Source organism: Tasmannia lanceolata, unplaced genomic scaffold, assembly GCF_043159265.1.
Source record: "Tasmannia lanceolata isolate RefF3 unplaced genomic scaffold, GAP_Taslan_0.1 ptg000008l, whole genome shotgun sequence".
NCBI lineage: Eukaryota > Viridiplantae > Streptophyta > Magnoliopsida > Canellales > Winteraceae > Tasmannia > Tasmannia lanceolata.
The window spans coordinates 20,781,829-20,926,007 of NW_027518685.1; the positions used below are offsets into that span (position 1 = coordinate 20,781,829).

Below are 144,179 nucleotides of genomic sequence, written 5' to 3' on the forward strand. Positions count from 1 at the left end.
AGTGTGGTGGGATTAGAATTTCCTAATTCCAGTAAAATTCCTAACTCTATAAATATTTGGCTCACCTAGATGGGAGGATTAGAGATTCAGTTTTCCATCAAAGGGGTCCTTAATCTGAGAAGAAAGAGAGCCTACATGCCAGTAGAGTGGCTGAAGGCCCAAGAAATGACAACATTTGAATCAACATTACATCTGAAAATTGTTTCCATGAGTTGCCAATAGGATGTTCAAACCTTCCATAAACTTCTTTAGCTTGGCTTCATTAGAATACATAACACCAAAGGGTTCAGAGAAGGCTTTAACGTTCTCATCTCTGTAATTTCTAACCATGCCTTTGTTCATGATAAAAAAAAAACACCCAAACCACCTTAGTTAATTTTTTTCAGCGCTTAAATCTAGACTGTTGTAAAATTTGTGAGTGCCTAGATTTAGAAATCGGAAGGGCAAAGATGATAATGAAAAGTAGTTCTATTGATGATTCTCTTGAACAATAGAAGGCATCGAATATTTTAGTTAGCACCATTAGATTAGGATGGCAAATCAAACATCTAGAATGTTTGTTTTCCATCCTTAGTATTGATTTCAAGTCCAAAACTGATTCTTAAAGTGTGGTTTGCTGTGTGAAATTGATTCATCCCTACAATGTGTATTTTTTTGGGATGTAGAATCGATTTGAGTCCAAATTCGATTCAACAACTACAAAGCAAACACCCAATTTCACCAAGAATTGGTTTTGGACTCAAAATCGATTCTCAAATCCAAAGCAAACAGGGCCTAATCAAGCAATCTTGATTACACCGTTAATGATCCTGGGGTGTAGGATCATCAGATCAAGGTGTTCTCAACTGGGATGAATGGTCACCCACACAAGGCACAAGTGGGGCCTAATCAGTGTCTGTTAGGAAGGTACCTGACTAACAGTCAGTCAATTATTCAGTAAAAAAAAAACAAGCAGTCGCTTTAGCATTGTCCTAAAAGTAAATAGTCTTTAACTGTTAGCTCATTGAAGAGAAAAGTATGTTACTGGCTTACTGCAATAAAACTGTAGATGGATACACAAAATATTTTAGGATTAAGTTGACAGAAAAAGTTAAAGAAGAATGTTATTGTGATAAAATATTATGATAAAAGTCCATATAAATTTGAATTGAGTGCAAATAATTGCTTCTAAGGCTGCAAGCATTTGAGCTATGAGAGCCAATAATTTAACTAATATTTGCCGTTGTATCATATATACTTTCTAGCTTAGCCATGTCCCCATTTCTAAATTTTAGGGGTTTGCAGTGTCCGACTCTCCGTCGTGTCCGTATCGATTCGCAACACTCGTGCCCGTGTACACAAATCATAGCATGTGAGAGAGCAAGGTGCTAGTACATGGAATTTCCTAGCATAGTCACAAACGTGTCTCGTGAATTTCTCGGGGAGGGAGTGTCTCAGGATATTTTAAAAAAAAAGTTAATTTTGGGTTTATATGGGAAATCTAGAAAAAATTAAATATATTAAAATAAAAAATTTAAGAACAAAATTAGGACAAGAAATAATACAGTGAATTTATTGGGATATTTTTAAAATATTTTCACGATAAAAAGTAAAATATGAAGATATCTCGATTATTTTTCAGAATCACGGGATACTTGGATTTTATCGTTTTATCAAAAGATTGCAAAATACCATGATATTTCTGAAAATTATTTGTGGTTATGTTTCATAGGCCATTACATTGAATCATTGATGTGTTCCTTCAAGAAAAAATATAACATCATGGAGTAGCATGAAGTAAATGCAGACACTGAATATCAATCAATGGTTTCTTGGGCTGAAATTGTCTAGCCATCACAAGCCCTATGGAATCTATAAACATAATATCTAGACTTCTTTCAGGATTGGTGTATGCTTGAACATCCAAAAAAATCATAACAATGTAATTTTATTATAATGCACATCACTTATAAGTTTATATTACTACAAGAACCAATTGGGAGCCAAGAAATCAAATTGGTTAAATGAACATAAAGATACACATGCTATTCAATTGAGATTTCATGCAGGACTCATATGTAACATCTTTAAAGAGCCTAGAAAGGAAAATAAATACCGGAAAGAACTAGTGGTAACTTTCACCAACCTCAAATGGGTGAACGCCTTCCCAAAGTGGGCCTTTGATTTTATGCTCATATTTGGAACAACTCCTTCAACCAGCTTTTTTATCAGGGCTTTTTAGATTGAGGTTAAACCATTTCTTCTTGGCTGATTTATCCTTTCCATCTGAACTTCCATCTTCTGCTGGGCTCTCAGTCTTGAATTCCTCACCGGGATGTTTACTACTGTTGCTGCTCCCAGTAACATTATTACTAAGTGTTCTTACCATGGTGAATGAGGACTGGATGTTGTCTCTTTGTTTCAACAGCTCATCCACCTGCACAAGTGGTGTTGCAGAAAGCACATCAAAGACTCCCCCCGCAAAGGCAGAATATACACATCCTTAAGCATAACACTTAAAACAGCACTAAATCCAATGTAATTTATCATTAAAAAAAAAAACAGCACTGAAGCCAATGTTGGCAGACCTAATTAACAGTAAAGATAAGTCATAAACGAACAAAAAGGTTTCCCTAAAAGGTGCAGAAAAATGGTAGTTGCCCTTTAGATCATGCTAAGGGACCCATTTATCAAACGTGATCAAAGTTGTAAAACGTACCAAAAAACGTGAACACGTGTTTAATGCTCTCTAAATGTAGACACTTAGGTAGGGTCCTGAACAGCATTTTTCCATGTTCAAAAGAGTAAGCATGTAGTCCACACCACAAATTTTACACATAAGACAAAGAATGGACTAAGACCTAGTGTAAAAAAAGGCAATTTATTTTCATCCTTGCATTGAACAAAATAACCAGTGGTTATTGTAAACCTGCACGTGAAACATTACCAGTTTAGGAATGCCATGGGAAATGTGCACTGGTATTTGGGTCATTTCAAAATAAAGGGAAGTCTACTGACCAGCACAAAAAATTGGGGCCTCCCTCAATATAAAACCATACAAGTTGCACATGTTTGAGATTCAGACTGCTCATAAGGGATGCACCACAAAGAGAGAGGGAAACTCGTGAGAGTTTAGAGTTAAAACTCCAATATCTTGACATACACACAGAAAAAAACTATTCCCCCTTACCGGAAATGGGGAGTAGATGGCTCGAGGATTGGCAGTGTTCCCACTGCCAATACCAAAATTTCAGTTGGTGGAAAAATTGCAGAATCTGCAAACAAGCTAGGGAGGATTAAGCAAGGGGTTGATAATAGATTTGGGAACTGGTTTTGCTCTCCCTGCAAGTATCTCAACTTCAAATGGCGGGGTAACTGTCATTGGTGTCGACGGTGTAGCAACCCTTGCAAATGGGTATCCCGCTCTAGCCCTTTACCCCGCCTGGAGGTATGCTACGACGAGGGCGATCGATGGCCTGACACTGGTACAATTTCCTCTTATGGGATAGGAGGAACTTCGATCTTGGCCATTTCGGGTAGGGAAGTGGAAGTACGAATGGATGCACTAAAAGCATGTCTAGGAGGGAAAAAGAAAAACCTCAATGGATAGTTAGAGGACCTTTGGTTATGGGCACAAAAGTGATGGGATATCCCATCTTTACAATGCCCCTGTATTCTGGCGAAAGACGAGCTCCTTTTTATGTTTGATTCAGAATTGCAGGCATCTAAGATCCTCACTAAAGGTCCGGGAGCACTGGGATCGCAGTTGCGCTCTCTTGCTCCTTGGAATAAGGAGTTCTCTCAAGGCGATGAAGCCCTATGGGTAAACTTCTATGGCATCCCATTACATGCCTGGGCAGTATCGGCGGTTAAGGCTATAGGGAGTCTCTTTGGTAAAGATCCCAGTTGCGCTCTCTTGCTCCTTGGAATAAGGAGTTCTCTCAAGGCGATGAAGCCCTATGGGTAAACTTCTACGGCATCCCATTACATGCCTGGGCAGTATCAACGGTTAAGGCTATAGGGAGTCCCTTTGGAAAGGTCCTGGAAACAAAGATGGAAGGAAATCATCAGCATTGTATGAGCTTTGTCTCGGCCAAAATTCTAGCTCCCCGTAGGAATTTTTCAGGTACCTTTGTCAATGTTAGGATTTTGAACTAGATTTACTCCATAAGGATCGAAGTTTCCGGAAAAAATGATTGTTCAACCGATTCTGAACCCTCTAGCCCCTTGGATTGGCAGTTGCCTGAGACCCCTTCGGCTCCTGCCGGATCGGACAACTCAATTTCAGCTCCGGTTGGTGGTCCTCCAAATACTCAGAGTTGGATCCCCGAGGCTCCTCGGACCCCGGCCTGATTTCAAATTTCAAATCTAACCAATCAAATATCCCTGGCGCTTTGTCCAATGTTGGACCTGAGAAAGGTGCTGAGAAAGGGGTGATGGGATCTAGGATGAGGTGAAAATATAGCCTGTCATCGGCGGAGCACGAACCAAATGTCTCTCCTGCCCCTAGACGGAAAGTCGCGTGGCTAGATCAGCCCACCAAGTTGAATATTAAAACTTGCAATTATTTAAGAGTTAGGAACACCCATTCTGGCAAGAGTCTTCTCGGTTTAAAACTGATCAACAGTTTGGAGAAATCATCTGGAACCACTTCAGTAGGGGTAAGGGACAGATTATCCCACTTGCCTACATTAGGTCTTGCTTTGGGATAAGCCATTTGGTCTTTTCCCCGGTCTCTAGCAAAATATTGATTTTTTGGGTAAGGAAGTCCCCTTTATTACCTACAGTAGACGTGAGGTTTGAGAGAAAAATCCGCTCAACTAAAGTTATTTTTAATTATTTATTTTCATTAATGCTTGGACTTGGGGGAGTGGGCTATATTAACTTTTAGTGCTAAAATACATCTTTCTCCTTTATCGAGGAGTGGGAAGTTGTAAGGTCTTGGATGTGGAATTATAGGGCATTACTGGTACAATAATTGAAGAGAAGTAAGAAATCTAAAGGCGTACTCGGCTTTTTGAGCGATTCTTCCTCTTTCCCTGGGTAATCTAACTAACAAGTAGGAATGGATAATAGAGACCATTCGGGTGATTCTTCCTCTTGTTCAGCTGGACGGAGGAGATGGCTTTTTACGGAGATTACAGTTTTAGAAAATATCCTCACGAGAATGAAGTCGATGACTTATGATGAGGAAAGGGCCTTCAACAATGACCTGACCCACAAAGAAATGATAGGAGAGTTCTTCCAGAAGCAGTGGAAAATTTTTAAACAAGACGCCCAGGACTGCCCCATCACCTTGTACAGCCTTTGTGAGATAGGCGAGGTCAAAGACACCCACTCGCCGTTATTTAAACACCCTTTCTTCAAACTACTTTTAGCTGAAGAAAATGACGAGAAGAATATTGTCCTAGTTTGTGTGGCTTTCAAACACCATAACAGTCATTTTAGCTAATAGGAAAAACCATAGTTATTATTGGCACCAAATAAATTATCTAGGAGTAACCATTCAAAAAAAAAAATCCAGGAGCAATGATTTAATTCAAAATTGAAAGTAAGACTGAAAGAGAAATGGTAAGGGAATACAATGAAAGTAAATGAATAGATATTTTGTGCAAATCTACACCTACCGATTGCTTTTCTTGGTTGTATCTGTTTGTCACTTCTTGAAAGTGTGCCAAAGCCTACACAACCATCAGCAAGAGAAAGTCAGAACAACTATCTTACACTATTGGCCCTGCAAGCAAAATAAAAAGTCCACCTTTCTGTATTCTGTCTCAAACTGCCTTAGCTCATTTCTTTTTGTTAAAATTTGAGCCTCAATCTCCTTTAGCTTCTCGGTGGTATCCTCAAATGTCTTTGCACAAAGTGCTTCAATTGTATAGGTAGCAGTCTTGAAAAAATTATCTCCTGAAGAAATTTTGCAAAGAACTTATCAGATTATGTAGAATACTCACATGTAAGGTAGAATCGAGAAGAAAAAGAAAGTAACCAGTGCAGACCATAAACAGCAAATATGTGAGTGCCAGCTTTTAGTTCCGAGACTTCACAGGGTTGGAGACCTTCCAACCTTTTGAAGAAAGCAGCTTCAGGGTCTTTGGCCATTGCTAACTGCACCATCAGAAATGAAACCCACAGTTTTACTTGTAATTATATCAGAGATTCTCCGGTTAAGAGATGGGAATGAAGTTGCATACCGCATTCACTGTTGAATCCATACGGTATACTTGAAAATGTAAGAAATACATCCCTGCAGATGTTGACTTTCCAGTCTTCTCACTATCTTCCTGAACACAAAGACGAATGGAAGATATGTTCATGTTTGTGGTCATTGACATGGGTATCAAGATAGTAAGGTAGCATGGTGAAAAACATTGGTACATAGTCATAAATAGCACCTGAATCATGCATGGTATATAACTATCAGAAATAAATATAGGGAGATGCATGGATTTAAGTTTCGGTTTCAGTTTCAGTTTCGGGCATGGCCGAAACCGAATTTTTGGCCAAAATTCAGTAAAAAATCAAAACAAATTTCAATATTGTACTGAAATTTTGTAAACAAACTAAAAAAATCACATTTTTCCGAAATTTTGGTACTCTGGCTGAAATTTCGGGTTTGGGTGATTCGGTTATGGTCCCAACCAAAATCCGAAATTTCAGTATTTCGGCCGAAATTTAAAACCATGGGGAAATGATATCAGCACTATCATGTTTTGATATTTCCACTAAAGCATCTTGTCTTTTAGTATTTCAAGAGCTGTCAAAAGGTTATTACAGTTACCAAAAAGCTCTCACAAGCCCATTAAAAAAGAAAAGACAAGCTGGGCCGTGCAACTATTAAAACATGGTAGTGCTGATATCATTTCCCTAAATATATTATGTTCAAAGTTTCTAAATGGCTGTCTTGTCTGTCAAGAATCATCAGATAGAATGGTTAATATAATCAGATTTTCTTGAAATTTTGAACTGATCAGGTCAGAATTATTAAATCAACTTAAAAGTCAGTCAAATATTGTGGAGCAACATGCTTGCTAGGAATAACTCAGATTTAGTAACAAGGTGGTACAGCTATGAAAATATGAAAAATAAAACATACATGGATTTCCTAACAGAGGGAAAGCGCGTAATGCATGCTATAGAATCCACTAATGTTCCATTTAAAAAAAAAGAATCCACTAATGTTACAAGAATGAAACTAGTCAAACTACATGTTATCTCCTACCCCTTCTAGTGCATGTCCAATTAATTTCCAATAAAATATAATCAATTTTGTAGTGGCTTCTATAGCATGCATTACCTGCTATAGAAAGAATTGAGAAACATTGAATGGCATGCTCCCTTACAGGATCCAAGATGACTCCTCGTCACCCTCTCACACTCACACCGCATCCTCTTTGTCAAACGTGATTTAACCTCAAAGGGATCAGGAAGACTACTGATTTAAGCTAAGGAATCGGATCAGGAGGAAATGTTTGAAAAGGGCAAGGAGCTGGGTGTCCTTTTGAAATAAGGGAAGAGCAAACAAAATCATGATAAAGGGAATTGAAGATAGGGAGTAGACTGCAAAGGCTTCGAAAAAAATTCGAGCCAAAGGGTCAAGGGAGTTGAGAGCATTGGTCCGAGGGAAGGAATGGATGCGGGACTTTAAACACAGATACAAATTAAGATAATCTTTTGGAACATTAGGGGCCTGGGGGTTGAAGAGAAGAAAACAGCAGTCAAGGAACTTCATTTGAATAAGGTGGGCAGACATAATGGTGCTTGTTCAATCTTAAGCGGCGGGGGTGACAGATTCACTAATAAACAATTTGTGGGGAAGAAACAACAAAGAATGGGGACATTAAAAAAAAACAAAAACAAAAGGATGGTTAGCCCTAAACGACAGGATCAGCAGGTGGAATAATCATTATTTGGATAGAGGCCAAATTTTCCTCAGATGAGGCTATGGTGAAAGAATACTTAGCATCTATTCTATTAGTCTTCAAGACCAATTTTCATTGGAGGCTGATAGAAGTATATGGCCGAGGCTTTGTATCTTAACCTTGAGGTCGCAGGTTCAATTTCAGCTTACCTACATAAAAAAAGATAGCAGAATATGCGCCTGCCAGGGCATGGGGTCAAAATTTATTCTGGGAAGAATTATAGAAAATCAGCGAAGGATGGAATGGACCTTCAATTAAAGGAAGGGATTTTAACACAGTACGATTCCTGCATGAGAAAATCCGGGCCGGAAGGATCATACTAAGTATGGCGAACCTATCCAACTTTATTCAAGACAACGAGCTGGCAGTTCTTCCATTAAAGGGGACTAGATATACAAGGACCAGCAATCAAGACAATCTAATTCTCAGCAGGTTAGATTGGATCTTGATCTCAAAACACCAGGAGGAGAGATGCCTACCTATTCTTCATTCAGAGAGCATTGCCTCGTCTTACTTCATACCATTGCCCTCTTTTACTGGACCTGAAAGATCGAGACCATTCAAATTTGATCCAGCATGATGGGAGGTTCCAGGATTGATGACGACATAAAGAAATGGTGGCAAGAAGCCACATTTGAAGGGTGGAAAGGTTTTATTTTGTTTCAAAAGTTTAAAGCGACAAAAGCAAAAATTAAAGATTGGCAGAATGACTCATGAAGAAAGGTAGAGATTTAGAAAAGAGCAAGTGTTGCAAGGAATTAAAAATTTGGACAGCATAGAGGAACATAGACTCCAGGTGGAGGAGAAAAGTTAACAAGACAAGCCTTCAAGGTAGAGTATGAGGAAATATTAATAAGAGAGGAAATCAGTTGGCATCAGAAATCTAGAGCCATATGGCTCAAGGAGGAGGATCAGAAAACAAGATTCTTCAACAAAATAGCAGGTGCCAGAAGCAGAATCAATGCTATACACTATCTAATGGTCAGGGATGAATTGGTAGAAGACAAAGACCGAATCAAAGAGTCCATCATACGATACTTCTCTAAGCTATATTCCCAAGAGCATGACTAGAGGCCGAAATTGGAGGGTCTTCAATCCAAGCGACTGGCACAATACCAATCTAATAGGCTAGAGAGGGAGTTCTTGGCAGAAGTATTAAATTCTATCCTTAGTATGAAGACGGATAAAGCATCAAGACCAGAGAGTTTTCCTATGGCTTTTTGATATTAGGAGACTACAAAAAAAGGATAGTATGCCATCCATGGGGGAGTTCCATAGAAGAGGAAGATTGGGTAAAGAGAGCAGTACCAACTTTATCACACTTATCCCTAAAAGGTAAAGGGCCATTGAATTGAAAGTTTTTTTACTAGTACGGTTGGAACATGGTATGTAAAAGATCTTGTCCTGAGAAGGGTCAAAAAGATAATGGAAAGGATTGTTTCCAAGTTTCAAGGCCTTTTGTTACTGGAAAACAAATTTTAGATGGAATCCTCATTGCAAATGAAGGCATTGATACTTTAAAGAGAGAAGGATATCAGAGACTCATAAACGATCGACTGGGAGAACGCTTATAATCATGTGGAGTGGAATTTCTTGGACTACATTCAACAAAAAATGTCATTTGGAACCACATGGAGGCAATCGATGAGATCCTGCACATCACCTTCTTTCTCCATTCTATTCAATGGAGCACCTATAGAAATCTTTGGAAGTACAAGAGGGGCCAGGTACGGCGATCCAATCCGCTATATCCATATCTCATCATTATTGTGGTCGAGGCCCTCCTTCTATTAATATCAAAAGTGGAAGAGAAGGAATTTATCAAAAGATTGAAGCCTAGTAAGAACAAGCAACAGACATCTCATCTTCAGTTCTTCAATGACACCATATTTTTAGAGGAAAAACACGTGAAAAACAATAAAAGGGTGTTTAAATGGTTCAAAACATCTCATCTTCGGCAGGTTATTGCGCGTGTGATGCAGATAATAGGCCAATAAGTGGCATATTTGCCCATTAGGCTTTTATTTTCCATGTTATTTGGAATTAGGAAGTTTAGTCTTTTAGGAATTCTTATAAAGTAGGTTTCGCAGGAATAGTTTCGCGGAGTGACTCGGAGCCCAATTGGACCAAAAGGGGTGGATTTTAACAAAAGATAACTTCTAAATATTCAAGTTTGGTAAGACAATTTTTTAATATTTTCGTTCTTCTTGTTTGTTAAACTTTAATGTGATTAAATAACACTATATGTGTTTGATTTTCAAAGAGCTCCAGCTAATATGAATCGCATAAATACAACTTATGGCTTGAAATGGAAGAAAATTCGAATCAGATTTGTCTATGAACAGGGAAGCCATAAGTAACGCGACTATGAATCTCATGGGGAGTTCGACCTTGGCTCAGGGCAAACACTAGCGGCATGCTTAACACAAGCAAGCCGGATGAGAAGTGGTGTTTTCAGAGGAGGACAGGTCCGTTGCAATAAATTTAAAGACATATTCTGCGATTTAAAGACTTATTCTGCGGGATCAGCTAGTGGTAGTATTTTAGTAGTACTAGAGGATGGGAGGAGTCAAAGAAATGTACAACTGGACTAGTCTGTGTTGGTGACATGGATTTAGATGAGATGGGAATGATAAAAATTAAGGTAGAATCAATGTTTTTTGGGAAGGTTACAAGTGACAAGATCTACCAGCAAAGTAGCACCTTGCTAGTTTTACGGGTGCAAAACAACGTATGTGCATGCCCGCAAATTAATAGAAGAAATCATGGATCCTACAGTACCTACACCAAACATGAAAAGAAGTGAAGATGAGTTAAAGCAAAATCAAAAGTGTGGTCAAAAGTAGCGAGAGTATGAAGAAAGAGCTAGATAGGAATTATCCAAATCATGCAATAGAAATTGCTTATCGAGCAAGGAAAAACATCAGGGGAAAAGTTAATGACGAGAAGTGCAATAATAAGAAACAATTAGAGATGTATAACGTTCTTTCCACGGGATTGGGGATTCTGCATATTTTACGGCAGCTAGAATATGTTCGAAGGGTGATTACATGCCATAATGCGATTACCACCCAACCGTCGGATGAAGTTCAATGTGACGGTCACATCATCATTCATCCGAATGAAAGTTGAAAAGCCAAAGGTGTTGAAGCGGGCGAATTGCATGATCGATGACGGCGTGCAAACAAACAAGCTGGATCGCACACCAATGTGTATGATCTTGCATGCACGACGCGCTCAGCTTGGTCGTTTATGCGCTCTTCGTTCATGAAAAGATTGGTTGCACCAACTCTCTTTTTCTCCCTTGTTTTTTCTCATTGTTGTCTTATTTGTATGCCGTTCTTCTTCTTCCCAACTAAATCAATCCCTGTAGTCTACAAAAGGGAGACAAATCGAGTAATTATGCCAAAAAAGACAGCAATATTAGAGGACTTAATCAGAATTCAACTAGGTGTAATATTTCTTTTAGAGCCCGCGATATTTCCTTATTTGTGTTATTACTTCCAAACTATTTCTCATATATATATATATATATATATATATATATATATATATATATATATAGAGAGAGAGAGAGAGAGAGAGAGAGAGAGAGAGAGCAGATGTTGGCACCAAATTTTTTCATCGAACAAACCCTTCACTTGTGTTTCCAAACAAATTACCATTTGTGGGTGACAAGCTGATTATACCATTTTAAAGAGTTCAGTTATGTGGATAGAAAAGCACAGTCCTTTGATTGCTGTGGAGAATTTTCCCACCCCTCACTCTCAACTTGAACTGAGGGTGGTCTACGCCCTCCACCCCAAACTTAGGGAATCGATTTTAATTAGCCCCCCTAAAAAGTAGTACGGCTTCTCTTTATATATAGTATAGACAATGCAACGATGAATACAGTCTAGATTGAACACAAGCCAAACCAAGCACACAACATATGAAAACTTCTGTCAAACACATAAAGAAATTTCTATTTCACTTTTCATTGAAGAACTTTGTTTAAGTAACGAACACCAAATGCAGATCATATTAAAGAGAGAAGCTGTACACGTAAACGCTATAAAAGCATGTAACCAAAAAGTAATGGAACTTTGAAACAGAACAGATCAACAGAATAAGAAACTGCAAAGTAAGATTACCTGTAGAGCTAAACCATAACCACCACTGGCCTCTTGCTCAAAATAAAGGAGCTGTGGGAATTAGAATGAGATTCAAGATGTAAGTGCACATTCTAGACAAATGATGATTAAAAGAAAGAAATATAATAAGTTTCCAATGCTAAATTGAGAAAACAAGGTATTTTGAAATACAATAAGGGGCCGTTTGGATACGCAGATTTTAGAATTCAGGTTTTTAGTTTGAAAACAGTGTAAAAGATGGTTCATGATCAAGCTGCTGCCGGTGTTCTGGCTGTGTTTCTTGGATTTTAAGTAAGAAAACCAGGTTCTAGAAACCTCTCCCCCATCACGAGATTTCTAAAACCTGGTTTTCTTACTTAAAATCCAAGAAACGCTGCCAGGACAGCAGCAGCAGCTTGATCATGAACCCTCTTTTACACTGTTTTCAAACTAAAAACCTGGATTCTAAAATCCACGTATCCAAACGGCCCTTAAATTTCCAATGCTACAAAGAAAACAAAGTAATTTTATAAAAAAAAAATTAGTAGTTGTACCTTAAATTTGCTTTGGGAACCTGAAGTAACTCTAACTACAATCCCTGCCTGGGCTTGTTGTTCATTGATTGTCACACCAAAAAAGTGAGCACACTGCTTTTCAACCTGCAATGGAAACGGAAAAGATAAGAAGACACTCAAACTAAGTTTCCCTATTCCATAAAAACTGAAAAAAGAAGAAGAAGAAGAGGACATAAAGAGCCATATGAGCACCTTTCCGCTAACTGAAGCTCCAAGAGGAAGAGGTCTAATAGTGACAGTTCCATTGAGAGCCTCTTCAAGAACAGCAGCTGAAATTGTCGTCTTTATAGGGACACCAAGCTTGCTGAAAACATTTGGAAAGAAATTGCTTAATAATAGCCATGATACAACTACAAAATTCTCCAATTTGAACTCCGTTATCACCTGAATAATGCTGCAAACATCGTATTGACTGTTCCAAGGCTGGATAAGTCAATCTCCATATCCATGCCCTCAGTTTCTACGGCCTAATCCAATGCAGATTGCATCATCAAAACCACTACAACAATAATATAAATAAAAAACACTTTGAATCTGAAGGCAGTAGTTATCTTAGATTGTAAACAATGGATGCAATAAGTGAGACAGTGAAGGAATGTGATGGTGTAAGTCTCGACTGATGTCGACATATGTTTGAAACCGGCATTTGAAACCACGGCTTCAGTAGGCAAGGTAAACAAAGAAAAGACAGCAAATTTCCTTGCCGTAGACATCTAGAAAAGTCAAAGCAACCACAATACCTTCCATTAATCAGAACCATGGCAACTAATTTTATCCCCAAAAACTAGTCGGCTATTATATATATATATATATATATATATATATATATATATATATATATATAGAGAGAGAGAGAGAGAGAGAGAGAGAGAGAGAGAAGAGTTTCTACACGCTAGTGTAGATAAGTTATCTACACATTAGCTTAAAATACAGTGGGGGCCACATTGTTTGGGTGATCCAAAGCATTCATTTGATGGGCCCTCACATAGATAGGGTGTGCCCAAAAAATCAGCTCCATAGGATCATTCTAACCATTCAAACAGTGGAGGCAAAAAATGGATAGATTTGTGAAGGTTTATACACGTCCATTTTACCTCCACAAATCGTAGCGTTGGGATGATCCTATGGAGCTGATTTTTGGGGCATACCCTATCACAAATCAGTGATAGGGTGTGGACTATCCTTCTACCATCACCTAGTGACTACTAGCCCAGTGTCCTCCAAGATTGCTAGAGTGTGGACTATCCAGGTCCCTCCTAGAGTTAGTGTTTTTGGATGGGCGGTTCTATGGGAAAGAATTCAGACTGTGGATTTCCTTAGAAAGAGGGGGATGCTTATTATTGATCATTGTCCATTATGTCTTTAATCGGGGGAATTGGTAAATCACATATTCATTCATTGCAAGTTCGCTAGAGTTATTTGGAGCAAGTTGTTAGACAGGTTTGGTATCTCCTAGGTTTTTCCAGGTTCTATTTTAGATCTTCTTTCTGGATAATCGGCTAATCCTGGGAAGGAGAGAGGTAAAGTTCTATGGAAAGTGTCCATTTTAGCCATTTTATGGGTGATTTGGAAGGAGAGAAACGCTAGGATTTTCAAGAGCAAATCTAAGAGCCCCTCTTACCTATTCATCAAGGTGATCGCTCTAATAATCTCATGGGTTAAACCGCTTCCCCAATTTAAATTTGTGTCGGCATATGATTTATGGGAAAGGTGGAGGGATATTTGTAATAGTGTTGAAAGCGATAAAAAAAGTATAAAAATGGGAGCCACTTCCCCAGGAATTCGTAAAGCTCAACTTTGATGGCTCTAGTTTGGGGAATCCTGGTCCTACAGGAGTTGGGGGTGTTCTTAGAAATGCGGGTGGTGAGGTTCTTTGGGCTTTTGCGGGGCCTATTAGGGTGGCGGATGCTATGGAAGCGGAGGTTCATGCAGTACATCAAGGGTTGGAGCTTGTTATGAAAAATCATCATAAGAAAGTCATAGTACAAGGTGATGCTCTGATTGTCATCCGTTGGCTCATAGGTCAGCAAAACCCGCCATGGAGATTTGATAGGTGGTTTGATGAAATGTTTGACTGGGTGAGGTCCATGGAGACAGTTTTCAATCATGTCCGGAACTCTGCTAATCAGATAGCTGATGGGTTAGCTAGAGAGGGTGTATCGAAGAAATCTCTAGCTATTTTTTATTCTCTTCAGCCACGATTTTTTTTGTTTTTATAGTTTGCACGGTGTATTTTCTTTCTTCGCTTGTATCTTGACCATCTCGGTCTTTCATTCTAAGATATTGGGATATTATTTTCAAAAAAAAAAAAGGTTTACCATAGGTTGGTTTTATCCACACCAACGCTAAAGTTTTTATAAAGAAATAATCATTTTATATATGTAAAATATTAAAATACAACCCGTTACATCCATGATATTACATAGGGAAGAGTCCACTTATCTACTTATAAATTCAACGCACTCGTAGCTTGAGCTTTTCTACAAGACACATGAGCGTATAAATATGTAATAAAGACCAGAATGGATTTAGTAAACTTCCTTCTGGCCATTTTAATGACTAACATAAGCAAACATGCCACTTCTTGCACAGTTAGTAATGACAGTGATGACCTGTGACCGATTATTACATAACATTCACTTAAACAAACCGCAATGATACCAGCAATGCTCCCTACACAACTCCTAAAGTCCTAAGTGGCTATAACAGGTCATTCAAAAAAGTTAAAAATGGTTTCCTCTTCAAGAGAGACACTCCTTCAGCAAACCTGCTCATTCTGCATCGATTCACAAAATGAATTATGAGAAAACAAAACATTCGTTTACCTCAAAGCCCGCAATATCATATTGCCTTCTTTTCTCTGGGTCAGACAAGATGGTATATGAATATGCAACCTCTTTGAAAAGTTCTGAGGCTTCGGGATTGCTGACATTTTTGTCCGGGTGATACCTATAAAAAAGTTGAGAACACATAGCTTTCATTAAACTACTGAGTAATTACACTAAAATAAACATTTACGACCGATAAAAATGAATAAAATGATGATATACCCGCATGAAACTGCATGATAAACATTGTGAATGAGGGGTGCTGAATGAAATGGTATAGCTATTGAACTAGTTAAAAGACAAAAGCAAATAAGTATGAAAAGCACGAGTGATTCAAATCAATAATCCATCACAAAAATAGTCAACTCATGATTGTAGGAGAGGGACTAGCAATTGTATTGACCTGGACATCTCTGGTTATAAGTTATAATTGAAATAAAAAATCTAATTATATAATAAGGATCAAGCAAAGTGGAAGAAGAAAGAAAAAAGAAGAGAAGGAAGACAGAAAAAATAGAAGAAAAGAGGGACAATTTGGGGTTTTCTAATGGTGAGTGACTTGAGTGGTTGTTTCTCAAACGGCTCCATTCATCACAAAAATGGGCAGGCTGGACCGTTATGATTTATGACATTCTTAAGTGCTTTTCATTTAAATTTTGGGTTAAGTACTCTCTTAAAGAAAAGTACACTATTGATTTATGGCATTTTTAAGTGCTTTTCATTCAAATTTTGTGTGTGTGTGAAGTTTGTAAAACTTGAAATGGACGTCTATTGATTATATTAGGCAGTTTAGATAAGTTGAAGTTTAGGAAAGTTTAGGGAGTTATTTAAAGAAATTTTGATAGTTTTGGATGGTTTTTTAAAAATAAAAGGTAGTTGGTTATTTTGTTGAGCAGCCATATGCAATTCTAATTCAGCCCTTAGGTCAAATTGAACAAACCTTTGTATTTGAATTTCAAAGCATCCAAATACAAAGGTTATTATTAAAGTGTGGTTATATGAGCCTTTGGGGCATTCACGCAGCTAGTGAGAATATAACTGAGGCATGTCAATTGCTGGTTGAAAACTATTTCCAAACCCCCTCGTAGGCCTAGACTTGCCCTAGGCCTTCGAGAATTTCTGGAAGGGCTCCCTCTAATCAAGGGTAGAATAAAAATAGAAAAATAATGAACTTTTGGGATCATATAAATGTAAGCATTTTGAGGAAGCTTATGAATAACTATGAATTTATATCTTTGGTATTGATGCTCAAGGTTTACGTCACGTGATCCTTACATCTTTCAGTGGTGTGTTGCCACCACATCAGCAAGGTACCTTGTTCATCAGCAACTGGAATGGACAGATAATTGATGCAAAGTCAGATTTTTTTTAAACAAGGCAAAATTTATTAAGAAGACAATGAAAGCAGCAAGGACAAGAAGTTCCTTGCTTCAAGCAGAAAACAGAAATTGTGATCTGTTCCATTATGATATAGGGAAGACATTAGAAACTATCATTCTTTCCTGATACAAGCATGATTTGACAAGTTCCATGTCCATTCCACTTTGTCATTTTTCCATTTTGTAACACAACACCCACCTTCGATCCATAATGGGAAGCTAATCTACAAAAACTGGGGATAGAATCCGTGAATGGAGAATCAGCCAGCATTTTTCTTCCCAGAATTTTATATTCATGACATTTCTAATGCTGAATTTGATGCCTTCTTCAAATTTCTCCCAGCCTTCCACTTTTAGGAATCATGGTGTTTCAATCACTGATTGATTCTATATTTAGAGGCAAATGATTTTGATCCATAAGGATGTTCTTTCTTTTCCTTATCTCCAATGTCCTTTTCCGAGGAAAGCTCAATTTTTCCATCAAGAGTTGCCTATTACAAGTCCCCTATGATGCTACAGGGAGCAGGACTTTTTCCAATTGATATGATGTTTTGTCTTCTTTGGTTCCTTCTTCCCCTCCCAAAAGAACCCCTCTGAAGCTTTTTCTAGCCACTTGCAATAGCTATGCAGATCCTTGAAAATAGACATAAAGCAAGCCCGGTGATTGTCCATGGCCGCTTTTATTAGTGTCACTCTCCCGCCAAACGATATGTGCCGGGTCTTCCATGAGGCCAAAAGATTTTAGAAGGATTACCAACTCCTAACGAGAATCATAGGTACTGGATAAGCAACCAATCCACCTTATGTCCACAAATGTTAGAAAGGTCAGCACATCTTCCTCCTTCCACATTAACACCAACCACAGAGTGTTTGGAGAGATTGATTCTTAAGCCGGAAAGGAAACCACTCAAAAAATCTTTGCAGAGCTCTTCATAATTGTTTTTGGGGAAGATAATCACATCATCGGCTTACTGGAGATGTGTAACAGATATATCACGTGCAATCTTCGCCTCAATGAACAGATCCACCTGTTCTGATTTTGAAATCATCTAGTGTAATGCCTCTCCAATTATTACGAACAAGAAAGGTGACAATGGATCTCCTTGTCTGATCTCCCTATTGCTTCTGAAATAACCAAGAGGAAGCCCATTGATTGGGAAGGAGAAGAGCACTAAAGAGATGCAACCATGCATCCAAAGTCTCCATTTCTGTACAAAGCCCATCCTCAGGAGGAGATAATCAAGAAATGACCACTCCACATGGTCTCTAAAAAATCTATCATGAAAAAGATTCCATCCTATTTCTCAGGATGAAGGGAGTCGATGCATTCAAGGACAATCAGCACACCATAGAGGATTTGTCTACCTTCAACAAATGCATCCTTATGTGGATAAAAAATTCTAGGCAACACTATTGTAATATGATTGGATGGAACTTTTAAAATCACCTTATATAGGTTGTTGACCACAATAATTGATCTGAAATCTTTAGCCGAAACTGCACCATCTTTATTCGGAATAAGGGCAATGTATGTAGGACCCATGCTTTTGTTGATATGGCCATTAAGGTAAAATTCCTCGGAGGCTTCCATTATCTCTCCATTAATTAGGTTCCATAACTCTTGGTAGAAAGCGATAAAGAAACCATCAGGGCTCGAAGCTTTGTTTCTTGCCATGCTAAAAATTGCCGCCTTAACTTCCCCCAACTTGAATTTCTTTTCTACCCTTGAAGATTGATCAATCGACACGGAACACAAATTCAAATTAGTTAGAAGAGATTCTATCAGAATTTGGGGGGCGATGCTCAGAACGATGACTATTTCCAAAAAAAAAAATGAATATTAGGATTACAAGACATATGACAAGTTGAGAAATTGAGATTGTTCGTCGAATCCAACAAACTCCTAGAATATTATGATGAACTGATCAAGATGGTGACATTGGGAGATTGGCAGAGGAGGAGATGATTATCGTGTCACAAATGAAGACAAATAACAGATTCGAGGAAGTGTCTGACTTGGGCGTTGTGGAAATTCTGACAATTCTACATGCAAATTCTACAAAAATTCAACGCAATTGGGTGCTAATGCATATATGCAGGACCAATCAGAAACTCCAAAAATTTCATCAAATTGAAAACCGTGAATTCTTCCTAAAATTGATGCAGAACATCACTAAGCCAACGACGAGGAGAAGAAAGGGAGAAAAAGGAAGGAGAAAAGAAAGGGGGCAAATTTTTTAAGGTTTTCTAAGAAATCATTTGAATTGACTTTACATGTGCCCTAAAGGATTGATTCCTCACAAAAACTGCGATTTGATTTGTGATATTTTTATTTATTTATATTTAAGTTTTGGGTTAAATGACAACATATGCAGGTCAACTTACTATCTAATTTTGAATGTTCCTAAGGACTGAAACAGGTTTCTTTTTATTGTATAACACAATTCAAGAAAGGTTTAGAGTTTAGGAAAGTTTAGAAAGTTAATTTGGAGATTGATAATTTTGGAAATTTTCAAATTAGAGAAAATTACTTGACTATGTTTTTGGACAACATATCCTTCACTAACCATTTCCTTTTTTTGGCTGCTTAAAAATAGAAATGATGGCTTGTTTAGGTTGATTAAAAGGCTGAGTTCATCTCATCATTTTATCTACATATTTTAATATGAAAAATTATCATAATATCAAATAAAGACTGAAAACACATTACTAGAAATAGAATCGAATATATATACAATACCGAATATAACCAACATAAACTACAGGGGCACCTCGTGTGTAATATTTGGTGGTTGGTACGTTGTCTCCCAATATTGTGGTTGGTAAGTCACCTCCCAATATTGACACTTAAAGTTGCAACATAGAAATGTATGTAAACTACATGTCTACCCATGCCATGTTGTTATGTAACGCAATACTACTACTGCGCAAATTTTGATTATGATTGACCAGAAAAGACTATTCCACAAAACCCCTTATTTGAGCCAAAGAATATTTCTTGAAAGCCTTGGTCAGTAGGCATCCAATCAAGGAACAGGTACGCTATATTTATTCGAAAAGGGACGAAGTTTAATGTTACATGAAAAAGTGGTCAAAAGGTGGTAGAGTTAGAATGAGAAGCGAGTTTATCCAATGAACCACAAACCTAAAAATGCAGATGTTAATTCACTTCTACTACATTAGGGGTGAAACTTGGGTCGGGCTCAACCCGAAAAAAGGTCGGGTCGGGTCGGGTTGACTTTTCCCAACCCAGGTCGGGTTTGGGTCGAAGGTTTGGCAACCCAACCCGAGTGAAACCTAGCATTTTTTATAATTTTTTATTTTTTTAAGCTTAAAAACTCGGGTCGGGTTTGGGTTGGAAAAATGGGTTCCTCGGGTCGGGGTCGGGTTGAACCTCATCGGGTTGGGAATCGGGTCAGGTCGGGTTGGAAAAATGGGTTCCTCGGATCGGGTCGAGTTGGCCTCAATTGCACCCCTATACTACATATGAAGCCACTATTACTCACAACTGAAGAGAGGGCATCTAAACCATAGTTTGAAAACTCCCCCACGTCATCGTGGACTCCCTCAAGTCAACTCCCTTTTTCCTTGGCCACTCCGCATTTTGCCCTAGCCATGTTCCATGTTTTGCCTTATAAAGTCAATAAAAACTCCAATGAAGTTATGACAACGTCAACCAAGTACTCAACCGTGTCAACCAAGTACTCCGCCGTGCTTAGTTAACTAGGATTTTCTTCCGCCGCGTTTTGAAACACTGATCTAAACAAAATGATGCAACCAACCTCTAAAGAAAAGAAGAGATCAAAGACACTAAAAAAAAAGTGGGCAGTTTTGAATCTTTTGACCTTATTCTTTGAGAACCTCAAGAAAACATTTACAAGAACCGTGTCCCTGTGCTGCACTTTACATCATCAGGGAATTGTTTTGTTCAGGCCTTAGACGTACATCACTTCACAAATGCAGAAAGGAAAAAATATGTCATTCTACACACACACACACACACACGTGTCCCTACTCCCCTGAATTTTATACTGTCTTATGTTTTTGGAAAATCATTAATGCTGATATGCTCGAAGTGTAAGGAATAGGTGTAAAGAGACCCCTTGACCATCAATATGAAGTCATTGATTCTTTTTTAAAGTCCAAGAAAGAAAGCCGGTACGTTGCTTGTGGGTAATTGTTTTTTCTATTCCTTTTATCTTGCATGTTTGTAATGACCTCCTCGGTCTTTTTCACTTTTAATGAAATTGCTTACCATTCAAATAAAAAAAAAGAAAAAAAAGAAAGAGACGGTAGCAAATTGGCTGTCTGAGACTGAACCAACCAGCAAAGTATGCATAACCAGGGAGGTCCACACTCACTTTAAAAAATCATAGAAGTTTATTTAAATTACCACGCTTTTACACATAGAAGTATAACAAATATGGAAACTTAGTAAGTAAGAACATGCATTTGAGGGGGATCATCTCCCCATTTCATCAATAAAGCTCATTGCCACTCAAGAAAAAAGTAAGAACAAGCATCTGAGGGGGAGATGAGGGAGAATGACAGTTATACACATAAAAAGGACATGAATTTCCTTATATTATGGCGGAAAACCAAAGCCCACGAATTTCTGCCAATGTCAAGTACCAACTCATTGATCTATCATATACCTCTATTGCGTATGGAATTTATGGTTTCCATTGATGCAAATTCAATCACCTCGATTTGAGATGAAAATCAATTCCCTATTGGTACCAAATGGCTATCCATTAAGCGGGGAAAATAGTATTTAAAAAGCAAAAAGATTATGCTTCTACTTTTGCAAGAACGGACTAACAAGGCTAGCCACCTAGCCAACCTTCATAGTTAAATGCCGTCACTGTATGGATAGATCTCATTGTGAAAAATCCTATTACTTGATAATTCATAGGTAGAGCCAAAGAGTGTGAAGTGCAAGAACTTTTCGTTGTACCCATTATACTACTCTGCAACTCAACTATGTAAACCCAAACACGCAAACCCCTGTCCATGAACTTGCTATTAAATCCAATAGGATCATGCAATCTACCATATTCACCGTCCCAAAAATCCAATTCATATTCTTAGTTATTGGGGGAAAAAAACCATGTTAGAATACTAATTCTTCAATAATCTTTCATATGAAAAAAAAAATGCGTACTCTGATGCAAATCAAATATCTGCAATATAGAACAATTACATGCAGCAGATAGAGTAAAAATCCATATAAGATCTCCAAGGCCCTGTTTGTTTTAGATTTTATAACCTACAGTGACTCCAAAACTGATTATAGGACTCAAAACTAGGGCTGAATTTGAGTTCAACAATCAGTTTTGAACTCACAATCGGTTCGCAAAATCCAAAACTAAGGCTGAATTTGAGCCTAAAATAACATGATCCAATTATCAGTATCTGAAAAGAAGAACATACTTGAGAGCAAGTTTTCTGTAAGCTGTTTTGATCTCCTGATCAGACGAATCCCGCGATACGCTCAAAACCTCATAAGGATCTCGACGGACAGCTGGCGTGGAAGAACCTCCGATCTTCGCCATATCTCTATCTCACACACCTTCACTATCTCTATCTCCCCTCAGAATCCCATAATTCGCAAATCAACGTACTAGGGTTTAAGAAAGGTGAAAAATATATGGAATTATCTAACGAACTCCACACGCTAGCTCGCTATTTTTGCTTATAGAGCTCGCATACACAAACCTACAATACAATAATTCGCAAATCAACGAACTAGGGTTTAAGAAAGCAGCAAAAAATAACTAATTGTCTAAGAAAAACTGGCGAATTCCATGCCCTAGCTCGAGATTCTTATTGGAAATTTTCAAAAAAGGAAACTAAGTGTTTGTAGTGGATCTCATACAAGTAGATGAGATTGAATTAGGGAGATTAGGGTTTTGATAGGGTATAAATGATTTAATTGGCGTACCTGGAATTGTTGCAGACAAAAATGGAAAGAGAGAATCCTTACGTCTATGCTTCGTCAAAATCGAGGAATTTTTCAGCCTAAAGATAGAAAAACGTAATTATTATAAGTCTTCTCGGAAGGTGCCAATTTGTTTCTGTTCATGGGTGGCAAAAGTCCTGAATTCAGAAAAAGGATTCGGAGAACTTTTTCGCTGCACGATCGTGCATGCACGTGTAGGCCAAAAGTAACAGTGGGGCCTACACTTTCGGGTGATCCAAACCATTCATTTGTTGGGCTGCCTGTAAGGATGATCCTAATCCTCAGATTTTTTTGGATGTTTAAAATGGACGGTAGAGTATAGAAACCTCCACCGATCGAAGGATTAGAATCGTCCTATGGAGGCCTCCAATCAAAGTCAGGACGTCAAATGAATGGTTTGGATCACTCAAATAATGTGGGCCCCACTGTTTTTTCAGATATGTGAGTGCTCCATTGATCGGTGGCCAAGCACAAGTCTTACCATTGTCAATGATCCCACCTTGATCTTGCATAACTATCGTCCCTTTTATTATTTTGAGAAGGGAAGGCATTGATTTCTATAGGCCTTTATGGATGGAAAGTTTGGTTCACGAGAGATATGGTAGGGGCTGTTGGATTTACAAAATTCAATGTGTTGGTTAATCAATTCGTCCTGTGTGATTGAATTCAAGGTGATTGAGAAAGACGAGGTTTAGAGACTTCTTCCCTAGGCTCTTCATGGCTTTTAGGAAACAAAGGACTTTAATTTACCAAAATGCGATTTATGCATGAATGCAAAGAGCTAAAGCAAGAGCACTGCTAGGAAAATGGGATTCTATTTTGGAAAAAGAAATGGGCATTAATTATTGGAGCCACGTCCACTGAATGACAAAGGAAGGAGCTCAAATCCCCATAAAACCAATAAATAGGTCATGATAAAGTCAAATCAAGGGTCACATCACACGGGTTTTTATTTCCAAAATGGAATCCCATTTTCAAAGTGTTTTCGTTTGGTCAGATAACAAACAGCACGAACAAGCACCAATGCATTGTTTGATAAAATGAAACTAGGATCGTTTGGATGCCGAGAAGATTTTGATTTGGATTTCTCACATTTGTAGCCCATTTTGCACTGTGATTTGGATCCAAATCAAATCCTTGGATTTCCAAATCAGCAACCGACGGTGAAAAAAACAAATTTTCATTTATGCTGTGAAAATAAGTAATTGGAAATTCATAGATGTGGCAGTTTCCTTTACCCTCTTTGCTCCTCAACCTCTACCTTCTAGTAGGAAGTTTTCTACCCCCTTTCCTCTCAGTCTCCCTCAGCGTGAGATCTATTCATTTTGAGGTATCCAAAGGGGCCCTAAAGGAATTGCTCACCAACCACTTGTAACGTCCGGTTTGAATTTTGAATGAAACCTGCCACAACTACTTGCAACTTTCATTTCGAAATTTGATTTTAAGTCCTATGAAAATAGCTATCAGCATCCATATCATCCAGAGAAACATCTATTGGCGGATAATTGCTCAATAAATTCGATTCAAACCTTGTAAACAATATTTTATCAAGCCACACAAGGTTAAACTATTAAATAAATCCGCCATACAAGGTTGAACTCAATAAATCGGCCTGCTAAGATTGAAGACCTAACCTATTTATAAAAAAATGGGTGTAAGCATCCGAAAAGGACTGACTAACAAATTACTAAGGGCCCCGGGGGGGGGGGGGGGGGGGGGGGGGGCACTGGTTAACCCTTACTTATAGTATTGACTAATAAATTCCTCATCCTAGGGGTATTTTCGATATTTCACTCTAAAACTAGAGACCACTGAATTGGACGAAATTGAGGCACGAGGAACACAATCTATACGGAGCGTAGAAAAAGGTCAAAAGGAAACTCACGTGCGAGATAAAAAAAGGCTTCCATCCTCACTCAAAATCCACGTCAATATAATCGTATTTTTATGGGATTTGCTAGCGTCCATCACATAAGGCATTTCGCGGATGTGCTGTTGCATGTGAGAGCAGCCACACGGGCTCACTTTAAGCAGATTTTGTCTTCATTCATCAGGTGGCTACTCTCACATGCAGCGACACATCCATGAAATGCCTTCTGCATGGACACTAGCAAATCCCTTTTTTTATATTTCTTTTTGTCGGGAAGTGATATATCTGCCCCTTTTGATTACTTAGGACACCCAGCAGCAGTGTATCAATAACTGCGGAGCGATGTATCCGTACATTCACGAATGAAGTTTGGGTTGAGATCGCCTCAACTTTCTTCTGTTATTTCTCTGTTATGATTTTTTTTTTCTTTTTTTTTTTTTGACAATGTTGGTTTTCTCTTGTTTTCACTTGATAATATGATGGTTTCTGTCTTTATTATACCTCTTTTGATGTTTTTAATCTGTGATCGAATAAATTCGGTTTTAAATTGTTGTGATCTTTCTACTGTAATTCCTCTCAAATATCTCCTTTGATTTATCCTTTTTTTTTTCTCTTTCTTCATTGTGAATTTTTTGTCAGTGTTCGACCTCTGGGAAGGATGGTCAATCATATGCTTGGAATCGGCTACCAAAGTGAAAATCCTCCCCTCCTGGATTCCTCCTCCTCCGGGGTCCCTGAAACTTAACTTTGACGGATCGTCTATCGGCAATCCAGGAATGGCAGGAGTAGGGGGGTTATGTAGAAACCACAAAGGGGAAGTCCTCTGGGCCTACTCGGGGCCTATCGGAGTGGCAGACTCAAACGAGGCAGAGGTCCGAGCCGTTCATAGCGGGCTTCTCTCGATGCCTCGTCTAGAGAGCGACAAAATTATCGTCGAAGGGGATTCCTTAAATGTTATTCGCTGGCTTTCGGGTAACGCTTCTCCCCCTTGGCGATTTTTGCCTCTCTTAGAGGAAATAGAGGACAGGGCTAAGGGCTCCTCAATAGTTTTTCGTCATGTCAGGAGATCAGCCAATGCGGAAGCAGACACCCTTGCCAAGAAAGGAGTCTTTCGGGCCGCGTTTGAGTGCTTTGACTATCTACCTCCTTGAATTATTGTACTGCTATCTTTGTATTATCTTTGTTCCTTCAGGACCACCTCGGTTCTGTTTTTACATATATATATATATATATATATTCTGTTGCCCTTTTCAAAAAAAAATTTTTTTTGTCAGTGTTGAAGTATAAATGATTAAATAACGCCAACTCTAACAGCTTAAGCTTCTGGAGTAATTGGTTGTTTCACAGTCAGAGTACATCTAAGGATTCAAATTCAATGGTTTTGGTTAGTCATTACTTCATCTTTTGGTGTTTCTTCTGTAATTTACAGTATTCTTGCTAATTCAGATTGCCAACAGGTGAAAATGCAGGCTTCAACTGTGACACCAAATGGATGCGTAGGCTCCGAGCTTCAAAATCGTAAACTATCATCTTCTTTTGGCTGATTTAGGAAGAGGAATTTAGGTTTACATAATAGATGTATGCTAGATAGAAGCTTATGCACCAGAAAACCTCTCAGTTCAACCGTCATGGGAACAGAGCTTTCATGCTCAAGAATAAGTTCAGAGACATTTTTCAGGTCCAAGGCAAAGGCTAGAGTGCTCAGGGCTCAAGCCTCTGGTTTGTGCAGAACTATCATTTTCATGCTTGGTTACTCTGCTTATGAACTGTGTAGATGTGCATTCTAATTCTACTAGATTATCATTCTATTCAGATCAACTGTTTTAATTTGGGTTTGCTTCTTTTGATTCCTATTCTTTTCCCATTTGTAGTGTTTTTGTTACTTCATCGCTTTCTTGTTCGTGATTTAGATTTGCTTCGCTTGTTTATGGGATTTATATTTTGTTGTCGTAACCATTGTGTGATAGTGAATATTGTCTAGACTGATTAGTAATTTACCCTGGTTTGAATTTGGGTGAAAATTTTCAGTTGGTTGTTGGATGTATAAAATGCACCTCGTAAACTTCTGTTACATATTGCATTGCCAAGTGATCTTTCTGAGTTAATTATCCCTGGTGATTATCCTTCAGTTAGCTGATTCTGTATTTCAACACATGACATAAATTTTTGGTTATGTTTCTCTGCTGCTCCTGTTGTAACATTAATTGTTTGATATCTGGGTTTTTTTTTTTATGTCAGGTGTCGAAAATCAGATCTCTCTGTTCCACATTAAAATATAATCTGCAGAGATGAAACCCACCATTTGCAATAGAATTCGAGATTCCATTGTGGATACCATACTCTAGTGATTTCAGTAGCCTTCTTCTCTCTCTCTCTAGAGAATTCTAAATTCTCTTTTTATTCCATTTTTCGTTTCATTCTCTCTGGTTATCTTTTATTCTATACAAATAAAAACCAGTATCTCACAAACTTGCCAAATTCAAGGTTTTTTAGGGTCTGTTTCCTTTTGTGCATAACGTAGTCGGACATCGTTAGATTCTGTCTACTGGCCTTGATTGTATCTTGGAGGCAAACTCGTGGAAACCCCAACAATTGGTGGGGCGAATATTGTCTTCAGGAAAGCGACTTAGTAACACGCCTTGAAGCATCAGCTTCTTTTACTTCTCCACCAAATATTCTTAATCCCTACTACTTTGGCTTGGAAGGAAGGGGGTTGGGGTTGAAGCATATCTGAAGTAAAAGCCCCTAATCCCATGATTTTTGGGTATTTGGGGTTAATTAACACTTATTTTCATCTTATGGTGGATTAATCGATGACCATGTTACTAATGAAGAAAAGGAAGAACTAGGATGAGAGAAATAGTTTAGTATTTACGAAATTACGATTGAATTATATGCCTTTTAGTAATAGGAGAATTCATTAGTAAGTAGTAACTATTATAGTTTGTTAGGTATATATATACCTGCTATGCTAGATAAAATAAAATTGATGACTTATCATTAGGACTTATGAATGACCACATAGCATGATGATTGATAAATGCTGAATGACCATTTTATTTATTTTTATATTATGATCTGCCATGGGTTTTAAATTCTAGGTCAGTGACTTATATCAATGTTAATGTTATAAACAATTTAGTCAAATGTTATGAGTTTTAAATTCACTTTAGAGCCAATGAATGATGAATAACAACTCGGTTAATGTCTACTTATCTCTTTAATTTTCCTGTTTTTATATTAATGTTTTCTCACGGTTCCCTTTTACCTACTTTTTCTTCTTGCTTCCTATTTTTGAAGTGAGTCTTACAGCTTCACAGCCGAGACTTATGCTTTGCCCTATTTAGGTTCAGCCACTTTATCTCATTTTGTGCTTTTAAAATATAAACTTTTGTTTTCTTTATTGGAAGGGAGGTCTTCGTACTTCAACATTTTCCCAAGGATCTTGTTACTTTCGCTTCTAGTGTAACATATGTCTGTTTATCAGTGGCATGTGACTTTTCCAGCTAATCTGTTGTAGATGGAGATCTTGAGGATGTTCCCTCTGGCAAGCTTCAAATCAAATCTTCTGGATCAGTTTTGCCATTTGTTGGTGTTGCTTGTTTGGGAGCCATTTTGTTTGGATATCATTTAGGGTATGTTTTCATGGAATGATAGAAAAGCTTGGTCTCTTTCTCTCTCTCTCTCTCTCTCTCTCTCTCTCTCTCTGAGTCTCTCGATTTTTTTCTAGAATCAGTCTACATTACCAGTGATGTGACAACAATAACTTTAAGCTGAAATTTGTCTACTTCATTTTAGTCTAAGATATATGTTTGTGCTGGCCTGCTTATTCTCATATATTACTATTTTCTATTGCCAACATGAATAAGGTTGGTTGTTCCTGAATTATTATATGATCTTCCTCTTTTACTGCAGTGTGGTGAATGGGGCACTTGAATATCTTTCCAAGGATCTTGGGATTGCTGAAAATGCTGTGCTTCAAGGTAAGTGCAGTAATGGTGCTTGTTTGGATATTGAACGAAAATCGTCCCATCATGTGCTAGTCGACTTCTATTTATCATTTCTGTTTAATTAAACTAGAATGATTTATGTGATTCTTCCTAAGGCCTTGTTTGGATTGCAAGAATTTTTTGGAAAAGTTTGAAAAGGAAGAAAATTTCTAAGATTTCCAAACGTTCTTAAAGATGGAAAAGATAATTTGAACCAATCCTATTCAACTTTCACTAGTGGAACCTTCAATTTATGGTAATATCCCTTAAAATTAACCATGATCATGTCATTTTCCTCTAAATCATGAAAAAGATAAAATTTTCCATCAGAGATGTTTTTCTTGCTATCCAAACCGGCCCTAATGTTTGTATACTAAGAAACTTGACATCCTACAGTTGACTAATCTCTTTTTAAGATTCCATTTTAGTTACCTTTCCAGGTCATGTAACGGTCTAGAACTTACTTGCTTAACAAGTTTTCATCACAAAATTTTGTACAGGATGGGTTGTTAGCACAACCCTTGCAGGTGCCACTGTTGGCTCATTCACAGGTGGAGCATTGGCTGATAAATTTGGCAGAACCAGGACTTTTCAACTGGATGCCATCCACATGCAGTTGGTGCATTTCTCTGGTTTGTCCTGTATCCTTGGAATTATGGTTTGAAATTTCGGCTGAAAACCCGATATTTCAGATTTCGGCCGTGGGCGACACTGAAAGTACATGAATCCGAAATTTTGGTGAAATTTCCACCGAAAAATTTCGGAAATCCCCCCCTAAATCTTTTAAATCATGAAATTGTTTTCCAAAATTTTACATGATTTTGGCTGAAATTTTGGCTGAATTTCGGTTTCGGTTGTGGCTGAAGCCGATAACAAAACCGACATTTAAAACTTTGCTTGAAATTTAATGCTATGGAATTAAGACTTCCTAGTGGTAGAGGATTGTTTCTAAACTTTTAGGAAGATTGTTGCAGTGCTACAGCCCAGAGTGTACAAACAATGATAATTGGCCGCTTACTTGCTGGCATTGGAATTGGTGTCTCTTGCCATTGTGCCACTTTACATATCTGAGGTAGTTTCTTTTGAAGTTAACCTACTTGTTAGTGATTGTATTTGATGTATTTTTGAAAGCTTTATGTAGCTTAAATGTTTGCTGTCATTCAGATATCACCAACGGAGATTCGTGGTGCGCTTGGATCTGTCAACTAGCTTTTTATTTGTGTTGGAATTCTTGCGGCTTTGGTGGCCGGATTGCCTTTAGCGGGAAATCCTCTATGGTATTTCCTTGTCACATACTTCTATTTCTACGTAAGTCATATCTGATATTTTCAAAATATTGTGTTCTTATCACTACATTTTGATAAAACGACAAAATCCGAAAATAAAACCGAGATTTCTAAAATATAGCGATATTTTCATTTTTATCATAAAATATCGCAATAATATAATGATATTATCCTGATATTTTTTCTTAAATTTTCTATATTTATATATTTTTTAAATAATTTTATTTTTATAGTTTTTTTGCCCATATAAACCCAATATATATATATATATATATATATATATATATATATATATATATATATATATATATATAGAAAGAACATTTCCTACACACTTGTGTAGGTAAGTTACCTACACACTAGCTTAAAATACAGTAGGGGCCCACATTGTTTGGGTGATCCAAACCATTCATTTGAATGATCCTCACATAGATAGGGTGTCCACAAAAAATCAGATCCATAGGATCATCCTAACCATTCAAACTATGGAGGCAAAAAATGGACTAATTTGTGAAGGTTTATACACGTCCATTTTACCTCCACAAATCGTAGGGTTGGGATGATCCTATGGATCTGATTTTTTTGTGGACACCCTATCTATGTGAGGACCATTCAAATGAATTGTTTGTATATGAGAGAACATTTCCTACACACTTGTGTAGGTAAGTTACCTACACACTAGCTTAAAATACAGTGGGGGCCCACATTGTTTGGGTGATCCAAACAATTCATTTGAATGGTCCTCACATAGATAGGGTGTCCACAAAAAATCAGATCCATAGGATCATCCTAACCATTCAAACTATGGAGGCAAAAAATGGACTAATTTGTGAAGGTTTATACACGTCCATTTTACCTCCACAAATCATAGGGTTGGGATGATCCTATGGATCTGATTTTTTGTGGACACCCTATCTATGTGAGGACCATTCAAATGAATTGTTTGGATCACCCAAACAATGTGGGCCCCCACTGTATTTTAAGCTAGTGTGTAGGTAACTTACCTACACAAGTGTGTAAGAAATGTTCTCTCTCTCTCTCTCTCTCTCTCTCTCTCTCTCTATATATATATATATATATATATATATATATATATATATATATATATATATATATATATATATATATATATCGCAAGATTTTCCCTTGCCGAGAAATTTCCGAGAATGCTATTTGTGAGTTGTGACATAGATTTCTACAGCCTCTAATAAAAAAAATGTGGTGTGGTGTGCCAAATTCAGAATGAGAAACTGAACTTTTTGAACACCTGCTATGATTATAATAATGCTCGTTCAAACCACTACTACCAATCTATATTTTCAGATATGGCTTTATATAAAATTTAAATAACTAAATGGAGAAGAGTTATAATTATCCAGATATAAAAAGGGCGGCCCAATACACGAGGCTCCCGCCAATGTGGGTCTGGTGAGGGCTAGATGTACGTAGCCTTTCCCCTGCTTTGCAGAGAGGCTATTTACGTGACTCGAACCCGTGACCACTAGGTCACAATGGAGCAACCTTACCATTGCGCCAAGGCTCGCAATGGAGAAGAGTTATAATTATCCAGATATGATGGGTAAAAATTCAAGTGTTGCCTGGCAATTGTTCAACTGAATAAAGAAGTGTATCCTTGGAAATTGTTCAACTGAATTTGTACAATGTGAACAGATGACTGAATCAGATCCACTTTAACATAAACCATTCTGCATCTCAAATTCTTCGAACCCAGACTTTCTGTTTTATATGACATGATCCTGCAGCTGCATGATGGATGAAAGGAATGGATGGAATTCTCAGTGTCAAAATAAGAGCGGTTTGATGTGTTTTCACCTCCTCTTCTCTCCCCACCCCACGCACCCCACACATGCCTCTCTCATTCAGTTTGGAAGGTTAAAAGACATCAAATGTCTAGAAAATGATCACTTTTTTTTTTTTTAATAAGACTAGAAACTGATCACTAAAAAGGACAAAAAGGAAAAACTCAGAAAATTGCTGCAAAAGAACACATTTCTGGATTTTTTCCCAAAATTTGGGCGCTCTTCTAGGCAGAGTGACCAGAATAGACTGGAACAAGCTGAAATTCTACCCGAAAAGTTTCTTTTGCATTCCTTTTCATTTTTCATTCCATAATGGAATGTTCTGGCCTTTCGGAACGAAATGAGATAAATGCACCCCATTTTTAACCGTGAATGTCCTCTTCTAGTCATTCTAGGACTATTGAATCTTTTTCTTTGGTCATAAACCACCAAAAGGGAATTCCTAGTAAACAAAAGGGACATAATTCTCATCTGTTCATCACCCATTAATTCATGATGTAAAAGTGCAAGATGTTTAAACTTTACAATGTCAGTGGGAAAAGTAACTAAAAACTCTGTTTTAAAACTGCCCGAGTCAAACACTCTCTTCCCCGATCAACTCATTTTTAGACCTACCGAGTCAACCAAAAACTCCTTTGACTTCACCTAGTTAATGAAAAACTGACCACCTCAATCATTGATCACAGGAATCAACTCGGTTTTACATTGTCCAAGTAAGAGTTCTTAAACTCTACTTAAAACAAATTCCCTTCTTCCACAGGTGAATTTTCTCATGAAGAGCTCAGCAATGCATGTGGAAGCAAAAATAATGACAACATATTCTGAAGTGTTTAAGGCTTGTCTCATCTGCATTTTCTGCTTTCTAACTTGGCCTTATTAGGTGCTATCACAAACAGAATTAGAGCATTTCAAGCTATATTGCCTAAGTTCATCTCTTCTCTGTTTTTATTTGTTATCATTTCTCCTTAGTTGACCTTAACCTACCTAAAATTGACATCTTATTTATTTCTTCCTTCAGCATCCTATTACTCTCATTTTTATTTTTCAGCTTATGGTAGATCATAGTTCATTAAATGTAAAACAATTTTCGTTAGCTTTTCATAGTATTGACACTATACTATTAGGTATCAATGTGACAATTTTACTCTGCTCATGACTACTTGAGAAATATTGCTATACATGGGGACAGTTCTGAAAATAGACTTTCACTTTCATTTCTTCTCCGTTTCTGCTCTGATATGATTGATCTTTTGGTCAGGTGGAGAACAATGTTTGGTATTGCAACTGTCCCCTCTGTCCTAATGGCGTTGGGGATGTCTATTTCTCCAGAAAGTCCTCTTTGGCTTTTTCAGGTTCTGTTCACAAGGCTCCTTGGCCTAAAATGGTTGGATCTGTGTTTACATTTACTATTTGCATCTATCTAATCTTGTTCTGTGTATGCATTGTCAGTTCTGTGATATTTTTTTTCTTTGAAGAATGTTAACTTAATTTTTTTATTTGACATGTAGCAAGGGAAAATTTCTCAAGCTGAGTCAGCTATAAAGACGCTCTTTGGAAAAGAGAAAGTTGTTGAGGTTATGGATGATTTAAGAGCAGGTGGCCAGGGTTCGACAGAACAAGATGGCAGTTGGTTTGGTCTTTTCAGTACGCGTTATTCGAAAGGTATACTTCAACCATGGTTTTAAATTTCGACCGAAACCAAAATTTCCGGTAAATTTCGGCCGAAATTTCGTTAAAATGCTTTTTAAATTTTTCTTCCAAGATTTCGGCCGAAATTACCAAAATTTGGCCGAAACTTCTGTAATTCCAGCCGAAATTTCATTACAAAGAACTGAAATATTGTTTTTTTACCGAATTTTGGCCAAAATTTCAGTATTTCAACACATCGAAAATGTTGTATTGTTCTCAGTACTCTTGGCTCCTGTAAGCATGCCAAACCTAGTTTCTTATTTGTTACTGGATAGTAATGTTGTAAGTATTATTAGACGTATGTATAAGCTCTATCTTTCCAAAATGTATTGTTTGTATTTGCTTTAATAGTCTTTCATCTATTGCATTCCAAGGAATGAATAAGACTGAAATATTTTCCCCTCTTGCTTCCCTTTATATATTTTCTACTACCTTGCCTTCCTAATATGGTTGCAGAGACAAAGACCAGGCAATGCGGTATAATCTGACCACAACAAAAGTAAGGAATCTGTTCATCTTCAACGTTTTGGATTTTTATCTCATCTTTCTGTTATATTCCTGTTCCCATTCAAATATCAAATCTCCAGCCTTCTCTTCCAATACCCCTATTTTTCTTTTTATTTCATTGTCCTCCAAACCTTATTTCAACCTTTTCTCCTTCTCTCACTGTTCTCCCATTTCATTGGTTTCTTTCTTTTCTCAAAATACCCTACATCTATTTATTTTTATGCAACCCTTTTCATTTCCTTTCCATTGCTTGATTGAACTTTTCAAGTTTCTAACCGTCAGCTTAGCTAACTTTCACCCCACTCAAGTTAGGAGCATATGAGAAAGTCTTCTCAGAAGTGAGCCCATGCTAACTCAAACTTGGCATAATTCATCTATTAAGAAGGCTTGTTTTAGCAAAAAACTCATCACATTCTCTACTAATATCTTCAATTTCTCATCCTTCATCCAACGTCTCCACAACCTACAACTAATTTCATCTCTTTTGGTAGTCTGTCCTTTCATTTTATTTTTTAATGGATCTATGCTTTCGTTTTAGTTCTTAACCCTATACGACATTTGTCCTCTTTGTCTATCATATTTCTTTTCTTTTATCTTCTTTGCTTCAAATGGCTTATTCTTCTTTCTTTTTTCCTTCTTCTGGAATATCTTTTTATCTACTTTCCCAACTTGTCACAATTTAAATCTCTGATGGCAAACTTTCCTTTGCTAAAAAGTTATGATTCTACAGAGTTCACATGGTGAAGGTGTGTTGGGTCATCTTAATGAATTCACGAATTTCATGTCACGACCGGCATATATGCAAAGGAATGAATGAGGAGATATTGAGAGAAACATTCACATTTTGAAGCGTGGAGTGTCAAGCATCAGCTCGTTATTGATAAACTCAGCTCTTTCTATGCAGATTCTTGTTAAAGTTCTCCATGCGTCAACCGCACAAAACTTTGGAAGTCTCTTAATGATACATTTGTACAGTATTCCAAGGCAAACTTTTATGCAACTTCAGATTGAACTTCAAAATTGCTAGAAGGGATCTACCATTTTTTTCTGAGTACCTTATAGGCTGAGACGACTCTTTAAAGTTTAAACAGCTTGCTTCCATTCAACAAGCTTTAAAAGAAAAACACAAAGTCTCTGTTATTAGTTTATTAGTGGTCTTGGCGATGAATATGGAATACCACACGTTTGTAACATCCATGATGACATGTGAACCATTTCCCACTTATTACAAGAAAAAAGATCCATCTTCTTCAGCATGAAACTCAATTATTTTTTGCAAATTAGATCAAACAATCCAATCAATCCTTGGGTCAAACTGAGGTTGTTTTTCCTGTTGGATCTTTCTCCAGTGGACATGGTGGACGGGGTGGCCAAAGTATAGGCAATGGACAAAGCAGAAGACAGAATTACTTTTAAGCCTCCCTTACATCCTCATTTGTCTAGCTATGGATCATCATATGGGTATGAATCAACATGTCTTGCTTGCAGACCAGCAACTCAAGTCATGATATTTTACCCACATCCATGAATTCTTCTTATTACTTTGTGCCCTGTCACTTACTCCAAGCCCTACTAGTTATCACTCTTTTATATATAGCACACCTAGTGGCCCTACCAGATTGTGGAAGATGCAAGCATGCAGTTCTATTATTTTTTCAATGTGAATCATTAGCAAATTTCCCTTATCCCATTAGTAATAGGATTCTCTCTCTCTCTCTCTCTCTCTCTCTCTCTCTCTCTCTCTCTCTCTCTCTCTCTCTCCAACAGCCCCCTTCTCCTTGAAAGCTTCTTGGGTTGTTGATACAGGTGCCATCCGATCCCCAATTCTTTTTCACCCTGGATAATCGTGTTGGGAGAATTGTGACCTCATACGATCGTGTCGGGTGAGCAACAGCCGCTTCGTCACAGTGCTTACTTATGGGCTAACGGGTCACACTTTGGCCAAGTATCCTACACAACCGCGCAGTTCTATTATTTTTTCAATGTGAATTGTTAAAGTAGAAAAGATTAAATAACATCTTCTCCAACAGCTTAAACTTTTGGAGTAAGTGGTAGTTTCACATGGTATCAGAGCCAAAGGTCCTGTGTTCAAACCTCCTTGATAGCAAAAATCTACATGCAATGGCCAAACCCAAAAGAGGGGCCACATGTAGTCCAACCCTAGAAAGATCATCCTCCCCCACCCCCCCACCACCACCACATAGACACCCTTGAAAGCTTCTTGGGCTGTTGATTCTAGTCACACTAATTAAATTTTCAAAGTGTAAGGTATTCTTTTAATTCCTTACCCGGGCCTTCTTTCACAAACGTGGGCGATGGCTCATGGATCCCTATTTCTTATATGTATTTTGCATATATATACCTTCTCATTTTGGTGATATATCTCTTCACGATGTGTCAGAAAAAGTGTTAGTTTCTCAGTTTTGTGGTCAACACAATTATTATTTCATCTTTGCTCCCTTTTTTGTTGTAAAGAATCTACACTTGGGACCACACTTTATGAAGGAATTCGATGCAAAAACCTCTATCTTCACTCTAGTCCTTAAGTGCCTATTTTTATGCCTCGTACTCTTCCTGTATTTTTCATGCTTTCGTGCAGCATTATAGATTAGGTCATCCAACTCCAACTAGAGTGTTAGTTAATAAACTTTTGTTTCATTATTAATTGTTTCTGAATGCAACCATGCTACCAAAGCATGCCATAGTTGGACTCTAGGAAAGAGGGTGGAGCGAGTGTTATCTGTAAAAATTGATATTGAAAGGCTTATGACCATTGCAAATGGTGTTTCACTAATTATATGATGAGCAAAATGGAGTTTGGAAGGTAGTGGAGAAAATAGTTGATGGCCTAGATCTCTTCCCCTTGGTGCATGACGTGCAAGAGGGCTGAGGAGTCTTGTCGCAACCTCTTCCTTCATTGTCCTAGGAGAATTTGGTAGGTTATTCTCTAATGATTTGGTAATATGTGAATCTTTCACCATACATTCGAAGATCTTTTGGAGGACTCTGTGGAATCACATAGGAGGAAAGGTTGGTTTGTATGGGAAATTGTCCCTTTAGCGGTAAATTGAACCTCTTATGGAATGAACAGAATAATGACAAAGAAGTGACTACTGCTAAGAAATTATGGGAGATGAAGTGCCTCATATTAAAATGGACCATGGAAATAAGGTTTTCTTTGGGCCTACATGATGCAAGGCATATCGAGGAGATATACTTTGTTAGTAAACTCCTAAACTAAAAAGGCAGCAAAGTGGATTTTTGATGTAGATCTAACCTTTTGTAGATCTACTTCTGAATTGTAATATAAGATCAAAGCCAAGCAAGAAAACTTTAAGAACTGAAATTGAATGAAATATTTGCTAAAAAATGGTCCCCCAAAGCAGTAAATGCTCTCCAAAACTGCATATGGATAGCAAGCTGATGTAATTGATGCAGAACAGTGAGAAAATGCATGTGTAATTCGAAATTTGGATGGAAAATGCAGGAAACAGTGAATAACTTTCAATGCAATAGCTTGATCTAATGATCTATGAGAAACACGTGGAATGCTCAAGAAGATATGGAATTATGGAGGAAAACTGCAATTATGACAGAAATGAGTGGAAATTATAGCAAGGAGATACTTATCTTAGCTGAAACCTCTGGCTGAGAGGACGAGGAGATGGAAGGCCTTCAATCTACAGGAATTCCTCTCCAACATCTCACAATGTTCTCCTTACAATCAAGTGTTCTTCTCCTAGTTGGTGGTTACAAATCCCTTCTTCAAATTCAGCAAAAGTCCTCCAAAATCACTGAAATCCCCTTGTATAGGGGTCTCCATCTCCTTTCCCTCCTAGTTGCCACCACTAATGCCTTATTACATTCGTGCCCCCCCCCCTCCTTTTGTGACTCCTTCCTTCACTTCACTGCATCTCTTACCAAAGGCCTTAAACCTAGTCCTCATCAATTTTTCTGCCTCATGTCACCAGGCTAAACTTTTTAATGGCACATCCTTGGGCAATCTGGGGCCATCTGGCATGGTTGGGCGTTCCGGAAGGACAAACGGGAATTTGTCTTGGTGTTTTTTTTTGGGCCATAGCTTGTAGCAAACTCTATTAAATAGTAGGTCATGCTCTTCTTTCCGGGCTCCATGCTTTCACAGCAATACAATGGCAAGCTACTAGTATAGTGAGACTTAAAGTCATCGCTTAGTCTAAGGCTTTTATCCCAGGGTCTTGGTGGTTAGCCCATATTATTGATAGGATTTGGAAATGTGTATTAATCAGGTTGTTGTTTCTTTCCATTTTCTAATAATTTTCTGTTATATTGTCAAAAAAGAACCCCTAAGAACTGTCGTTACCGATATGGCGATACGCTTAGAAGTAACAAGAAGGATGCGGATGTTATCATTGTGGTCTTATAAGTCATTCTTTATTGTTTATTTGTCACTATTGTTTTCTTTGATGTTTCTGAAAGGAAACATGGTAAAGCATATGGGGCAAAAACGTCCTAACAAGTATGTCCACTTTCAGTTGTGAGTGTGGGGGTCGCACTGTTCTTCTTTCAGAAGCTAGCTGGAATCAATGCTGTAGTGTACTGTTCAACCTCTGTTTCGGAGTGCTGGAATTGCTTCTGATGTTGCAGTAAGTGCTCTTGTTGGGGCATCAAATGTTTTTGGTTAGTCTTCAGTTACATGATTTTCCCTTTGGATTTTACATTTCATGTATGCAAATAAAAAACACCTGACATCAATTCGTATAGATTTCCATAAATAACGACATATCTCACTTGAGTTATTATCCTTCACAGGCACGACCATCGCATCTTCTTTGATGGACAGGCAAGGAAGGAAAAGTCTTCTAATCACTAGCTTTGGAATGGTAGCATCCTTTTCCAATCTTTAAGACTATTCATCTAAAGCAGATGTGAATGAATATGATATTAAGATGGATTCTGACAGTTAACTCAGTGAAAGAATTGTTTGGTGTTGATTACTACTATTTATGACCTGTAGTATCTTGGACACAAGTAGTGTATTTCTTGGTTTGATTTGATAGCATATGGTATAATGTTTTCTGAATTATTCACTGGCCTAGTTAACCCATTTGTGACATGCCAATTCAGAACTATGAGTCATTAATCTAAGCAGGTTTCTGATCATTACAAGGGTTTTGGGTATTCATGTATTGCAATAACAAATGTCTATAACAAATATAATTTACGACGGTAAGACACGCCACTTACTTGTTATAACGGTTTCTTGTGGACTAAGTACATTACCACACAATAAGGTTGATAGAGCCCATTTATCTTTTTCTTTGGATGCCTATTAAGTATCGGATGTCTGAACTTTTCAACAGCACTGTTTTGCTCACTAAACCAACTTAATCTTGGCTGCATGCCAGGCATAGGTCCTAACCATTTACTGCTTTTTATTTTTGGCATCCCATCTTTTATTCATGGTTTCCTGTTGCCTCAAGGGACACAAAAATTCTGTGTGCTTATTAGTATTGAAAATCTGTCCTGTTAGGAGGCAGTTTATCTTGATTTTCTTTAACCACTAATTCTGTCATTTTTATATGTGAATAATTTTTTCAAGGCTGCTTCAATGTTGCTCCTTTCCCTGTCCCTCACTTGGAAGGTCTTAGCACCATATTCAGGCACCCTTGCCGTTGTTGGCACCGTTCTCTAAGTTTATGTTATTCCTTACCAAGTTACTAGTATCATATTTCCTTTTATCCTTCCAAAAAAAAAAAAAGAATCTTAATTTTCCTTTAATTCAATTCACAGCTATGTGTTATCCTTTTCCGTGGGTGCCGGTCCTGTGCCAGCTCTTCTACATCCAGAGATATTTGCCTCGAGAATCAGAGCTAAGGCAGTTGCCTTGTCCCTGGGCATGCACTGGGTAAGTCACACAGAACTAGGCTTTCGAGTCCATTCTTTTTATCTGACAAGAAATATCCATTTATCCTCTACTATTCATGGACTAGAGAAGCATCAGAACATTTGAAAATAACACACCACTTTTGTTTTTGAGAGATAATGAAACTTTTATTACCGTGAAAGCCGAAATACAACATGGGGACAAGGTGTCTCACGAATACAATGGTTTTACTGTTAATTCCCAGCAAGATTCCCAACAAAACCAGTTAAACTGACTCCATTTTATAGGTGGTCGAGCGGAAGGAGAAACCCCTCTATGCGGTAAGCAGAAAGTCCAAATGGTTTTAGATCTCCTGATAAGCGGCCCTGGCCCCCTGAATTGCACGTCCAATACTTCTTGGTTCTGCTCTTATTGCTGACTGATAAACCCAAGGTATACAACCCCTCTTCCATCCTACAAAACTCCTAGAGGTAGAATCACCTTCTACAATTAAATGGCAAAATCACCTTCTACAATTAAATGGCAGAATCACCTTCTACAATTAAATGTCCAATTCCATTTTCTGCAACCCACCTTAGACCCCACAACAATGCCTTGGCTTCTACTTCATTTGCATTGCATATTCCCGCCGGGTCTGACTAAGACACAAATCTCCGTATGTTATTACCTCGGATCAGGACATCAATGCCTGCCCTACCTAGGTTTCCTCTTGAGCTTCCTTCAAAATTCAGTTTCACCCACCCGACGGGAGGAGGGGATCTTATTGGTGCATTTGCCGGTCTTTTTCTTTTTTCTGCCATTACTACTTTCCAGTTTCTAAGAATCTCATCAACATTATCACACGCTTCCTTTCTGCACCTGCTCTAATGGATAAGGTCAACTTTAATATCTAATTCTATTCCCCCCTTCGCATTTTGTCCTTGAAGATGTGGTTTTTCCGTTCTTTGCATAGATGTCATATCATTGCATATGGTACAAGTTGCCACACCACTTGGCCCGCTTCTCCAAATGGGCCCCCACTCCACTCTATGATGATTTTCTTTATGGAATTTGGAAGAGGCCATGATAAACCAAAGCTATTAATTATGTACATCCAAATCCGGAAAGGAAAGGGACAATGAACCATAAGATGATCCAATTCGTCGGTTTGCTTACAGAAGACGCACCAACTTGCCATGCATAGTCTACCAATGGTGGTGGCTTTTCCTTGCCACTGACCAAGCAAAAGCCACCACCATTGGTAGACTAGAGCCCGAGATTTCCACACCTTAACTCATTGAGAATCTGTTCTAGGCAAAGACGCTAACCTTTAGAAAAAAAGATTGAATCAAGAATGAGCCAGAAGAATCCAGAGTCCACACCCTTTGGTCCGAACAAAGATGTGAACAATAATAAGACTGAAGTCATGATAGTAGATCGGTTAAATATTGTATTTCAATATCTTTGAGGTTACGCCTAAGCGCAAGGAACCAGACTACATTCCAATCCCCCCTCTCCATATAATCACTCACCGTGGCCTCCCTCTCGACTGCTAAAATGCATAGGCTCAGAAATGCATGACGCAAGAGAGACTCTCCTGGCCAATAATCTACCCAAAACCTTGTCCCATCCCCTCTCTCCATGCTAAACCTAACTAAGGATTCGTACTCTGACCTGGACTCACAAGTGGACTTCCATGCACCCCGAGCCTTTTTTTTTTTATATGCAAATAAAAAAAAGTACACACGATTCACTTCACTAACCAATGGTTTGATTGGGTGCATGGCGCATAATAGAATATTATGATAGTTTTTTCACACATCCAAAGTATAATATATTGCTATAGAGAGCATTCTTAATGAAATATTTTCTCATCACAAAAATGCACTTTTAGTTCATTTATGCAAATCTTCTGCGTACATCTAGCCCACCCTAGACCCCGCAATGGCGGGAGCCTTGTGCACTAGGCCGCCTTTTATATTATATTTTTCCTATGTAGAGTAAAGGAATATTATAACAAAAGATTTTATTTGTGTCCAATCACGCCACAAAATACCTCTGCTTTTAGCTTTGAAAGAGGCTCGACACTATATATTTGAAAATAGCCTTGCATGGGCACTTTAGCATCCATGATTCACTTAACCGTGCCATACGAACAAAACTAATATAGCTTGTACAACCAGTTTGCTGACAAGCAACAATAACATATCAGTTGCAGAAGAAACAATGATGTGTATTATGTAAAGGCCGCAGGATCCTTTCACACATTGAATTTTACATAATATGTAATGGACAGAATATGATAAATTCTCATCATTCTCTCTCTTCAAAAGAGAGAATTGCAGAAATATTCCTACTTCAAAAAATTGACATAGACGGCCACTGAGATATTTAACTCAGTAAGTAAACATTATTGCATTGATCAACGCCTTCTTTGTGCTCTATTTCCAGTTACATATGAATCATATATCAACTATTTACTCCTTGGGTGGTTGTTTAACAGGTTTCCAACTTTGTTATCGGCCTGTATTTCTTGAGCGTTGTAAACAAGTTTGGAATCAGCATGGTCTGTCTTCTTGCGGTTCTGTACATAACAGGCAATGTCGTGAGACGAAGGGTCGGTCTTTGGAGGAAATAGAGCGTGCTCTTAGCCCCGCGGCTTGATTGGTAGACAACAGTTGATCCATGGCTATCTTATGGAAGGGAGGTTGGTTTTCCTCAGAGAGAGAAATTTATATTTTAGTCTTAGAATTGGTTTCTTCCAAGTAGAGATATGCTTTTATGTTTGAATAACCATGGGAAGAAGGTGGCTCAGTCAGTTGTAAAATGAATAAAAGGAGAGTTAGTTCGTAGGAAATAATTAACTCTGTAAAATGGATGAGAACTCTGTTTGGCTGGGTTGTGCTACTAATGGGTTACAGATTTCCATCCCAAGTCAAGTAGAGAGTTTAGGCCTAGAATTAGGTCAAAATATGAAATCATTCTATTCATTGTTTAGAGTTTAAGTAGAAAGCTTAGCCTGAACTGAAATTTAATGTAAATGGTGCGTTTTGAATGCTTGAATCAGGCATTGGAATCGTCATCCTATTTCGATTCCACCCGATTTTGAAGCTTGGTTCAAATAAATGAAAAAAATAAGGGGATGGAATCGAAACTGGGGTGGAATAGATGGGGAAAATACCAGAATTTGTTTCATGGCAAAGAGGTGGGATTTTTATTCCACCCGTTGGAATTAAATTTTTATTGGGATTTTTTTTTTAAATTTTTATTGGAATTGTTTCCCATTCAATTTAGAGGGGAATCGAAATAGGGTGCTGCTTCCGGATTCCGGCAACCCAAACGCATTGATCATTTGAAAGTGAGCGTTTTGGGTCATGGGCCTCCCATTGCGAGTCCCAAGTCCCAACCAATGAATTTTGGAACCACTAGTGTAAAAGAGTACTCATGATTCATGAATACAATAGAGGGGGCTGCCCAAGTAAAAAAAAAGGGCAATTATATCACTGCCTTATTAAGGCCTACAAAACTCGAGTTTTTACACGGTGCCCGAGCATCACGTCCTTTGTGGGCAGTACCTCCCTCGATATTTGATCCAACAGCAGCGCACTTTTTTTAGAGGCGAGGCCGATGTCGGATCAAATATCAAGGGTGGTACTTTTTTATGGTACCGCCCACACGTTACTTGATGCTCGGGCACCATATATCTATCTATACTTATATGTAAAGTTGGATGTGGTAAGCTGAGGGTGTGCCACGTGGGTGCATACCGCATTCAGCTTTTGTTTGAAAAAAATGGGGACTCTACTAATATCTCATGCTGATGTGGCATCACTAAATATACGATTTATATTTCCACAGCATGACTTTTGGACTTACCCAAAATAAGTGCGAGGTAATAAATAATCTCCATAAATATAGCAAATATCCAAGAGTCAATTACCGTATTCTAAAAACTCTTTGTATTCTAATTTTAAAAATCCGGAATTCCAAGTCTCCTCTATACACGCAGCTTGTGTAAATAGCTCCTTTCAAGAGAAAGAAAAATATACATCACAGAATAATTCTGTGTATAGGAAACAAATTCCGCAAGTTTAAATTGGAAGAGATTATTTGGGGAAGATAATGTTTATAAATACTAGATTTCCCCTTCTTTAAAGACGTTTCCTAAAAAACAGATATTAAGAGATATTTATCCCGTTTTACTGTATTGTACATATGAATATAGTCTCTTACTATTTTTCTATATTTGAATTGACCATTTATTAGTCTATTTTTTCTTCTAAGCTATTATTAACGGTTGTACTGGATCATAATCTCTGATGACTATAAGATAAATATCCGTGAGGATATATTGATTTGTGTTTAAATTATTGTTGAAAGGTTCGCCAATATTTAACCCGTAACAATTTATGCAAAGATGTTATATATTTTTTAACTTTTAAATAATTTTAATATATCTTTTAATGAATCGTTTAATGTTTATTAGTCGCACTGCATCCCGAAATTTAAAAACGCTTGATAGAACATAATTTTTCGTCGCCCACGGGACTGCAACTAGTAATTTCACAGAACTCTTTAGCATCTCTTTACAGAATCCTAAAGCCCTGTTCAGTTCACATTATGACAACCGATTGTACGTCCAATATTGGACTCGTAATTACATTTAAATTTGAGTACAATAATAGTTTTAGGTCTGGCAATCGGTTGTCATAATCTGAAATTAACAGGGCCTAAAATAGGGTATCATAGATTAAGGGCTAGGATAATCCGAAAAGGTGGGACCAAAGTTAATGAGCCGGACATGTGTTTGCTGGTCGGATCAACTGACTCATTTGCATCCATGTGGCACTTGTGTAGCCAATAGTAACTGTTAGTAAGGAACCCAGAGAGAGAGAGAGAGAGAGAGAGAGAGAGAGAGAGAGAGAGAGGTTTTCTCCACCCATTTGTTGGGACTTGGAGTAGTGCTAGGGAGACTGAGAAACACCCATTTGCATCCGTGTGGTACTTGGTAGTAATGCCGAATAGACCGAGAGTACAACTGAAAAGGGAACCGGGCTCTCCATCGTACTCGTCCAATCGTTGGTCAATTTCACTTCTTTATTTTCCAAACGTAGTCCCGTTTTGGAAGTGTTTTCCTTCTTGAAAATATACCCATCTTTCTAACTTTGACTCCATCTCATGTGCCTAAATAAGGGGCATGCCCTTGTTTTGATATTGGCAGTCTCCTTTTATCTTAAACTTCTTTGATTGGCTGTTGTAGCTTGATTGGAATTGCAACAAAAATTGTGAAGGGTACTTTATGGTAGAAGAGCTGGGAACATCAGCATTTCCCACAATCTAAAGAGCTTAAAGTTTGAAATAAAATGGGATTCTACAAATGAACCTAATGTCATTGTTGCTTTGCATTTTAACTAATCTTACTGCTAGGAATCCTTAGATAATTTCCTTTAACCTGTCTACGGTCCAAACTTGGCATTGTTTTGGGTTTTGAACCACGTGCAGATAATAACCCTAACCCTTTGACTGAATGGTGTTGGGTCTTCTAAGAAAGTTTGACCACTGATGTTCTCACTACTCAATAGACTTCCCTCAACAAGGAGAGAAAAGACAAAGGCAATCAATCAAACAAGAGAGCCTATCCTTTCTGATTGAAACAATGAGCATTCTCCAACGCAAAGGAATAGCTTTTGAACAATTGAGTGTTTGTGGAGGTGGTCTGTAGCTAGATGGATGCTTACCACGATCATCTATAACTGTGGAGAAAATGAATTTGACTATATGCTTATCAGAATGCATCTTATAAGCTCAGCAGTGCATATTTACACTTCTGAATTAAATACATGACAGTGCTAGTTTGATGTAGAGCATGAAGCCTCATTCTTGATCACTCTGGTATTATATGAACCGCAGAAACCACATTTATGGTACAACCAGTGGAACCGAGCCGTCCCCTTCCTATCACAGTCATTGCACAGTATATCCTGGATTGTAAATCCAACAAGTTATTCTACGTCTAATATACAACAAAATGATCAAAAGAATAGATGACAAAACATTAATTGAAGGAAACGGTGAAAATCCGATGGACGCCTACCTGACAACGGTCCTTGTATTCTTCTGGAAGTTCTTCAGTGGACAACAAAGCGTCGAGCATTCCAAAGTAAACCTGAATGTACAATGCAGTAGTTAGAAAATCAATTACCAGCAGGGGGAAAGGAGAAGTGGTTAAAAACATACGCTTAGATGGTGAAATCATATGGGGTTCGACCATTCAAAAAATAATAATTTATATGGTGTTCGGACCTATTTTCGGATAGAAAGATAAGGGTGGACAAAATTATAGTGTCAACTACCTTTATTCGAACCATTCATTTGTTAGTCGCCAAAACAGAAAGGCTACACTGCAAAAACCTTCATTAGATGTTCCTAACCAGTATTATTGTAGGGTGTAAAAGGATGGCCCAGAAAGTACCCAAAAAACAAAATAAAATAAAATCCAGACAAATCAATGGTTATGATTGTCTGTTGCATTGGATTTGTGGTCTGAAACTCATTCATTATAGGGCCTAGCGGATGAATTGTTTGGATCACCAAACTACTGGGCGACGGATATACTTATGCAAGACCTGTATGTGTTGGTGAATGAAGATATAGAGCACCTTGAGAAGGTTGGGGCCCACCCTGTCCTTGCTAAACGGGGAACTGCCCAACACATTTCCCTCAATAATAAGGATCATGTGATCTACTACGACCCAAACAGTGGCCACAAATTTGACCATGTACAGTTCATTACTTCCATTCAAATCCTCCTTGAGACTTTGACCATGACAATGGCCACAACTTTGACATGTTTCCCTGGATAATATACAAGCAATATAAAAGACTCTTTTACCCATAACAAAGGGGAACCATAGAGTGATTGATTATTTCTAAAAATTTATCGTCAAAGAGGTACCTACTTTTATTTCCATTCAAAAATCACACTGTCATTTACTCATACATGCACGGACAAAGACTGAAAAGCTTTGAAGCATCACCAAATTCATAGCTAGTAAAGCACTATTGAGTGGGCCAATGAAATAGAAGAACATAAGGACAGCACTAAGCCACTAACACATAAAAAAAATAGCAGTTTTTTATCTGGAATTCTAAGCAGTACTAAGGTCCATAATTTCTATTTGTCCTGCCTCGGGAGATACTTTAAAAGAATTCATGGATTTTATCATTTCTACTCTTAAGTATGGTACATATAATGAATCATCAAAGAACAAAAGAAAACAAGAAACTTCACACTTGATGAAACCAAGAAAAAAAAGGAAAAAAAGATTAAGTTACCGCCATATCTCCCAAAGATTTGCTACATATCGGACAAGTATAGTGACTGCAAGTGTATGCCTAAACACAAAGAAACAAGTGTTTGGATCAAGCTTCCTTCTAAAAACTTTTTCATTAAAAGAAAAAGGAAGATAGAAGACGACAAGACTACGGATAAGTCATTTAAGCTAAACTAAATCAGAATAGGTTAGACCTGGAAGCAAGCAGAATGCATGAAATGACCACAAGGAAGAGCTCTAACTGCCGCACTTGATGTGAACAGAAAATCGCAACATATGGGGCAGTTCGATTCTAGGCTTTTTTCCCGGCAAGTGTGCTCCAGTAACTTCATTCCCAAGCAGCAATTACAGGTCATGCAATGAAAGAAGTCGATGCCAAGTCCTTTTCCAAGACGACATAAATTGCAAAATGGGCAATGGTACACTGTCCTGAAATAAGTGCAAAAGTTAGAGAATATTTAGGAAATTACTTCAAGAGAAGAAAGCAACAAAGTACTAGATCTCCAATCTTATATTAATCCAGGCCACCAGATCTTATGGGTTGACCCCATACCAACTTTGTAACTAGGAAATCAAAGGTTATAAAAGTAAACATTCTGCCGACTTTTCAATAATTTGATTAGGAACTGAACAGACAGAATTTCAGGGCAACTCATAGCACCAATTTCAAGAGTACAAAATGAAGCCGAAAAGTTGCTAGCTATCAATAGATATTGTTGTTGAGAAGTGAAATGTAGCGGCATAACATTCTAATTAAACAATGGCGGGAGACGATGAATAAAAATATTTCCACAATTCTTTTTTCCGCTCCACAGCAGACATTGAAAAATTTGTGATTGACACAATCTTTGAAGGCACAATCAGTTATATAATTAAGATATTTAGAAGCCTGTCCGTACTCCACAGTTTGAAACTGGGAGAATGTTTGACTCAATCTTTGAAGGTGTACCCAGTTAGATAAGTAAGAGGTTAAGAAGCCCTGCCCACAGTTTGAAACTGGGAGAATCAAAGATATGAGACTATAGTAGATGAACATTTTCTATAATCTCAACTGAGCAGACAATTATTAGAACTCTTTTCTGGGTGACAATAAATTTCAAAATAACTCACGCCACCACTTTTGAGAATGCCAAATCAAGAAGAGAAGCCGGAGCTGTTACTATTGAGGTGAGTACGTAATGGACTTTTCAAAAGCACAACGGCTCCAGACAATGATAAAAGAAAATATTTCCAGAGTTGATTGTCTGCTCAAACCTGAGACATCTAAAAATTCATCTAAAAATTCAGCTCTTACATATACTTTGCGAGATGGTTTCACCTCCGTCACGACTAACTGCATCACCCGAAATCAGCCCATTCACTTTTTGGTGAGTGGCTAAGATTGAAAAACCTGTTTTACAATTAGATCTAAGCCATTCACCAAAAAGTGAATGGGCAGATTTCAAGCTGATTCGCAACGGAGGTGAAACAGCATCATAATTTGCGGTACACCTATTATAAATGAAAGTACGAAGCGCCAGATTCATTCTCAGGACATTCAACGCATATTGGGGATTCAAGGGTTTCATAACTGAAAATTCATAGAGGGTAATACTATTTGATTCAAAACTGATAAATGCAAATGATCATCATAGAAAGGGCTGAAAGGAGGTGTAGGAAGCTGATACAGAGTGTCGCATTAAATGTGAACTTGATTGAATACTCTCTCTCTCTCTCTCTCTCTCTCTCTCTCTCTCTCTCTCTCTATATATATATATATATATATATATATATATATATATATATATATATATATATATATCTCAATATTGACATTCAATTGCATTTCATTCAGAAAAGAATTTGGATTTCAAAATTTGGATAAAAATCAAGAACAAATCAAAACAGGATAGATTGCAAATCTACCTTTTTTTCAATAATTTGTAAAGATTGTACCAGAAGAATGGGATATTCACAGAGGTGAAAACTAAAGATGACATGGGCGACAGTTGGTATCCCACAAAACTAAACTAAAGATGACGCTTTGTGCATGTTAAGAAAGTGTACCAAGCAAAACCAAAACCTACTAACCAAAATAATTTATTTTGTATGAATATGGGAGATCTTGTTGAGAGTTTGTACAAGTTGATACAAACTTGAGTTATATGTGAATATGGAAGATTTTTGTTGTCCTTTCTACGAGTTGATGCAATAACTCCAGTACTACTGACAAAGGCTTGAAAGAAACCCATGTCAATGTCTAACCAGTTAACAATACTAACGTCTTAGTTTCTACATCTTCCTACGGGGTGAGAGAATCTGCCAACAGTATTAACTGCTATGGTAGAATCTGTCATATCCAAAGGAGCAGCTTAACATATCATTAACTTGCTATTTCGCCCTTAAAGAAAATATTGATGATGTCTCTAGTCTCTACAACATTATTTACATTTCCAGTGCATTTCTACCTCCTCAATCTCCTTTCTACGTTGACGCCAGATTGGGAAAGAAAAGAATCTTGGGCTGATATTTCAAGAGTTACAATTTCACATTTCCTCAATAAGAAGGTTCCTTGTCATATCCAAGATCATTTCAGGACCCTTCTCATGAGAGCTCTCACTATTTATCCCTTGATTATGAGAGCTCGCATTAATTTGGATCATTAGTTTTGAGAATTTCACACTTTTAACTCATGGGACTCTTATTCCATTATGAAGAGAAGTTAAAGAATGAAGATGAATAGGACAATAGGCAAGAGCATAAGCGAAAAAAAGCAAAGTCTGACATGAGCCTAGACAATGTCCAAAACATCGTTAATAGCATGGGCAAATGTCCAAGGATATCTAACACCATCTCTAACCCAGTGAAAGTATTTAGAGAATCTCTCTCAACCATAAGAGAAAAGACTGAGTCATAAGCAAAATCCCACTAAGCAGAGCATGAACCTCTACCTCACAGGAATCCATCTCTCCAATCGGCCCATATGCCCATCTGATCTCACCCTTTGCACTATGGAGGCCACCAATTCCGGTACGGTTCGAATTTCCTAAGCTCAGACCATCAAAATTCAGCTTCAGAAATCTCAGGGAGAGAGTGAGGGGGGGATACCATCTGTGAGCGGAGTGCTTCACTCTAATCCTACTCTCCTCCCATGATCAACGAATTGAAGTCTCAGAAACTCCTCTAAAAACAGGATGAATCGCTGCCCACTGGGCCACGGCATAAAAAATACACAGTTGAATCGGTCTGTGTGCGCGCGCGAGTGTTGGGTTGGGTTTTAGGGTGGTCGTGAGGGGGGAGGGGGGGGAGTGTCCTTTGCAAACCACTTCAAAAAACCTCATGTTCATTTCCTTCCAAAAAAGCCAAAACAAGGGGAAAAGGAACAGACCTTTAGAGATTGACCTCTAGCAGGCCAAGGCGCAAAGTTCGAAGAATCAGAAGGCATAGCAATGTGAATAGGAAGAACCAAATTCACTCCAAAAAGCTTGAAGATGAAGATGCAAAACTTGCACCTGAAACTGCAATGAAGAAACAAATGATACAGTGTTACCAGTAGCGATGCAGATGGTACAATGACGGATGGCAATTCTCTCACAATTACGAAGATGATCACAGTCCAACGGAAGAAGCCAATCACCCTGTACGAGGTAGGCACACTCCACACACTTCTGTATAGGGATGACGAGATCTGACTGTAGCAATTGACCATAAAGGAATACAGCTTGTAAGTTCTGTTGGGCTTCCATATCCAAACTCGCCTATCTTCCTTGCCTTTTAATGAATGAAAAATCCAATCTGGCCATAAAAGAGACAACCATACCTAGCTCTCGTTCCACAAAAATTGTCTGAGAAATTGAACCTTCCAATTCAGTCTCTGATCCTATTGACTGAAAGCACTCAATCTTTTTCTCAGATGCAACAATGAAAAGTGAGAGAAAATCATCTCTCGGAAAATTAGATAGACCGAATATCCTGCCGGGATTAAATTCTCACGCAATTTGCCATTGTAAACTGAACAACGGGTTGGAACAGATCATGTTATGCATAATGTCACGCCAATTCACAATGCCCTGAAACATGAACTCGTCTAGAGGAAGCCTGCCCCCAAAGCTAGAACCATATTTAGCCTAAATCACTAAATACCAGAGATGGCCCCTATGTTCTCCAAATCTCCAAATCCACCTACCAAGCAAAGCATTGCTAATCATTCTCAAGCTCTGATACCTAACCCGCCCTCCTCCTTGGGTCAGCACAACCCCCATACCAACTGCCCAATCTTGTCAATCACAATGATAGGGCAATGGAAAAAGGAAACGAAACCATTGGGGAGATTAGCGAGCACCACTTTTATGAACGTAATTCTATCCCCTAGGGAAAAGAGGCTCTTTTTCCAAGGGGAGATCTTGCTCTCCTCTCTCAATCAGAGTGTCCCACTGACCCTTGGGACGCAAAGTCACACACAACGAATGCTCAAGGCATTCCTGCAGCCAAGCAATATGCCTTACAAACGATCAATAATCTCTTTGAGATGGTTGAAATTCCACTTGAATCCATCCTTGGCATGGATCTATATAATAATTTTGCTAGACTTGCATCCAGTAATTAAAGGTTCCCAAAGATGCGTAGACCAAAAGATGATTCCCCACTTTAGAGCAAAAACTTCAGCCTTGTTGGATTCTTTAACTACCAATCATGCTAGAAAAGGCGAGCTTGACCAGTCCTTCATGGTCCCTAAGAATACTTGCAATTCCAGAAGTCAAGGATTGTCTATGCTAAAGGCATCCAAGTTACCTTGACAGCACCCAAAAGGAGGAAAACTCACGTAGGGGTTGTGGTTTCTCTACCCACGTAACTCGATCGGTAATAGTCCAACATATGTCTAAAGATCAGAGCAAGAGATGCCTTCGACGATCATAGAGGTCACACAGTCTTTCATTCCTTCCCTTCCACAACGTACATAATATAGAAGGGAGGAAAATGCCCCAAAGTGATTTCCCCCTAGCCAACCAAGGGGAGAAGGTCCATGACTCAATCAGATCAGCAATCAATGAATAACTCGAGCAATGCCAAATAAGAGAGAGACTCCAAAGGTGCCTGGCAAACAGTCAACGAATAAGATCTAACTCGGTGTTGGTGTAGCGCATGGAACAATGGTTGACGATCACCCGTCTACAATGGATCAGATGGTCGACAATCAAAATCTTATCCAAGCAGGCAGTCCACCAAAATGCTATGATCTGAGGCGGCTCATGAATATACCACAGTTTATAGGATAGAGAAAACGTGCTTCCTTTTTGTTGTCATCTTGGTGTAACGGGACTTCACCTAGAATGAACTAAACGAGGTGCATCCCTAAAAGGGTCTATATGCACTGAATCCCTGATAAACAGCATCAAGTAAAGCTAGCAGCTCCATCACCATATCCAATTCTAGCTGAAAAAATCCTATTGGAAGGGGTGGACAAAGAAACACTCCCTCCCTATGTCTCCAAGCCCTAAAGCTGTTGGGTTTCTCAAAGGCATTCCACAACCGAAAGATTTCTCTCCAAGCACTTGAACCCAAGATGTTGAGCATAAAATTTGTCTACCATCCTCCCCACTAACAACTCTACAGTTATCGTCGGTTTCGACCCCGAATCTCCAAAGCCACTTCCCCATAAAAGCCTTTTCTATATCAGCCCTTTGATTCCCAAATCCCCTCATACAATGACCGGCAAATATTTGCATCACTTTCAAGAATGAGTCGTGATCTAATCCCCCCCCCCTACAGACACACACACACACACGAAAAAAACCAACAAGGTGGTGTCTTCGTGTCTTCTTAGTTCAAGCTATGTATATCTTGCAAGCATGTCGTGAAGATAATGAAATGATGGTTTAGATATTTTCCTTAACTGAGTTAAATTTTGGTCACGAAGATAACAGTCAAGTGGTTTAGATATTTTTCTCAACTGAGTTAAATTTTTGCTTCTCGAACAAAACTGTATAGTTTCTCAATTTCATATTTTTCTCAACTGAGTCAAAATCTTGCTTCTCGAACAAAACTGTATAGTTTTTCAACTTCAAAATGAACCAAGAATTCTCAGCTATACAAGTATTATTTGAAGCGAGTTTTTCAAGGTATGTTCCCACTACGCATAAAACATACTTTATGTCCAGTAGACGATTTCTTGGCAAATATAGATGATACATTAGAAATCGAAATAGAGTTACTAATGAGAAGATCGTACCTTTCATCGTCAAAGAATTTGCAAATATTACAATAGTACTTTGACATTGAAAATCCCTCGCAGGAAGGGGTTTGACAAATCGGTCCAATTGGTTGAATTTTCAGACAGCGCATACACATCATTTCTGAAGTGGATTTCCTGCAAAAAATGATGGATCCAAAATTAAATATAGATAAGCACGACTCTAAAGTGTCTATAATGGAAGCCAGAAATTCACCTATCCATTGAATGATCGCTGACATTATCGTGGCAAAATCTACAAGTGACCAACTTGCCACAGCAGGAAGCAACAAGTTTGCAATTTCTTTTATAGTGTTCACACCCAAACGTCTTCTCCGGATCTCTAAACGATGGAGAGCATCCAGGTACTTCTTCAATATTTGTAGTCTCTCCCCTTGTTTCTTGAGGCAATTTCTGCTGAGCAGCTATCCAGCGACTAAAATAACCCATCAAGGTTTAGTTTATGTAGGACCGATTGTCAATAATTACAAAATTGGACTTTATAAAGCGTGGTATATAAGCATATGGTTATCGCAAGAACATACCTAGTCATAAGATTTTGAATAAGATATGCTTTTCTTCGCGGATCAAGTGTTGAATCTCGAGAGACTTTTCTTATCTCTGACTCGAGCTCATTCTGATTCATTCGAAAAATATCCTTCCAGCCAGGCTTGAACATCTGATCACTGTGGTCCAGAGTTTCTTGGATACCCATGCCTAGTAGAACATAAAGTCAAAAATCATAAGAGGACCCATTCAGAAAGGGAAAAAAATTATGAAAGGAAATCTTCACCTATATGAACTCCTCAAAACATTAACATTGACTAAAATCTATAAAAAAAAAAATGGACTTATTCATATTTGATCCAACATGTGCAATGTAGTGCACATTAGTAAATAGAGGAATTCTAAATTGAGGGGCACCCCTGCAAAAATAGGGTGAAAGGGCACCCCCATTGGCTATAAATCACAAAAATGCATTTAATGCTCTTTGACTTTTAGCCATCATAAATGCATGATGGTGAATTATAGCCAATGGGGGAGCCCCTTCACCCCATTTTTGAAAGGGTGCCCTTCAGTTTAGCATTCCTCTAGTAAATAATACACAACACAAATGAATTGGCAGTTGCAGAAACCTTCAGGAGAAATACTGCTCTCGGTTGCAGTCTGTATTGATCCCGCTGGAGTTCCTTTCCACCATTCATCAAGCCACTCACTAAACATTGTGTTTTTGGTTGCCTGCCTCCATGTGTCCATCATTTTATTCTGCTCCTCATGAGTAAGTGCAGACGTTACCCATGGTAACATTGACTGGAGGACTTCTGCTCCCGTAGTCCCAATTATACGACCAACAATTTTGTCCTGTTCCTCCACGGAAAAATGGCGGTCAAACAATGGCCACAGCTCAAGCTCTTCCCTAAAGACATGTTGGTCCAGTGTGACTCGTATGGATTTACACATGCCTTGAAGCTTTGTAGCAAGCTCATTGTACTGTCTCATCAGATCATCACCATCAGACACACTCATTCTGCTCAAGCCTTCATGTAATTGCGAAAGCTCAGAAAGAACCACTGAGATATCTTCAAATAGTTTCTCCTCTTGCTTGTGATCGAGGGTATAAGAGTGGCTCACATTATGTAGTGTCTCTTTGGATTCTAGAGCTGGAAAAACAATCTCATCCTCAGCATTACTATGAGCTCTATATAAACCCCACAACAACCGAAATCTTCCACTGAACTGACGGAAAAATGTCTCGTCACAGCCAGTAAGCTTTCCAGATTCAACATCCAAATATTCCAAGTCTTTCCGGATGGCTTTATGAAATTTGAATATGTTGTCAATCGGTCTTGGTGCTTGCCCAATTCCAGATGAGCTAATGTCCGTTTCCCAGATAAAAAGACTGGAATTAAGGGAAGGAGCAGAAGAAGAGCCAAAAGAAAGGGAACGCAACGACTTGGTAGCAGCACGCGAACTTATTCCTAGGTTACTGTTGCTAACTCCCAAACCGGGGACGCAACAAGACTGATTGTTACATAAAAGATGTTGGGTATTTGCAGTTTCTGAAATTTTAGAAGTGTTGGTATTTTCACAACATCCTAAGAAGTTGACACGTTTAACGGGCCTTTTATCCCCATTTTCCTTCACAAATGATGGTTCTCCATTTGCATATAACTGAGAAGCACATGCACAGAAGGAGGGACTAAAATCTTCTTCAATTTCATTCAACTTTTTCACTGGACAGCCCCCCATTGCACTAGAAGACAAACATATGAACTTTCCTGATTTAGAAACATCTTGGAGACGACCTTTGCATGCCCAACCAGAGAAAAGTGTAACCAGTGCAGTGTCAGATGGTGGAGCTGCATCAAATACATATGTAAGTCTATATTGAATAAAAAACAAGCATGTGGATGTTTATGCAGGATATGTTTTTAGAAAGTGACTACGGTGGAGATTAGGCATATAACCTGCCAAACGTATATTATGAAGAAATGACCTGGCATCCTCTTCACTTAGTGATCCTACCAGCCATGGTAAGACACGCTCTACCAATTTCAGTGGCATCACACACAAGCTTTCATACAGAAGGTCACGCTGTTTTTGAAGACTGAAATGCTGCCGAGCAAGAGGAAGAACCTGGAAATGGAAAATAAGCTAAATACACTGCTTCTAATGATAGCAACAAGAGAGGAAAAGAGTTCACCACGCTAACATGTCAACCAAAACCGATTTTTTTTTCTTCAATTTCAGTCATTTCGTTCAAATTTCAGCCAAAACAACCAAATTTTCAAATTTCGGCCGAAATCCAAACTGAAATCCAAAAATTTCAGATTTCGGTCCCTTCGGCCGAAATTTAAAACAATGGTTGCAACTAAAAGATTTCTTCCTTTTTTTCCTATTTTATCTGGATTCCGCTAACATCAATTGACATTTATTATAGATGTTTGAGTTCTATCCGCAGTAACATAAATGAACTTTTCAGGAAAGAATCAAGGAAAGATTGGAATTAAGGCTTGGTAGGTCTAGATTTGGTTATCGACTAGGGTTTGGTTGCCTTTCCAAAGGTTTTGTCCATGTCCTACAAGTACTCAGTGGTTGTTGAACTAGTTTGTGCAAGTGGCAACAATCGTCAATTAACCCCACAAATATGGTACCCTGGTCATTTTGAAACAACATAAGGAGATGTAGCACTCTCCCCATATGGTCATGCCAATTGCTAAAGGACACGTGGCACTCTTACAAGTTGTGTTACAGCTCGAGGGAGATGCAATGTCTCCTGCCATGACTGAGCATTTTACATGGGAATAAAAAAAAACATTACATTTACATAACCAACTTAAATCCCATTCCATAACGGGTCACACACGCATATATATATATATATATATGAGGAAAGTGTTTCTACTCGGCCGAGTAGAAAAGCTTATCTACTCCTCCCTTTAAAAAGTACAGTGGGCCCACACATTGTGGATGATCCAAAGCATTCATTTGATAGGTCTTAACATAGATAGGGTGTGCCCAAAAAATCAGCACCAAAGGGTCATCCTAGCCCTTCGTTTTGTTGGGCCTTGTAGAAACAGAATGGACGCACTGTGTAAGATGCGTAAGATGCGTCCATTCTGTTTCTACAAGGCCCAACAAAACGAAGGGCTAGGATGACCCTTTGGTGCTGATTTTTTGGGCACACCCTATCTATGATAAGACCTATCAAATGAATGCTTTGGATCATCCACAATGTGTGGGCCCACTGTACTTTTTAAAGGGAGGAGTAGATAAGCTTTTCTACTCGGCCGAGTAGAAACACTTTCCTCATATATATATATATATATATATATATATATATATATATATATATATATATATATATATATATATATATATAGAGAGAGAGAGAGAGAGAGAGAGAGAGAGTGCTAAAAATAAGAAATATATAAATATTTTCTTTCTAAAAATTATATTAATCAAATTCATTAATCCTTGCTTGTTGAGATTTTCTGGGTTTGAAAATATACAAATATATAAATATTTTCTTTCTAAAAATTATATTAATTAAATCCATCAATCCTTTATTTTAGAGATTTTCGGGGTTTGAAACTATATATATATATAGGGAAAGGTGAGCGTACTCGGTCGAGTAGATAAGCTTATCTACTCGGTCGGGTTAAAAACAGTGGGGGGCCACATTTTTTGGGTAATCCAAACCATTCATTTGAAAGGCCCTTACCTAGATAGGGTGTCCACAAAAAATCAGCCCCATAGGATCATCCTAACCCATCCAACAGTGGAGGGGAAAATGGGCAGATTTGTGGACAAACTGTGTTTGTCCATTTTTCCCTCCACTGTTGGATGGGTTAGGATGATCCTATGGGGCTGATTTTTTGTGGACACCCTATCTAGGTAAGGGTCTTTCAAATGAATGGTTTTGATCACCCAAAAAATGTGGGCCCCCACTGTTTTTAACCCGACCGAGTAGATAAGCTTATCTACTCGACCGAGTAAGCTCACTTTTCCCATATATATATATATATATATATATATATAGAGAGAGAGAGAGAGAGAGAGAGAGAGAGAGTGCTAAAAATAAGAAATATATAAATATTTTCTTTCTAAAAATTATATCAATCAAATTCATTAATCCTTGCTTGTTGAGATTTTCTGGGTTTGAAAATATACAAATATATAAATATTTTCTTTCTAAAAATTATATTAATTAAATCCATCAATCCTTTATTTTTGAGATTTTCGGGGTTTGAAACTATACACATGTTGAAAAAAAACTATACAAGCAGAAAAAAAATTACCGAAACTTCTTCGTTGTAGAAGTGCTTCTGTATGGTTTCCATTATTTGATCAGCATGTGAGCATAGCTCTGTATAGAATTCAGCTGAAGTGGAATTGGCTCCCGTACTTTGAATGCTTTCTATCAAGCACCTAAAATTGTTAAACTGACTTTCTTCTTCAGCATGCTCTTGGGCAAAAGAGAGTTCCCCATCTACAGCAGGGAATATAACCTCGTCCTCAGCAATACTGCATGCAGAATGCCAAGAAAATTATTTAAAATTGAAGTAAATGTTAAAGGATCCAATTAAATTATTATTATTATTATTGTTGATGGAATGATACCTGCACTCCCTTGTTTCAATAATGGCCCTCCTTTATTAAACCTTTAATAACTGGCTGTTGATAGGTTTATAAGAGTTATAATTGCATTTAAAAACTGATTAAAATTGTTAAGAGAGGGCTGCCATTTATTAAAACAAGGGATTCTGGGTAACTCATATCATTTCCCTAATATAATCATCATCATCATCATTGTTATTATCATCAAGATCATTGTTATTGTCATCGTCGCTTTCGTTGTCATAATCATTATTAGTATCAGTCATGGTTTTAAGATTTTGGTTGGGACCGAAACAGAAATTTCTCTTTCCGAAATTTCGAGAAATTGATTTTTTTTTTTAAATATATAGTATTATTCCAAAATTTAGGCTGAAATTACCGAAATTTCAGAATTGATAAAATAATAATTTTTTTACCGGATTTCGGCCAAAATTTCAGTTTTGGACGAGGCCGAAACCCAAACCCAAACCGAAATTTAAATCCATGGTATCAGTAATAATATTATAAGCGCTTTTTTTTTCCATTTATGCAAATAGGTCATAGGAGTTTCTTAAAACAAAAGCAGAAAATCATCCATTTTGCAAAGAGAGTGCACTCTGCACTGAAAGAAGCTCATATGACAGATAAGCTGCATATCTTCCAACATAAAGAAATTCCAACCAAAAGAACAACAACTAGCATACCTGTGAAAGATGCATACTTGAGCAATAAATTGCAGTCTCTCATTGAAGGCTGATAGATCAGAGAAATCTCCTGAAAGTTTTATCTTTCTTGCCTCTTCAGCAATGTCATTCAATTCTCTTTTTATTGCATTATGCCAATGCAATATTTCATTTACTGGATGTGACCCAGCTGAATCAGCTACATTGCATTTTGTATCCAGATGTTTTCTTTTTCCAAAGTTCGACGAATCACATGCGCAAGATCCTTTCTCAGTTTGGTTTTTAATCTTCCCAGTCCCAGAATCTCTACAACATTGGAACGGAGGAAAATCTTCACATGTTTTAGCTTTTTTCCCTTCCATCCAGGTGAATATAACCTTCATTTTCCACAATTTATAGTCAAGTACAATGCATTTAGAGAAATAGAGTCAAATATTATTTCCATACTTGGAAAAATTTGTACCTGTTGAAGAAGCTTTTCTTCTGGAACTATCTTGCACAAGCATTTCAGCATATCCTGATGTTCATCGGATGAAATAGAAGATGAAAGCCATGGAAGGAACTCTGCCATCATATTGACAGGGATGCTGCACAAGAATTGCCAGACCAATGCAGCTTGCTCTTCAAATGAAAATTTCTCAATAAGCAAGGGGAAGACCTGCATCAAAATAAAAGTAAATCCGACATGAAAACATAATATAAATGCCAAGAAACTAAATATTATACAACATTTTATTAATAATTGCTCCAGTCCTCTAGTAGGCTACCAAAGGATGCATAAACTAATATAACTAATGTGGTCAAGAAAACATCCACCGTCATCTGCAAACATAAAATCCTTCAGCTTAAACAAAACTTTCAGTGGACTGCTGACTGGAAGTCAGAAAATTTATATACTGAAGTTCACTCACAAAGGGTAGAAATACTTTTACTTTATGCTTCTCACCCCCACAGTGCTTGACACAACACCCTTTATTTTGCATATTCAATGACACATACTTCACAACGAAACAAATCAGAATATTATTTCAAAAAAAAAAAAAAAACAATCAGAATATCCTTTATGCTTATTATAGACTGCGCTGGCAGGAGCGGTAGTTGAGGAGTGCTTGAATTTCAATTAATTTTTGCTGCTAAAAAGTGAAGCATTATTATTTTCTTTTATCGACTAAGCTATTGACCTCATCTTCTAATTTATATATTAAGTGCATAAAACCCCAATACCCAAAATACCCTTCCTGGGTAATTACACATACATGACTACTTATAACACTCCCCCTCAAACTGGAGCATAGATAACATTCATGCCCAACTTGATGTAAATTATTTTGGAACTAACTTTTACCCCAGCACTTAGTGACCCCATCACCAAGGTGCTCCTCAGACTTGACAAATGGTGTATTGATCTTCTTACTTATAATCATGTCTCCGATGAAATGGCAGTGCTTAGTTATTTCATGAAATACGAGATTGTTGGAAGTAGAGATGGATGTCCTATTATTTCAATACATTTTTATGGGAATTGGAACAATAAATATCATCTCATGTGAAAGAGGCTGCACCCATATCCTCACGTTGTATGGGCAACAATTTTCATAACCTTTGACAAAACACTTTATCGGTCCATCAACTGAGTACTTGAAGGCTTGAAAGAACACATAATCAAATTTGGCCAATATTTGAATTTGTAGTAAGTAGTTAAAATTCTGTGTGTTTTCACAACTCATTGGCTTTGTAACGCTTCATCAAGTGTAATCAATGTTTGTGGTGTGTTTTTAGGGTAGCTGATGCAAGATAGTCGAAGGAATGACCAATACTTCGCTCTAATACCAAACTGATGTAGAGCGGATCTGTGGAAGGAACATTAGGGCTGAAAAGGATTGCAAATTAGGGTTTTGGATCCTAAATTATGGGATTAGATTGAAAAATTATTTCTACAATGTTTAGGGTAGGTTTAGAAGGGAGTGCAGACATATGTCAGGAATGTTCAGACATATGCCGAGGTGTAGGCAAGGATTTTTGGTGAGACTAAGAGGCGCATGGACCAAAGAATAATACATAGAGATCAAAACCTAAAAAAAAAAAAAAAAAAAAAAAGGCAATGGGAGAGAGAGAAAATACCTAGAATCTCTTTAGGTTTCCTAGGAATCTCACATAGGTTGAAGCTCCACATTCTAAGAACAAGAAAAGGATAGATGGCAAGTTTGGAATCTCACCAACCAAAACCTAGAGCATCGCAATAAGGGATTCCTAGGTATCACACCTTGGGATGTGTTTGGTTGCACAAAAGCCAAGGAGATTTACGGATTTTTCTTGGCATTTGGGTCCCACGTTAGCAAGATTCTTGTTTGGTTGCCAATATAGCATCGAAATCTCTGGAGACTCCCAGTGATGTCTCATAGTTAATCATTGCATGTTTGCTGACATGTCACCCTTGTCCCCTCCCTGTGAAATTCAAGCTAAAATCCAAAAAAAAAAAAGATAAAATTTTGCTTGAATTTCTTGGGAATGGTGCCTTTTCTCTTTCTATCTTTCTCTCTCTCTCTCCCCCCCTCCTCTCTCCCCTCTTTCTATATTGGTAATGACACCCCCTACCACTATTCTCTGAGGTTAACAACCAAACACTACATACCACTATTCTGCCAAGTGAGTTACAGGTAAATACAATGAATGTCTCCTCCCTACTGACTATTTACACCATTACTCTCCGACGTAAATACTTGCAACCAAACATTGTCTTCGGGAAAATCAAGGCATCTCACCTTGGCAAAGAGTAGACATCACATCCACACAAGAAGAAAAACTTTAAATCTTTAGTCATTCATTCCATAGCATTCATTCATCATTATTAGAAAAGTGCCATGAGGCTTACAATATAAAAGAGAAAGAAGGGTACAAGAAAGTTCTAAGACCCTAAAATAAAAATCAAACACTTTTGGACTAAAATACCCTCTAATGACTTAAAAACTCTCTTCCCACATAAAATGCCCTAATACATGTGTAGGACCTATTTAAAATCCTCGTAAGTCAAAGAAACCAAGTGATATCGGTGGTAAAAGATTGTGGTACCCCTCATATAACTTAAGGGATTAAAAGAACCTAAAAGACACGTATAATTAAAATATGGACCCTAGGATGGTCTCCATCAGTACCTATATGTACAAATGTACTCGATCGTTTCTTAATTTCCCTTTTCACTCTTTTCCTATGATTTGTGGACACGGACATGGATGTCGCGTGTCGACACCAACACGGCAACCCCCCCAAATTGTAGAACGAGGACACGGCTAGAAATGAGACCCTTGTAAACTTGAAGAAGAGAGAAATAAAGACCGTAGATTATTGTAGAATAGTTCTTAGATGGGATACAAAGAGTCAAACACTGAGATTAGTATAGAAGAGGCATAATGAACTACAGGTTGTATTTCAAGAATATATTTCTAAATAAAATCAAGGGAATGATATCAGCACAGATATGTTTTAATAATTGCAAGAACTCGGCTTGTCTTTTCTTTTCTAATCGACTTGTGAGAGCAGAGCTTTTTGGGAACTATAATAATCTTTAACAGCTCTTTAAATAATAAAAAACAATATGAATTTGTGCAGTTATTAAAACACAGTTGTGCTGATATCATTTCCCAAAATCAATCAATTAAATAATTAAGAATTCACTCACCAGAGGTTTACATTTCAAAAGCTGTTAAAGTGATTGAAAGTCTATGGGAAATTTCAAGATGTGTCATTATTGCTTCTTTTTTTATTTTTCGAATAATAGCACTGTTGCTGTTGTTATCTATCTGTTTTAAGTATGCTTAAAAGTTTGAATGAATAGCTTTTACAGTTTTCCAGGCTGCCACGACTTGACTGCAAATGCAAGTACGTAAAAGCTAGGAAAAAAACTTCAGAGCAGTCATTTTAAAGTAAAAAGAATGGCAGAAAAGCTTGCAGAAAATATAAAGGCTTGCATTTTGCAAGGAAATAATAAAATGGGAAAATGATATCCTCCCCCCCCCCCCCCCCCTTCTGACGGATAAAATCCCACCCTTTAACGTTTTTCGTGAGAAGGGTTCACTGTTTGAGGATAAATTCACCCCCTATAACATTTTTCCTTACCTTTGAAACTTAACGAATAACGTTAAGGGGTGGGATTTTATCCATCAAGGCGGGGGGGGGGGGGGGGGGGGGGGAGAATATTATTTCCCAATAAAAACTTGTAAAATAAGAGCATGTCAGCATGTCATGTCACATCTGTCTCTGAAATTGTGACATTGCAAGTTTTCATAACAGTATTTTAAAGTGTAAAATCTGACAGACTGATTTTTCACTTAAAAACTCCAGGTAACAACTTTTCCGAGTAACACAAAAGTGACAAAACTCGAGCTTTTTACGGTTTCTGGGTATAATAGTGTTTTTAACTCTTGGTCTTGCTTTTTCTAAGAAGTTTCTTTTTACAGACAAGAATAAGAAATAGCTAAAGCATGGACCGTGTCTAAACCCGCATCAACACGTGTCCATTTCGACACGTGTCTGGTCAAGAGTCAAAGTGTCCACGAATCATAGCTCTTTTTGCATGTATCTTCAAAAGATTTTAACATGACAAAGATGCTTAGCAATACAGAGTTTGATCATGTCATCAAATTTCGGAAATATTTGAATTTATAGTACGCATTTGAATTTTGTGTTTTTACTTTTTACAACTCATTGACTTTATCATGCTTAAGTGTAAACTATGTTTGTGGTGTGTAATTAGGGTAGTTCTATGTACAAATGTGCTAGACCTTTTCTTAATTTCCCTTTCACTCTTTTTTTTTTTTTCATTTAATTTCAAAAGAGAGAAAGATGCTTATATTCAGACTGCAAATGATGTTTAAGGTTAAACTATGTTTGTGGTGTGTAATTAGGGTAGTTCTACGTACAAATGTGCTAGATCTTTTCTTATTTTTCACTCTTTTTTCATTTAACTTCAAAAAACTCTTTAAAAAGACAGCTGCTTATATTTAGATTGCTAATGATGTTTAAGGTTAAATATATGAATGGATTATATTGAGTTTATATGTTGATGAATGACAATGTTAATGTGATCGGATGACTATAGTTTGCATTCATGTGAGCAGTCATCCTTTGATTGAACGAAACCTACCACTGCATCAATCACATTCTTAGATCATAGAATCATAAAAGTGCACATTCTCATGAACTCATAAATCATATTATAGGACTTAAAATCTTTAGAGAAATGAAATCATGAAAGAGTAAAGATGAGTAGACAAGAATTTAAGATGTAGTCAGGTAAGAATCAGGCAATACAATGTTTGATCATGTCCACGAAATTTATATATTATGTAGGTCTGGTTTAGGGAAATGACATCAGCACTAACGTGTTTTGATATTTCCACAAAAACATCTTGTCTTTTAGTAATTAAAGAGCTGTCAAATGGCGATTACAGTTCCCAAAAAGCTCTCAATTGAAAAAGAAAAGACAAGTTTGGCCCACACAATTATTAAAACATGGTTGTGCTGATATCATTTCCTTTGGTTTATTATCGTTTATCATTATCTTCCATATTTGTATTTTTTAGCACTTTGGAAGTGTATCAGGCAGATCAGCGAGACGCATTGCATGAAGGCAGTAAGTATAGGATTTTGAAGTGCCTGAGACACTTCAAATATGCCTAAGAAGCATGAATTCATGTGAGACTAATAGTTATCTTTCTGTGTTGACAATACATGTTTCTATGGTTTGTAGAATAGACGTGTGCCTAGCCAAAGCTTACTCACCAAAATTACACTGGATCTTAAGCAGTAGTGGGGGAAAAAGGAAAAATACCATTAAAAAAATAATATAAATAATTTTTGGGTCAAGGAAACCTAGGAATGCAAGATTTTGAAGATAGATCCACCAAAGTAGAATATTACTGCAAATTAGCCATTTCCAAAAATATTAAATGAGCACTATAATGGAATCAAAGGTATTTGGAGAAAAGCATGTTGCTTCTTTATTTTCACATATCCATTTACCATTGAAATTTGAGAGAAGTTTATGGGCATCTGTTTAGATATACAAAACCAAGCCCCTGTTCCTACAACAGGATAATTTCAGTTTTATTGTCTAAGATGTAGTAATCAACTTAGTAGAATATATGGTTTCAATGTGAAATGATTAACTAGCAGGCTAGCACCACAATCATATAAATAATACCTGTTCTTCTTCCTTGGACATGTGTTGACTGAGTGATGTTCGAATTGCTCCAGTACAAGATGCTAGCTCTCTCCGAAAGCTGACATCATTTTGCATGTTTGAATTCAGTAACTCGAACAATTGATCAAATAGGTCGCTCTCCCCCTTGTGTTCAAGCGAATATGTTTGTGCTACATTTTTCACACGTATGTCTAGAGCTGGAAAGATAACCTGCAGTGTCCAAACGTGAAATAATATTAAGACTTCATGAAAAGAACATACCAATGGTTCTCAGATAGGAAAATATAAAGTGACCAGTTTCATGTTATCACAGTTTATTGAGTTAAAATTTAAAGAAATCAAGAAATGGCAAACTATTCATGTAATGTGAAGAGAGTCAAAATCAGGGTTCATGTTTAGGGAGAGCAAACCATCAAGATGCCTCCATTCAAACTGAAACACAAATTCGTATTGCATCAGATAATGCTCTTGCCAAATTGAACTTCGAATGGTGTTATGGCCAATTAGACATGTTTAAAAGTCAAGTACCCTCTATGAGAACTTTTTTGTTTTTTCTGATAAATACCCTATGGAAAACTCAAAATTCAAACATGACATTGTGAGGGAGAGGTGTTCTCCCATAGTATGGTTCATGGCCTGAAAAAACCCCTCAAATTGTTTATTCAATGGACTAAATGGATACAACGAATAATTATCTATACTACATAGGATACATACAAAGAGGTTTGGATGTGGCACAAGCGAAGGAACAAGAAACCATAAACACAATGAAAAACAACAACCCAAAGTCTTGATCACAAGATAGGTTGAAAAAAGGACCTAAAGATCCACATTTTCTTGAAGAAAAAAAGAGAGAAAAAGGGTATCCTTTTTCATCAATCAATTACCTCTCAAAACACCTCCTCCTTTCGGTTAAAACGGGCAAAAAAATCTAAAGAAAAAGCCCACGAAAATGGGGCCCTCCATTAATAATTTCAACCTATGCATCAAATTAAAAGGGAAAAATAATTTAAAAAAATGCAATTGGGGGCCACAGAGACAAAGCCCATAAAAAATCAACAAATCCCTATGAAAGCACGAACATAAACTAACTAAAAACATGTGGATGGTCCCAAATACCACTAGCACTGATAATCCTCTTGTAGTCATAGTAACAGAGTTTTGGGAGTCCCTTTCCAGCAGTTGCATAAATAATTTTTGCTAAAAGTTGCCTGCAACCTGTTCTGCATCACTCTCCCTCGGTTGAGAAGGATTTGCCCTTGAATCTAAGGGGTCGTTGTTGGAATCATCACCATAATGAGGAAATAGATGCCTCATGTTAAAAGCATCATGAGTGTTCAAGTAGCTCAACAGCTTTAGGCGATATGCGTTATCATTGATCATCCCAATCACCTCACAATAACCAATCTTCCTGTTGCGCAGCTTGTTATAATCACCAACCGAGAAACAATGAGTCAAAACAACCCACACATAGTACCCTACATCAAATACCAACTGTCTCATGTGCTTGTTGGCTTGCTCTTTATACTTGGCATTTACCATCCTTGACCTCTCTTTTAGATGTTCATGGAAAACCTTTAAGTTCCCAATCAGATCTTCCGTCTCCCATTCACTTGTCTACCGTTCACTCGACTAATCATCGGTACTGGAGATAAGTTTAGACCAGTGAGAGGATTACTCAGTGCATCTGCCACATTATTCAGCACGCCTATTTCGTGCTTAAGAGTGAAAGTAAATTCCTGCAAACAACCACCCATTTTGCATGCCGAGCGTTCAAATTCTCTTGGTTGTTGATATGCTTCAAGGTATCATGGTATGAATAGATAACGAACTCCCTCTTGATCAGGTAGTGTCTCTGATGCTCATATAGTTCGACACCATATGTCGAATAGTAAACCTTGCCACCCCAAGCTTCTCACTAAAGAATGGAGACATAATGGTCCATAGAAATCATTCATTTCCCTTCATACAGTCGGTGATTGGAGACATAATGGTGCTGACCTCTGTGATGAAACGGTAGTAGAGAGAATGTAGCCTATGGAAACTACAGGACCTCTGTCAAAGGTAGAAGGTACAATCAACAAAAAACAAAAATTTGAATGGTAAGGTACAATCAACAATTGTCTTTACTTCAGATTCCTTCATCCGAAAGCCATCGATTTAAACCTCATATCCTAAGAATAACACCCTCATGTTCATATGCGTAACACTTTTTCATGTTCACAAAGAACTTGGACCTGCATAGCACACCAAGGACCTTACGCAAACGGAGCATATGAGAGTCAGTACATGAATTATAAACCAATATATCATCAAAGTATAGCTCAACAAAACTTCCTATAAAAGGTTGCAAAAATTGGTTCCCCACACGAATAAAAGTGCTTGGCACATTAGATAACCCAAATGGAATAACAAGCCGCTCATAAAATCTCTCTCCCGTCAAAGCGGTCTTTTATTCATCATTGAGTTGTATGCAAATCTGGTTTTTTTAATGATAAAAAAATTGCATGTGAAGCTGATCGTAACCACTTTCAGATCCACATTGTAAAATAGCGTTGCCCCATTTAAGTGATTAAACATGTCATTGAGATGGGTTATCTAGAACATGCACTTAATTGTCATTTTATTTATAGCGCAGCTATCTACACACATGTCATGAGCCATCCTTCTTGGGAGTCAATAAAGTTGAGACAACACATGAACTCGGGCTTTCCCTTATGAAATCATTTTCTTAGTTTTCTAATAACTCCCTCACCTGTGAGTTCTTCCTATTCCTTAGGATTCATACAGTAATGTGCTTTATTTGGGAAGTTAGCACCCAACAGAGGTTGATGTGATGTTGAATGTCTCGCAACGGTGGTAAACCCAATGGTAGATCACTGGGAAAAAATACCAACAAATTACCCTAAAAATGACTACACCATACTAGGAATCCCCAGTCCCATTGATTCCTCTTTCCCGATTAGCACATACACGATTCCATTTTCTTTTATTTCTTCTAGGAATTAATTCAGAGAAAGGAGATTAGATCCCTCCCCTACTTGGGATTTGGAGTAGATCTCTTTTAACATAACAAAGATAACTTACAGATCATCCTTCCAGAAAGTGTACGTGTTTTTCTTCCCGTCATGGACCACATGCCTATCGTATTGCCACGAACATCCCAATAAAATATGGCATACCTCCATCTTGATTACATCTCTCCATCTTGATTACATCACATCATGCTTTATCGGAATACAATTTACCAACTGAAAAAGTAATCAGGCAACGTTTGGTTACACTTACCTCAACATCATGTTTCAACCATGACAGTTTGTATGGGGGAGCATGATACTCTCTAGGTAAACATAACTTTGTGATTGCCTCCTCAGACACCATGTTTTCACAACTACCGCTGTCAATAATAACCTTGCAGACTTTATCGGCTACCGAGCATGTCGTTTAAAAAGATTCCTTCGCAGCCAATCTTCTGACTCATCCCAGGGAGTGAGCTTGACCTTTCATCTACTCTCCATGCACAACGCCATCATCATTATCCTTAGTTACGTATGTCGGATCTTCCTCCAGCCCTTCACCTTCTCCATCATCTATCAATAAACCCTTGCCTTCTCATTCACCTTCCCGGCAATAACTAGAAATATGTTTGGTGATGGGGACCATAGTGGGGCCATATTTTAATTTTCAAGTGTATTTTAGGCAGTGTTTAAAAACTCCTTGACTCGGCAAGGAACTCGCCCGAGTCGACTCCTTTTTACCTCGGCCGCATTCCGCGTTTCACCACATCTGCGTTCCGCTTTTTGCCTTACAGAGTCAATAAACTCCTTTGACTCTCCCGAGTTATGACCTTGTCAACCGTGTTAACCGCGTTCTTGGCCGCGTCCGCGCCGAGTCAACAAGGATTTTTCTTGGCCGCGTTCCGCGTCAAATCCGCTTTTTTAAACACTGATTTTAGGTGTCTTTTAAGTCCTTTAAGTTAAAGTAGGGGTATTAGAGTCTTTTTACATTAAAATAGCTTAAGTTCTTTGAGTTATGTATGTTTTACATGTGTATTGGCTTACAAGTAAGAGGGTAGTTTGGTCCAAAGGTATTGGTTTTTTTTAGGGTTTGAGAAAGTTCTAGTTCTCTTCTTCTTTCTTATATATTGTAAGCCTTATGGCACTTTTCAAGAAGGATGCTATGTTATGATGAATGAAAAAAGATTTGAAGTTTTCCTCTCATGTGGATGTGATGCCTACCTCTTGCCAAGGTGTGATGCCTTAATCTTCCCTATGGTTCGTGCCTTGGGTTTTAGTTGGTGAGATTGCAACCTTCTTTTCTATCTCTCTTTCATGTTTCTTTTCCTCTTTTTTTGTTTAGTTTTCATCCCATAAATCAACTTCCCGGAAACCCTAAACCTATCTTGTATGTTTCTTTTTCACATATTTTCTACCCCAAAACCCCTAGAATACCGTTAAAAAAATTCACCAATCTTAGAAACACCATTCAAACTCATTCACGCCTTGCGCCTCTTTCGCTTTCTCCAAAAACAACTAATTCTAGACCTTCCCGGCATCCTTCGAAAGCCTCCCGGCATATGCCTGCGCCACTCTAAACCTAATAGAAATATTTTTACAATCTCATAACATATTTTAGGAACCAAAACCCTAATTTATCAGTTCAACATTCAATCGTCCTGCATCATTTGGTCTCTCCACACTTGAAGGAAGTAACCTAAGGTTAGTTTGCTGTCCACAATTTGCAGCAGATGTAGATGTCACACAATTTGGGGGAGCAACTTCGAAGGAGTCTCTCTCTCTCTCTCTCTCTCTCTCTCTCTCTCTCTCTCTCTCTCTCTCCGGCCTAGAACCAACTAGGAGCTCTATTATTGATGAGCAGCAAGTCGTGGTTTTGTCTCATAACTCTGCCGGATCCATAGATAAATTGTTTTTCTAATATGAGGGCTCTATGATGGGCTTCTTGAATCATTTATATGGTGTGAAGATTCAGGACATCCTGATAAGCCTGTCGGAAGCCACCAATATACCTCATCACCATCGCTCTGCACTTCCTAATAGATCATTCTAAGAATTAATTAATAAAATTTTCTCGATATAATCGTCAAATTTCTCGATGTAATCGTCAATCGAACACCTCCCCTTCCTCAAGTTCTGAAATCTCTACTAAAGGGTTTGGGTATAGTTAAAGGGTCTTCTCTTGAGTTTAATAACTCAGTTGTAGTCATTTCTTTATGGCCGGATCACGTCGACCAAGGATTTGATGTAATTTCGACTGATAAATAAAATCTGTTGCTATTTTTATTTTATTTTTAAATCCCTCAATTAAAAATTAGTCTCTCAAAAGATTAGATGTCTTGCTCAAACTTCAAACATACATGCATAATATAAAGCCAATAGTGATGGCACTTTTCAGAAAAACGAGAACTGTGAATGATACATTGATACGTGAGTATGGCCCAGTAAAACATGGATACGACATAAATAGCACTGGCATACTGAAAAATGAAGCGCAAGCATGCCATGGTTGGGTTACTGCACCAACTACGACTCATCTTGGTTTCATAGGAGCTCAACAACTAGCAAGTAGATGTCAGGAAAGTGAAACACATGTCAAAATGAAATAGCCATACAATGTAGATGGTGGCAAGATGATACACCAATTCATATCCCAAAATCTAAGAAAACAGTTTCAAAAGCACCGAAAAAATGATATATGATTGGAAGTAAAGGGTTCAATCGGCACAGAACAGCCAGAAGCCTATAATAGGTAATACAACAAGCACAGGATGAAACATAAACTCCACCTCTCCAATAACATCAATCCAATAGAAATTAGATTTCAATTCTCATACTATGCCGAAGGGATAAAAAGGAAAAGTACATAGGCAACATAACATAAACACATCAATTCTCCCAACCTGTCAAGTTAATTTTAATAAGACTTAAAACATTTCAGCCTAAATCAGCAAACCGCTCCTACCAAATCTAATTAAAACCACAGAAATTGAGATATTGTTGTAACTCGAACTCAAGAAACAAAATCAAAACCTAGGGATTGAAATTTGGGGAAAAGAAGATCCAATACCTCGTCCTCAGCATTACAGTGGTGCTTATAGATTGACCTAAGGAAATGATACCGCTTGAACAGCGGCGCGATGTCCCCACTCGGATCTGTTGCGAAGGTTAGGGCCGCGTGGTGGAACCGATCGAGCTCAGAACGTATGGCTTTGTGGAAGAACAAAAAGATGAGTATAGGAGATTTTTGTGCAGAATTCTTCAAACAAGTCTTAGAAGAAGAATTAGGAGAAGGATCTACTGGATTTACAGGTGCTGCCATTAAACCAATAACTCCATCTCTATGTTGAAGCCCTGTTAAAGGCGTGGCCATTCTCTCTACAAAATCGAATTGCACAAAAAAACAGTGGGTTTTGTGCCCTAGGTTTTCCCGAATTTCTCAGACGTGGATTTTTCTCGTTCTCTCTATGTTGTCTTCTTCAACGAAGAGAGAGAGAGAGAGAAAGAGAGAGACGGAGCGGCTAAAGACACGAGAGTTTTGGGTGTCGATTGATAAAGGGGTTTTTATAATGATGCCACGTGGTGGGCATTGGCCACGGTGTACGAATGGGAACACGTTGGCATCCATGGTATAGAGAGATTGGCACGTGGAGGTCACGCAATTGGAGGGTGCTGCGTAAGCTTATCCTCCACCCCTCCACACACACCACCATGCGAGTCTTGTCTCGTCCGACTAAGCTTCCATTCCCATTCATGTGGCGCCTAACATGGAGACACAAAAGAGGTGGATTCTTGCTGTGGTGGATTAAATTTACCGAGATTATCGGGGTGTAATTAGGAACGTAGTCCTCGGTCTGCCACTAATTAGTAGTCCTCCGATCTTCACTTGTAGGTGTCATTGTACTCACCGTTAGATGGGTCATTGATCCGATCGGATTAAAATGGATTTGGACACTAGGCTGCTGCGTTTGGATACCTCGGGTGCGTTTGGATACTAGGAATCAAGAATGGGCATGGAAATCAAATTCCATTTCCCATGGTGAAGGGAATGTGGATTCCAATTCTTATGTTTGGTTACCTATTAACGAAGCATTTTCAGAAAAATAACAGGTTTAGGGTCTTATGAGATGAAGCATTTGCCAAAGAGAGAGAGAGAGAGAGAGAGAGAGAGAGAGATTTTCTCCCTTAAATCATGGAGGAGAGAGAGAAAGAGAGATTTTCTCCCTTAAATCATGGAGATTTTTTCTCCCTAATTTTGTCAACGAAATCAAGTCTTTTTTTTGTGTTGGGAATCAGAATACCACCTACCTAGCGCAGTATCAAAATCCACCCAAGATTCCACCTAAAATTCCGGTTGGGCATTCCCTTTTCACCAAGTAAAATCACCCAAACGCAATAATCGTGGCGATAGAATCAAACACCGATTCTTTAATTCCGATTCCATCAATCCAAACGCACCCCTCATGTTTTTGTATTTGGATTTGGATTTGAGTTTTGGGTACAAAATACATCTGCTTCATGCTCATGTTGTACGAGAGAGGGAGGGAGGGACGTCTTGCTGCTGCTGCAGCAGAGTCGAGGAGCAGCGAGGGTGAAAGGTAGCTGCCACATATATGGATTTCCAAATAATGTCTTGCAAAACATATTTGAAAATCAGATGTATTTTCACTGTTTGGCTGATTTGGAAATTTAAGGATTTGATCCAGATTCGAATCTCAACTGCCAAATTTGATAAATCCAAATCTAAATCCTGTGGGTATCCAAACGTGGCCTAATTTTAATCTGATAGATCTTTTATTTATGGATCTAAATTTCAAGATCCAATTGGGATCCAAAAACTTATGAATCCACATTTGGAATAAGCGAGTACGGCTGAAAATAAGATACAAGACTGTATGTGTTGTGCATGGTGGCAGTGCCAATGCACTTGGACCTTTCGACGGATCCTCAAGATCCAATCAGATTAAAATGGATTGGGACACTAATTTAATCCGATAGATCTTTTTTTATGGATCTAAATTTCAAGATCCAATTTGGATCTAAAAATTTATGAATCCCTATTTGGAATAAGTGAGTATGTCTGAAAATATGACCGATGAAAGGTAATCCCCATATTAAAATGGATTTGGACATGATTCTCAAGAGGAATGATAGATACAAGGGAGCCCTTGCATAAAGAGCCAAAAAAGGGCTCTTGACTGGACCCACGTAATCAAATGTAACTGATTTTACTTTTTTCAAACGATTTTAAAATGTAACTGAAAATGACGTGGATCCAATCAAGAGCCCTTTTGTGGCTCTTTATGCAAGGGCTCCCCTGTATATATCATTGCTCAAATCTTAATCCAATAGATCTTTTTCATGGATCTATGTTAGAAGATTTGAAAAATTATGAATTCATATTCGGGATTACCGGGCATGTCCGAAAATATGATTAGGGTCGGACGAATTACAAAAGTTTATGAATATATTTTGTGGTTTACTATGCATTATAGGTAACTTTAGTAATTTTATGACAGTTTAATAAAAATAATAAGATAATTTTGAGTGCCAGCAAATCCCTACATTCCCGCAATTCGTTCATTTTCTGTTATCATTATTCTATTTTTTAATAATTTGTAGAACATAGTTTATTGTCAATTAGAGGAAATGATAATCTTTGACCCTCATTCAATGATGTCACTACACTCCTCACTTTATACTTTTCTAATTAGCTTTTAAAGGTTGCTCTCAACAACTAATTGAAAAAGTGTAAAGAGGAAAGTATCATAATAATTGAAAACAAGACGGAAGTGGAAATATCATTTTTCATTCCCCTCAATATAGGGTTTTTATACAATGGATGTGAAAAAGTATGAGTGGACAAAAGTCCAAGTAGGCTCTAAAACGGACATGATCGAAATCCAATCAGGATTCACCAAATTACAAAATTGAAACAACATAGGAGTGGAAATATCATTTTCATTTTCCTAAATATAGGGTTTTTAATTTGTTATACAATGGATGTGAAAAGTATGAGTGGACAAAAGTCCAAATAGGCACTAAAACCGACATGATCGAAATCCAATCAGGATTCATCAAAAATGGCTAACATTTTTTGTATGATTTCGTATAAATTATAAGAATATTTTAATAATTTCCACAAAATAGTTTAATATAAATTGTAATATTTTTTTATAATTTTGATACCATAGTTTTTATTAAAAAACATAGGAAAACTATTAGGGGTGCAACTCGGGTTGGGTTCAACCCGAACTCGACGGGTTGAACCCGAATTTGGGTTGGGTTGGGTTGGGTTTGGTTTTTTTTTAAATCGGGTTGGGTTGGGTTGGGAAAAATCAACCCGAATTGGAAATCGGGTTGGGGTGTCGGGCAACCCGACCCGACCCGGAGCCCGATTTCCAATCCGATATGTGCTTAAAACCCGATTTCAACTGAACACATTTCCTATTGAAGCTAGAAATGTGCTTAAATTTCAACGTAAATTTATCCTTCGGTTCAGTTACAAAGAGTTTTTATATGGCGGATGCTTGTGTAGGAATGTGAGCAAAAAAAACAGTGGGGCCCACAAAAATCATGTGCATGAATTGGAAATCGGGTTGGGTCGGGTTGAGTCCAGCCGGGTTGGAAATCGGGTCAGGTCAGGTTGGAAATTGGGTTGGGTTGGAAAAATGGGTTCCTCGGGTTGGCCTCAACCCGACCCGAGTTGCACCCCTAAAAACTATTTTCCAGAGGAATGCTAAACTCAGGAGACCCTTGCAAAAACGGATCAAAGGCCGCCCCCATTGGTTGCCCATCACCAAAGTGCAATTAATGTTCTTTACTTTTTCATATTATAAATGCACTTTGGTGATGGGCAACAGATGAGGGTGCCCTTTCATCCCGTTTTTGCAATGGCATCCTTGAGTTTAGCATTCCTCTATATTCTAATACCGTTCATTCTTGCAAGGGCTCTCTCATCTGCTATTGTACCAAAAAACAAAAGCAAGGAATTCTAGATATGTTTTCTAAGTGTGAAAAAAGCTAAAAGACATGTCTCTTTAAAAAAAAACAAAATTTGAGGGTTTGAAAATGGGAGAAATTATATGGTGCCCAACCGTCAAGTCCCGTGTGGGGGGGGGGGGGGGGGGGGGGGGGTACGTCAAAAGTTCCTCCCTTGATATTCGATTTAACAGCAGCCTTTTAAAAACTTGGCTGTTGTTGGATCAAATATTAAGGGCGGTACCGACCTCACGTGACTTCATGGTCAGGCCACGCACCATATAATATCACTTTCTACAAATTTTAGGATAAAAAAATTAAGAAAAAAGAAAAACTATAAAAAAGTAGCTGCAAACTGTTGGCCAAATTATCTGGTAGCAGGGAAAATTATTAGAGGGAGTTTTCATATGGCAAATGGTCCTCCATGCAACTGCACCCAAGAAAAAATATAGTGGGGCCCGCATTCTTCGGCTATCCAAACCATCTATATATGTGGTCCATGTTGATAGGCCATGCCCCAAAAATCTTCTCCACGGAATCATCCTTCGGATACGTGGAAAAGTAAAATGAACATCACCATTAGAAACCTCTGCTGATCGAAAGGTTAGTATGATTGTATGGGGGAAGTTTTTGAGGTACTACGGGGCAACAAATGAATGGTTTAGATTACCAGATAATGTAACCCCACTGTATTTTATTTTTCTTCACTTTACATGTGCAGCCTTTCACCATATAAAAACTCTAATCATATGGTAAGAACAATTCATTGGTTGGGATGATATTAATACTATGATTTGTGGAGGTCTAAAATGTACGACGAAGTATAAAATTCTCCACGAGGTGTGCTAAGCTCAATGGAGCTTTTGTAATAATCAGCTGAAATGGCGCCACAATTGGTTGCGCGCACCAAAGTGCATTTATAATTACTGCACAGTCAAAATAGTATTAAATGCACTTTGGTGACATGCAGCCAATGGGCGCGCCCTTTTAACTATTTTTTGCAGGGGCATGCTTGAGTTTAATAGTCTTCAAATGTCAAAGTGTTAAGACCATCGTATGGAGAATAATTTGGGGTGTACATTATCTATGTGCCCCCCCCCCCCCCCCCCCCCCCCCAAAAAAAAAGAAGAAGAAAGAAAACGAATGGTTTAGATTACCCAATAGGATGGGATCCAAATTATCCAATGATAAATTCGCCCCCTTCAAGGATAAATTCGCCCAGTTGAGGCTTGACAACCGGTATGAGATCCAATGATAAATCCGCCCCCTTCAAGGATAAATTCGCCTAGTTGAGGCTTTACAACCGCTACAAGTAGCCTCGTCTCTCTTTCTCTCTCTGAACCTCCGGCGAAGCCTAACGAGTGAATTGTTAAGATCTTTGAAGAAGGAAGCCCCGACTTGTATTTATTCTCACAAGCAATACACTCTCTTCTTTTTTTGAGCACAAACTCTTGGTGGGGCCAACAATGAATGGTTTAGATCTTTGAAGAAGGTGGACACCATAAAAAGTGTATTTAAAAAAAAAAAATCACTTGGGCCCACCTGGTTTGAAGATCCAACCGTTCATTTGTTGGGCCCCAACGTAAATAGGCCTTGTCCATAAAATAATCTCCATTGGATGATCTAAACCCTATGGTCAACCTCTACAGATCAGATTGTTAGGATCCATCATATGGATATGATTTTTAGGTAAATGCCTATTTACATTGGGGCACATCAAATGAATGGTTTGGATATTGGAATAACGTGGTTTGCAATGAATTTTCTATTAAACATTCAATGGTATCTTTACGCAGGTGCACATATTTTAATAAAATACAATGGGGCCCACCTTGTTCAAAGATCTAAACCATTCAGTTGTTGTTAGGTCCCAACATAAATACACGTACACCGAAAATAATCTCTATTGGATGATCCTAACTCTTTAACCTATAGAAACTTCTATATGGTGTAGTTTATGTACAGATTAATGGGTTAGGATCAATCAAATGAAGATGATTTTTGGGGCAGTAACATTGGCCCCCAACAACTGAATGGTTTGGATCTTTGAATAATGTGGGTTTCATTGTATTTTTCAAAATATATGCTCACCTACGAACAAACACAATATGCATCGGGGCCCAACTATTAAAGGGCTCCTACGTGCATACATATGATGTGCACTTAAAAGCATTCTTATGTTGAGCCTATTATATTGCACGAACCGGGTATAAACTGGGCCCACTTATTATATGGCACCTCCGGTAATAACCTTATTTCTTGTAGTGAAGATCCATATATATATGTTGAGCCTCAACATAAATAGGCTGTGCCTCAAAAATCATCTTCATATATAACCATCCAATATAACACAACTGCACCATTTATAAATCTCTACGGACCGAAAGAGTCAGTATCATCCTTGGGAGATGATTTTTGGGGCAAGACTTATTTACGTTGGGCTGCAACAAATGAACACTTTGGATATTTGAACAAAGTGAGCCCAAGTGATTTTTTGATGTCCACCTTTTTCGAAGATCTAAACAATTCATTCATTGTTGGGTCTGCTAGAACTAGTTGTGAGAATAAGTATGAGTGGCGCCTACTTTGTTTAGAGATCTAAATTCATATGTTAGATACCACCAAAGGTTGATGGAGAGAGATAAAGAGTAGTAATATATTAACCTCCTTTTCTTCCATGAGCCAGCCCCTTATAGTATAGAAAGAGCAGTAAAGAAATTACACTAGAGGAGGTGGCCCGGGGAAGGAAGGCGGTCGTATATATCACTTCCTTGTTTTTGACTATTTAAGCGCATGCAGGGATATCTGCCATACAAGCTCAGAATTCAATCTAACAGTAGCATGTATGCTATTGTCAACGTATTAACGTAAACCATCTTTCTTTTCTGATTTTGCTAAAAGTAAGGCGGCTTTACTAAGTTGCCAAAAGACAAAATCTTACAATTTCGGAGAAGATTGAGAGGGGCCCTTTATCATATACTGTAAAAGAAAGCCTAGAGGTAACAGTTGGTGGGTTAGAAAGCCTAGACGTAACTTGGCCTTCCACTAAAATCTCCCACTTTATGGATATCTCTACTTTTCAAGAATAGTTTCAACGTGCAATCTAATTGGATTTCCATAGTTTTTAAGTGGAAATTCTAAAATGATATCAGGTCCCACTAAAATTGCAACTTTAGAGTGAAACAAATTGCACCAAAAACCAAACTAGCTAATGGAAGTGGGACCTACACAGCCACACTTAAATTTTAGGTTTTAAGAGAGGGAAGAGATATATTCGTCCCCTTTTCTTTCTAGGGCCAGACCCTCTAGTGTATTTATGACTACTCTTTTACACTAATATTAAACGGTGGGCCTTTTTAGAGGGGTGTCTTTATTGATTTGGATATGGGTCGTTGTTAGATTCATAAATTCAATCTCCATCTAAATTTCTCAATCAAGTTAACGTGGAAGGATAAAGAGGGGGCAAAGTTAGTCATGAAAAGGCCGTGGTGTGTGCATGTTGACACGTGACTTACCCATGCCATCACACGCCCGGAAACTTTGGACTCTCTCTCTCTCTCTCTATCTCTATCTTGGGCTTGTGAAAAAACTGGAATTTTCTCGAGCTCTGCATGTACCTATCAAGTTTATTTAAAACTTAAAAGAAGCTTCCTTGTTTGACCGGGACAAAATGCTAGCGGCAGGCCGTGGATTTTTTGTAGTCTGATGTCCATTTGGTCAAACCGGAGAAACCCAACCATTATGCGTGCAACTTGGGGTAGGTTTTTGGAATCCCGTTGAGCTTTTACTGTAAAATAAGGTGGAGTTCTAATTGATTCCAATTTATTTTTTTTACAAAAAGCTCAACCCAACACAAGTGCACGTCTATAGTCTATTTGGTTACCTTATTTTAAGGCTTTACCAGAGATTTGAGTCCATTTTGGGGTCTCACGTCAGTCAAATACAAAGTTTATTTGCAATACCGATTATAAAACTTGTAAGCCCGGGTGGACTGCCTATCCATAACGTCCGTTTCACTTCTCCCGTTCAAATTTCCATGCTCGGACGAGGCCTCATCTTCCACCTAAAAAATTTCAAAATTTCACCAAGTCTTCCACTCCAATGGGTTTCTCTCCAGACTTTGTAAGTATTCATAATAAAAGCCCTTTGGCGGTCCAACTTTGAGAAAATCACAATTAACCATATGGATTGAAATTAAAACAGTAAAGGGAACATACCGAAAGCCGAATATCGTTTTGCTATCACTGGAAGGATTCCATTCCGATATTTCTCCTCACTCCACAACAGACGGTGATGGGGACCGACTTCCTCTCTCTTTTTGCCGTGGATTGCCAAGAGAAGGATGTAGAAATTGTTGTGTGCAAGTAGGGACCGGATGAGAAAATAAATAGACATTTATGGGAAGAAACACAACTCCTCATCACGCTGGTTCCCTCCCCAAAAGTCTCTTACATCTACACCCCTTCTTTTATGGCTTTTCACTTAATGCTTTTTCACAAAACCAACTAACAAAATGATCTAGGCCGTTGATCTTGCACATGCTACATCCACCGTTAGGATAACTTTCTAACATTCTCCCACTTGGCCAGCAAGATCTTTGAGCCAAACATAAGGATCATATCTTTAAGTTAGTTAGATAATAAACACAACATTCCGTTCAGTAAAAACTACTAACAATAAACCATGTAACCATTGGGTCACCAACTCTACCAAATAGCCTACCCCACGATTATATCATTATTAATACTTACCAACATGAATGTAAACGCATACATGCATAAGATGTAAATATGGTCCAAAACAGTCTACAGACATTCTACCTCTTACTCACAATCCATTTACATAATGTGCACAAAATGGAGCGGTAGAAAATAATATATATCAGAATCATAAAATAAAATGTGATTACAACAGTGTATCTCAATACCTAATGCAGACTCCTACTGTCATAGGCTATCAAAAGTGTCAACCAACCTTATGCGCACTACATGCTCTCTGAAGAGCTTTGGTGACAAGCCTTCAGTCAAAGGATCCGCCAACATAAGTGCGGTGCTTATGTAATCTTCAGATACACACTGATTCTGAACTTCCTCATGACAATATGGCAATACATTGACCCCATTACTTGATTTGTCGTTCTTGGAATTGTAAAACTGCAGCGGAATTATCACAATACATTCTCAGTAACTTGTCGACTATTAACACGATAAAACCCTAAGATAAAATTCCGGGACTTCAAGGCATAGTAGAAGGCCTTGAAGTACACAATAAACTCCGTATCCAAGGTGGAAGTAACTGAGTGTCAATTTGACATTCTTCCACGATTTAGGACTTTATGCAAAATATACTAGAGCAGAACTCTAGGTGTTCCGACAACAGTCGGAATTAGATTAACCAATCACACTAGGGTTATCTCATTTACTCTATGTGAGCATTAAACCTTTAGTCCCTTACAGGCAATATATAACCTTTTGGCAAATTTCCAGTGATCCATACATAAATAACATTGGTACTTTCTAAATTTGCCCACCATATAGGTTATACACAGATAGGTGCAGATTTAGACATTCAATAGACCCCAATTGCGGAACTATTAGGGAACCTCTTTATCTGCTCCTATAATGAATCGATCCTGGGACCTTGGAACTGACTGAATATATCACCCTTAACTATAGGAACACTACAAATGGAGTAATTTATCCATGTTCAATACTTAGGACTTTACCAAGATAGGCTTTCTGCAATCTCAGCAATCCTCGAGGCCTAAGTAGGTGAATCTAAACTCCTATTATGTAGGATGCTTCACCTGAATTCTTTTGTATGAATATCATTGAACATGGCTAAGTACTACTAGCAAGTAGTATACCATCAACACATAACACATGGAAAATAATATTACTCCTCTGACCTTAAGATGTATCCACTATTCTGTGACAACTCCTTAAAACTTAACATAGAGAGTACTTGACGAAACTTTATGTACAATTGTCGGGAAGTCTGCTCTAAACCTTAAGCAGAATCTCTAAGTCTACAGACTATGTGCCTCTTTCCTCAGCCTCAAGGATTGTTCGGTAGTCGTCACCACCAAAACATCTATAATGTGGGTTGTTAACTTATATGTGTCTTTTAATGTTCCAATGAGCATTGGTACCACCTTCTCTTGGATCACCAGTACCGGTACTACAATATGGTTCTCCTTAAAGGTGATTTTACTAAAGACACTACACTCCCACTAAGGTCACCATCCTTTAGAAGTCTTGGCACATTTAATCCCGACAATATACGTACTATGGGTCAATCAACAGAACCTAAAATCCTTAAATACTTTAAGATAATCTATGAAATTGCAACTTATGGTCATAGAGCTTAATCACTATATTCGTGGGTTATAAACTTTTGCCTCATATAAACAACCCAAAGTTGCGTGTTTCCCAATTTCAGCTTCCTTATGACCCATAAATCTTAAAGGGTCTTAGGCACAACCTTACTTGGATCACAAAATACATGGGTGTTTTAAGAGTTTTAACCCACAATCTTAGGCAACAGAGAGTTGCATAAATGACCCTTATTGTTTTGATCGTTTATGTCAAGTTAATTCTCGACTCTTACCTTATAGATCACAAACAAAGATAGGGCCTCCTACTTCTGATTAGAGAGACACATTTAAATATGGCTAGAAAATTTAACCAAAAAGGTAACATCTTCCGCCACCAACTGTCAGAGTCCAAAGATCCAAGATGTCATTGTGAATGACCTTTAGTAGATCAATACTCTTGGTGAAACCCTAAACCGATTAATCTTTGTATATTTCTCCTTCAATGTACCTCGTATCATTGTTTAAATCGGTAAAATCAAGTGAATCTAGAATTCTTCTTTTACCCAACTATCCTCAGATATGTGGTTAAAAAACTTAAGCCACCGATTGGATAAATTATTGTTTACGCGATTTCATTTATTTCTAACAATACTGATTATCTCATTCTAATGCAAGGTGGGCCAAGTCTGACCTTGAGAGAAGTGCAATTCAAGTCAATAAGAATTGCCCTAAAGAGAACCAAAATCACTAAATGGGAAATGAAAAACTAGAGAGAATCCATTATACTTCCAGACCTTGATTCATAGCCAAAGGAATCAAGTTTTTCTAGAATAAGGTTTATAGTTCATATGAAACCAAAATTTCAGAAAAGAGTGGCGAGTAATAATGGATTCAACAGCCACCTTTATTCTATTTCCCGATAAAATGGTATACTCTCTCTACTAAGCACCTAACTCGCACCAAGACCTCACATAGAATTCTAAATGTGAATAGTAATACCTTAATCTATTCACAAATATTTTTTCGGAGTACTTACGAAATAGAAATTATAATATACAAAGATATGGTATTAATTCCTGGCCATATCGAACTTGAGGGATCCATACTTTATGTGTCATTTATTATTCAAGATAATGACACTTGATACCAAGTTCACTATCTTTAATTGATAATGCTAAGACTAGTTTATATCTTCAGGACTCTAATGTTGCCATTTAAAATAACCAGGAGGTGTGTCGAAAGTGAGCACAACCAAGATTCTGAATCTAAAGCCTTTCAAAGTGTGCTCAAAACTACAACTTTGGTGAATATACTTTAAGGTTATCAAAACACATCATAAGGGTATTTGCAAGTGCTTCCAATGATCCTCTAAAATATTCACTAACTACATTCAAGAACTCTTTTGCATTTTTTAGTCTTAAAAACATCTCGAATTGCATAAAAAATGGAGGTCTACCATTACTACTAGAGTGATACTAACATTGAACTCCCATTATTCATAAGCATCTTTTAGATGTGGGTTTAGTGAGCCTGTCATTCAATGATACATAGTCTAGCCTTTTGTAGTCTTGAATTATGCAGATCTATTCCATCACTGGCTAAGGTTTCTGACCCACTAAATTACTCAACATAATCGGTATCTAGAAAAGACACTAAGATACCAACAACTTCAATGTCACAGACACATACTTGCAGTTCCAAACATGCTCACTTCTTATAACACCGATTCAGTCAATAAATGGAGTTTAATTAACTCAATCCACGATTTTAATCAATCCAACTGAAAAGAAAGACTAAAATGTATAAAATCATGACGATACATAAGTGTGCTTCTAATTAGATACCATATGTGCCATCGTGGGCCGTCCGTTGGGCCGTGCCATGATGCAGAATTGGTTTCTACTATAGAAAACACAATACCATGATTATGAAGAGACACTGGTGTATCACCGTGGGTCGTCTGTTGGGCCGTGCCACGGCACACAATTGGTTCTCACATACAATACTCAGTCAATCTATCTTAAGGGAAAATTAGTTAGATTGCCCAGAATCACAAAAAAAAACACAAAAATGTGACCCCGACGAAACATCAGACGTGTCATTGTGGGTCGTCTGTTGGGTCGTGCCACAAAACACAAACGATTTTCAATTCATGAAATTACAATACTGTGATTCTGGCGAGACACCAGGCATGTCACCGTGGGCCGTCCGTTGGGCCGTGCCACAGCACATAATTGGCTCTCCCATGAGACCAACTAGGGCCAGATAACCCTATACTTGAGGCGCACATCACCGTTGGGCAGAAGCATAACCCCAAACCAGGTTACCCAGGCCTAGCCCTCTCACACCGTCTATTTGTGCAAAACAACAGTCATCCGTTGGGCTAAGTGTTGCTCTTGGACAAATAGTCACAATTGAAAGTGGTTCATAGTCCATAAATATGTCATTGTATGCGACACGGTTCTCAAAATTAACCACTTAACCTTAAGCGATTTAGTTTCCCAGTCGGAATCGCAGTTCTTTGTTCATTCATTTAGTGACCAATCATAACAAGATATAGTTCAATTTCAACTAAAAATAATGAACAACGTAATAAACTTGTGTATACAAAACCAACTTTCAAGTTCCATGATCAAACATAATTCAATGTTTTAGGTTTTGAAAATACACACTATCAGTTTATTATAACCATAAGCTTGGGTTTTAAGCATATCTGGCATGAACTAATGTGCATTCAAGTTAAAAGTTTAGTCCCATATATGATTTCAACTAATCATTTTAACTCTTAAGTTATATGCAAAATATAAAGCATATAAACAACATATAGGGGTTCTGTTAAGAATTAGAAACCAAAGGTGTTCATTGACTGAGTTTTAATCATTAAACAACATCAAAACTTTACATAACTGGGTCTCCATGGCATTTAATTAATTCTTTAAGAGTTTGAAATAAAAATTAAACTCAAGGCCAACTTTAAAAAAACCAAAAAGTTATAAAATTACACTGGAATTTTAAAATCCAGACTCCGAACACCAAAACACACATTGGAAACGGGTTCAGAATGGTCTAAAACCATAGGAATGGTCTAACCCAAGTCCAAAACCCCAAAATATTTGACTTAAAATCAAACTTACAAAACCAAAAGTCTTGATTTTACACTGTAACTATATCATACAATGCTTAAATACCAAAAATGACCTCAAAAATAGGTCCAAAACGGTCTGTAACCTTACAAACCAATCTAATCCGAGCCCAAAACTCCAAAACTTTTGACTCAAAACCAAATTTATAAAGTCAAAAGTAGGGGTGTCAATGGATCCAGACGGTCCAATGGATCGTCCGAATCCGAACATTAATGAACGGGATCTAAACATACGAATAGGATCCATGGGCTTATTTCAGACCCTAAAATTTGGGATCCGAAAAATTTCGGATTGGGTATGGGCACGGCAGAGATGCCCATTGGATAGTCACGATCCGAAATGTTTGACAAAAATACCCTTCAAATTTTGTAAATGCTATTATTTCTATGAAGGGTATTTTGGTCAAAACATCTTTTATCACTAATGAAATAATAGCATTTACATCTCTTATCACGGCTAAAGCAAGTAGCCAATTACACGTAGGGATTATTTTGGAAAATGACCAAAACACCCATGCAGGCATCCAATATCCCATCTCGTTTCTGTCTCTCTCACCTACCTCTCGCCCAAATGCAAAGCCCAACTTCAGAAACCAAATCCAGCGCCTGTCTCTCTCATTATTCATTGGTGGACATGGGTGTTGGAACCAAATGTGGCCAATTACACGTGGAGATTATTTCAGTCTAAAGCAAGTGGCCAATTACACGTAGGGATTATTTCAGTCTTTCACCGTTTCAATTTTCACTTTTCACGGAGGAAAGAAAAAGGGATTTTGGGGTTTTGTTCTTTTCTCTTCCATTAACAACAACGGTGTGTATCTCTCAAGCTTTGAAGGTAAGGTTTGATTATGTTAGTTCATAAACTCACATATTACCTTAGAAAACACATGCATTAAATTTGGGGATTTTGTTTTTTTTGTTTTTCATGAGATACTGTGGACCCCGATCCGAAGAGGTAGTGAGGTGAGGGAAACTAGTCCCCACACCATCCTCTGGATCATCCACGTGTGAAGGAGAGCTCTACCAAGGAACTCTCAAAACGGATGCCACCCTCATAGCATAGCACGAGTGGCGATATAAAAAGAAAGAGATATGTCTCGATCCGGAGCCAAGGCTCGAAACCTAGACATACTTGAAATAAACTCAGAGTCGCCATCCATGGATATGCCATGGAACCCTAAAATCAAATCCTCTGTGCAATGGATAACCAGAAATATATATGGGTTCGTGCCTGGTTACAAATGGGGAAGGTCTGAGAGCACCCCCAATTCGTCCGAGTGCAAGCACTTGGTCTCTTATGCCATTTTTAGTAACTCCAAAGAAGTTTGAATAAAAATCATGTGAAATGAGAACAATCCTCAGGACTCGTCTACCTAAGCATGCATTTCCTGAGGAAAAAAATAATAAACACATATAAAATAAAATGAAAGATGTGTCACCTAAGCATAGCTAGGTTATGAGTGACGAGCCTAATGGGTGTCTGAGTTCTGATGTGCAAACACATGCAAGCTATAGCTACAGGTATAGGTCTGCACAAGAAAGTAAGAAAACACAACAAAACACACAACATAACAAAACAACAAATCCTAAGACTCTAAACGATCTAGCCCGAGTCCTTGGATGGTCTGATGTTCATCCAAAGAAGCCTACGTATCCCCGCCTCCACGAGAATCAAGGCAACGTAGTTCTTCGCGCCTATTCTAAGCTAGGATGCCTAAGACACCTAGACCTCTATCTTAGACTCGATCTAAAAGACCGGACTAGTTATTAAAGCTTCTTGAACGATTATTTAAATTCCAGTGAATTGTAGATTTTAGGACACCCTATATGCCCTAACTAAATGCAAGTTAACCCTAAGCTAATGCAGGTGGTTCCTACAACCTATGTGTAACTAGGTTGTGTGCCCTAAGGAAAACAATAGGATTGCTAACGTATCCTAGACCTAGTCATCAGTCGGCGATGTGAATCGCCAACTGACCGGACGGAGGCGTAACAAACCCCTAACTCTAACACAAACACAAACAAACCACACAACACAAGACAAACTCCTAATTCTAAAACTCTCTATCTAGGACAAAGTCCTAACTCTAGAGGAAGATCTTTTTGAAAAATAATATTTTGGAAGATTTATATATATTTTTTAAAAAGGGTTAAAAGATTTATTTACAAAGGTTTGGCTGGACCTGGGATAAGAATCCCAAGCTGCACTACGTACCTCGTGGAAGAGGATCAAGCCAACGTAGTTCGAAATGAACTCTCTACCTAACAAACACTTACAGCAAATCAACTATTTTTTATGCTTTAAGTTTCTAATGTTTTTGAGATTTTTGATGATTTCAATGTTTATGGATTTTAAAATTTCTGATGTTTTCACCCTTTTGGCCAAAGACCGGAGGGAATATACAAAATAACACCCTAGGGACAAACCCTAGGGTGAATAAGGGAAACTATGCTCTAATAATACCGTTATAAGAGCAAATGAGTCAAAGACTCTCTAATAACAGCACAAATGAAGCAACCGAGTCAAAGACTCTCTAATAAAAGCAACTAGAGGATAAACGAGTCAAAGACTCTCTAATAAGAGCAACTGGAGGATAAATGAGTCAAAGACTCTCTAATAAGAGCAACTGATAACACTGAAAATGAGATAACGGAGTCAAAGACTCTCTAATGATACTGCAACAGGAAAGGCGAGTCAAAGACTCTCTAATAAATCCAACTGAAAGAACAAATGAGTCAAAGACTCTCTAAGAAAACTGCGAAAAAGATAAATGAGTCAAAGACTCTCTAATAACATCACCAAAGGAATAAATGAGCCAAAGATTCTCTGAAAGAAATGGAAACAAGATTCAAAAACTCTCTAAGAGAGAAGAAAACACGAGTCAAAGACTCCACTGACAACAACTAAAGGATATACGAGTCAAAGACTCTCTAAGAGATGAGAACACGAGTCAAAGACTCCACTGACAACAACTAAAGGATATACGAGTCAAAGAAGAGATGGAAACACGAGTCAAAGACTCCAAAAACACCGACTAAAGGATAAATGAGTCAAAGACTCTCTAAGAGATGGAACACGAGTCAAAGACTCCAAAAACACCGACTAAATGATAAACGAATCAAAGACTCTCTTAAAGAGAAAGAAACACGAGTCAAAGACTCCACTAATGCTAATTAAAGGATAAATGAGTCAAAGACTCTCTAATAACACTACATTAAAGACAAATGAGTAAAAAACTCTCCTATAACACCACCTAAAAGGCAAATGAGTCAAAGACTCTCTAATAACACCATCTAAAGGATGAATGAGTCAAAGACTCTCTAATCAAGGGCTAACTCCTATGCGAATGAACTATCGAATAAGGAGAAGCTCACAAGTAAAAAGGAATAAGAATTTGTACACATTTGGCAGAAGTAAAACACCCAGCCGGGCCGGACAGCTACCTAGCCCTAGGGTGCAACAAATGTGCAACCCAATACCCATAAGGGTAGGGGTATGAAGCCAAGCCGAGTAGGGTGTTCTCCCAAAACCAAACGACGCACAAAGAGGAGGTTTAGCAAGAGAATGAGACCGGACGGGTTTCCCAAACACACACAAAGATGGGCTCCAAGTAACCTTATCATTGCCCTTGCAAGGGGTAAGCAAGGCTAAGACAACTAATTGACCACATTGATCTCTAATTAACAGAGGAACAAATTGAGGTGCAATCTCAGAGAGGATTCTACAAATGAGGCTTGCCTCCAAAGGAGGATTGCCTAACGAGACAGAGTATGTCTCCTAGTACAGGTTCTATTATCTAAAGAAGTCTAGAAGACTGCGCTAGTCCACCAAGAGGGTAGAAAAGAATTACTAGGCAATCTCAAATTCAAATTCAAATTCAAATAGCATGATAAACAACGTTAATTAGCCCAGACCAGCTGCTGGGTAGCCTAATGAAGTAAAAATAATATCAAACACTTCAAAACCAACCACAAACCTCAATACGGGGACTCCAATGAAATCAGATGATGCCAAAGTAATCATCTGATTCCCTACACATATAATATTTCTACAAACTGCCTTGAAATCAGACGATATTCGTGTCAAGGACATCGAATAGTGCAAATCATCTGATTTCCTTCTTCAATTAAATAATTTATTAAAAATAAAAAAAAATAAAAATTAATTAGCCCAGACCAGCCGCTGGGTAGCCTAATGAAGTACAAGTTTGTTTCACCAAGTTAAAATCCAATTAAAAGAGTATCTTATGAAAATTGAGTTATGCCTACAATCACAAAATGAATAGAGTAATAAACAGCCCTGTTTGCATAGATATTGAATTCATGAACCTTAAGTTATCTCACAGGACTTTGATAAACAGTGGTTTGCTACAGACTATTTAGTTTTAACTGACGTCAATTGAATCTATCCTCAAAGAACATTAGAATCATCACAGCATAAAAGCACTTTAATATTTAAGATATGCAACAATCCAAGCAATAAAGCATATGTGACTTTAGTGGAAAAATTATAATCAATAAGAAACACGTATCTGTGTAAATCATTGATGCAAGTTTTCGGCTTCACATAGAAATTATCCAATGAATTTAAGGCCACCTTGTAACTTCCCTCTTACATTTTGACAGTATAACAAGGGAGTTATGATAGTTTCTAAAGTGACAGGGATTTCGAGAAACCTAGTACAATACAAGAAGCAACACAAAAAGAATCAAAGAGAATAACTTGCAAATTACATTAGGTTTATTACCAACTCACAACTAAGCAAGATCATATAATCTAATGATAATGAACAGGTATTTCCGGTTTTAAAAAAAAAAAAATCATCACATCAACCAAAATCTTAACAGATGCGCAAGCATATAACTACAAGTCATAGATCTAGAGTATTACTCACATAAATCTGAAGGATATTCTCAACAGAGCACAGAAGTATTGAAAATAGATTTTTAAACATGTGGCTTAAGCAAATTAAATTGATAACACGGATTGAGTAAAAATTTAGCCACATCCACATCCACGGAAAATCATCATAATACATATATATATATATATATATATATATATATATATATATATATTTTTTTTAAAATGCAAAAATGAAAAGATTACGTAACATATATTATTATTTTTTATAAACAGACAAATCACTCCTACTATAATTCATTTGAAAATCAGATACAATTGTTACTATTACAATACAATTTTCACATTTCACATTTATGCTCTTCTTAATATTCTATAAGCCTCAAAAGATTAATTATAAGAGAAAGACCAAGCTAAGTCATGCAATCAATTAACTCTAGGTTCGTAACACATTCAACACAGATCAGATGAGAATTACACATCAAACTAAGATTTTAGGATAAAAACCATCTGGAAGTAAATCAGTAGATAAGAGAATCATTTGAAAGGATCAAGTATATGAAAAATTTATCATCATCTAATCTCAGCAAATGCAAACACAAAGTAACAAAACAAAATCATACCTGAAAGTTCAAATCAGAGTAGCAAGATACTTTGAATTAGCCCTGATCCCTCTTCTATTCTCCTATATTATGCTTAGATCTATGTTCTTCACATTCGGATTTCTGATCGGTTACCTCTTCTATTCTAAAGCAGATGATATATTTGATCTTCTGCTTTCCTCAATTTTCAACTCCAATCACCATAAACACTTCCAGATCCAACGCTTACAAGGTAAGAGAAAGGCAAATCTTAGGTTTCTACAACCGGATCAAGAAATTTAGACAATAGAAAAGATGAAGATGAACCAGATCTAACCGGAGAAATAATGAGGATAGGAATAAAACCAGATTCCGACAGATCTCGAAGGATATGATGAAAATTTGAGGGTAGAGAGGTGAAGAAAAAGAAGAAATAACCAAAATCCGGCTAAAACTCTCTCTCTCTCTCTCTCTTTCTTTCAGATCTTGGATCTCAGATCTCAGATCTGAGATTTCTCAGTGTGATCGAAGCTCCGGCACCGTTGCCGGAGGAGAAGAAAAATTCTCTCTCTTTCTGCAATCTCTCCCTCTCTGTCTCAGATCTCTCTCTCTCTCTGTTGGAAATGAAATGACGAGGTGATCGTTAGATCTGGCTTGGGTTTGGGAATAGAGAAGAAGAAGGTGAGATGGGTTTGGGGCTCAAATAGAATAGGGTTTGGATTTGGTCATGGTGACCGTAGAGTGGAGGTTGATGGTGGAGGAAATAGAAGAAGAAAAAGAAGTGGAGGTGGAGGCGGTTCAAGGTGAGGCTTACCGGAGAAGACGACCGGAAGAATAGATCTAGAAATTCCTCACTTTCTCTCTACTTTCCTAAAAGAATGAAGATCCCTCTCCTTTTCCGATTCTCACAACCTCCGATCGGAAGTAGGATCTCCGGCAAACGGTCAGAGAAGACGATCGGCGGAGAGAAAAGGAAAACCCAAGCTCCCTCTGCTCTCGCTCTCTTTCTCTCTGCTTCTCAAATTTTTCACGAAGAATGAACAGTCCCCCCTCATTTCTGATTTTTTTATATATATATATTAAAATATCTGCGTTGATATTTGCACCCCCTTTTGATGAGGCGCGCGAATCTGGATGAGTCGCGCCCGCCATTTTTGTCCTATTTGGCCTGGGCGCGACCATCACAGGATAATTCGCCCCCCTTTTGATTTGTAATGTGCACCCTCTTTCCTGGCTCGTCTTATTTGACCAATCAGATCGGATTTTGATGAAATTTGGTGGGGGCCTCAGTGAGACCCGATCCTAACTAATGATGCAATTTGGGATCCTAGCTTGGTGATTGGATGGGGTTTTGCTCGAACACAATGAACTTGGGTCCGGTCAAAATGGGGTGTCTACAGATACCCATAAACCCTATCCACAAAAAATAGGGACAAATCAAAACCCCAATCTCTAACCTGATATCAGCTTCTTTGATTCCCAATATTCAAAGCCCACCCAAACCAAATCCAAGACTTCTAAAAGGGGTAAAATTAAGGAGACCCACTTGCCTCAAATGACAGAATTTTTTTTCAATCTCCCCAAAATACCATAGCATAGCCTGCAACATCCAAACCCTTCTCAGAAAGAATCCTACAGTGAATAACTAAGGGTTTTGGAAAAGACCCAAAACCCAATACATGAATTTCAAGCAGAAAACAGAAATTTTTTTTAGGGAAAATGGTTTTAGATAGAGATTCCCCAAAACCCAAAAAACAACTCAAAAAATGAACACCGAAAAATCAAGAAAGTTATTTTGAAGCATCAAGCATACCTTTTTGAGGGCTTTCGTTAGCTTTAAAGAGATAAATTGAGACCCATTTGTCAGATTGTAGGAGGATTAAATTTCAGAAATGAAAATTTTGAATTTGAAATAGTGTTGGAAAAAGGTTCTGGAATTTGTAGAAGAGTCTTTTTGCAGATGGTGAGGATTAAGAACTATTCCTCACCCCTTGTGAAGTTAGAATCTCTTTGTTTTAAGCAATGTTTATACATTGAATTGGGCTGGGCCTTCTTAAATATTAATGGGCTAAATGATCTAGATGGTTAGGATCAACCCTCTAACATTCAGATCGAAGGGTTAGGATCAGCCTATGGAAATGATTTTTGGGGCACAACCTATTTCAGCCGTGGCCCATCTAATGGACGGTTTGGATCATCCTATGGTGCAGGCAATACTGTACTTTTAATAAAGTGAAGGCAATAAGTTTTCATGGTTTTGGATCATCCTATGGCCCATCTAATTGCGCTCCCCTTTTAGCGGAATTGTGGGCAGACTTAACACTTTTTGACGTGGGGTGAAAAAATCCTCGCTCTATAAGTTTTCATGGTTTCCAAACATGGCCTTTTGTTTATGAATGCTTTTTATGTACAATTCAGAAACTCATTTACATTCTCCTGTATTAATCTCGCCTTGTATCTTTCTTGATTGTAATGAATGATGTTAAACTAGCTAAACAATATCTATGGTTATTTTTACATGTTATACAGGAAATTATTTCAACAATGTCTGAGGATATTGTGGATGATGATGTTAATGATGGAAATCACTCACCACCTAGCCTTAGACGACGTAAATTAAGGTCAGTCATTTGGAATGATTTTAAAAAAGAAGAAGATTCAAATGGGGTTTTGTGGGCTAAATGCAAACATTGTAAGAGGAATCTCACGGGTTCAAGTACTAGTGGAACTACTCACTTAAAACGACATCTTGCGCATTGTCCTAAAAACAAAAATCAGGACGTAAGACAAAAAATTTTGTCTTGGGGTCAAGCAAAAACAGATGGGAGTACTTGTATTAGTAATTTTAAGTTTGATCAAAATCAAAGCCGACAAGATCTTTCTCATATGATAATGTTGCACGAGCACCCCTTTAAAATGGTAGAACACCCCGGGTTTATTAAATTTGCTAAGAATCTTCAGCCGTTATTCAAGATGGTGTCTAGGAACACTATTAAGTCTGATTGCTTAGCGATTTATAAGAAAGAGAAAGAAAAGCTCTCTACAGTATTTGAAACTATTCCTGGTCGTATCAGCCTTACAACAGATATGTGGACATCCAACCAAACACTTGGATATATATGTCTCACAGCACATTTTTGTTGATCATGACTGGGTGTTGAACAAGAGGATAATTAATTTTGCCGTGGAACCATCTCCTCACACTGCAATAAATTTATGTGACACAATTTATCGACAGTTATTAGAGTGGAAAATTGATGGAAAGATATCTACCATGACTGTAGATAATTTGACAACAAATGATAGCATGTGTGCCAGGTTGAAAGAAAAATTGCATGACACACTTCCACTTGAGGGTAAGTTTTTTCACGTTCGTTGTTGTGCACACATCTTAAACTTGGTTGTACAGAGTGGCTTGGAAGTGATTAATAATGTGATCCACAAGGTTCGTGAGAGTGTGAAGTATGTGAAGGCTTCACAATCACGTAAACAAATTTTTCAGGAATTGGCTAGAGTGTCAAAGATAAGTAGTGAAAAGAAGGTTTGCCTTGATGTTCCAACTAGGTGGAACTCGACATTCCTTATGTTACAAGTTGCACTAGAATATAAGGATGCATTTCTTCAAATGACACAGCGTGATCTGAATTATCAAGTAGCACCTACAAAAGATGAATGGGAAAATGCTAAAATTATTTGCAATTTTTTGAAAGTCTTTTATGATGCTACCAATATTTTTTCTGCTACCAAGTCTCCTACTGCAAATATATTTTTTCCTGAATTAGTATCAATTCGGTTTGCATTGCATGAGGCATATGTGTGCGATAAATTGTTTATGAGATCCATTGTTGAGAGAATGAAAGACAAGTTTGATAAGTATTGGGGAGAATGCAGCTTGATCTTATCGATTGCAGTAGTTTTAGATCCTAGGTACAAGTTGAAGCTATTGGAGTATTATTATCCTAAAATTTACTATTTTGAAAGAAGTGAGATGGAAATCCAAAAAGCCAAAAATGCCATTAGAGACCTTTACCGAGAGTATGAAAGAAAACAAGCTTCGTCTACCGAGAGATCATCTCTCTCAGGTTTTAATTTTGCAAATGAGGAAAGGGTAGGGCTCAACACTAATCCAAGTCGACAAGATAAAATGAATCTTTTTCACCAATTTGCTATAGAAAGTTCTTCAAGGGTGGAAAGGAAGGGGGATTTAGATCATTATTTGGATGAAGCCATTATCATAGTTCCTCCCACGGATGAATTTGATGTATTGAGTTGGTGGAAGAGCAATGCACTCAACTATCCCACACTCTCTATAATGGCTCGTGACATCTTGGGGATTCCCATATCAACTGTAGCTTCTGAGTCTGCATTCAGTACTGGAGGTAGAGTATTAGATCAGTATCGTAGTTCATTACTTCCAGAGACGGTAGAGGCTCTCATTTGTGGGCAAGATTGGTTGCGGGCTTCAATTGATGGTACATATATATTCAATTTAAGTTTTTTATTATTCTAATTGTAGTTTATAAATGTGGTTTTTAATTTTTAACATTTGCTCCGTATACTTGTGAAAGGTTTGGCTAGTTCTACGAATTCTATCACAATTGGCGATGAAGACTAGAGGTGGTCTTTATAGTATTTTCTCTGAGACAGGTAAATAGTTGGTTACTTATTAGATGTTGCTTAATTTTTTGTTTTGCATTGTTGAATTTATAATTCACATATATTTAAATTAATTATTTTGTTCCTTTGTATGTTGGTGTAGGGTATATCGACAATGGATTGGAGATTTTTTTGTTTAGTTGTGCCAATCGCAAAAACAATGGATTGGAGATATTTTTGGTTTAGTTGTGCCAATTGCAAAACCAACATGGCAACATTGTGTTTTTGAGTTTGATATTTTTATTTATTACTTTGTCGTTACACGAATCTTGTCAACTTTTGCAGACCTATGTATTTATGGTGGGTTGATGTTATTATTAGTGAACTATTTACAAATGACTCATTTGATTTGTTGTCTTGGTCAAGCATCATTTTTCTTATTATAAGTTTCACTATTTCAGTTGAAAGTATACACAATTCTTAGAATTTGCAGGAATTTAGAAATGGTTTAGAAGAGCAATACTATTTTTGGATGGTTCCGGGTCATGCTGGTGAGGATTATCATGGTGAGTCTTTTTTTTTCTTGATTCATTTTCTCAGTTTTTACTTTCATTATGCTGGTCTATTGAACATATATGCCGTCATGAATATATTATTAGTTCATCAGTTTTTATTACTGAATGTTATTGTTATGAATCATATTTCTTGATAATAGTTATACATTATATTTGTGTATGTAATTTTGATTAGTTTTATTGTTTACAAGCATTATTTTACAATAGATTAAACATAGATAAATTTTTAATTTAGTAGAAGAAAATGCATAGAGACACACTAATAGTGGACTGCCATTCTTACTCGTTTTAAAAAAAATAGTTGTTTACTTAGCTTAGTGGGACATAATAGGACACTCCGATGGACGGTCCGAATTAAAATGGATCGTGATCATGACTTGGAAATTAGGATCCGAAGAACAATCCGAGTCCGACCCGACCGATAAGGAATTTGAATGGATCGTGACTGTGACATAGGTGGATCCGACCCGAAGTGGATCCGTTGACACCCCTAGTCAAAAGTGTTAAAAATACACCATAAGTGTATTATGCAGTGCTCAAATGGCAAAATGGATAGCAAAAATGCCTTCAAAGGGTTGCAAAACGTTCGGAATCAGTTTTACTTAGGCTAAAACCCTAAAATTTTTGACTCAAAAACCAACTTGAAAAATCAAAAGTTTTTGAATTTACACCATACCTATATGATACAGATACCAAATGCCAAAACTGACCCAAAAAATTGATTCAGAAGAGTGCAAAACCTCCAGAACCGCTATAATTTGGCCAAAAATCTCACAAAAATGGGCCAAACCGAGTCAAACACAGATTTGGGTCGTTTGGGCCTATGGGCCAGTTCAAGTCACGTTGGCCCAAGCGGTCTGGTGAGCTTAGAGGGTCTACTGGGCCCTTTTTAATTGAAAAACCCATCGCGGATCCTTGATGGGCCCGCGCGGCCCGGTTCGGCCCGCCAAGCCCGACACTATTCATCGTCTTCTTCATTAAAATAGTAAAAATTCCAGCAAAATCCAAAAAAACACTAAAAGTTCTATTTATTATTACAGCTTCGTTTGAAGTCCGATTGAGGTTCACAATAAGCCGTTGGACTCGTCTCTCGACGAACTTTGTAACCACGCCGGAAAAGCTCCGGTCGGACAAGCCGGTCGCCAGTGGCACACTGTTTTCCGGCGAGGTCCAAAACTTCCCAAAAAGTTAAAATTTTCATCTTTAAATCGCCGCCAAACGCAATCCAGACATCGGATCGACGAACCGTTTGTTGCGTTGGATTCATGGGAACACAAGCAACGTTTCAGTTCCATTTAATCATCGATCCGACTCCAGAATTGATGGCGGTACTCAAAATACAAGTTTTCACAAACCCTATTTCAATAACTTTTAATGCAATTTTCTCGCCGGAACCGTAGCTCTGATACCACATGTAAGTGTTCATCATAAAAGGAACACGGGCAACGGATCTTTGACAGTCCAACTTTGAGAAAATCACAATTAACCATATGGATTGAAATTGAAACAGTAAAGGGAACATACTGAAAGCCGAATATCGTTTTGCTATCACTGGAAGGATTCCATTCCGGTATTTCTCCTCACTCCACAACAGACGGTGATGGGGACCGACTTCCTCTCTCTTTTTGCCGTGGAATGCTAAGAGAATGATGTAGAAATTGTTGTGTGCAAGTAGGAACCAGATGAGAAAATAAATAGACATTTATGGGAAGAAACACAACTCCTCATCACGCTGGTTCCCTCCCCAAAAGTCTCTTACATTTATACCCCTTCTTTTATGGCTTTTCACTTAATGCCTTTTCACAAAACCAGCTAACAAAATGATCTAGGCCGTTGATCTTGCACATGCCACATCCACCGTTAGGATAATTTCCTAACAAACTTCAGTTTGAGTTATCCGGGTATACCTTGTTGTTCGGCGTAAGGTTGAAGATGAATTCCTAATCCCAAAAAGTACTTCGACACTAAGGTGGTATGAGAAAGTGGGGGACAATATGTTAGGGGTAAAATCCACCCATCGAATAAACACTTAACAAGTGGCACCTAGCTCAATTAAGTAACCGAACTTGTTTCTTAGGTAACAGGGGCAAGAAGGTCTCTCCATCTCCACGAATAGCAACCCCGAAAAAAACATGAAAGTGTCCTAGGATGATAAATTTCAGAGATTTTCTATTAAATTCTAATGTGATTACAATTAACAATAACTAGTGCTTAAATAAGCACTTGGAGATAAACATGAGAGATAAAGATAAGAAGATCATCCTAATCTAAACCAACTTCCCTAATCTACCACATCCTAATCTAAACCAACTTCCACCAAGATCATAAACGGTAAGATCTTATCATGGTCTATATGATTTGACAAATCTCAACACATAGGAGAAGTCCGAACCGGCAACTCTTCTTAAAGGTCGATGGCATCAAATAGAAACCAATTCCTATAAGAAAACTCGGTGATTATCAAGATAAACTTGGAAACTTATTTATAGGGAAGTAGACCAATAAGGAAAGACTCCCCAATAGGTAAGTTCTTCACACTACCTACTAGGGCTGCAACAGGGTCGGGTTGGGCCGGGTTTTTAAAAACCCTAGCCCAACCATGGATCCCATTATCTTAGCCCTGACCCACCTTGACTCTGAGTTAGGGCAAAAAAACCTCCACTCAATGCCCGCCCTATAGGCTCAGCCCAACCCTTGCCCACCCTGATTGGCCCTGATTAAGTCGGACCGGGCCGGGCAATTTTACATGTTTTCGGTCTATTTTATTGTCAAAATACTTCTACACGATCTATTTGATATATGTGATTTTTGGTTACATAAATATAGAACCAAAACCCAATAGATGGAGAAATGAGAACATAAAAATCAATTTCCAATACAACATTCCAACATAAAAGCGGTAGTAAGTTAATTGGCACCAATAAATGAAGAGAAAGGAGGTTGTTGCACAAGAATACATTTATGTAAAAGTGTAAACAGGGCCGGGTTGGCCCGAGGTATCAACCCTCAGCCCAACCCAACTTTGAGTTAGGGCCTAAAAAATGAACCCAAGCCCGCCCTTAGGGTGGGAAAATCCAGCCCAGACCCTGTTCGGCTAGGGGCGGATCAAGGCTCACAGGGCCAAACTTGAACCCCCTACTACCTACGGTTCCTCCTCCATAAAAGGACATCCACGCTCAAATGTACGCATCTTCTACAATTCACAAGAATTGTTAATCTGCTTCTCTACCAATTTCTGACTTCAACATCAGAGTGGTCTCCCGGAGTCCAAACTCTGGGACAACTAACGTGTGTTCTTTGAGTGCAGGACGTGCGCAATCAAAGCTCCATCAAAGCTTTTTCGATCGGAGAGGATTTTAGCACCAACAAGAGGTATCAACCAAAAGGAGGCAGCACACTTGAATTTCTCACAACTAATCCATTTTTTTCTTTTTAAATGTAGATTCTCAAAATTACATGGAAATAGCGAGTTATGGAAAAAGAAAAAAAATCTTATTTTGTTTAATCCAAGACATATTCAAAATTCAATTTTTATTGCAAGATTTCTAATCATTCTCTTTTACTTATTACAACAAATAATCAAATAATAAAAACACTTACTTCTCATTTATGAAATTATTAAGCAATGGGCTTATGTGAATTAAATCCCATCACCATTGGTGCAAACCTCATCAACCGATCCAAAGCACTGGGCAAGAATTTCCTTGCAAACAAGAAACAAACTCTCGTTTTGCTCCCATTGTACCTACAGTTCCGTCCCTTCCTCATTCTTCCCAAAAGTTCAATGGTCACATCCCATCTCCCAAACCAAGCAGGGTGGCGACCTCCTTTTGACCAGTCAACCCAGGTCAAACTTCTATTGGCATTTCTCCTACCGAATCTCATACTCACAAATGTTGGCATGTAATGCTCTTCTCCACAACAAAATGCCTTGCAATTCCTCTCAAAAATCGGAAAATATTTTCCGTCGGAAACTATTTCTATGGCGAGGTCCCGGTCCATCTCGAACCACTGTGATCCCTTACGCCATTGGTAGAGTTTGATTTGTGGCTTCATGCGGTTGTTGTATCGGCCATGTCCAGTGGGGCCTGGGCCCGCAAAGGCGTCCACAAATGTATTGGTAGAGTTGATAAGGTAAGAGTAGATCGTAGAGAAGTTGAAGAGGGGAATGCACGACTCGGAGAGGAGGATGAAACGTTCGTTCGATGAGTCCAGGAGAGCATTGGCTAGGAGGCGACGTTCCGCTTCAAGCATGTTGAACATTCCCCATTGCACCACCTGCATTAAACCAAAAAAAAACACTTAATTTCTACTCTCTCTGAAGCAAATGGCAGAATTCCAGCAGATGATGCAGTGCATGTAAATTGCTTGGAACCCTCGCGAAGTCGAGATTGTGGGACTCACCTCATCAAACAATGAGGTAAAATGGTGGACCCCACCTGATGCATGGGTCAGAATGGAGTTGGTGAGACCACCCTTATTAAAACATGTTGTAAAATGGTGGGGCCGCCCACCGGCCTATTGAGGATTTAGGTGTGATGATGGGCCCGCGCATGTGTGAGTAAAATGGTGGGCCCCACCGTCGGCATGGGTTTGGGAAGAGAGGGTGGGTTCTACCATATCAAAAAGTGAGGTGTAAAATTGGTGGGCCCACCCATGCTAAAATGTGTCTAACCTTATCAAAATATGTGTTGTAAAATGATAGCCCCTAGCTACGCATAGGCTATGCATGAAGTGTGAACTAAAATCCTTCAAACATACATAGAAAAAGTTTTTCAATAAAAAATTTCCAAGGAAAGAATACGAATGGCAAGGGACAGAAACGTGTTTAGTATGTATTATAAATAGATGAACAATCTAAGACATTTGAAGGACTCTAGTCTTTTGTTGGTTTTGTTTAATTAGGTGTGTAACCCAACTACATCTTCAGTGCAATTTGCGTGTAAAGTTGAAATCCAAAAGAACTCCAAGTTTACACCCAACTTACGATTGGGTCAGACATCCATTCTGATATTTGGGGTCTTCCAATAATTTCTTGTCATTTAAGCACTTTGATTTGTTTCATGAACGAGTAATTGCACATATGTATGGGGGCGATGGCACTTGAAAGGGAAGGGGGACAATTGCTAGGGGTGGCCAACCGGTTCGGTTCTCGGTTTTTTTTTTTTTTTTTTTTCGGTTCTCGGTTCCCGGTTCCATGAACCGTAAGAACCGAACCGAACCGTAGTACATAGTAGGACCGAACCAAACCGGACCGAACAAAATCGGTTCGGTTCTCCGGTTCTAATGGCTAATTACTAATTACTAATTATAATTTATAAAAAACTTTTAATTAAAGTTATAATATAAGTTACTTTCTTAGTATAAGAATAGTATCTATTAACTATTACTTATTAATATTATAAGTAATTTATATTAATAAGTATATGTATAATAGAAATATAACATATATATATATATATATATATATATATATATATATATATATATATATATATATATATATATATATATTCAAAAGTTCGGTTCTTCGGTTCCAGAACCGAACCAAAAATATTAGACCCGGAACCGAACCGAATAAGTCCGGTTCTCCATCAGTGGAACCGAATCGGACCCAAAGTGTTTTTAAACAGTTCGGTTCCGGTTTGGTTCTTCTGTTCCGGTTCGGTTCTTCCGGTCTGGTTCGGTTCTGGCCACCCCTAACAATTGCCCCCCTTAATTTTTTGGGAAAAAAAAATACCTTTATTTTTTAATATTTTTTTATACTTACCCCCTTTTTAAAAAAATATGCCCCCCTTTCCAATCATCCGTAAGATAGAAAATAATTTTTGCCCCCCTTGTGCAAAATTTCTGGCATCGCCCATGTAATGTGTATGTATGTATGTGATCATCTAATTACCAAGTTATTTGTTAGACGTGAGTTTATTTTGTGATAATGAAAGTGCAATATAAATTAAATCCAACATTCATAAACAAGCTTTGAATGATTGGTCTTTGCAATCGCATTCTCTGGTCCAATTGCTGTTTTTGTTTTTGTATTCCTGATTTATCCACTAGGTCAGTCCTGAGTGGTTCTTTGCGCCCAGTTTTGGTGTAGCAGCTATATTTCGATTCATCCTCACTTCCCAAAAAGCTTTGAAATGCCAATTTTAAAAGAAGACGACAAGTTGGGTTTGTCCAATTAATAAAACATGGTTGTGTTGATATCATTTTCCTTAATTATTAAATCTATGGCTCCTTATGATACAAAAACACCCACACAAATCTCTTGTTTTCTGGATCTATGTATCCATTGATTTCTGCATGATTTTGTGATTTCATTGACCTTAGATCGGTGTTTTCACAACAAAATAACACTAAATTCCTTCCATATAAAGATTAGGGAATGCTATCCATACTTTGGCCCTCTTCTCTTCACCTTACACATACAATATGCCGGTAGAGGTTGTTAGACCTGTTGGAAACTTCTCACAAGTCATCTTTAAAAGCTATGGATAGTTAACCTGCTGTTTCAAAATGTGGATGTGGGTTAGAATGCGCCCAGAGCAAATCCTAGTTGACTCAGAATGATGCAATCGACTACTCGGTTGGCATAGTTGACTGGCCATAACTAAGGAGAGTGAGAGAAGTTTTGATAGACTTTGTAGGGCAAAACACAGACAAGAGCACGGTCAAGATAACGGAGTTCATGATGACACAAAAGAGTTTAGAGATGGGAAGAAACTCACCACGCCAATAAATTTACTGCCACTACTAATAACAACAATAATAGTATTATTTGGAAAATTGAATAAAGAATTAACAAACCATGAAAGAAACTGACCTTGCTCGGAATCCTTCGTCCACGGAAAACAGAATTTTCAGGCAACTCGGATTCATTAAACGAAGGATCCGAGTGAAGGTAAATTGAGTAGAACCCTTCATTCCCTCTGAAGAATTTCTCCCATAAAGGGGCCAAAGGCAATGCCCCCCTACTCAAGAACATGAAAGCAACCTTAGGAATCCGTCTATACGGGTATTTGCGGATTCGTGGAACCATCGACGCCTTCCAGATTGAACGGCATCACATTTTGTTTGAACTCTACACTGATTGGATGCCCATGTGACTCAGATGGTGGCAGTGGTGAAGGAAAGAAAGTGACTTTGGTGGTTTGGGAATTGAATTCAAAGCCATTAAGATAGAAACTAGTTATAACTCCAGTGGCCAAACCAGCTCCAAAGAGGAGGAGATAAGAGAGAAGGTTTAGGAGTTGTAATAGGGAATTGAAGGGATTATCAATGGAAGGAAATGGACATTGCTGTTTCTTCTGATTCTTCATGAGAGAGAGAGAGAGAGAGAGAGAGAGAGAGAGAGAGAGAGAGAGAGCGAGCTTTGGGAAATATAATGCGTCGGGTGGTGGGGTGGATTTTGTTTGGCTACCCATGGTGGCATTACCCTGTTTTGATAATTGCACTAACTTGTCTTGTCTTTTATTATTTAAACAGCTGTCAAAGGTTATTATAGTTCCAAAAAGGCTCTCATGACACAATTAAAAAAGAAAATACAATCTGACTTTGTGCAATTATTTAAACATTGTACTGATTCCTCAACTATATCAAGTTTCCATGCATCTTTCTTCTTGATTTACTATATTTTTTCCTTCTGCTGTCTGGAAGGCAGGTGGGGTGGCTACCAAAATGGGTTGTTTTAACTAAACTCAGAAATGTTGCCAGCAAGTAGGTGGTCGGTATTAGAGAATAAAATCAAATCGTAGATTGATTGGGGTGGATTTTAGATTGATTGGGTTAGATTTTAGATTGATTTGATTAGGTGGTAGATTAAGAAAGAATGCTAGATTAAGTAACAAGATTAGATTAGGATTATCTCCCCAAATCATGTCATATCTCTTTCTATGTTTATCTTCTTGAGTGTTCTCTATATAAACACTCATTGGGCTTGATTGTAATGCATCCAAGAATAATAGAAAATCTTCTCTTCAAAATTTAACATGGTATCAAAGCCAATGACCTTGGCTTGACCTCTCCACAAGTGCTTTTGTTCTCAGGCGGACGGCCGTCCGTCCGGACCAACATTGATCCCCTTAGCCTAGATCTTGCTCCTCTTTTTTTTTTTTCCTCGTCTAGCCTTCATCCAACGTATCCCTCTTTCTCTATTCTCTGCCATTTTATTTTTGCTTCCTCCACTCACACAGAAACAACAAGAAGATCAAAAGTTGAAGAAGGTTTATCTTTTGATGCTGCCCAACTCATCTTATGCAAAAAAAGGGTGTATCCCCAATGTGATATTTGCACACCCCTTCCTCTTGTTCAAAGTGAAATTGTCAATGTCATTTTTGTTCTACAATTGCTATTTGCTATCAAAAGCCGCTAGTCGTCGCTTCTCTTTATCTTCTCTTCATTTCCATTCTGTTTATCTTTTAACTTCTATTTCAATATTTGATTTTCTATTTCAGTTGAGGTGCCTTTCTTCGAGGTGCGTGCCTGAAATAGTCACTCTACTCAGTTGAGGGGCCTCAATTCCTTGAGGTTCGTGCCTGAGAGAGTCAATTTCCATGAGTATCGATAATTGCCGACTTATGATGTCTTGCCCATCGAGGCCCATTCTCGCCCATCGAGGCATCATTTTGCCTATCGAGGCATTGGTCCATTGTGACCCATTTCCAGAAGGTTCGGTATTCAAAATCGGCCTAAAGACTCGTCCATTCGGGCTTAAGTCCAATTCAGTTCTTTGAGGCTCTGTGCGCCTCATCTTTCATGCGACACATTCTTCAACAACAGGTGGCAATTCATCTTCAGCAATATTAACAACAGGCGGACATCGATCGTAACAGTGTGCATAAAAAAAATTTACATTTCTTTTTGGGGATATCTATTGTAATCAAACGTATATCGATTTCCAATCCATATATGTTTGAGGGGGCATATTAGAGAATAAAATCAAATCGTAGATTGATTGGGGTGGATTTTAGATTGATTGGGTTGGATTTTAGATTGATTTGATTAGGTGGTAGATTAAGGAAGAAGGCTAGATTAAGTAACAAGATTAGATTAGGATTATCTCCCCAAATCATGTCATATCTCTTTCTATGTTTATCTTCTTGAGTGTTCTCTATATAAACACTCATTGGGCTTAATTGTAATGCATCCAAGAATAATAGAAAATCTTCTCTTCAAAATTTAATAGTCGGAATAGATCATCTGGTTGGCCCTGGATCATTGCCGAGAGATCCCACATATCACGTTTACTACCTGATCAAAGGGGTACCCAATATTCTCCATCATGTATATACTCTCCATGAGGAATTCTTAAACGAGGGGCGTCCTTGCAAAAATGAGGTGAAATGGTGCCCGCATTGATTAGTTGTTAAGACCCCATTTAGGTCGAAAAGAGTTTAAAAACACCTTTAATGAAAGCCAAAGAGCTTTAAATGCATTTCTGTGATTTATAGCCAATGGGGGCGCCATTTCACCCTATTTTTGCAAGGGCGCCCTTCAGTTTAGCATACCTCATACTCCATTACTTTAACTAGTAGTAGCAGGTGGCTAGTGTTTCTTTCTTTCTTTCTTTCTTCTTTCTTTCTTTTATAAGCAGCTGACTAATCAGCGATCGTGAAAATAATTAATAACAAACGCAAGGTTTGTCCCTACACTGAGTATGCGAAATCATTTTTTTTATGGGTAGAAAAGAGTTAAAAACACCTTCAACGCCTTTCACTCACGAAAGTGTCATACGTTTGGGGTACATCCCAAGACCTTCTCTCTCTCTCTCTACCTAATATCTCTCTATTAATTAAGAAAAAAAGTCTTTCTTAAGTCCATCACATTTGTTAAAAGGAAAATGATATGGAGACCGAGAGTACCACGGAGAGACCAGCAACGAGAATGCGCCATGTGTGCAATAAAAAAATAACATTTTTTGTTTATTTTTCCTAAATCAAAGGCATGTTCATGTCACTTGTGATTTTTTGGTGATAACCCATTTGCTCCGTCCCCTGCTCGATGGTGCACTAGAAGGAAAAAAAGAGAGGAATAAGGGGATCATATGAAGCAAGGAATCAAGTCCTTGAAAGAGCCCTTGGGAATTGGGGATCAAATGAACCCTCAATTCTCAAGGTTTCGTGGGTGTTGAGAATGCTGAGAACATAAGACTAACTTTGATCAAAGTAGGCATGCCTTTGCAGTGCATGGCATGGCAAGAGCAAAATCCATCTGCTCTAACTCTAGAATTTATGGCAACTGAATGGATGGTGAAAATGTAGGAAATAACTAGTCTGTATTCATCAATAAAGAACCTACAAATTGGACGTCTTACAAAAAATCCTCAAATGGGGTGGCTTTTACACCACCATTAGTGACAAGGCCTAGTAGTAAATATGGTTTGGATGATTGAGCAAGTGACCAATAATTGTACTTTCACCTACTCATATTTTCCACCCATCCATCACATAAAACCCCTCATAATTGCCAAAAATCAGCTGACAACCAATAAAAAAGGTGATTAATTAGGTGTGGAGTGCCATTATCAGATCGAGGGTGTGTGAATATCATTTCCTATTAACTAAAATGGATGGTACCAACTTAATTTCCCGAATCTGGTAGTTTAATCATCGTTTAGAAAATCATAAACACAAAATACAACCAATGCTAAGGATCAAACCCGAACAATCCAGGTGCTATTCTCAAAAGAGGCCCTAGGGTGCTCGGTACAAACTTCCTAGCAAAGAGGAAGCAAATCGAGCTACTAGTACCATTATAAGCACAATTGGACCCAAACCGTACCCGATTCAAAAACCTTACAGTTACATCTTTCCTTCCGAAACTCGCCGGGTGTGACCCGCCCCTCGACCAATCGACCCAAGTGATGCTCCTATTGGAATTCAGCTCGGGGAATAGCTTTGTTACAAGTGTAGAGAAATAGTGCTCATCCATGTAACAAGGTGGCCTACAATGTTCACGAAAGACGGCGTAATATTTTTTATCGGAGACCATCTCAACGGCGATCTTGCGGTTGGATTCGAACCATTGGGAGCCCTTACGCCAGTCATTGATAGATAAAACAGGCCACATGCGCTTGTTGTATCGGCCACGGCCGACTTTTCTCGGGTCATCAAAGGAGCCAATGAAGGTATGGTTAGAGTTGATGAGGTAGTCGTAGATTGTGGTGAAGTTGAATAGAGGAATGCATGTTTCTGAGAGCAAGATGAATCTCTCGTTAGAGAAGTCGAGGAGGGCGTTGGCAAGGAGACGCCTCTCCGCATTGATCATTGACGATCTTCCCCATTCTACTGGCTGAAAAATATAAACAGATGGTTTGTTGGTGATACAGGCAACCCAAATAAATAGACTATAGAGTTTATGCTAGAGCATGGAGAAAGGAAAAAAATGAAAGGAAAATTGTAAAGGATTGACAGGTTTTACATATCGATAGCCAAGGTGATGTTCTTTGACCTGGTGGTCGATGGTTCAATCCCATCTTGCAGTAGAGAACAGCCACCTCAGATGGAATTAAATGAATACGACAAAATCTGCCAAAAAGTGAGCCTATGTGGCTATTCTCTTAGGCAAAAGTCAGCTGCAAAAATGGCTTTCCCTCAAAATTTTCTACTATAAATATATACTCACACACACACATATCCGCTTGTACCATCTGCGAAATGCCTTCTGCGATGGTCCCTAACAAATCCCTATATATACATATTTACGGGAAGTGATATATCCGGCCCCTTTTGTGACACCCAGCTGCAGTGTATCAATGACTATGACTGGCAGAGGGGCTGATGTACTTCACGTCAAAAGGATTCAATGGTGCTGATTGCCACGTACATTGCTGCCGGGTGTCCCAACTCCCAAGTAATCAACATGGGCGGATATATAACTAATCATATTTATTTATGTTACAGCTTTTTATTAGTTTTTTTACTGATGTTATAATACTCAATGCTATCAACATTCAATCAGAAACTGTTAAACAAAGTAATGCTACTACTAATAATAAGTCGTTTGCACACTCCATGGTAAAACCCAAATTTTTTAATCTCATAGGGGGGCATGTATGTGAAAGCAAAAGCAAAGGATCATATGGAAGATCACGAGGCGACCCCCACTTGGTCTTGATCATAGTTAGCAACACCGTAAACCCGTTTCACCGCTCCTTCCTCCTTCAACATCTCTCTCTCTAGCAGAGAGTTTCAAGAAAAGACTCATGGATATCAATCCCCTTTTCTGAATGGATGTAGAGTTGCCTATTATTTAGTTGGTTGCTAAATGAAGATTTTCCCATTTAAGTAAGGGCACAACCAAGCAAAGATACCAGGTGGAAAAATTCTTGTAGAAGAGAAAGCCTGAAAGATGTAGATACTGTATTCTCTCTTCTTTTTTTTCTCCCTTTTATTTTTTGCCCATTTTCATTTGGTTTTTTCACCTTTTTTCATATATGCCGTTTCACCTCCTTCAAATTTTCAACATCTTCCCCTTCTATTTTTTGCCCATTTTCATTTTAGCCCAATATTAGGTTTTGGGCTTACAATTGGCTGTCATAATTCATAAATCATAATCTGAAAAAAATATGGCCTTAGCATTCTGTTTCATATTCTTATGGGGATTTTCTCGTTTCTCCTTTTCAAGAGAAAATTAACGATGAGATATCTTCCCTCCTCAATGTTGGCACAACAATTTTGTTCAAGATTCTATCATTTCACGCCTGAGAAACAAGTCGGATGAAAATAGCAGTTATAATTATTAAATTCAATTTTCAGCTTTAATGTATGCCTAAGGGGGTCTAAGTGTATTAGAAACCACAGGGGGTCTGTAGACACCCCATTTTGACAGGGCCCTAAACCCGTGTATCTGAATGAAATCCCGGGGTCAGGCGTAAAATAAATGGAATTAATCTGAGCCTAACCCGATTGGCAGTTGAAAATCTCAACCCGAACTTCATGAATCAACCCAGGTCGCATCCCAACCCGTGTCTCGAGCTCGAGCCGGGCGTAGCTTAAAGAAATATAAAAGGGGGGGGGTCAATCATATCATTCTTCAAAATAAGGGTTTGGGCAAAGAGGAAATCAACCCATCCTTAAGGGTATTTTTGGATATTCGCATTGCTTGCTTGAGAAGCAATAATTATAAGCCATAGGATCAACAAAGAAAATGTGTGGGTAGGATGAGGGGAGAAATAGATTTTCTAGGGTTTGTAAAGGCAATGGAGGAGATCAAGGGTGGAGATCATCTCAACAAAAAAAAAAAAAAAAAAAAGAGGATGCCACATAGATGGCTAGGATTAGACTTAGGATAACCCTAAGTATAAAACAAAGGGGAGTTCTTGCATGAGGGGAGAGGGAGAACTCATCCATTTTCAAAAGAAAAAAACAAAGAAAAAAAAAAAGAAAGAGAGGAGGAGCTGCTGCCACCACCACCTTCCTCCCTCTTCCTCCGGCCGAAATCCGGCAAAACCCACCACCACCTCCCTCTTCCTCCGGCCGAAATCCGGCAAAACCCACCACCACCTCCATCTTCCTCCTCCGTTCCTTTCTACCACCATCACCACCAACCTCAGCCAACAAACAACCATTAAAAAAAATAAAAAAAAGAAGTCACCACCATCTTCTCCGGTGAGCTTGCCGGAATCCGGCAAGCCTATCTTGAGCCACCACCACCGGCCACCTTCTGCCACCCCCCCCAACTCGTTTTCAATCTCCACCTCCACCTTCCCCTTTCACCCACAATCCCTACCTCCATCTCCCTCCCTACAAAACCCTCTGCCGAAACCCATTTTTTTTCCACCACCGCCGACCACCTCCGTCGTCTTATTTTTATTTCTCTCCACCAGCCACCACCACCTCCAGCCACCACCACCCACCACTTCGAAAATCCTCCCCCATCTCCACCCTCACCTCCCTCCAAACCAAAAACCCAAACCACCCTCCTCCACAGCCACCACATCAAAACCCTTTTTTTTTCCACCACCACCGACCACCTCCGTCGTCTTATTTTATTTCTCTCCACCAGCCACCACCACCTCCAGCCACCACCACCCACCACTTCGAAAATCCTCCCCCATCTCCACCCTCACCTCCCTCCAAACCCAAAACCCAAACCACCCTCCTCCACAGCCACCACATCAAAACCCATTTTTTAAAAAAAAACAAAAAAACAAAAAAACCTCCACCGAACCACCACCCTCTCCAAACCCATTTCGCCAACACCTCTGCAACTACACCTCCACCATCACCCACCTCCACAGCCGCCCATCCTCCTCCACCGAGCCGCCACCCCCATTAAACCCTCCTCTCTTCCCACCTCGCCGCACCTCCACCATACCCGAACCAACCCCATCAGCCGTCACCTCCACCTACCCACAACCTCTGCAATATCACCACCTCCATCGACCACCGAAACCCACCGAAACCCTCTCCTCCACCTCATTGCTTTATCCACGCCACCATCAACCACCTCCCTCGCCGTCGGCAAGCCCACCACTTCCAAACCCATATCAAAACCGCCGACGAATCCGATCCCCATCCCCCATCAACAACCACATCCACCATTTTCTAATCCCAAACCCATTTCGGTTTTTACCCAAAACCCATTTGTAAGACCCAAACCCCCCTCCATTTGCAAAAAAAAACAGAGCAATATAGAGAGAGAGAGAGAGAGAGAAAGAGAGAGAGAGAGAGCTAAGAGAGAGAGGGGTTTTGGCAGGTTCCCCCCCATTCCCCCCTTTTTGCCTCAACCAACCTCCTTCCGTGGCCAGCACTCGATTCTGACAATCTGCAAACACTTTCGGCATTCTGGGAAATTTCGCAATCATTGGCACTCTACATTGTAAGCGCAATTTCCTGCGATCCATAGGTATGATTCATTCCCCTCAAGCTTTTACATGGTATTCTCTTTCAAATTCATGGTGTTCATGGCGCTGCTATGAGTGTTTATTTGTTCTTGAGGCGTTATGCTTGCCCTGATATCATGAGTTGCAAGTCTGTCTTCACAGTTTCTAGAGATTATAGGAGGACATACCCTAATAGTTTTATTTCAGTTTGAATATTTTTGAGCTCTCAATCTTGGAAATCTATCATTGCCTACCTGGTCATCTTTGCCGTTTCCCTTGTGCCAATTTACAAAGAAATATGCCAAGTAATCTCACTTCTTTATGTAATTTTTGGATCCATGTTGCTTGAATATTTAAAATCGGGTTCCACTTTCCTTGTAACTTGATTTTCTTTAGGCCCGAATCTTAGGGCTTTCCTGATCATGTGTTGCTTTGATATTTTGAACTAAATTGAATTCATTGCTATTGTGAAACCTTGGTCAATGATATCTTGGACTACACCCAACCGCCATTTTCATTTTAGCCCATAGCAACCTCTCCATTAGCAGTACGGGCATTACCTTGTTTTGTTGGGCGCATCAACTTCATCTGTTTCCAGTTAAAATGCCCATGGCCCATTGGTCCTGTTCTCCATCTACATGTTTCCCTTGGCGTTTATGTTTATGTTCCATCTTTGTTGGGCTCAGTCTTCTCGTACCTGTATAAGGGTTTCAAAAGGGCCTTCATTGTAGCTCGGGTTTCATTGTTTGTTTCAGGATATGAAAGAGGCTATGACGGAACGTATCTTGAGCCAACCCCTTCCCTTCCTGCCTTAGAGTCTTCGCAGGTTAAGGGATTTCTTCCTCTTTAGAGTCAGTCCTAGAGAGTTTAGGAGTCGGTTTTACCATCCTAGGGTTTAGGTGTCTGTCCTACCCCTGTAGAGTTTAGGATTCTGTCCTATCCCTTCATAAAATTTAGGATTCCGTCCTTCCATCTTTCAGAGTCAGTCTTCAGCATAGGAGTCAGTCCTTCAGTCTTTTAGGGGTCTGTCTTATCATCATAGGGGTTAGGATTCTGTCCACCCTCTCATCAAGTCATGTGATTTTGTCCGCTCCTGCAAGGTATAGGATGTTGTCCAACCCTTGCAGAGTCGTGACTCTGTTCATCCCCCCCCGCAAAGCATAGGATGCTGTCCAACCTTTGCGGGATATCAGGAGCCTGTCCTCCCCTTGTGATGATAGGATTCTGTCCTCTTGTGTCGAAAAAATCAAAAACATCTGAAAAATAAAAAATCCCAAAAACTCGAGTCATTAGGAGTAGTTAGGAAATCCAGTTCCGAACTACGGATGGCTTGATCCCTAGCTGAGGGGTACGTAGGCAGCTCAGGCGTGCTGCTGGCATCCTGAGTGCAGTCAACCTTTTTTTTATCCCCTTTTTTTTCTCACCTTTCCGTCCGAACTACGGATGGCTTGATCCCTAGCTGAGGGGTACGTAGGCAGCTCAGGCGTGCTGCTGGCATCCTGAGTGCAGTCACCATTTTGCAAATATTTCCCACAACTTCATAACTTTCACAACTTCAAAACCTTCCAAAACTACAAAAATTCTTCAAAATAACTTTACCAACAATTTTCAAAAGATCTTCCCATAGAGTTAGGAGTCAGTCCTAGACTTTTGGGGTGTCTTAGAGTTAGGAGTCTGTCCTGATTTGTTGCTTTGTCATGTCCGGTCGTATGAGTGTCCCTAGAGTTAGGAGGCCTCAGGTCGTGGTCGGTTAGACACTTAGTCGAGCCGATGGCTAGACTAGAACGCGCTTAGATAGCCCACGGTTTTCCTTAGGACGCACAGCCTAGTCACACCTAGGGTGTAGGGTTCACTGGCATTAGTTAGGGCATACAGGGAGTCCTAAAAATCACCATTCACTTGAACTTAAGTAATGTCGCAAGAAGCTTTAAAAACTAGTCGGGTCTAGTTAATCGAGTCTAGGATAGCGGTTCTAGAGGGTTAGGCATTGTAGTTTAGCATAGGTCGCCGAACTACGTTGGCTCTGATTCTTCCCGAGGCCGGGATACGTAGTGCAGCTAAGATGGATGGCCATCTTGGTCCGAGTCAATTACCGCATTAGAGTTTAGAGTTTGTCGTGTGGAGTCGTGTTGTGTTGTGTGTTTTGCTATGTTTTCTTACTTTCATGTACAGATCCTATACTTTTAGCTGTAGCATGCATGTGTTTGTCCACCAGAACATAGACACCAATTAGGCATGACACTCATAACCTAGCTATTCTTAGGTGTCATATCTTTCATTTCTTTTTGTGTGTGCTTCTTATTCATCTCCGAGACATGCATGATTAGCTAGACGTTATCTCGGGGATATTCGTTCCTATTTCACATGATTTTTACCCAAAACTCTTCAAAGTTAATAATAAATGGCATAAGAGACCAGGTGCTCGCACTTGGGCGAATCGGGGGCGCCTAATCCCTTCCCCATTCGTCATCAGGCACGGACCCTTTGTATCTCTGGTTATCTGTTGCGACAGAGCACAGCATGGGATCCAGGGCCCACTTCCTTGGATGGCGACTCTTTCTTTGCTTAAGATGCGTCTCGAATCCGGGCTGGTCCCCGAATCGAGAGGTATCTCACTTTACATCGCCGCTCATGCTGTGAGGGGCACTCTTTCGAGAGTTCCTTGGCGGAGCTCTCCTTCACGTGGATGATCCTGAGACTCGCGTGGGGGCACGTCCCCCCGCCCCGTCTCGGATCGGGGTCCACAGATTGGCGACTCTGCTGGGGAAATTTTGAAACATTGCCTAACTCTGTAAAAATGCCATTTTTAATTAATTTTGAGGAAATTTGGGTCAAAACCAAGTTAAATGGGAACTTTATCGTTAGAAATCCAGGGGCACCAAGTAGGTGCGTAAATAAAACAAGGGATTCACACACTGCACATCATGCATTATCATATTCTTTACTTCTCTCATTATTTTCATTATTGGCCTCAGGGAATAGATATGACGCGCACCAGATGGGAGCCGTTGTATCTATTTTCGAGCTATGCGCCGGAGCTGCAGCCGTAGACACTGGGTGTGCTGGTGTTCTACAGCAGCCGATGAGCAATGAACATACTCTGTATAATGCTGGGTGTGCTGGCGTTATACATCAAGGGTATGGTCATAGGCATAGTACCCTGCAGAAATGCCTGGGCCCTACTTTCATTTCATTATATTATGTATATATATATTAGTTGCTCCCTTTAGAACCAAAATTAGGGAACCCTTGCTAGGACACTATATATATGTACTCATATAGGACGAACATATGTTGCTTACACATGTGAAGCCTAGAGTTAGGAGCCTTGTCCAATTTGTAGACTAGGGTAGCTCACCTTGCGTGGCTACAGCGCGGTCCTAGTACACTCATCAGTCTGTCACGAGTCGAGACCTCCTTGGCTCCGTTAGACTAGACTAGGGTTGGTGCCCCTGGTTAGGATGTATATATATGTATACATATTTGTTATTAGATTAGGGTTTACTTCCTAGTTCAGTTTTCCTTCATAATCTAATCAATTATTCCTCTCTCTCCATTCTATGGATTATCATCAGATGCTTGGCTCTTTTGGCCATGATCTATCGCCCATGAGCCTGATCCTTTGATTGATCCTGATCAGACCATGTTCCACATGTTGATTGTGAGTCTATCTTACCACTATCATTATCGTAGTGTGTATTCTTGCTGAGAACCCTGCTTTATCTTGATCATGACGGCATACTCTTCATGTTTAGTTGCTGAGACCCTCCTAGTATAGCCGTCATGCTGCCGATTTTTTTTTCAGAACCCTTGAGCGTAATCATTATCCTTTTGGGTTCGTTGACAACCATGTGCTTACCTTACCACATCTCCTAGTGTGGCTGTTATGCTGTCGAATTTTCTCCAAATACTTTGAGTGTGGTCATCATCCTTTTAGGCTTGTTGACGAACCATGTACTTGCCGTACCACATCTTCATGTACAACCGTTAAGCTGTCGGATTTTGATCCAAGGGAAGGTGTCTTTGTGCTGCCTTTTGTTTCAACTTGCGCATTACATTGTCATGCGATTAATTCTCATTGAGCCTAGTGTTTATGGTGTCCATGACAGGAGTCTTAGTCACTCGTCTACCATCAACCCCAAACGAGCTTTCATCTCTAAACGCGCTTGGTCTAGCCCGCTACCTGATAGACAGGGATCCCCCTCATTATTCTTGAACTCAAATGCTTCTGAGAACCCTGCACATAACCGTGTTGCACCTCCTACACCCACCATGGGAACCATTTCACCCATTCAACCCTTCATGGATCTCGCCACCTTTACCTGTACCACCTCTGGGCTGGAAATGATTGAGAAGGAAAAAGAAAAATGTGAGAGCTTGAACTCCTTGAAAACATCATACCAGAGAAAGCCTTGCCATGGTCAGGTACTAAAGAACAATTTGAGCTGGGTCAACAGAAACCAAAGAGGCCCTCCCTTCTGAGATTCTAACTCCAGGATTGTTCTCTCCAATCATTATCATCATTAATGAACACGTTGTCCTTGAACTTTCAGCGCCAATCCGTTGCCTCCGATGAAGTGTCACATCTTTGAAATTTGCTTTGAAGTGTGTATACCAACCTTCCTGTCAAAGTTGGTAAATCTAACCATGCCAATATCAATTCTAAGTATGTTGTGTTTATTGGTCTCTCTCATTCTGAGCCAATGTCCAATCTTTTGTTGAATTTGATGAAGAGCCTATCGTGGCGCGTCAAAAATCAATGCATGTACTTCAAACATTCAATGCAACGAACATTTGATTCCAGTGTCGTCAGTATTCTTGTATATGTTCACTCTTGGATCTAATGTTAATAAACAAATTAAGACACCCCCCTCAGACGAGGATGCCGATGAAATTTTCCTCGAGATTTGAAAGCTGATCAAACGAGGGGAAGAGCGTCGAGCAAAGCCACTCGAAGATGAAATCGAGACCGTGGATAGTGGTATCCAAATCCGAAACTCGGGAAATAAGGATTGGCAAAATCTCCCGAAGAGCGCAAAGAATCGATAAACCTATTTAGAGGGATCAAATAAGTGTTGCTTGGTCCTATGAGGATAAACCGGAAGCGTATCTTGACACTGTTCAACGTGAGTCACCCTCAGCTTCAGACATCGGGTCGAAAAAGCGAAAATTTCAAACGAAGAATACCAGATATCAAGTGAAGTTAATGAAAAATTGAGAGAAGACTTTCGGACAACAAAGTCATGAGCATAGAACATGAACCCCAAAAAGAATACTTGGGCTATACATTCCGATGGAATTTCAAGTTAGAGCATTCAAGGAGTAGGGGCCTCCCCGACATCCAATAATAAAAAAAAAGATAGAATCCAGAGAAGAAAGGGGAAGGGAGCATGCCCCACGTCAACTTCTCGAGAGCGTCAGAATCTCAAAAAGAAGAACTAATAAATAGATTGAAAGATTTCAAAATCTTCAGCATTCAGAGAAGACCCAGAGTCGTAGAATCCCGAATATCAGTGCGAGATCCCAAAGAAAAGTGGGAATTCAATCAGTCTAGCTTGCACAGTGCAGATGAAGTCTTGCCAGGAAATGCCGCCAGACTCCTAAAAAAAAAAAAAGAACAAGAGAAAAAAGTTCAAAGCCATTGAACCTTAGCCATTCAAGAAGCTTGTATGCCAAAAAACCAGAAGGCCATCCTTGGACGCCTGAGCCTTAAATGCCAAAATCCCAATTTTAAAAAAAGAATCCTTTTGCAAACACCTTCGAGCCTCAACAAAATCAAACATTATTTTCAAGCACCCACAAACCAGAGGTAGTTCCTTCCGAACTACGTCTGACCTGATCCCTTTCTCCAGGGTACGTAGGCAACCTGATCAATTCAGGTTCGGTCAACCTTGGGAATACAAGTCAAATTATTCCCTTTCAACCTTTGGAATAAAAATCAAAATATTCCCTTTCAACTTTTGAGCTAAAAGCCAAATCATTATGTTCCAAACCCCAGCAAACTACGCGGACCTGATCCTCCATTTTTGGGGTACTTAGGCAACCTGACCAATCCAGGCTCGGTTGAAACTTTGAAATCCAAAGGAAATATCCAACCCTTTTGAACCCAAGCACACCTAGAAAGTCCTTCTGGTGAACAAGCAGAGGTTCAAAGTAAAAAAAAAAAAAAAACGTTGGAGTCTGAAGACCCGCTAGGCTGAAAACCCGAGAGGGCGGTCTAGGCAAAATTTAGGGTCATTCACCCGCTAAGTTGACCACTGAAAAGTCGGCTTAGGCAAAAATTAGGGTATCAAGCCCGCTGGATTGAAAACCCGAAAGGGCGATCCAGGCAAAAGTTAGGGCAAGCGGTCCGTCAGATTGAAAACCTGAAAAGGCAATCTGGTCAATGGCAATGACTTCCAACAAAAAGCGAATCATTGAGATGGAGAAACAGTCTTCAACCAGGGAAAATCTCGGAGTCCAAGTAGTGCCAGCAAGCTTACTTTAACATTCCTTTAAACTAGGGGCATTGAAACCGAGCAATCCGAAAGGGATAATAACCATGACGGAAACACCGAAAAAGGAGAGTAGTGCCTCTTGACACGGTCTTCGAAATACTCTGAGAGTGGCTAAGCCATACCCTTAAAAAATGACACATCAGATCCAAGAATGAGTCGAAAGCGAATCGAGTCCTTCGAACAACAAGAATCTTCTTTGATTGAGTCCTTGGAAATCTGTTCCACCTCCATATTTGTGTTCCCTTTTCTTGCAAAGTCCAAACTGTCGGGTGCTGGAAGAATGGGAGCGTGTCCTCCAAAATGCAAAGAAAATTCAGAGTAAATCCTGGTTTAGATATCAGAAGGGGCAGGAGACATCTTGTTCAAACCTACCAGAGACCTTAAGCCTCCAAAAGTGAGCAATGCGAAAGAAGGGATTCTCAGACCCAGCCATCATGGTGATTGTCCTACTCTCTCCATACACAAAAAACTGTGCAACCTCAAGCTTTCATGAAACGAAGCATCTTTTCTTCAACCATCATTGTCCTGCCTCCTTAAAACTCCTGTCATGGAAACACAATATACTAGGGGCATCTTTTATGACTTGTGTCATAAAAGATGTCAAGCACAAAGGCAATCAGTGCCAATGTCTCCAGCAAGTTAAGATAAGAGGAGTACAAGCACATCTCAAGCCAAACCTCTAAACTCCTCAGTTGAGTTCACCCTTCAGAAGAGTCAATTCTCCAAGAAAATCAGTTTTCCCCAGCGGAGTCTAGAATTTGCTCTCACAACCTTCAATCTCCTGCCGAATTCAATTCTCTCAAAGAAATGATCAATACTCAGAACCTCAGCAGATCATGTGAGTCTGGTCCTCAGCAAAGAACTCGCACTCCTATTTTCTCGGCAAGAGACAAAACAATTTTCAAAGGAATCAATCTGAATCAATAAATCAATCAATCAAAATCAAAAGAAATATCCATTCCTTCTGTGTAAGACCCTTGAGAGCATCCAACCAAAGTCTCCCTGAGAGCACCTCACTAAAGTCTCCCTGAGAGCACCTCACCAAAGTCTCCCTGAGAGCACCTCACTAAAGTCTCCCTGAGAGCACCCATTCCTCTTCGTTCATCTGTCAAGATGCTGTCTTCTCAGATCCCAATTTAGGAATGATCATGATGCTGTCTAATCATTCCGCTGTGTTCATCTGTCAAGATGCTATCTTCTCAGATCCCAATTTAGGAATGATCATGATGCTGTCTAATCATTCCGCTGTGTTCATCTGTCAAGATGCGGTCTTCTCAGATCCCAATCCAGGTTTGATCATGATGCTGTCTAATCATTCCGTTGTGTTCATCTGTTAAGATGCTGTCTTCTCAGATCCCAATTCAGGTTTGATCATGATAACTGTCTAATCATTCCGCCGTGTTGATCTGTCAAGATGCTGTCTTCCCAGATCTTAATTCAGCAATGATCATGATGCTGTCTAATCATTCCGCTGTGTTCATCTGTCAAGATGCTGTCTTCTCAGATCCTAATTCAGGAATGATCATGATGCTGTCTAATCATTCCGCTGTGTTCATCTGTCAAGATGCTGTCTTCTCAGATCCCAATTCAGGTTTGATCATGATGCTGTCTAATCATTCCGCTGTGTTCATCTGTCAAGATGCTGTCTTCGCAGACCCAAATTCAGGTTTGATCATGATGCTGTCTAATCATTCCGCTGTGTTCATCTGTCAAGATGCTGTCTTCTCAGATCCCAATTCAGGTTTGATCATGATGCTGTCTAATCATTCCGTTGTGTTCATCTGTCAAGATGCTGTCTTCTCAGATCCAAATTCAGGTTTGATCATGATGCTGTCTAATCATTCCGCTGTGTTCATCTGTCAAGATGCTGTCTTCTCAGATCCAAATTCAGGTTTGATCGTGATGCTGTCTAATCATTCCGCTGTGTTCATCTGTTAAGATGCTGTCTTCTCAGATCCTAATTTAGGTTTGATCATGATAACTGTCTAATCATTCCGCCGTGTTGATCTGTCAAGATGCTATCTTCCCAGATCCCAATTTAGGTTTGATCATGATAACTGTCTAATCATTCCGCTCCGTTCATCTGTCAAGATGCTGTCTTCTCAGATCCCAATTCAGGTTTGATCATGATGCTGTCTAATCATTCCGTTGTGTTCATCTGTTAAGATGCTGTCTTCTCAGATCCCAATTCAGGTTTGATCATGATAACTGTCTAATCATTCCGCCGTGTTGATCTGTCAAGATGCTGTCTTCCCAGATCCCAATTTAGGTTTGATCATGATAACTGTCTAATCATTCCGCCTTGTCGATCTGTTAAGATGCTGTCTTCTCAGATCCCAATTCAGGTTTGATCATGATGCTGTCTAATCATTCCGCCTTGTTCATCTGTCAAGATGCTGTCTTCTCAAATCCTAAATCAGGTTTGATCATGATGCTGTCTAATCATTCCGCTTTATAATCTCCAAATCCCTGAGTAGCTTAATTAGAGGCTGTCTAATTATTCCATTCTGCAATTTGTGAGAGTCTGTCTCACTATCCCTTGAGAGTCCATCTCAGTAGTCTTTTCGAGAATCTGTCTCGTCAATTCATCTTATCAACCCCTCTCGGTGAGAATCTGTCTCGTCGATCCATCTCGTCACCCCCTTGCATCCCTTCCATTGGAAATCTTGGGCCAGTCAAAATGTGTTGTCTGTTCGGCTTTGGCATTCGCGCGACCAGCGCCCTCTGCCAAAGAGGGGCATCTGTAGACACCCCATTTTGACAGGGCCCTAAACCCGTGTATCTGAATGAAATCCCGGGGTCAGGCGTAAAATAAATGGAATTAATCTGAGCCTAACCCGATTGGCAGTTGAAAATCTCAACCCGAACTTCATGAATCAACCCAGGTCGCATCCCAACCCGTGTCTCGAGCTCGAGCCGGGCGTAGCTTAAAGAAATATAAAAGGGGGGGGGGTCAATCATATCATTCTTCAAAATAAGGGTTTGGGCAAAGAGGAAATCAACCCATCCTTAAGGGTATTTTTGGATATTCGCATTGCTTGCTTGAGAAGCAATAATTATAAGCCATAGGATCAACAAAGAAAATGTGTGGGTAGGATGAGGGGAGAAATAGATTTTCTAGGGTTTGTAAAGGCAATGGAGGAGATCAAGGGTGGAGATCATCTCAAAAAAAAAAAAAAAAAAAAAAAGAGGATGCCACATAGATGGCTAGGATTAGACTTAGGATAACCCTAAGTATAAAACAAAGGGGAGTTCTTGCATGAGGGGAGAGGGAGAACTCATCCATTTTCAAAAGAAAAAAACAAAGAAAAAAAAAAGAAAGAGAGGAGGAGCTGCTGCCACCACCACCTTCCTCCCTCTTCCTCCGGCCGAAATCCGGCAAAACCCACCACCACCTCCCTCTTCCTCCGGCCGAAATCCGGCAAAACCCACCACCACCTCCATCTTCCTCCTCCGTTCCTTTCTACCACCATCACCACCAACCTCAGCCAACAAACAACCATTAAAAAAAATAAAAAAAAAAGTCACCACCATCTTCTCCGGTGAGCTTGCCGGAATCCGGCAAGCCTATCTTGAGCCACCACCACCGGCCACCTTCTGCCACCCCCCCCAACTCGTTTTCAATCTCCACCTCCACCTTCCCCTTTCACCCACAATCCCTACCTCCATCTCCCTCCCTACAAAACCCTCTGCCGAAACCCATTTTTTTTCCACCACCGCCAACCACCTCCGTCGTCTTATTTTTATTTCTCTCCACCAGCCACCACCACCTCCAGCCACCACCACCCACCACTTCGAAAATCCTCCCCCATCTCCACCCTCACCTCCCTCCAAACCAAAAACCCAAACCACCCTCCTCCACAGCCACCACATCAAAACCCTTTTTTTTTCCACCACCACCGACCACCTCCGTCGTCTTATTTTATTTCTCTCCACCAGCCACCACCACCTCCAGCCACCACCACCCACCACTTCGAAAATCCTCCCCCATCTCCACCCTCACCTCCCTCCAAACCCAAAACCCAAACCACCCTCCTCCACAGCCACCACATCAAAACCCATTTTTTAAAAAAAAACAAAAAAACAAAAAAACCTCCACCGAACCACCACCCTCTCCAAACCCATTTCGCCAACACCTCTGCAACTACACCTCCACCATCACCCACCTCCACAGCCGCCCATCCTCCTCCACCGAGCCGCCACCCCCATTAAACCCTCCTCTCTTCCCACCTCGCCGCACCTCCACCATACCCGAACCAACCCCATCAGCCGTCACCTCCACCTACCCACAACCTCTGCAATATCACCACCTCCATCGACCACCGAAACCCACCGAAACCCTCTCCTCCACCTCATTGCTTTATCCACACCACCATCAACCACCTCCCTCGCCGTCGGCAAGCCCACCACTTCCAAACCCATATCAAAACCGCCGACGAATCCGATCCCCATCCCCCATCAACAACCACATCCACCATTTTCTAATCCCAAACCCATTTCGGTTTTTACCCAAAACCCATTTGTAAGACCCAAACCCCCCTCCATTTGCAAAAAAAAACAGAGCAATATAGAGAGAGAGAGAGAGAGAGAGAGAAAGAGAGAGAGAGAGAGCTAAGAGAGAGAGGGGTTTTGGCAGGTTCCCCCCCATTCCCCCCTTTTTGCCTCAACCAACCTCCTTCCGTGGCCAGCACTCGATTCTGACAATCTGCAAACACTTTCGGCATTCTGGGAAATTTCGCAATCATTGGCACTCTACATTGTAAGCGCAATTTCCTGCGATCCATAGGTATGATTCATTCCCCTCAAGCTTTTACATGGTATTCTCTTTCAAATTCATGGTGTTCATGGCGCTGCTATGAGTGTTTATTTGTTCTTGAGGCGTTATGCTTGCCCTGATATCATGAGTTGCAAGTCTGTCTTCACAGTTTCTAGAGATTATAGGAGGACATACCCTAATAGTTTTATTTCAGTTTGAATATTTTTGAGCTCTCAATCTTGGAAATCTATCATTGCCTACCTGGTCATCTTTGCCGTTTCCCTTGTGCCAATTTACAAAGAAATATGCCAAGTAATCTCACTTCTTTATGTAATTTTTGGATCCATGTTGCTTGAATATTTAAAATCGGGTTCCACTTTCCTTGTAACTTGATTTTCTTTAGGCCCGAATCTTAGGGCTTTCCTGATCATGTGTTGCTTTGATATTTTGAACTAAATTGAATTCATTGCTATTGTGAAACCTTGGTCAATGATATCTTGGACTACACCCAACCGCCATTTTCATTTTAGCCCATAGCAACCTCTCCATTAGCAGTACGGGCATTACCTTGTTTTGTTGGGCGCATCAACTTCATCTGTTTCCAGTTAAAATGCCCATGGCCCATTGGTCCTGTTCTCCATCTACATGTTTCCCTTGGCGTTTATGTTTATGTTCCATCTTTGTTGGGCTCAGTCTTCTCGTACCTGTATAAGGGTTTCAAAAGGGCCTTCATTGTAGCTCGGGTTTCATTGTTTGTTTCAGGATATGAAAGAGGCTATGACGGAACGTATCTTGAGCCAACCCCTTCCCTTCCTGCCTTAGAGTCTTCGCAGGTTAAGGGATTTCTTCCTCTTTAGAGTCAGTCCTAGAGAGTTTAGGAGTCGGTTTTACCATCCTAGGGTTTAGGTGTCTGTCCTACCCCTGTAGAGTTTAGGATTCTGTCCTATCCCTTCATAAAATTTAGGATTCCGTCCTTCCATCTTTCAGAGTCAGTCTTCAGCATAGGAGTCAGTCCTTCAGTCTTTTAGGGGTCTGTCTTATCATCATAGGGGTTAGGATTCTGTCCACCCTCTCATCAAGTCATGTGATTTTGTCCGCTCCTGCAAGGTATAGGATGTTGTCCAACCCTTGCAGAGTCGTGACTCTGTTCATCCCCCCCCGCAAAGCATAGGATGCTGTCCAACCTTTGCGGGATATCAGGAGCCTGTCCTCCCCTTGTGATGATAGGATTCTGTCCTCTTGTGTCGAAAAAATAAAAAACATCTGAAAAATAAAAAATCCCAAAAACTCGAGTCATTAGGAGTAGTTAGGAAATCCAGTTCCGAACTACGGATGGCTTGATCCCTAGCTGAGGGGTACGTAGGCAGCTCAGGCGTGCTGCTGGCATCCTGAGTGCAGTCAACCTTTTTTTTATCCCCTTTTTTTTCTCACCTTTCCGTCCGAACTACGGATGGCTTGATCCCTAGCTGAGGGGTACGTAGGCAGCTCAGGCGTGCTGCTGGCATCCTGAGTGCAGTCACCATTTTGCAAATATTTCCCACAACTTCATAACTTTCACAACTTCAAAACCTTCCAAAACTACAAAAATTCTTCAAAATAACTTTACCAACAATTTTCAAAAGATCTTCCCATAGAGTTAGGAGTCAGTCCTAGACTTTTGGGGTGTCTTAGAGTTAGGAGTCTGTCCTGATTTGTTGCTTTGTCATGTCCGGTCGTATGAGTGTCCCTAGAGTTAGGAGGCCTCAGGTCGTGGTCGGTTAGACACTTAGTCGAGCCGATGGCTAGACTAGAACGCGCTTAGATAGCCCACGGTTTTCCTTAGGACGCACAGCCTAGTCACACCTAGGGTGTAGGGTTCACTGGCATTAGTTAGGGCATACAGGGAGTCCTAAAAATCACCATTCACTTGAACTTAAGTAATGTCGCAAGAAGCTTTAAAAACTAGTCGGGTCTAGTTAATCGAGTCTAGGATAGCGGTTCTAGAGGGTTAGGCATTGTAGTTTAGCATAGGTCGCCGAACTACGTTGGCTCTGATTCTTCCCGAGGCCGGGATACGTAGTGCAGCTAAGATGGATGGCCATCTTGGTCCGAGTCAATTACCGCATTAGAGTTTAGAGTTTGTCGTGTGGAGTCGTGTTGTGTTGTGTGTTTTGCTATGTTTTCTTACTTTCATGTACAGATCCTATACTTTTAGCTGTAGCATGCATGTGTTTGTCCACCAGAACATAGACACCAATTAGGCATGACACTCATAACCTAGCTATTCTTAGGTGTCATATCTTTCATTTCTTTTTGTGTGTGCTTCTTATTCATCTCCGAGACATGCATGATTAGCTAGACGTTATCTCGGGGATATTCGTTCCTATTTCACATGATTTTTACCCAAAACTCTTCAAAGTTAATAATAAATGGCATAAGAGACCAGGTGCTCGCACTTGGGCGAATCGGGGGCGCCTAATCCCTTCCCCATTCGTCATCAGGCACGGACCCTTTGTATCTCTGGTTATCTGTTGCGACAGAGCACAGCATGGGATCCAGGGCCCACTTCCTTGGATGGCGACTCTTTCTTTGCTTAAGATGCGTCTCGAATCCGGGCTGGTCCCCGAATCGAGAGGTATCTCACTTTACATCGCCGCTCATGCTGTGAGGGGCACTCTTTCGAGAGTTCCTTGGCGGAGCTCTCCTTCACGTGGATGATCCTGAGACTCGCGTGGGGGCACGTCCCCCCGCCCCGTCTCGGATCGGGGTCCACAGATTTAAAAAAATAAAAAAAAAAAAAAAAGATAAAAAAAAGAAAAAAAAAATAAAAAAGAAAGAAGAAAAATTCCCACTTTTCTTTGGGATCTCCACAGGGTCTAAGTGTATTCAATTTTTCAGCTTTAACAAGTTGAATGTGTTAGAAACCACAGGGGGTCTAAGTGTATTTTTCCCTTTATAGAAGTATCATATTAGTTTTCTCTTAATTTTTTGGTTTTAATAATGTTTTTAATCGGTGGATGACATACATTTATCTAAACAAACCTGTTTTTTAATTTATTTTTTTAAACCAAAACGTTTTAAACTCGTTTCATTCATTCAACATTTTTTGGCGTTTTCGTTTTTTTACTGTTTTTTTTACTACATGTTTTTGAACCAATGCCGTATTAAACCCGAATTTTTTCCATCCCTTTTTTTGTTTTGCCGTATCACGTTTTGCTAACTATGGTCTTAATTGTTAGAGTAATTAGGTCAAGCAAGAGGTTGCTTGAAGCATTACACCCAAGGTATCTAACTTGGAATACCAAGTTTGTTGCCTCGAGCTCCTATATATATTAGATACACTAGGGTTTTAATAGGTTAGTGGGCTCTAGCCCAAATAGGCCCACTACACCGGTCCATTATCTTATTGGGCTTATATTAGAACATACATGGGTTATATTATATACCCAACAATCTCCTCCTATGTTCTACATATAGCACAATCCAATAGATAGATAGTGTAATGTTCAAAATAAAATATTGAATCATCCACATCACCATATGGTCTATATCATAAAAAATCTGTAATCCAACTGAAAACATGAATCCTTTTATGACAAACCAAGAGTTTTAGATATACAACAAGCTAAACTCAACCAAAAGGTAGTTTCACATATAAGTGAACCCCACTGATCTTAGATGAATTCATTCATGAGGTATGATTCTCATCGAGATTCAAAATAAAGTTCCACAAAAAGTGAACTCTATGCATACTGAAATGTAAGCATAGCCTTTATGACTTTAGAAGATTTACTCATCAAGTAAGTCATCTTCATCAAAGTCCAAATCAAGACAAGCTTCTCCTTTTTGCCAATCCCTATGAATTACCAAATATGGATTTCATGAAAATGAATCCAATCATTTGTGTAAAACACTAAAGAATCTAGTTCTACCTAAAGAAGAACTTAGTACAATTCTATAATTCACGAAAGTATCTAGTTCTACTTGAAGAAGAACTTAGTACAATTCAAAATGGCTGAAAAAGTATCAGTATCACTCTCACCATGAGCATCATTGTCAAGTTTCAATAAAGAACAAGACCTAAACAGCTTCTTTTGCAAATAACCATTCATAATTGTCAAGTTTCATTAAAGAACAAGATCAAATAGTTTCTTTTGCAAAGAACCATTTCATGTTTCTTTTTGAAATGTTACAGTCATCTTATCCATATTTGAGTTAAGCTGTATCATCAAGTTTGGAATGTACAACCTTTCCCAAAAAGGACATGTCATCAAATGTGGAATGACACACAACAACTGTAAACATCGTCGAAACATATCAAGTGCTTATCTTGGCCAAAAGGGAGATTCGAAGATTCAAAATAACATGGATGTAGGTTAAGTCCTGTCTATATAGACTTTAACCCCATCTCCTCCACAGTTTTGAATATTCGATCTTTGGTCAGCCCCTATATGAGAGCATCGACCATATTATCCTTCGATTTCGTATCAATCAAAGTGATAATCTCGTGTTCTTGAGATAATTCAGCATGGTATTTTCAGCCTAAGATGTCGCCTCTTACCATTAAAGAGTGGGTTCTTCACAATCGTAATTGTAGCTTGATTATCACAGAACACACTTAAGGAACTAATCCTTAACTGGGTCAATGGAATGTCCATAACCAGAATCAAAATCTTTATCTCCTCTGCTTTCATTTGCAACTGAAGCTAGAGCATAAAGTTCCAATTCGACTTCCACACAACAGCAGTCGATTTGCTGTCCCCTGATTCTGATTCCCATGATTCATCAGAATATTCTTCCACGATAAGTGGATGGCCACCATAGTTTTGAGCATACTCGTGAGTACACGAAAGATATCTCATCAGCCTCATAAGGGCATTATAGGCTCATGGCCAGGATTGCTAGTAAAACGACTCAGCATGCCAACTATAAAGGCTATGTCTGGCCTAGTGCAACACAAATCATACATGAGACTATCAATCAGTTTAGAATAAGCTAACTGTTCACACTGTCTCCTTCGTTAGAAATCAGCTTCTTGGTATAATCAAATGGTGTCTTAATCGGTTGACACTTACTGCATCCTCAAAATGAAAGTAGTTTTTCATATAATGGGCTAGGCTAAGGGTGATTCCTTGCCTTTCAAAAACTTACTTTTATACCAAGAATGGTGTTAACAACACCCAAGTCTTTTCATGTCGAATTCTTTACCCAAGGTTAGATTCACATTACTCATCACAGAGAGAGATTGGAAACAAGAATCGATATCTACATTCAAGCAAATAATCATGACCTTATTCGACACAAAAAGATAGTAAAGGCATTTATCCGAGTAATTTGTCAGAAACCCAAAGCTCTTTACTACTTTGTCAAATTTCTGATGTCATAATTTAGGTGCTTGATTAAGACCATAACAAACTTTGTATAATCACATACAAATATATACTTACAGCCCATAGTCTTAGCCCCTTTTGGCAAATCGACTAGCTGCCAAGTTAGATTTTCTAACAGAGAGCTCATTTCATCATGAATGGCTTCTGCCCACAACATAGAGTCCTTAGATCTCATCACTTCCTGATAGGATGATGGATCATTGTCCAATTGATAGGTCACAAAGTCCTCACCAAATTCTTGGGCACTCTATCACATGGAGGAGCATATAGAGATTTAGGATGTGATTTACAGTCAAAGTTGCCTCTCCCCAAATGCAACTAGGCATGCCAGCTGTCATTAACATAGAGTTTAACACTTAAGTTAACGTCATGTTCTTACACTCAGCTATGCCATTTGATTGAGGCGAGTGAGGAACAGTAGTTTCAAGGATTATGCCCTGAGAGGCACATAATTCCTTGAACCCAATCAATGTGTATCTTCTCCTTCTCTATCACTCATAACTCTCACACTTGTCAAATTTAATTGACATATTCAATGGTATCTTATGAGTGTTAGTAAGTTAGACAATTTTCTGATAGTGCACATGTCCCAATCTGTTGTGTAACAACTTAGGATCAATTAGCGGTGAACTATCCTAACTAACAGTCTCATTATCTAAACTCAAATCATACATACCATCTATCAAATATGCACAATAAAAATAGTATGAGTTAACAATCAAAAGTTACTCTCTTCTCATCTTCGATTCGAATGAATCGTTTGAGATCATCCAGTCCCACTTGCACATTATTTACTATACATTTTAGTTTTAAAAGAATGCCATTGAGATTCATCAACTTCTTCAGTCGAGTCATCAAAGGTACTCAAAACGGTGTAAAAACAATTCATATATTTTAGACCGAATTAAGTCTTTCGCTTCCATGAATAAAATTCAGACCCACCAAAAGACTAAAGTTTGACAATCTCAAATGGAATAGTATTTTTATCCGTTGTATAATTTAGATGAAATAAGAACCAGAAAGAGTGCACCTGGATGGGAGACGCGGTACCAAATTCAAGATCCGAAGCCAAGAATCAAACCCAAGACGAACTCCAAGAATACAATATGGGTCTTGGACCCAAAAGTAGGATTGAGCCACAAGATGTTTTGACTCCAAAAAACTCCAAAAGTTTGTAACAACAGTAGCTTTGATCCAAGAACCCAAATTTGGATGGTTCTAGATCCAACAAAATAAATTCGTCCCCAACAATTTATCTCCAAGAAAGTGTCGGCCTCCACCAATAAGCAGTTTTAGGCCATCAGAACTTGCAGCCACAAGCAGGGATTCAGACACCAAATTAATTTTGACCCAAATCAACAGATACCCGAGATGTCTCCTCCACTAATTGAAAGATGAGAGCTCAGTTTTTCCGTTTGAACCCCCATTGCCGTGAGAACCTCCAAAGAGATGTGTGAGAGAGGGGTACTGATATCAATTAGATTGGAGAGGGTTTCACCTTTTCACTCTTGTGAAGAGAGAGAGAGAGAGTCACCACCGCTTCCAAACAACTGATGTGGAGAGGAAACCCACTACTAAAACCCCAAATCAAAATCTGTGGGTGAGAAGCCAAAATCGTGTCTGGTGATAAAAATCCCCAAACCAAAATTGGATTTGCAGATGTTGATGGAGGAGGGGAAATATCCAAGTGCTTGCTGTATATGAAGAAAGGACTTCTTGTCCTCATTGGTGAATAACCCAGATGGAAAAATTACCCAAGCGAGAGAACCCGATGGAATAAACCCACATCATTGGATGAATCAAATCTCCCCAAACGATAGATAAAGGCAGACGTCCTCTTTTTTGGGGATAATTCCTTCTTCGTGGAAAAACAAAACGAGTGAGATAGGTTGACAACTAGGGTTGCCGTATTTCCAAGCAAGGGAGAGACGTAGAAAATTAGGGTTTTCTTTTTATTGCTTCAAGATTGTTAGAGTAATTAGGTCAAGCAAGAGGTTGCTTGAAGCATTACACCCAAGGTATCTAATTTGGAATACCAAGTTTGTTGCCTCCAACCCCTATATATATTAGATACACTAGGGTTGCAATAGGTTAGTGGGCTCTAGCCCAAATAGGCCCACTACACCGGTCCATTATCTTATTGGGCTTATATTAGAACATACATGAGTTATATTATATACCCAACATTAATAACATCCCGTGGATCTCCTCTGTCAAATAAAGGAATACAAAAATCAACGACTGATTTTTGTTGGTGGAAGAGGCTTGATGGATCAATGTCCTAGCATCATTAAATCAAGGTGAAAAACCCAATCATATTATTTTAAGCATTCTTCTTACCCCTTACTCATAAGGTCATGTGTACAAGATCTAGACCACTCATCTGGTAGGCCCTACCATTGACCCTAGCAAAATTAAGTACAGACAAAATGAGCCTAACTATCCAACCGTAGGCCTTTGGAGGACTGTAAGTGGATTGTTTATAATTAAATCAAATAAACAGATCAATGGCCCACGTTCAACGAGCAAACAGTTCTTCAACCATATAGGTAATTGATTCACAAAATGCTTCTACTTTTCAGTGCAATTCTTCAACCATATAGGTGATTGATTCACAAAATGCTTATACTTTTCATAGACAACAACAAATAAAGAAAGTTAGTAGTAATAAGGTTGAGTAATGGTGAAAAGCTAACCTTGCTTGGTATCCTACGTCCGAAGAACACAGAAGTCTCTGGTGGCTCCTCCGCGAATTCCGGCGAGGAATGGAGGTAGATGGAGAAGAGCCCCTGATGTCCCTTGAAAAATCTCTCCCAAATTGGACCCAATGGTAATCTACCCCTAGTGAGGAACATGAAGGCAACCTTGGGTATTCTCTCATATGGGTACTCGTTAATACGTGGCACTATGGAAGCTCGCCACATCAGCTCCTCATCGGTCATCGAATGGCGCAGCTGCTTAGGAGCTATCCAATCAGAAAAATTGTAAGAAGAAGAAGAATAGTTACTGAAGAGAGGAATTGATAGAGATGGTGATGAAAAAGAGTGAACGAAAGGGGTGAATTTATCCATCTGGGGGGATGAAATTTCTTCAGAGATGACGAATTTTCGTGCTTGGAAACTGATGAAGAAACCCATGAGGACAAGGGAGAGGAAAATCAAGACAAGGGTAGTGATTTGCAAACTCCCTTCCCTCATCTCCCTCCTACTTCGAAGGGTTAACTCCTTTACCATTATGGCACTCTCCTTGCTCTCTTTCATTTCTCTCTATGTCTTTTAACACTAACGCTTGTATGAATAGTCACCTTTTTCTAGTAAATGGCCCCGTTAGAGAAAGTTCAAGTTAGGAAAAAGGTAGGGTCTGTATAACGTTTGGTGAGAGGGAGAATAATGTGTGGGCGATGCACATGGGAAACGCAGGAGGGTGCAAGAGTTTCATTGAGAAGGATTCCTGTTTGGGACTCAAGTCTACTTGCTGTACAAAGTATGTTGAGGCAACTTTAATGCCTTCTTTTGCCATATTTGGTGCATGGATTGCGACCATGATACTTTTTCGGTGTGGAGGTGCCAACTGGAGGGTTATGTGGTTTACACTAAGTATTGGTGAGAGAGATTTTTGGGTAAAGTAAGGGGTATTTTAGATGGATCTCGTGATTAGTTTGAGTAGTAACGCATGTGGTCATTAGAGGTCTACCTCGGCCTGCTGTTTTTTATTACTTGTATTGGAATTTTGACTGAGAAAACCCCAACGAAATGTTCATCCTAAAATAGCTTGGGTTTTGAAATAAAGGCATTTTCCCATGTAATTTGATGAAGTTGCTGGATTTACTGTATAAAGGCAGTGTGAGAACTATTAACTTAAGAGGGCCATTGTACGGTCCAAAATACCCTCTCATTTTTTTATTTTTTTTTCATCTGCTCTTGTGGTTGTTTTCTTTGCAAGGTCGACCGTCAATTGACTTAAAATTGGTAAAAAGAATCAACTAAAGATTATAAAATAAGGTTGAATCATCAAAAAGATTCGGTTAAATTAGAAAAAGTATGATTGAATCATAAAAAAGGAGTTCAATAAGGAAAAAATCAAGTTGAACGGTAAAAAATCGGGTTGAATAGATTAAAATTGATTTTTACTGGTTCTACCCGATTTCTACTCTTTAAACCGGACTTTTCATTTCAATCCGGGTTTTTACCAATTAAATCCTTTTTTTGTCGAACCTGGTTTTTTGGCTAATCAACACAATTTTTTGCCAATTCATGATTTTTAACAATTCATCCCTATTTTTCGCCAAGAATGTGAAGAAAAATTTAAAAACCAGGCAAAATTGTCTTTTAGCTCGTATGACGACCTTCTCCTCCTCCTCATTTAGATTCCTGATCCTGCATCGCGAGTTAGGAGTCTCAATCCGTCCCTGTATTACTCGAAAGGAAGTCTTATTGGACCCCTTCGGGAATTTATTCTTCTTGGCACGTCGGTTCGGAGCAATGAAGTGAGGTACCTACGATTAGGGATCGAACGCAAAGACTAAACTGCTCCTAAGAGGGCACGCTTCGCTCAGTAAAACATCTCCCTTCCCCATGTGTGTGTGAACCTATGCCTTATCGAGCATCTTATCCCATTTTAAAATTGGTTTATTCTGCAGCAACAAATGCTAGTCACAATAAGGGTTTCAACGAAGCTGATTTAGTCATTAGTCAAGCCGAAGTCAATGGGGGTTCTATCGTTAAAAAGGTGAAGAGTTATCAAATTTCCTCCCATTGGTCATTTTAACTTCTTTAATCGATTACCTAGGAAAATTCCCTTTAAATAACTTTAAGGCCCGTTTGGATGCCAAGAAGGTTTTGATTTGGAAATCTTACATTTGTAGCCCTTTTTGCGTTTACATTTGGATCCCGATCAAATCCTTGAATTTCCAATTCAGTGACTGACAGTGAAAAAAATCAGATTTCCAAATAAGCTGTGCAAATAAGAAATTAGAAATCCACAGATCTGGCAGTTTCCTTCACCCTCTTGACTCCTCAACCTCTCCCCTGCTGGAATTACCCCCTTCCCTCTCTGTCTCCCTCAACATGAGCTGGCAGATCTATTCATTTTGTACTGAAAACTCAATTCCAAATCCAAATACAAAATCTGAGGTATCCAATCGTGTCTTTAATGAATATATGAAAATGCCTACACAATTTACCCAAAGCAAATTTGAAGCACCTCTTTTTTAGAGAAGTACCACCTCAATTTAATTAAATGAATAAGACAAATTTAGCTATGTGGTGGCTCTTCTCTCTTGAAAAAAAAGGGGTGTGACTGAAATGACCTCGGGAGAATTGAGTTTTGGGGTCTCTTTTTTAAGAAAAGTAGTGCCACATCATATGTATCAGAGAAACTCAGCTACTGTCGAGAGTGGGGTTGCTGCTCGCACATCATTTTCGAACGACAATGATGGATGACTCATGATGGTCCCATGAAACTACCATGGTTGATCAATGGATTTTAAACGCTACCACCAAATGAAATTTCTAAAATTGTGCACCTCAATGAGTTGGCTTATCAACAACTCATTCAAAATGAAAAGTAGAAAGAAAATACTTGAAAACTCAAATTTGTGTCAGCTTGCTTAGTGTAAAACAATGTTGAGCAACGGTAAGTGCAATTTCTATGCATTCCAATGCGAGAAATTTAAATATATGGCTTAAATATCGATACATTAATAATAGGGGAAAATGCAATGACACCCCCTCAACTTTCTGACATTTTCAACGATAACCCTGACCTTTTGAAGTCATCAATGACACTCCCTTAGTTTTCAATAATGCTTGTTACATGACGGGGTGGACATGAACAAAGAAATTGTCAGGGAGTGTTTTTGACGAATTTTGAAATATAGGGTGAAAAGTCAGGAGGCCTACTTCATGGACGGTGAAAAGTTGGGGGTGTCGTTGATGACTTTGAAAAGTCAGGGTTATCGTTGAAAATGTCAGAAAGTTGGGGGGTGTGTCCGTATTTTTCCTTTAATAATAAAATTTCATCATGTTTCATTTTGAGTAAGCATTTAGCCTAGTTTGAATTTACTTGATTTGACTAGGTGTAAAAGAGAAATTAAATGAATTAGAAGATGCATTGAAACGATTAAAAAGTAAAAAATAAATAAAAAATAGGTGATATAATTGCATATACATTGCTAGAAATTATAGGAGATAAATATTTGATAAGTATTCTAGAATAAAAATCCCTAGAAGAACATAAAAGTCAATTTCAAGAGAAAGGGTGTTTGTATTCAATCTAATCCAATACCAACTCATTACAATGATTCATAAACCAGGACAAAACCAAATTAGGAATAAGACAGAAAAAAGAAAGGGAGTGCGCCCCTTTTAATTCTGCGGACAGCCTGTTTAAAACCTTCATACTGGTTAAAGAAGGTAGCCAGTTAGTATTCTAAGAAATGACAAAAATGCCCGTGTAAGCAGCCAATATCCCTTGTTAGGAGCCCTTACCATCGGTTGTCACAATCTGAAATGAACAGGACTAAATGTGGGTCTCTATTATTTTTATGTAACTTGGCCCGGAAGTGATCGTGTTGGCATAGAAATTTGAAATTCGTGATCTACCACATAAATTTGAAATTCTGTGGTCTACCCTCCTGTTTTAGCCATTTTTTCATGTTTTCCTTTCATTAGATGGATTTAGCTTATAGATCTGCATATGCGCTTTAGAGAGAGAGAGAGAGAGAGAGATCTTCCTTGGACGATGGTTTTGGGCAAAATGTGTGGGAGACAAACAGAAACGAGGATTAGTGGATGCTTCCAGGGTATTTTGGTCATTTCCTAAAATACAATATAAAGTGTAACTGGCTACCTTGTTTAGCCGGTGTGAAGGTTTTAAATAGGGTGTCCTCATAATAATTAGAAAGGGCGAAAATATCAACTCCCAAAAGAAACACCACATTCAACTCATTCTTGCATGTTAAATCCGACTTTTATGTATTGTACATGAGCGAAGGGCATGAAAGTCTTTTCCTATCAACTTATAAACACTTGAACTATTGATAAACAAAGTGAACAAAATCACTTTCTTACTATTTACATAGACTGTGTAATGGTGTCACTTAAGTTGTCTATATTCCACAGTTCTCATGTGTGACTTTGACTTCAGATTTGATAATCTGAATGTTCACGGCTCTAGATTACCTTCTATCAAACACTGCAATATGGTCTATAAGCTCACCTAGTAGCGTCGACTCGGTCAGGACACTGGGCAAGTTCAAAGTTTACGGAAGTGCAGAACCAACTGGAAAAAACTGATGCCTAGTGTAAAGAAGAAGCAGATAAGCACAAGCGAGCTAAAGTATTTCAAGAAGGCGATTTGGGGATGGTGTATCTGCGTAATAAAAAAAATTATGTAGGAACTTGCAACAAATTGAAGAACAAGAACTATGGGCCTTATCATCATAATGTTAAGAAGATTAATGACCATGCTTATGTTGTTGATATTCCGAAAGATATGATTATCCTTCCTACTTTGAATGTTGGTGACGTAATCACAATGTATAACTCGAGGGCGAGTTCTCTCCTAGTGGAGGGGACTGATGTAGGGCACCATGATTTAATTAGTTTTAAGATTTACTTTCCTAGCTAGTTTCATTTTCTTCTTGGTTTCTATTTTGTTATTAGCTAGTAGTTATAGAAAGTAGAGGATTTATTTCTTTTTTCGATAGGAAATATCAATAGGATGTTTATTATTATTTCCAATGTTTAGTAGGATTTGGTCTCTAGTGTTGGTAGTTGTAGATGGTAGGGTAGTTTTTTTAATAAATGTGATTTAACCTGGAAGGAGCTAGCAGCTCATATTGGAAATTGAAGAGAGAGAAAATAGTTCTCTCTCTCTCTCTCTCTCTCTCTCTCTCTCTCTCTCTCTCTCTCTCTCTCTCTCTCTCTCTCTCCTATTCTTCTTCCCTGGTGGTTTCTAGCATGGTTTTAAATTTTGACTGAAATCCGAAATTTTAGGTTTCGGTCGAGAACGAAACCGAAATGGGTAATAAACGGTAGTTTATCGGTTGAAATTTCGGTCGAAATTTTAAATTTTTGACCAATTTCGGTCGATTCGTTTACCCCAAAATTTCGTCCGAAATTTAAGGGATTTCACCCAAAAATATCGATTTTTTATAATTATTTAATAATATCCCTAAATTTCAGCTGAAATTACCTAAAATTCTGAAAATTTAGTCGAAATTCTGTACGACATAAAATAGCGGTTAAATTGATTTCGTCCGATTTCGGCTGAAATATCAAAATTTCGGTGAGGACAGAAATACATTCCGAAACCAAAATTTGAAACCATGGTTTCTAGGGCATATTTTTCGATCGTACAATTCAACTACGGTTGCACGTTTGATCCGCTGCATTATTTAGTATGAGGATTGGATGGCTAGCATCAAATTTAAAGGCTTCTAAACAGTTAAGGTGTATGAGGATGGACTAGTAGATAGGATCAAATTTTAATTTATGACCTTTATCCAAGTCCAAAATATCCCTTGATTTGATTAGACAAAATATTATAATCAATTTTATAAATTCGTATGATATGATTATCAAATAAAACTAAGTATGTAATAATCTACTACTTTTACAAAAATAACACCCATAATTTTTTTCAAAGATCTTCTAAAAGCATAATTCTATTTTGATATGATAAAACATCAAATATGATCAGAATAATTATATTTTATTTTGATATATATATATATATATATATATATATATATATATATATATATATATGAGAAAACGGTTCCTACACATGTGTAGAGAGTTCTCTACACTAGTTAAAATACAGTGGGGGCCCACATTGTTTGGGTGATCCAAGCCATCCATTTTAAAGACCCTCACATAGATAGGGTGTCTACAAAAAATCAGATCCATAGGATCATCCCAACCCTACGATTTGTGGAGGTAAAATGGATGTCTATATATATATATATATATGTTGAGAGTTCTAAAGACACTCAAATTAAATATGAAACAATTAAGAATTCTACAATTAATTTCTTAACTTTCATTAGTACATTATAATGAGTTCTGCATGCAATCGTCACTCTAGTGAGTGTAGTATCGTATATCCCATATCAAAGAGTTTATCATAATTGCTTCTCTAGTTAAGTATCGGCATATAACAGTGCTAGGGGAAAATTTGGTTTTCTCCTTTAAGATCCCGACACATGGAGAAAAATAATCCAAAGGACAATAATAGATCACCTTTCGTTTTCCTCTGATAACAAATCTCATGATTCCTTTTAGCCACGTAAGCCAAAGTCGTTAGAGATCGGATCTCAGGACCATCTGACAAAGACATTAGGCTCCAATCAGCACATACACCGAATATGGTTCTGTTAGTCCCGAACCAATTGAAGAATGACACGTAGACCATATACTAATGAAAGATGTATGCTCAGATGAGGGGAAGAGAAAGTAAATCAACTGAGAACTTCCTTCTGTTGAGAAAGCTCTGTCTTCTCTGCCTAACCTCCGATCCGATTTCTGATCGTCAAAAGCTATGATCTCTGATTGGCTTCCTTCTTGTTATTTTCTTATCATTTTGATTCTTCAATGTATTCATTGAATTCTGATCTAGTTAACTGAGACATCTTACCATTTATAATCTTCATGATTTGTGAAATAAAGCTCTGTCAACCGTCCGATCTAAAGGCCGGAATTTAGTGATAACAAAAACTAATGATTTTTAGCACCATGGACATAATGTAGCGTGCACTCCTAATTTTGTTGAATTATTTTATGATTATTTGCACATGTAGATTTCTCATGTTGTGAAAGAGCATAGACACATATGAGATGGCACTTAGACACGTACCTATGTTTTTCCTCGAGCACAGAGGATTATCAGTCTTCAAGCACTAATCCAGGGGGAACAATTCGTGAACCATGTATAAGGCAAATTATTCCAACTACAAAGTCTCAGGTCTTGTCCGATGACATGATATATTTCCATGGACTTATTTTCATCTCAATTATGTCATACCCATTCTCCATTCCCTGCTAGGGCCAGGCGACATCTAGCCATTAGAAGGAGGGTGTCCATTCCCTTATAACCCATCCACATCTACTTCACTTATCCGATGTGGGACTATTTGCTTTTGCGTGGAACGCGAACATAATAATTTCATCATATGTAAAATGTTCGCAAGGAAAAAAAAAATTAAAACAGAATTAAATTATGTTGCGTGGAACGCGAACATAATAATTTCATCATATGTAAAATGTTCGCAAGGAAAAAAAAATTAAAACAGAATTAAATTTGGGAAATGATACCAGCACTCCTATGCTTTGATATTGACTCTGAAGTTTCTTGTCTGTTAGTATTTAAAGGGCTTGTGAGAGCTTTTTGAGGGCGGTAAAAACCTTTTGACAGCCCTTTAAATACTAAAAGACAAGAAACTTGAGCCTGAATATCAAAACAATGGAGCACCGATATCATTTCCCTTAAATTAAGCGCGATGATAAATTCGCCCCCTGTGTAGTATAAAACGTCAAAAAGCATTACAAGGAGGGTGCAAATTATCCCACAGGGGGTGCGGATTTATCATCGCCCTAAATTATCGACTTTAAATTTAGTCACACGACCTTGTATTAATTATCATTAAATTGTATCGACCTCACACTAAATTATCTTACATGAGCACATAAAATGTCCAATCTGAAGAGATAGTACAAAGAATAAAACTGGGGGAGTGATAAATCGACCCCCTTATGTGTCTTTCCCTCTCCTCTGGGTTAGAGAGAGAAAGAGGAGAGGGATCGATTTAAGACATATGGGAGTCGATTTATCACTCCCCTAAATCTAGTCAAAATAACACATTTCACATTGGATTGGAAATATCTACTTAATTCGAAACACATACCAACAATACTTTCCACTGTAAAGAGTAAAGACAAGATTAAGAACGCTAAATACAAGCGCAGGCACGAAAGAGCCAAAAACATGAGAATTCCCGTTTGCGTTTCTGAGGATTTGACTTCATAAAAAGGTCTTGGATGGTAGTTTTTGCTAGACGAATTGCAGCATATGAGTCGTCTATTTTCCCATCCCTCCACCATTTTCTTGTCCACAAAAAGCAGGGTGGGAGGGGCCCTCCAATGGGGCCCACATAGTCGCTCGTATTGTAGACTTGTAGTAACCTAATCAACCTCAGATATACAGAGTCCAACCAAAAATTAAAAACCACCCTCTTTCTACATACTAACACCACCCCCGGTTTCTTCAGACATGGAAGGCGAGTCAGAGACCGACTCGAACGAGTCATGGGACGGGGAAAGGTCTCCACCACAACCACCACGAATCTCCTCGATCATCTTCACCACGTGTCCGATCTTAGGCCGTTGATCAGGCGCCACTGAAGTGCAAGCCATTGCGATCTGCAACATCCCAACCATCTCCTCCTCAATATCCTTATACCTCATCAGCTCCAGATCAAAAACCTCGGCAGTCCATTCCTCCCTAACAACTGACTGGACCCACCTCGGAAGGTCGACCACACCACTGCCACTTTCCGGCATTGACGGGCATTTTCCGGTAAGAAGCTCGAGAAGTAGAACGCCGAAGGAGTAGACGTCGGCCTTTTGGGTGTACTTACGGGTGCCGTCAGATATCTCTGGGGCACGGTAGCCGTTGGATTTTGCGGAGGACGTTGGAGAGGCGAAGACGGAGAGGCCGAAGTCGGAGACGCGGGCATTTCCGGCCTTGTCGAGAAGGATGTTGGGGGATTTTATGTTGCCGTGGGTGAGTTTAGGGGATCGGCATGCGTGATGAATATAGGCTAGCCCACGGGCTGCTCCCGCGGCTATCTTCATCCTTGTTGTCCAGTCTAACGGAGTTCTACCGGGGCCTCTGTTTCCTGCCAAAGATCAAGAATTTTTATGTTTAATGAGAAAAGAAGAAGAAGCTGAATAATAGTTCAAAATCTCTAGTCGGATAGAAAGTGGGTTGATCTGAGTCAACTCAAACTAGTTACGACCAGTGTTTAAAAACACAGATGCTGGGCAGAACGCGGCCGAAGAAAATCCCAGTCAACTCGGCACGACGCGGCTGAGTACTCAGTTGACACGGTCATAATTCAGGAGAGTCAGAGAAGTTTTTATTGACTCTCTAGATCAAAATGATGAATGCGGCCCCAAAAAGTGGAAGCGGCCAAGATAAAACGGAGTTCGACCCAGGGGAGCCCACGATGACACAGGGAGTTTTAAAACTATGGTCACGACTTACAGTGTCTCAAACCTCTGATGAATTAAATCAATAAGAAAGAAGATGCTAAAATGTGAGCATGTGTGGCTGTTCTCTAATGCAAATGCCAGCCGCTAGATTGGTTCCAGAAAACTGCCTAGCAAAATTGTTTACAGATTTTTATTTGCCATGGAATTGGACGTGTGTAATCAATGCAATTAACATTTATTTGCCTTTATCACTGGATTACCCTTATCTTCATGCTTTATTGTTTTTTTGTCTCCTTACAAGTTCCATAAGTCTGGATGCAAATGATAACTCATTGTTTTTTTTGTCTCCTTACAAGTTCTATGACTCTGGATGCAAATGATAACTCAGCTGACTGGGAGAATTAATGATGGACTCAATCAAATTATTTTTGCTGATTAGTCCCTACATGGCAAAATAATTGTTTATTAGAAGCAGATTAGCTGAACAATCCTACTTTTAGAAAATATTTGCTCAAAAGGTCTCTAAAACTAACAAACTTTAATTTTATCCGTTAAATTTTTTAAAATGGTGAATTTACCCTCAACCCATTTAATTAGTTTTAACGTTTTTTTTATTTCCCTACCAATATTTTTGGAAAAAAACTAGGAAATAAGCAACAATATTATCTCTTCCAATATTCTCGTGAAAAAAAACTTCGATCAAAAATAATATTTTAGGAATTAAATAAATTAAAAATCCCTCTAAAATAAATTAAATAGGGTCAGTTAGGTTGAGTTATCTTTTTTTCATAGATAAATAAAGTACGAAATTTTAGGAATATTTTTCATTTCTAACTTTTCTAAGAAATTCCTTTCTTAGTTGGATTGCAAGAATATATCTCCTATGGTAAATTATTTCTATGGAAAAAAAAATTTCATTGAGGAAGAAGAACTAGGGTTTGGTTTCTAATCTCAGGAGAAGAAGAGTTATTTCCTAGTTTTTTTTCGAAAATATTGGAAGGGAAATCAAAAAACGCTAAACTGGATTAAATGGGTTGAGGGTAAATTTGCCATTTTAAAATTTGTAACTGAGAAAAATAAGGTTCGGGAGCTTTTAGCAGATATTTTCTAAAAGTAGGACTGATCAGCTAATATGCTTTTCTTCCGGACAAATAAGCAATTATTTTGCCATGTAGGGACTAATCAGCAAAAATCCCAGAAATTAATTCTGGAGATTCAAAGAAGTTCTGGGGTTACATTGTAGGCACAAAAGTCAGATTCCAAGTACTCAACTCAACTCAACTAAGCCTTTGTCCCTATCTAGTTGGGGTTGTCTAATGAATTTTCATCAAGAAGATGATAGGATCTACCCAACTCAAATTAACTAAGTGTAATCCTGAAACTAGTTGGGTTCCTCTATTATATTCCTAGCCCTTGAGTCTTTCCTCACTCTTTCTACCCAAGCTATTTTCGGGTCTGCCCATACCTCAAGAGTCACTTCTTCTCACTAGTGTTGGACACGGTGTTAAGAGATTCAAAATACAATACCAAGATAAAACGTTAGAGTCAATTTGGGCGAATCGATGGAGTTTTTGAATTATGGTTCAACTTCCGTAATCGAGTTAATAAAGAGTCAACTCGTTTTAATAGCGTCGATCCGATTGAAAACAAAAAACATTACACATACCGGTATGAGGATGGTTTTGAAAACTCACCGTGGAGAGTCGAGAACAAGCTACCATTATGCATGTAATCATAGACGAGGAGCTTCTCATCCCTGGCATAGTAATAAGCCTTCAAAGCCACAACATTTGGGTGTCTCAAACGCCCCAAAACCTGCATATGTTGCTCAAACTCTCTTTTCCCTTCTATCTGAATCTCCTTCAACCTTTTCACAGCCACCACATTCCCATCCTCCAAAACCGCCTTGTAAGCCGTTCCAAAACCCCCTTTTCCAAGCATTTCAGCCGAAGCTCTAAGCAAATCCTCAAGCTCAAATCTCTTCACACCCTCAAAAAAACTCATCTTTCCTCTCTCAAAAACACTCTGCAAAGGGTACGGACTCGACGAGTAAACGATCTTTTCCCCTTCAACGAGCTTCCCGTCCCTCTTTTTTCCGGCAAAGTTTTTCCAAAAATAGCAAAACAGAAGCCCGGAGACTAAAGCCAGAACGGCAAAATCTCCAACAACGATCAAAATCACGGCGAGTCTGCTCATCTTCCCGCTGTGATCTTGACCGTCCGATTCACTCGCCGACGTCACCTCCGGCTTCGAGCTCGGTGACGAGGAGACCACCGGCGGGACCGGAGTTAATGCTGACGTGGCAGGTCCAGGTTTGTTCGGATCGCTGACTATGTTCTTACAAGTAGGCAATGGTGAGCCACACAAAACCGAATTCCAGCCAAAAGCGGTTTGAGGAAAACCGGATAAGGTTTTCGGAATAGCTCCGGTGAGGCGGTTTCCTGTCACGTTGAAGTCTTGAAGGTTTGGGAGATCCAAACCGGAGATCGGGCCGGAAAACTGGTTTTCTTCTAGCCGGAGGGTGAGAAGGTGTGTGAGCCGGTTCACGGTCGTCGGAATCTTGCCGGAAAAGTTGTTGTTTGATAGATCCAGACGGTAGAGCCGGAAAAGCGTAGTAACGGACGCCGGAAAGTTGCCGGAAAACTCATTGTAAGAGAGAAAGATGAGTTTTAAAGCGGTGAGGTTGGAGAGATCTGGAATCTGTCCGGAAAAATAGTTCTGCTTGAGACTGAGAACGCGGAGTTGAGTCAGAGAGGTTAGGGTTTGGATATTTCCGGTGAGATTTAGGCCTTCGAGAACGAGTCGCGAGACTCGGTTTTCTAAGCAGGAGACACCGTACCAGAAGCATGGATCGGTGGTTTTATTCCAACTCGTGAGTTTGTTGTCTGAATCGGAAGAGGTTTTGAACGCCATGAGAGCTTCGAAGTCTGGATTCGGAGAAGCTTCTAGAAGAACGAAATGCAGAGAGAGGAATAGAAGAAGAAAAAAACTTATCAGAAGCGCAGACTCCATTTTCTTCATTTCCATCTTGCAAATGCATTTCTTTTCAAGAGAAAGAGTGAAGAGCGTGGTTTTGCAGTCTTTTCTTTTCTTCGTTTTTCTTTCTCGAGACTGCAAATCGCGTCTTTCTTTCCCAAGGGTAGAAATGGAATTTACCAAAATGACCTTTAAGTTTTTGCTTTCTGGATTGATCGTTATCGTTCGTTATAAAATTAGAAAATCGTGACCGTTGATTTAGGCGCATACACCGGAACTGACTACGTGCTGTAATTAGTGACTGGTAGTGTTCAGTCTCATCAGAAGAATATAATATTTTATTACAGAAAAGACGCTTCTTTATTGGACTAATCAACGGTCTTCTGACAAATAAGAGAGCCCAGTTTTACAAGTTCAACGGTCTCGATTGAACATGGAATGGCTAACGTGGTGGGACCCTAATAGTGATCTGTTGAATTGATCTTTGTTGTGTTTTGGATCAGATGAGTCTGACCGTAAGTTGGAAAGATGAGAGATTGCGGACGACAGTGGCAGTGACTTTTTAATATGATATTCATGGTCTCTGATATCAAGAAAAAAGAGAAAGGTAAGGAATCGTCGTTATCTTTGGCCTTGCATATATTTTTTACTGCTTTTTGTCTTTGATATCTTTTTACTTTATTTGGTGCTACTAGCTGTCATTTAACTGAGACCCTGAAAGTAGGAAGCCAAGTTCCCTTCTTTACTGTACAAATATGGGGCCCACCTGCTTAGTTGGTCCCACTATTTCACTTGGGTCTGATGGAGTAATTACTGGAGTAGTAACCTCTGGTTACTTTTGTTACCCGTGGGCTGTGGTAATAAACAAACAGAGGGTCTCTCATATCAGCACTACCATATTTTGATAATGACACTGCTCTGGTATTTATGTATTGTAATTTGTAAGTCTGTAAATAGCCTTGAAAAGCTACATGAGGGGCGTTGTGGAGAAAGGGTTGGCTTGTCTTTTATGAGGGGATTCTCCGTACTATTATCTTCTCCTCTGACGCGCGTGCTTCTTTTAAGACTGCTAATTTCCTCCGTCTTTGATTGGGCGATAAGAAAGTAAGTTTTAAGTTTTTAACAAGGAACAAAACAGAAGTTGTAAATTAGTAAATGACAAAAATATCCTTACTGCATTGGGTTCTTCAGTTCTTCTAAATGACAATAGTAGCACTGACAGAAGTGCTTTAATCTAGCCGTTGATCGAACAAAGGGGACTCCTTTTGGTGTGGGGCCAACACCCACTACATAGATTAGTTGTGGATTAGGATATAAATATCAGCAGTAGCCATCTCTCTTCCCTGCCTAAGAATATGTCTTAAATATGTTAAGAATTAGGGAAAGAGTGAGCTGCTACTGGATTAAATCTCAACTCTCAAGGATGGTGCTACCGTCTAATATTTATATTTGATTTTAGGGAAATGTTATCAGCACAACCGTGTTTTGATATTTGTACAACACTTCTTATCTTTTATTATTTAAATAGCTGTCAAAGGTTATTACCGTACCCAATAGGCCAATAAGCTCTGACAAGGGAATTAAAAGGAAAAGACAAGCTGCATTTTTGCAACTATTAAAACATGGATGTGCTGATTTTATTTCTCGACAGCCATCGAACTGTCCCAACCTTCCTCTAGTACCGTATAACCTGGCTAAACGCCTAAACCCACACGCTTGTTGCTTGTTGTCGCAGGAGCATTATCCCTGAAGCAAGGGCAAGGGTGTTGTGGTCATTTTCGTAGAACCATAAATTTGACTGTTGGTGCTACCACTATTTTGTCTCTTTGTGCACATGGGGAGAAATATGATCCTGTTTTTTTCTATCCATTATCCTGGTTACTATCGAGGGAAATAAATGATTATGACATGTTAGAGTTGGTAGTCAACCTTTAATTAGAGGACACAAACACACTTTTTAGGAATAAATTTTCAAAATAATCCATGGCTGGTGATTGAGTGTCCCCCCCTGCAGGATGAGACTAGGGCCCATCAAGTCTCAGAACACGGCCAGTGTGATGGAGGGCCCATCAAGTCTCACCTGATTTATATATCAATCCAAAATTCAATAATAAATTTTGGCTAGTGACATCCACAAACTAGGGGTGCAACTCGGTCGGGTTGGATCATGTTGAGGCGAACCCTAG

At 38.8% G+C, this 144,179-nt stretch overlaps 6 protein-coding genes and 2 pseudogenes across 7 annotated transcripts; 3 read left to right on the forward strand and 5 right to left on the reverse strand.

Moving 5' to 3' along the window:
* Positions 1–1,909: 1,909 nt before the first annotated feature.
* Positions 1,910–22,895, reverse strand: LOC143883411 (chaperone protein dnaJ 15-like). Its single transcript, XM_077386763.1, has 12 exons — positions 22,740–22,895; positions 22,229–22,513; positions 15,414–15,537; positions 12,973–13,055; positions 12,781–12,892; positions 12,568–12,672; positions 12,035–12,085; positions 6,174–6,263; positions 5,979–6,087; positions 5,738–5,886; positions 5,607–5,660; positions 1,910–2,416 (listed from the first exon to the last, which is right to left on the reverse strand). The coding sequence occupies exons 2-12, from the start codon at positions 22,348–22,350 to the stop codon at positions 2,192–2,194; spliced, it is 1,224 nt and encodes a 407-aa protein (XP_077242878.1). The 5' UTR covers positions 22,351–22,513; positions 22,740–22,895; the 3' UTR covers positions 1,910–2,191.
* LOC143885635 (U4 spliceosomal RNA) lies at positions 16,418–16,556 on the forward strand (annotated as a pseudogene).
* Positions 22,896–26,255: 3,360 nt separating the features above from the next.
* Positions 26,256–42,427, forward strand: LOC143883412 (plastidic glucose transporter 4-like). The gene is given in 17 exon segments (XM_077386764.1): positions 26,256–26,346; positions 28,148–28,262; positions 28,543–28,610; positions 29,117–29,218; positions 29,221–29,248; positions 29,591–29,659; positions 29,661–29,688; positions 29,781–29,893; positions 32,981–33,074; positions 33,231–33,384; positions 38,433–38,508; positions 38,510–38,577; positions 38,710–38,780; positions 39,500–39,588; positions 39,691–39,805; positions 42,267–42,366; positions 42,369–42,427. Coding segments are annotated over 17 exon segments (1,440 nt in total).
* Positions 42,428–45,382: 2,955 nt separating this feature from the next.
* Positions 45,383–71,845, reverse strand: BTS (zinc finger protein-like protein). The gene is made up of 14 exons (XM_077388510.1): positions 71,372–71,845; positions 65,288–65,497; positions 59,552–59,746; positions 59,110–59,465; positions 58,108–58,333; positions 55,774–55,942; positions 54,442–55,665; positions 53,851–54,022; positions 53,523–53,741; positions 53,306–53,443; positions 47,292–47,526; positions 47,099–47,158; positions 45,858–45,929; positions 45,383–45,744 (listed from the first exon to the last, which is right to left on the reverse strand). Exons 1-14 carry the CDS (start codon positions 71,672–71,674, stop codon positions 45,613–45,615), a joined length of 3,711 nt encoding a protein of 1,236 aa, XP_077244625.1. The 5' UTR covers positions 71,675–71,845; the 3' UTR covers positions 45,383–45,612.
* A 20,884-nt stretch (positions 71,846–92,729) lies between these two features.
* On the forward strand, positions 92,730–94,800 carry LOC143882803 (zinc finger BED domain-containing protein RICESLEEPER 2-like). The gene is made up of 3 exons (XM_077386215.1): positions 92,730–92,901; positions 93,260–94,657; positions 94,754–94,800. Exons 1-3 carry the CDS (start codon positions 92,730–92,732, stop codon positions 94,798–94,800), a joined length of 1,617 nt encoding a protein of 538 aa, XP_077242330.1.
* Positions 94,801–98,828: 4,028 nt separating this feature from the next.
* On the reverse strand, positions 98,829–102,675 carry LOC143883413 (glycosyltransferase BC10-like; annotated as a pseudogene). Its single transcript, XR_013252378.1, has 2 exons — positions 102,180–102,675; positions 98,829–99,634 (listed from the first exon to the last, which is right to left on the reverse strand). The product of XR_013252378.1 is annotated as a glycosyltransferase BC10-like (transcript).
* A 3,105-nt stretch (positions 102,676–105,780) lies between these two features.
* On the reverse strand, positions 105,781–130,234 carry LOC143884753 (glycosyltransferase BC10-like). Its single transcript, XM_077388511.1, has 2 exons — positions 129,499–130,234; positions 105,781–106,645 (listed from the first exon to the last, which is right to left on the reverse strand). Exons 1-2 carry the CDS (start codon positions 130,060–130,062, stop codon positions 106,001–106,003), a joined length of 1,209 nt encoding a protein of 402 aa, XP_077244626.1. The 5' UTR covers positions 130,063–130,234; the 3' UTR covers positions 105,781–106,000.
* Positions 130,235–137,981: 7,747 nt separating this feature from the next.
* LOC143884755 (leucine-rich repeat transmembrane protein kinase family protein) lies at positions 137,982–142,123 on the reverse strand. Its single transcript, XM_077388512.1, has 2 exons — positions 140,712–142,123; positions 137,982–138,701 (listed from the first exon to the last, which is right to left on the reverse strand). The coding sequence occupies exons 1-2, from the start codon at positions 142,042–142,044 to the stop codon at positions 138,040–138,042; spliced, it is 1,995 nt and encodes a 664-aa protein (XP_077244627.1). The 5' UTR covers positions 142,045–142,123; the 3' UTR covers positions 137,982–138,039.
* Between the last annotated feature and the right edge of the window lie 2,056 nt (positions 142,124–144,179).

Excerpts from the sequence above, each read along its gene's own strand:
- LOC143883411 (XM_077386763.1), bottom strand. The coding sequence starts at position 22,350 with ATGGCGAAGATCGGAGGTTCTTCCACGCCAGCTGTCCGTCGAGATCCT. Across the intron at positions 12,673-12,780 it reads GAGCTTCAGTTAGCGGAAAG|GTTGAAAAGCAGTGTGCTCA; the intron begins GTGCTCATATGG and ends TTTCCATTGCAG. Across the intron at positions 12,086-12,567 it reads GTTCCCAAAGCAAATTTAAG|CTCCTTTATTTTGAGCAAGA; the intron begins GTACAACTACTA and ends TAATTCCCACAG.
- BTS (XM_077388510.1), bottom strand. The coding sequence starts at position 71,674 with ATGGCCACGCCTTTAACAGGGCTTCAACATAGAGATGGAGTTATTGGT. Across the intron at positions 54,023-54,441 it reads GAGCAGTATTTCTCCTGAAG|GCATGGGTATCCAAGAAACT; the intron begins GTTTCTGCAACT and ends ATGTTCTACTAG. Across the intron at positions 53,742-53,850 it reads ATTCAAAATCTTATGACTAG|TCGCTGGATAGCTGCTCAGC; the intron begins GTATGTTCTTGC and ends GGGTTATTTTAG.
- LOC143882803 (XM_077386215.1), top strand. The coding sequence starts at position 92,730 with ATGTCTGAGGATATTGTGGATGATGATGTTAATGATGGAAATCACTCA. Across the intron at positions 92,902-93,259 it reads GAGGAATCTCACGGGTTCAA|CCTTACAACAGATATGTGGA; the intron begins GTACTAGTGGAA and ends TGGTCGTATCAG. Across the intron at positions 94,658-94,753 it reads GTTGCGGGCTTCAATTGATG|GTTTGGCTAGTTCTACGAAT; the intron begins GTACATATATAT and ends TACTTGTGAAAG.
- LOC143884753 (XM_077388511.1), bottom strand. The coding sequence starts at position 130,062 with ATGAAAGAGAGCAAGGAGAGTGCCATAATGGTAAAGGAGTTAACCCTT. Across the intron at positions 106,646-129,498 it reads GACGTAGGATACCAAGCAAG|CCAGTAGAATGGGGAAGATC; the intron begins GTTAGCTTTTCA and ends TATATTTTTCAG.
- LOC143884755 (XM_077388512.1), bottom strand. The coding sequence starts at position 142,044 with ATGGAAATGAAGAAAATGGAGTCTGCGCTTCTGATAAGTTTTTTTCTT. Across the intron at positions 138,702-140,711 it reads CTTGTTCTCGACTCTCCACG|GAAACAGAGGCCCCGGTAGA; the intron begins GTGAGTTTTCAA and ends GATCTTTGGCAG.